Source organism: Marmota monax, unplaced genomic scaffold (assembly GCF_021218885.2).
Source record: "Marmota monax isolate L192 unplaced genomic scaffold, Marmota_monax_Labrador192_F-V1.1 WCK01_AAM20220418_F8-fsc00253, whole genome shotgun sequence".
Lineage (NCBI taxonomy): Eukaryota > Metazoa > Chordata > Mammalia > Rodentia > Sciuridae > Marmota > Marmota monax.
In genome coordinates, this window is record NW_026695237.1 from 299,410 (window position 1) to 443,588 (window position 144,179).

At 37.8% G+C, this 144,179-nt stretch overlaps 1 protein-coding gene and 1 long non-coding RNA gene across 3 annotated transcripts in view; both read left to right on the forward strand.

Moving 5' to 3' along the window:
* Nucleotides 1-938, forward strand: part of LOC124089465 (uncharacterized) — a 6,206-nt gene extending 5,268 nt beyond the window's left edge. The window contains exon 3 of the long non-coding RNA XR_006850740.2: nt 609-938. This is a non-coding gene — a long non-coding RNA (uncharacterized LOC124089465). The remainder of the gene's footprint in view (nt 1-608) is intronic.
* A 12,071-nt stretch (nt 939-13,009) lies between these two features.
* Nucleotides 13,010-105,615, forward strand: LOC124089466 (sodium/glucose cotransporter 1). 2 transcript variants are annotated; one of them, XM_058577415.1, is made up of 15 exons: nt 13,010-13,030; nt 42,350-42,421; nt 61,061-61,165; nt 62,260-62,319; nt 63,558-63,662; nt 72,479-72,584; nt 73,572-73,652; nt 76,324-76,544; nt 76,784-76,919; nt 78,364-78,471; nt 84,093-84,243; nt 86,778-86,946; nt 90,251-90,466; nt 100,089-100,194; nt 103,767-105,615. In XM_058577415.1, exons 2-15 carry the CDS (start codon nt 42,353-42,355, stop codon nt 103,979-103,981), a joined length of 1,848 nt encoding a protein of 615 aa, XP_058433398.1. In that variant the 5' UTR covers nt 13,010-13,030; nt 42,350-42,352; the 3' UTR covers nt 103,982-105,615. The 2 variants fall into 2 exon arrangements, with proteins under 2 accessions (XP_058433398.1, XP_046295464.1); XM_046439508.1 differs by lacking the exon at nt 13,010-13,030 and adding an exon at nt 35,631-35,979.
* Nucleotides 105,616-144,179: the final 38,564 nt, after the last annotated feature.

Sequence of the window (144,179 nt, forward strand, 5' to 3'; positions counted from 1 at the left end):
GACTTTTTTTTCCAGCTCATGGTGGTAGATACAGGGAACACTGCAAAGGGGTTTTCAGCAGGAGATTGGACTCAACTCTGAATGCAGCATGGGCAAGTGAGAATTTATAGCCAAGGAACAGGATAGGGCTCAATAGAAGGAACATTACTAAGAAACATCAGCGGTAAGGTGGATACTGGCTAACCTAATCTAATGGATTTGTGTTGAAGATAGGCCTGAGGATCAGACATTATCTAGGAAATGACGAGGATGAGGAACCTGATCACAGCAGAAAATGATCAGATAGAGCAAGGGTGAGGAATTCTTGCAAAAAATGACTTAGCAGAATTCTTTGCTAAAACTGGATTTTATAAGGAAGTACACAGGTGGACTTAGAAAAAGTTTCAGGAACCTGAATAAAGTTTACACATGTGAAGAATCTTTATCAATTTCCATGGCAGAGACAGAGGGATGAAACATGAATTTATTTTTTGCCAAACATTATCATTCTCAGCTTTGAAGATGCAGCTATTTTTTAAAAAACATTGTGGTAAAATAAATACAAAATAAAATTTATTTAAGCTATTTTTTTATATTAACCACTTTTTAATTTTTCTTTTTTTTAACAGGACTCAAATGTTATTTGAGTTGAGAGTTTGGGACTGAATCTTCCTGAGACAGCAGATATTTTCCTTTGCAAAATTCCAGCTCAGTGACTCGATGGAGAAAAGACAATCTATACTTTAAAATGTAAATGTCATACCATCTACAACATTCCACAATATCTAAAAATCTTCTGGCCTGTTGGGAGACAAGTGATGTTCTTCTCTCAGTTCCCGACAGCTGGGAGGCCCAGATTTGACAAACTGCTGATTCCACCCCTTTATACAGAGAATTGTTGATTGAGTCATCTACATTCAGGATGAAATATTGTTTCTAATAAATATGGGGTTAATTTACATTATAACAGTAAATTTCTTCCAATTCTACCAATATACAAATTAATGAATGATATATATATTATCATGTTTTTTTAATAATTATTTTTTAGTTGTAGTTGGACATAATACCTTTATTTTATTTATTTTTATGTGGTGCTGAGAATTGAATCCAGGGCCTCATATATGCTAGGTGAGTGCTCTTCCACTTAGCCACAACCCCAGCCCTGGTTTTTGTTTTTTTATACTTTTTATCCCTTATCTTTTTTTCTTTTTAGTTATACATGACAGTAGAATGTATTTTGACATATTATACATATGTGGAGTATAACTTATTCTAATTAGGATCCTATTCTTGCAGTTGTACATGATGTGGAGTTACCCTGGTCATGTATTCAAATACAAGTCTAAAAAAGTTATGTCTGATTAATTCTCCTGTCCTTCCTATTCCTCTCCCCCTCCTTTCCCTTTGTTTCCCTTATGTCTAATCTAATGGACTTCTACTCTTCCCCTCCCCATCCTCCTTTGTTGTGGGTTCGAATCCACATATCAGAGAAAACATTCTGCCTTTGTTTTTTGGGGATTGGTTTATTTCACTTAGCATGATTGTCTCCAGTTCCATCCATTTGCTGGAAAATGCCATAATTTCATTCTTCTTTATGGCTGAGTTGAGTAATAGTCCACTGTGTATATATACCACATTTTCTTTATCCATTCATCCATAGCTTGGCTATTGTGAATTGAGCTGCTATAAACATTGATGTGTCTGCATAACTGTATGCTCATTTTAAGTCCTTTGGGTATAAACCTAGGAGTGGGATAACTGAGACAAATGGTGATTCCATTCCAAGTTTTCTAAGGAATATCATACTGCTTTCCAGAGTGGTTGTACCAATTTGCAGTTAGTTAGTTATTCTATTTTCATTTATTATTAGTGCATTATATATATATATATATATATATATATATATATATATATATATATATATGTTCATTTTGACATAATCATACAAAAATGGAATATAGTTTGCTATGCTTCAGTCCCCAGTTCTTCCCCTTTCCATTTCCTCCTCACTACCCCTGTTTCTCTTAGTCTATTCTATTGGTCTTTCTTACATTTGTTTAGTTTTTGTTTGTTTGTTGTTACTGGGGATTCAACCCAGAGGTGCTTCACCACTAAGCCACATCCCCAGCCCATTTTATTTTTTAATTTTAAATCAGGGTCTCACTAAGTTGCTTAGGGCATCACTAAATTGTCTAGGCTGGCCTCGAACTCACAATCTGCCTGCCTTAGCCTCCTGATTCGCCAGGATTACAAAAGTGTGCTGCCTTGCATGGCTATTTTTAGTTTTTTTTTAAATTAGTGCCTTAACCCAAACCATTTTTAATTTACAAATAGACCTGATTAGATCTTTGTTATTGTGTTTTGTGGTGCTGGGGATTGAACCCATGCATACTAAGCAAGAGATCTATCACTGAGCTATATCCTCAGCTGTAGCCCAAATCATTTTTAAATGTATTGACCAGTAGTATTAAAGTACACTCACAATGTTGTGCAACTATCATTCCTATTTCCAGAATATTTTCATCATTCCAAACAGAAACTCGGTATCCATGAAACAATTCAACTCCACATTACTTGCCCTTTTTCTAGCACCTAGCATCTACGACTCTACTTCCTATCTCTATGAATTTGACTGTCTTAAGTAACTAATATAATGTTGAATGTTTTCAAGATTCAACTACATTGTAGCATGTATCAGAATTACCACCTTTAAGTTAAAAAGCCAGAAAGCCATGTCCTTTTTCCAAGCAAAGAGTTCACATGGAAAATATCCCAAAGTGGCTCTGTAATCAGAAAATCAAACAGGTTCAGTGCAGGTTTTGACATAGTCTAGATGAGAATTTTTGAACAGGTTAGAAATAAAAAATTCAGGAGATTTGGGAAAGATGTTCACAAATAAGGACAGCCAGGATTTTCCCTGGTCCTTGACTCAGCATCTTTACCTGAGACAACCTTAATCAGATGCTGTTCCTTGCTCTAATCCTGGCAGGCTCCTTTTAGGAGTTAGGAGGCTCTAGTCAAGAATTCATCTTCTCTCAGGTTGCCCTGAGGCCCCAAAGAAGTCAGTACGATGTAATGGAAACAGCCTTGGAAAGGGAGAGCTTCAGTCTGGCTCTCTTGTTCATCACGGAGATTTTTACAAGACACTTTCTGTCTTTGACCCCTGTTTTCTGCATCTACAGAGAACACAACCACAGAGTGTTGTTGTGAGGATCAAGGTGAAATTAGAGATGTGAAAGGAGCTTTCTCTGTACTCACGGAACTTACCGGGTTTCTATAGGGACTGAGTCTTCTGATTAAGTAGTGGATACTTTTTACTCCTACCATCCGGCAGAATTTAACTGAGGGTAACCAGACTCAGGCACCAGGCTCCAAATTGTCCAAGAAACTCTATGAGATAAGAAGTTACCCCTCTTACCTCAGACTTGTTTGTAGACTGGACGAGGAGAGAGGTTCAAGAGAGGAGGTTGTGAGATCCTTTCTCAAACTACCCAAGAGTCTGAGAAGAAGGTGGTTCAAGTGAGAGAGAAACAAGGATGCTTGAACCATGGAAGCTCTAATATCCTCATTTGTAAAATGGGTGATGATGTCTTCATTTTTTTTATTTGTGTGTATGAGAGAATTAATGAGATAAGAGAACAGTGTCCCATAGTAGAAAAAGGCACCGAGTTAAAGATTTTGAGCTTGTTGATTGACTTAGAAAAGGAATTATGAGGTAGGGGGAGAAATTATTCATCCTGTCAGCTGGAGGTACTACCCTGGAAGTTTTCTTCGGAAAGGGAATACAACTGTCTTACCCTCACCATGCCCCACAGTATCTGAAACATAGAAGATTCTCAATAAATACATGTTGAATCAAAGAATGAACTAACCAGACTTGAAAAATTATAGTAAAGCCAAGTTATTGGGTTTTTTTCCTGATGTTTTTCCCTGTATCTGTGAGGTCCCCTTTTCTTTCCCACCTCTGCTCTTCCCAGAAAACATTAGGAGGACACTACTTAATGAGAAACAGTAGAGAGTGATAGAAAGAGTCCTTGATCAGAAATCAGGAGACCAGGTGTTGTGGTTTAGCTTTTCAATGTCCCCCATGTACCCACAGGCAAAAGGCCTAGTCGCCAGCCTGTGGTGCTGTTGGGAGACAGTAGAACCTTGAGGAGGTGGGGTCTAGTGGAAGGAAGTTAGATCACTGGGGACATATTGAAGGAGATATTGGGACTCTAGCCCCTTCCCCTCTCTCTTTTTGCTTCTTCCCTGCAATGAGATGAATGAGTTTCTTCTACCATGTGCTTCTGCCATGAGGTACTGCCTCTCCACAGGTCCAAAAGCAACAGGGCAAGTGACCCTGGACTGAAACCTCTGAAACCATAATCCAAAATAAAATTTTCCTCTTTGTAAGTTGTTCATCTTTTGGTGTTTTGTCACAGCAATAGAAAACTCACTAACACAACAGGTTTGGTTTTACCCTGGCTTTGACATTCGATAATCATGGCCCTGTCCCTTCTCTCTGGACTCGTGCTTCTCATTATTAATGTAGCAAAACGACATTCAGTTTTGTTTTGATTCTGATTTCCCAGATTTTAGGCAACACACGGACTAAGGTGATGATGTTACCTTAGTAACAAAGATATTTGCATTTAAACACAGTCCAGAGGAAAGAAGAGCTAGTGGTGAAATTCTGGGCATCCTGAGTGGCTGGGTAAGGTATTTATCTGTCACACCCTCCAGGAAAGTACAGACAGATGAATTCTGAACTCAGCCCTCGAAACTTGCCAGCTATTAAATTCAGCCCTGACTCATGTTCAGGGAAGTCACAGAGTATGCTGTGGAGCAATCCCTGGGAGCAGAGCCTCTTGCCTGATTTGTCTGAATCCCTGGAGTAGGGGTGTGAATAGGCCTAGATTCCTGGACATTCCCTGGGACTTCACTTGGGATAAGTAGGACTTTTGGATAAAAGGAAAGGGCTTCAGGGAAGGGTTGGTCATTGGAGAGGGAGGAAGATTGGGTTTTGTCCTCAGACTACCATTTATTAATTGTGTGACTTGAGGAAGTCTCTTCTCTCTGGGGACAAGTTCCCCATCTGTTATATAAGGGATTTGAATCTTATGGTCTCCCTGCACACTTTGGCCACTTGAATCTTCCTATTGCTCCAATACATCATAATTTCTCTCTGCACTGGACATTTGTTTAACTGGGACACTCTGTCACCCTGCTCACCAGGCTCACTCCTTCATGGCATATCCTTAAGGGTCCAGGCTACCTACTTGGAAGAGAATACTGAGTAGAATACAATATGGTGGGGATTATGGAAAATTGGAGAGGGCATGTTTTACTGATACTATTCAAATACTTTTAAAAGTTTTTTTTTTAATTGTTGCAAATATGTACAACAAAAATTACTATCTGGACTATTTTTACAGCTTAGTCATCATGTTAAACACATTCAAAATACTGTGCAACTATCACCATCATCTGTTTCCATAACTATTTTTTATCTTGTAAAGCTGAAACTCTGTACCCATTAAGCACTAACTCCCTCTTCTCTGTGTCCCCAGCCTATGGCAACCACCATTCCGCTTTTTCTATGATTTTGACCACTCTCACTAGTTCATCTAAGTGGAATCAAACAGTATTTGTCTTATTGTGATTGGCTTGTTTCTTGAGGACTTAGCATAATGTCCTCAAGGTGTTATGAAGTATGTCAGAATTTCTTTTCTTTTTAAGGCCAAATAGTATTCCATTATATGCATATTCCACATCTGTTGATGGACACTTGAGTTACCATATTTTAGCTATTGTGAATAATGTTGTTATGAACACAAGCTACAGTACCTCTTTGAGATCTTGCTTTCAGTTTTTTCAAGTATATAGCCATGTATTAGACTATTTTCTGTTGCTATAATTAAGTATCACAGTAACTGGCTCACAGTTCTGAAGATTGAGAAGTTCATGACTGGGCAGTTGTGTCTGGTGAGATCTCTCTATAGTGTTTAGGCAGTGCAAGATATTGCATGGAAAGACAGAGTGTCCAAGCTCAGGTTTCTCCTCCTCTTACAAATCCACAGCCCGTTGAATTAGGTTCTCACACTTGCATTGTTATTATATCCATCTTCCTATATTCCCTCATTTAACTTAACTTTCATGCTTTTTGATCTTGGCTGTCCCAACCTTGCCTTAGGTATGTTAGGAAAAAGAGAGGCTTCTAGTACTTCAAGGGAGCTCCCAGAACAACTGCTTATTGTTTAGCTTTTAGCTTAGCTTCTGCTGACCCCTTCTCATCCAATGACTTCAGACCCGGACAAGGCAGACTATGACTGAAGGGCATCTTAGTGTTGTGCTGGGTCTCACCACAAGGTGGAGCTGTAGCTTCCTTTGCTTTTAGTTTTTATCTTGAAAATTCGGAAGGAGAGACTTGGTGTTTTCTCTAGAGGAGCCTGGGAAGAAAAGGAAGCTCTAGGGATCGATCTATCATCTCCACATGTGGGAATGTAACTCCCTTGGCTATGACTCTTAATGTTGAATGCTAAAACCACCTGGGGAGTTTCTCTTTTAATAAGCTATAAGGAAATGGAAGTTTCTTAATTCATACTTTATTATAAATCACAGATCCTTCACTACAGTTTAAAAAGTTATTTTAATTTACATACAATAAAATGCACTCCTTTTTAGTGTTCTATGAGTTTTATTTTTAAATATTTATTTTTTAGTTGTAGGTGTACATAATATCTTTATTTCATTTTTATGTGGTGCTGAGGTTTGAACCCAGTGCCTCACGTGTGCTAGGCAAGCACTCTACCACTGAGCCACAACCCCAGCTTCTAGTTCTATGAGTTTTGACAAACACAGAGCCATGAAACCACCACCACAATCAAAATACAGAAAGTCTCCCTCATTTCCCAAATCCCCTTGCTGCAGTTTATAGTATCCCCCACCCCAACCCCTGCCCAGCCAATGGCAACTTCTGATCTGTTCTCCAAAGCTAGTTTTATGTTTTCTTGAATGTCATAAAAATGAAATAGTACAATAGTTACCCTTTTGACTCTTTTTTCACTTATTATAGTGCATGAGATTCATCTGTGTTATTGCATGTGCCTGTAATTTGTTATATTTATTGATAAATAATGATACATTTCATGAATATACTGCTCTTTTAAAAAATCTATTCTCCAGTTGAGCAACGTTGCTTCCCAGTTTTGGTATATATAGGTTTTCGTGAGAATATAGGTTTTCATTTCATTTGGGTAAATATCCATGAATGTTATTGCTGGGTCACATGCTAATTATAAGAAACTGCCAAATTGTTCTTCAGTGTGGCTATATCATTTTATATTCTCACCAGCATTGTATGAGAGTTCCTTTTGCTTCACATCCTCTCCGACACTTGGTTCTGTCAGTATTTTTTTTTTATCATTCTAAAGTTTTGTAGCTGTATCTCATTGTGGTTTGGTTTTGCATCTTCCCAATGACTAGTGATGTTGAGCATATTTTCATGTGCATAATTATTATCCACATATCTTCTTTGGTGAAATATCTATTGAAATCCTTCACTTTTTGTTTTTTAAATTGAATTGTTTGTTCTATTATTCTTGGATTTAGGCAGTTATATATTCTGTAAATAACTGAGTCCTTTGTCAGATAATGTGATTTTTTCCCACATTCTCTCATTTTCTCATGCTCATAACAGTGTCTTTAGAGAGCAAAAAACCAAATTTTAATAAATTCCTTCATTTTTTATTTTGTGGATCACACTTTTGGTGTTATATATATGAAGTCTTTGCCTAGCATAAGATCACAAAGATATTCTCTTATATTTTCTTTTAAAGGTTGTGTAGTTTTTAATTTTTTGTTGTTGTTGTGTATGTGTGTGCATGTGGTTCTGGGGATCGAACCCAGGGCTTTGTGCATGCAAGGCAAACACTCTACCAACTGGGCTATATTCCCAGCCCTAATTTTTTTTATTTAGTTCTATGATCCATTTAGAATTTTTTTGTGTCAAATGTGTGTTATCAGTAGAAATCCATTCTTTTACAGCACCATTTATTGAAAATACTATGTTTTTTCCCCAGAGAATTGTCTTTGCATCTTTGTGTTGTATACACACAATGGACTATTATTCAACCACAAAAGCATGAAATCCTGTAATTTATGACAATGTGGACAGACGTGAGAGCACTATGTTAAGTGAAGTAAATCAGGTACAGAAAGACAAACACTACATGTATGATTTTACACAAAGTAGAATTTTAAAAAGTTGATTTCACAGAATTTGAAAGTAGAATACTGGTTTCCAAAGACTGAGGAGAATACAAGGGTGGGGTTGAGAGAGGTTAGTCTGCAGATATAATAGTATTGTTTGATAGAAGGCATTAAGTTCTGGTGTTTTATGGCATAGGAAGGTGAATATATGGAATAATAATACAACATATATCTTGAAATAGCTACAAAAGAGGAATTTGATGCACTCATCATAGAGAAGTGATAGAAGTTTAAGATAATATATAACACTAATTTTCCTGAGTTGATCACTACCCAATGTATACATGAATCAAAACATCATATGGAACATCATAAATATGTACAAATGTATCAATCAAAAAATTTTAAAAATCCAAAAAAATTTAAAACTTAAAAAAATTAATTGGATACTGATGCTAGTGAGGAGGTGGAGCAACAAGGAACTCTCGCATTGCTGGTGGGAATGCAAAATGGAATAGCCACTTTGGGATGACAGTTTAACAGTTTCTTATAAAACTAAACATAATCCTACTATAATATCCAGCAATTATGTTCCTAAATATTTACCTAAACAAGTTGAAAAACCTGATGTGAATATCTATAGCAGCTTGATTCATAATTGCAAAATTGTAAACTACTAAGATACATCCTTTAACGGGTATATGGATAAATACACTGTAGTGTATCCATACAATAGAATATTATCCAGTAATAAGAAGAAACGAGCTATCAAATTAAGAAAAGACATGGAGGAAACTTAAATGCATATTGCTAAGTGAAAGAAAGTGAATCTGGGCTGGGATTGTGGCTCAGCGGTAGAGCACTCGCCTAGCACGGGCAAGACCCGGGTTCGATTCTCAGCACCACATTAAAAAAAATATAAAGGCATTGTGTTGTGTCCATCTACAAAAAAGATTCTCTCTCTCTCTCTCTCTCTCTCTCTCTCAAAAAAAAAAAAAAAAGAAAAGAAAAGAAAGTGAATCTGAAAAATCTACATAGTCTATGATTTCAACTGCACAGTATTCTGGAAAAAGCACAACTTTCACTGTCCCTATTGACAATAAAAAGGGTGAGTGATTACCAAGGTTGGAGGGTGAAGGGATAAATAGGTGAAACATAGGTTATTTCTAAGGTAGTGAAACTATTCTGTAGATACTGTTGTGTTTGATGTATAACATTATAATTTGGCAAAACCCATAAAAACGTATAACACAAAAAATGCTATAATGTAGTGTGCTTCAACAGTAATGTATGAATGCTAGTTCATCAATTGTAACAAACATCACACTAATGCAAGATGCTAATAATAAGGGAAAGTACAAGGAGTGTATGGGAACTCTTTGTAGTTTGTTCAATTTCTTTGTAAACCTAAAACTGTTCTGAGAAATAAAGTATTCATTAAAAATAAGTTGGTCATATTTTTGTGTATATATCCTTTCACCAATATCCTATTGTCTTGATTACTTTAGCTTGATGATGTCTCGAAATCAGATGGTGCAAGTTTTCAAACTTTGGTATTCTATTTTATAATTGTTTTAGCTATTGTACTATGCTGTTTTTCTTACTATGTCTCTGTAATATAATTTGAGATGAGATGTTGTGATGCCTCCAGCATCACTTTTATTGTCTGGCATTACTTTGGCTATTCTGGGTTTTTTATTCTATATGATTTTAGAATTTTTTATTCTAGTTCTGTGAAGAATGGCATTGGTATTTGATGGCATTACATTGAATCTGTATATTGATTTTGGCAGTATGGTCATTTCAACAATATTAATTCTGCCTAATTAGGAACACAGGATGTCTTCCCATCTTCTAAGGTGTTCTTCAATTTTTTTCTTCAGTGTTCTGTAATTGTTTTTAATAGAGGGCTTTAACCTCCTTTGTTTAAGTTTATTCCAAAGGATATTTTTTGATGTTGAGATGGAACCGCTTTTCTGATTTCTTTCTCAGCAGATTTATTATTAAAATATAGAAATATTATTGATATTTGTATGTTGATCTTGTATCCTGCTACTTTGCCAAATTTTCTTATCAGTGCTAGAAGTCTTCAGGTAGAGTTTTTGAGTCTTCTAAGCATAGAATCTTGTCACAGCAAACATAGATAGTTTGACTTCTTTCATTCCAATTTGTATCCCTTTAATTTTCTTCTCTTGCCTGATTGTTCTGGCTACAGTTTCAAGAACCATATTGTATAGGAGTGGTAAGAATGGGCATCTTTGTCTTGTTTCTGATTATAGAGGAAATGCTTTCAGTTTTTCCCCCATTTAGCATGATGTTGGCTTTGGGTTTGTGATATGTAGCCTTTATGATGTTGAGGTAAAGGCCTTCTATTCCTATTTTCTCCAGCATTTTTGACATGAATGGGTGCTGTATTTTGTTGAAGGCTTTTTCTTTTGAATTTTTATTACTGCATTATAATTACACAGATCATTGTCATTCATTTTGACATAATTATACAATACAGACCCTAGTGGTTCCATTTTCCCTCTCCTCTTCCTTCCCTCTGTTCCCTTTCTAGTACTCCATTGGTCTTCCTTCTATTTATCTATAGTTTCTTATTTTTAATTGGTGACTTATAGGGTATACATAAAGATGAAATTCATTGTGACATGTACATAGCATAGTTTGGTCAATTTCATTCCACTGTTCCTCCCTTTTCCCTTCCTTCCTCTCTCCCCCCATCCCCTTCTTCTGCTCCACTAATCTTTTTTTCTATTTTCATGGGATTCCCACCCATGCTTTTTCTTTCCTTATTTTGGTCTAGCTTCCACATATGAGAGAAAACTTTCAACCCTCGGCTTTCTGGGTCTGGCTTACTATAGGTGGCTTTTTTTGTATCTGTTGAAATGATCACTTGATTTTTGTCCTTAATTCTAATTATATGATGAATTACATTTATTGATTTACATATGTCGAGCCCACCTTGCATTCAGTCTTAAGTTAGCTAATTAGTTTTAAGAAAAAAATCATTCTATATTTGATGGGAAAAAATCCACTTGAATTATATTTATCATTTAAACTGAAATCTTATAATAAAAAAATCTAGTTCATCGTTTACATTTTTTGTTGCCCTAGTGTTGTGTATAGTATTAGAGAGGCAGAAATATGCCAGGTCTCAACTGCAGTGATCCACAGATGTGGGGGCAGCATCTCAAACATTCAGTGTTCCAAGAAGGAAGTGAAGTCAAGTAGGGGGAGGGCACAATTTTCATTGTGCACATTGTGATCATTGTGCCCAATTTTCTTAATGTGTTTTTGAATGTGGATTGCTAATATTAAAGATTTTTGCTTCTATGTTCATCAGGAGTATTGGTCTATAGTTTTCTTTATAAGCTGAGTTTCTATCACATGAATCAATTGTGTTGTTTTAAATTTTATTTTATTTATTTTAATTTGTTATATATGACAGAATACAATTCAATTCATATTAACAAATAGAGCACAAATTCTCAGGTCTCTGGCTGAACACGAAGTAGAGTCACCCCATTCGTATTTTCATACTTGTACTTAGGGTAATTTTGTCCATCTAATTGTGTGTTATTTTAAGCCATAGAATTTGTGGTAATTTGCTACAGTAGCATAGGAAACTAATACACATGCCCTCCTCCTATCTTGACTTCACTTCCTTCTTGGAACACTGAATGTTTGAGATGCTGCCCCCACATCTGTGGATCACTGCAGTTGAGACCTGGCATATTTCTGCCTCTCTAATATTATACACAACACTAGGGCATCAAAAAATGTAAACGATGAACTAGATTTTTTATTATAAGATTTCAGTTTAAATGATAAATATAATTCAAGTGGATTTTTTTCCCATCAAATATAGAATGATTTTTTTTCTTAAAACTAAGTAGCTAACTTAAGACTGAATTGACAAAGTTGGTTAGTTTATATAATGTAGCATTTTTACCTTCAAAATGATTATTTCTAAATCTAATTTATCTATTTCTTATCAGATGAATCAAATGTATAGTCACTGAAAAAAATTCATACTCACTGTAATTCTTACTTTTTCTCTGAATTCAGGCATTACCCATGTTATATCCCAGGGGTCCTGTGGAACACTAGGTAGCTCCCTGGAGTCTCTGAGCTGCCCCCAACCCCCAAGCTATGAAAAGGGGACAAGTCTCACATTTCCCAGGAAGAGGGTGTGACAGTTCTCACAAGGCAATTAGTGTTTCTTGTTTCAGAGATAGGTGTGATTCAAAGAGGGTGGTGCCAGCTTCTGCAGGCCAAACTCCTCCCAAATAGAGCAGGTAAAAACATGCCCACCCATGATTGAGCTGGAGGAATGAAGGAGGACAACCCAAAAACTCGGTGTTATTTTCTGTATCTCAGAATCCTAGGGTCCAATCCCATGGATCATCTGATGACACTGAGCCCAGTGCTGGGGTGACACTCCAACTCATACAGCATGACTGTGGCAAAGAATCCCAGGGCTTTCCTCTCTATTCTCAGCTGTCTCCCCTTTGGCAAACCCTCATTGAGCCCCAGCTGTTTGCAGATGCAGACATGCTCTAACTTGACTCTGCTGTTTGTCCTATGCAGTTCCTTCTGTCCTGATGTCCTAGTTTACCTCTTTCCCCTAGATCTTTATCACTGGTCTTTTCAAATGGTGCTCACATTGCTATTCTGGGGAGCTCTATCTCTCTGACCTTCTTTCCAAGGCACAGTTCCCATTTAATGCCATTTCTGGAAGCTCCAGAGGAACATGTGCATCTCTTTGTCATAGTACTTATCACTCTGTGTGGATATGGGGTGAGCTGTTTCCTTGTTGTTTGTCTCCCTGCTAGTCTCTGAGTCTTCAAAGGTATGCCTAGTTTTATTTATTTCTGTATGCCCAGCATTCTTCACAATTCCAGGCGTGTAATATGAGCTATGTTTGTCATCATGAACAGTATTGAATTAATGAACACTCAAGGCTTTGTGCTAAACATATACTGCATATTACTAATCAGGTATTATAAAGAGGTGTTGTTATCTCTATTTTACAAAGAAGAAAAACTAAGTCTCAGAATTATTAAGTCATTTGCTCAAGATCATAATACAGGCCTGTGATAGGATATAAATACACACTAAAATCTGTTGGACTCCCAAGCTCTCTTCAATAAATTATTAATGTATGAATGAACAAATGAATTAATGCAAAAAGCACTATACTGGGTGTGTAGGACACAAACAGACCAATCTATTATGCATTGTATTTTTGACAAGGTGTGTATCTTGCTAGGATAGAAAGCAGGTGCATAAGTACTTAGACCTAAGGTAGATCCACCCAGCATAGGATCACAGAAAAATGGGAGGTGGGGTCCAGAGGGGAGCAATTACTTCCACTGGGAGTGGAGTATAAAGATGTTCCTCAAGGTCATAGGGCATAGCAAGATAGTAGAATTCAGATAGGTGGAGGTGGCAGATGGGGCAATAAATAGGGAGGTCCTGAAGACGTGGTGGAAGAAACAATACTGTTCAGTTGTAGAAATAGAAAGGTGATACTAGGAGCAGAAAACAAACCAGTTGAGCTAGACTTAAGATATGTCAGGAAAAGAGGCAGAGTGAGAAGGGGGACTGGAAAACAGGTTAGTACCAGATGGTGGAGGACCTTTGGGTTTTCTTTGGTAATATTTGGGGAGTGCCTGTCAGCTCTCTGGATCAAAGAGTGGCATGGCACATCCAGTAGGATGGATTGGAGGAGGGGGAGACTTAAAGGAGAAAGACCACAGAGTCCGTTATAATAAGCCAGGGAGAAATGAGGTGGCCTGATCTGGGGGCAGCTGCTGTGGATAGTGATTAGGAAAATGCTAGGACAGATATTTTAAAGTAAAATTCCACAGGGTTCAGAAACTGAAGGGATAAAATGGGGACAAGTGTCAAAGAAGCAACTTTAGGTCAGAGGCCTAGAGTTCTGGTTTTAGTTAAGTAATGAGACTTTACTTAACATCAGTGTCTGATTTGTAAAAGGCAGGGGGTGAGTTATTTAATAAATAGTGGAGTTTCCAGGGTTCATGTTCAAGCTACTTTTTAATTCAGATCTTCAAAAAAGCTGAAAATGTTGCAATTGAAGTGAGCAGATTTGGTATTGCAGACCAATTGGCTTCCTCAGAGGCACTGAGATTTCATCTCTAGGTTCTACTGTGAAGCTATGATTATAGTTTTAATGTGTACACTCAGATAGCTTGTTCCCTGTAACATTTTTTTTAACAGGAGGAATGTCTTGGCATGATTTAGGCTATTACCTAAATTATGCACCTTCTGAGAGGGAAGTATATGTTTTCTTGACTTCTGAAAGTACCAAGCTCATTGTGCAATATGGTCCTTGCTAAAGATCACATAGAAAGAGCCAAGGAGCTTGAGCTGAGCAGAGCTTCCTGGAATCTCCTCTCAGTCGTTCCACCCACAGGGACTTTGGGTTCCAGTCAAAACTTGAATCTGGCACAGCTGGAAATGTAAGAAAAGGGGCCAGTTGCATGATGCTGGAATCACAGAAAGGATGATGGAAGCCGATAGACCAAGGAATCAAGAAGATGCAAGTAGAGGTGGGTTGCTGGGAAGCACAAGGTTCCACAAACGAGCAGTAGATAGAGGGGAAAGGGGAATTGTCAGTGTGGTACAGTGAGTTGGGGTGAAGCAGGGGTTAGAAGCCAGGGTGTCAAGCTTCTTTCTAGAGGTTCTTCACTCTTTTATTTTCCCCTTTGGGACATGCTCCCCATTTGGCACATATTTTTAATGTGTGGTTAAGAGCAATGGGTTCAAATTCTAGTTCTGCTTTCATTAGGGGGTGTAACCTGGGGATTTCTTAATATCTCTGTTTCCTTATCTATGAACTGGAAATAATAGCATGTATGTCATAGGAGTGTTACAAGGATTAAGGGAGATATTTGTCAAGCTGTGTTCATTAAATCACAGCAAATGATAGATAAATGGAAGTTTCTCTCACTGTTCCTCTAATAGAGGCCTCAGAGAACCATTGCCTTGTTCTCTGGCACCTTGAGGGAGGGCAGGTATGTACAAGTCCCTGAACTTCACCCTCTCCCTTGGACCCTCTCCCTTGGACCCTCTCCACTTCTCTGTATACATTCTCTCCTGGCCCCAGAAGTTTGGACTTGCCTGGCTGAGTCCATCCCTTAAAATGCACGTGTACACACACACACACACACACACATACACACACCAGTCAGAAATATAAATGGGGAGATGGAGTTGTGGATCAGTGGTAGAGCACTTGCCTGGCATGTGTGAGGCCCTGGGTTCGATCCTCAGCACCACATATAAATAAATAAAATAAAAGATCCATTTACAACTAAAAAAATAAAAAATAATAATAATTAAAAAGTGAAATATAAAGCCACCTCCAGGTCATATGGACATTTTATAGGGGTTTCTACAGACAATTCTTATACATCATGTTTTCTGCAATTGGGCTTTCAGAGGGGGCTCCAAATTGACTTTAAGGGTACACAAGCCACCTCATGTATTACCTACTTTGGGGACAACAAAATTCCTTGTTTAATACTTTCATTTGAGTGCTTCTTTCCAAATAGTGACCTCTGAATGACCAAACTCACTATTGATAAGGCTCATGTTATGGGTTTTACTAAAGGTCATAGAAGGAGCCAAGGACCTGAGATGAGCAGAGCTCCCCAGAATCTCCTCTCAGTCCCTCCCCTCAGAGACCATTAAGACTTTGTGCTCCATTTGTATCCTATGTGTGGAACAGCTGGTAGTATTGGAAGAGGAGCTAGTCACATGAAGCCAGGAAACCCAAAATGATGAAAAAGGCCAAAAATTAGGGAGATGTCAATTAATTATTTCCGCAACCATTGGTGGCCTTCATAGTCACACCCTCCTTCCAATACAACTGTAGTTGCTCTAAACAATTTTACATTTTCTATTTCCTTTTAAGATTCACCTGTAGGGATGGATAAAGATTATTACTTGCATTTGACACACAGGCAATTGAGTTCTAGAAAGTCAAAGTGACTTGTCCAAGGAAACAAAGCTAATTGTAGCAGACTTAAGCCTTAAATGTAGATATCCTGATTCCTAGTCCAGTGTTCTTACTTTTATGGTAAATTAGAAGAATTCCTGCTGCTGGATTCAGTGGTGTTTACATAGTCCTGGGTCCTTGTTCTCATTCTCTTCATGCTTCTCTATCAGGAGATTTTTTGTTTGCTGTTCTCTATACCTGGGAGGCCCTTCCCTCAAACATCATGTGGCTGGGTCCCTCTGTCATTGACACCAACAGGAAAGGATCTCTGTGATCACCCTTCCTCTTCCTGGTCTTTTTATCTCTTTATTATGATTTGTTTTCCTTCTGAACACATTGTGTACATCTGCAGGTTCTCTATCTTCAGATTCAACCAACCATGGATCAAAGATATTTAAAAATTTTCATCTGTAGCAAACATGTATATATTTTTGTTACCTATTCCCTAAACAATACCATATAAAAACTATACAGCTTTTAAATTATATTAGATATTATAACTAATCTAGAGATGACCTAAAGCATACAAGAAGATATACACAGGCCATGTTTACCATGCCATTTTGTATAAGGGACTTCAGGGTTTTGATATCCATGGGGGAGTATGTTCTGAAACAAGTCCCCTACAACTACAACTGGAATTGGAATAGGGACAAATTTTTCCTCACTGCGATATCTGAAAGTGCCTAAAGCCATGTGTGTGACACAGGGGAGGTGTTCAGTAACTAAGGAATTATAAGAAAATATATAGTAAATATTCATCTAAACTGGACTATTCATGTTTCCCTGTCACTGCCCATGCAAGTTACTCTGTCATGCCAGAAAATAAAAAAATTTGTAGTTGCAGATGGACAGTATGCCTTTATTTTATTTATTTTTATGTGATGCTAAGGATGGAACCCAGTGCCTCACACATGCTAGAAAAGCACTCTGCCACTGAGCTACAGCCCCAGCCCCTCAGATAGCATTTTTATATCACCTCCTTCATAAAGTCTACCTTGGTTCTTTGGAGATCCTAATAAATATGTGTTAAAGTTAAAATAGAAAATCACCTGCTGAGATTGTCTTCTACCTATACCTGTACTATGTAAGTTTATATTATGGACATCTTTCTATATGTAATAAATTATAAAAACTACAACTTGAATACAAAAGCCAAGATTTCAGGTTATGTTTTTGTTGATTGCAGAAAAGGAAAAAGAAAAACCCACTTGGCAGAAGAGTCACTTACTCTTTGAAAACAGCCTCTTTGACATTCACAGGTTAGATGTCAGTCCTGCTCATATTCATTTTTTCTAATTATGAATAAATTTTGTATAAGGAACTTGAACACTGGAGGGTTTTGGTATCCATGGGGGAGTCTGTTCTGAAACAAATCCTCTATTTGGGGGAAAAGAAGGCACTATAAAAAGGCTAAGAGAAAAAAACGTTTTATTCCTAAATCATATTCTGTAAATTGTTGCTGTTAACATTTGGCATATATATTCTTTCAGACATTAAATATAATGAAGTTATGTATAAAATGTTACACATAATTATCTATAAATAAGCATCACATATTTACAAAACTTGATTGCACTATGCACAACATTTTGTAGATCTTCAATATTCTTTTTAATGACCAAAAGTTATTAGTACATTAATATATTTATGTTTACTTAACAAATCCTTATCTTTGAACACTCATTGTAGGAATTACTGAGATAATACTTATCTGATTATTTTCTTGGGTAAATTACTAGTGTAAGCTCTGCTACTCAAAGGGCTGGATTATTTTTAAGACTTTGATATGTGTCACCAAGCTGCCCTACAGAATGTCTATCTCAGATGACACTCTCTTTAACAGAGTATAAAACTGTGAGTTCACCCATATCCTCACTACAGTGGAATTTAGAATTAATTGTGATGAAACTTTTCTTTTTTATTATAGTAGATTATATATAACATAAGATTTACTGTTTTTATAGTTCTGTGGCATTAGTGCATTCACATTATTATGTAACTATCATCAACTACCATACAACTCCAGAACTTTCACTTCTCCAAACTTAAACTCTACACTCATTCAACAATAACTCCTCAATCCTCTCTCATATAAGCAAAATCATACAATATTTGTTCTTTTGTGTCTGGATTATTTCACTTAGCATTGGGCCTTCAAGTTTCACCCATATTATACTCTGTATCAGAATTTCCTTCTTTTTTAGGGCTGGTTAACATTCTATTGTGTATATATACAGATGTTTCTCAACTAACAATTGTTTTATTTTTATTTATTTATTTATTTAAGTACAGGGGATTGAACCCAGTGCTTAACCACTGAGCAACATCTCCAGTCCTTTTTTATATTTTATTTACAGATAGGGTCTCAATGAGTTGCTGAGGGCATCACTATGTTGCTGAGGCTGGCTTTGATCCTCCTGCCTCAGCCTCCTGAACTGCTGGGATTACAGGTGTGAGCCACTGTGCTTGGCTTTTTTGTTCTTATACAACCATTGTAGCTTGAAAATATTGCAAATTTGAAATGTATTGGGTATACCTAATCTGCCAAATATCATATCTTAGCCTTCCTTAACTTAAAGGTACTCAGAATACTTACATTAGCCTAGGATTGGGCAAAATAATCTAACACAAACCCTATTTTATAATAAATCATTGAACACATCATATAATTTATTGAATATTTGTATCCAAAAATTATGACAATACAGTACACTATAGATGACCAGTTGTTTACACTTGCGGTCACATAGCTGATGAGAGCTGTTGCTTCCAGCTATAACCCAGCATCACAAGAGAGCATCATATCATATAGAAAAGGTTGGGGAAAGATAAATTTAAAATTAGAAGGATTCTTTCTATGAAATGTGAATCACTTTTGTACCATGGTAAAGTTGAGAAATGGTAAGTGGAACACTGTAAGTTGGGGACCGTCTTTACCACATTTTGTTTATCCATTCATCTGTCAGTGGGCATTTGGGTTGTTGCTACTTCTTTGGCTATTGTAAATAATGTTGCTATGAACATAGGTATTACAAGTGTCTGTTGAAGTCCCTGTTTTTAGTTCTTTTGTATATATACTCAGAACTATAATTGCTGGATCATAGCATAATTCTACTTTTAATTTTTTGAGGAACTGCCATACTATTTTCCAGAGTGGTTGCACTGCACCATTTTACAATCTTCCCAGCAGTATACAAGAATTTTAATCTCTCCACGTTCTCACGAGCAGTTATTTTTTTAAAAATAATAGTCATCTAAGAGTGTGAAAGACTATACCATTGTGGTTACAATTTATACTTCCCTAATGATTAGTGGTACTGGCAACTTTTTGTGTGATCATTAGAATAATTTTAACACTGCCAATCTGGTACTATCCATTTATCAGTTTAGTTCAGTTCAGTTCACTGAGATTTAATTTAAATTTATTTTCACTCTTTTCCTAGAGAGCTGTCACTTGCATAAAACAAAGACACCTGGGGATAACCAGGATGCCCATTTGTAGATGAATGGTTCAATTATTGCACATATGTAGTACAGAACACTAGTGACTACTAGAAACTATGAGGCACTTATCAAAGAAAGTTTTCCTCAATATGTTGTAATATGAAAAAAGTAACATTGGATTCCATATTTTAACCAATCTCCCATAGTGGACATTTAAATTGTTTAGTTTTTCACTGAAATGAATAATGCATATTGGATATGTTGGCTCAATGGTATGAATATTTCTACAGGATAGACATGTAGATGTTAAAATTCCTGGATCTGAGAGTAAATATTTAAAAATTTAATAGATACTTCTAAATTACCATATAATGTCCACACCTGCTAACAGTGTATGAGTATGTCCATTTTCTCTTACCTTGGTCAACACTAGATATTAAAAAGTTTCTAGACATCTGATAATCATAGGTGTAAAAATGAAATCTTAATTTTTTTCTGTGATTACTAAGGTCTTATTCTTTTGGAGATAGCAGATGTCCTTGGGTGGAATAATGCTAGGAACTATTTTTTTATTAGTGTACTATAGTTATGCATAATGTTGGGGTTCATTTTAACATAATTATACTAGCATGGAATATAATTTGCTCCAGTTCACTCCCCAATAGTTCCCCTTTCCCTCTCTCCATCCTGTCCACTGTTTCCTTTTATCTACTGGTCTTCCTTCTATAGTTTTCTAAGATTAATGCTTTATAGATATGCATAAGGTGAAATTCATTGTGGTATATTTATATATGTACGTAGAATAATTAGGCCAATTTCATTCCACCATTCTATTTCGCATCCCTTCTCTCTCCCCCTCAATCCCTGTCCCCTACTCCACTGATCTCTCCTCTATTTTCATGGTATTCCCTGACCCCTTTGTTTCCTTATTTTTGACTAGCTTGACCCAGCTATTCCACTCCTATCCAAAAGACTTAAAGTCAGCCTACTATAGTGATAGAGCCACATCAATGTTTATAACAGTGCAATTCACAATATCTGTTATGGAACCAGCTAGGAACTGTTTTATAAGAAACCATTCTATAGAACTATTTGTAAGAACTCTGGCGCCCTTAAGAACAAGCTGAGAGAGGGCCTGAGGAGCTCATCCAGAGTTTACATGGGGAAGGAAGAGCATAGAATGGGGATTTGTGGCTTTGCTTCAGGAAGTCAATTCTGGAGCCTCTAAGAGGGATCTGAGAGCATCCCAGGGCATCAGGAACAGGTCATGGGCAGAGAAAGGAAAGAGGAGGGGAAGGCACATTGGGGAAGCTCAAGGCAGCCCCATGCACTGGAGAAGTACACCGGACCAGGAGCCAGGGTTCAGAGCCCTAGTCCCAATCCTGCCACTGATTCACTGTGGGATTCACAATTCTCTGAGCCACAGTGTGTCTGTCTGACAGATGAGGGGTAGACTTCATGCCTTCCAGGTCCAGTGGCCAGAGAGGCCCTCCCAGTACCTATCCTAGAAAGTTGAGGTCTTGCCTGTCAACCTCAGTTTCTCCACTGTAAAATGAAGATAGTATGCTCTGACTCACTAATTTAACAGGGCTGTTGCCAGATGGTTGTAAGATGTGAAGGGGTTAAAGAAAAACCAACACAAAATATGCCCAGTTGCATATTAATTCTTTCAAGCCAAAAACATTGGAGAAACTGTAGTTGCAGACAGGGTTACCTGCCTTGACTTTTCCTACTTGCAGCAAGTCATAATAAAGGTTCTTTTGGGGAGGGATTTCTTCTCCATAACCCTGACAAAAGAGTCCTTATCACTGGAGACTTGGGATTGGTACTGCAATGCACCTGCATAAATAAGCTCATTAAAGTAACCCTTATCTACCTGTAGCTTTACAGTCCACCCTTCATATATCTCCTAGTGACTTCCTTAGAATTAATTACCCATAGCTCAGAGATCCTTTGTCCTGTGATTTCTTCATAATTTTTTGTTCTTTGTCTAAAAAATATAAAAGAAACTTGTAAGCTTCTCTCTTATTAGTCTGTTTTGTGTTTATTTGACTCCTGGATCCCTAATTGTGTTCCTAGATTCAAAGATCCCACATAAAAACTAGGAGAAAGAGGGATTTTCTCCTCTCCCTACAGATGAAATGTAAGAAAGTACTTTACAAAAAAGAGCAATGCAAATATAAAGGCTTATCTTTTGTGTCTGTGTGTGTGTGTGGGGGGGAATACTAGGGGTTGAACCTAGCAATGCTCTAGCACTGAGCTACTTCCTCAATCCTTTTTACTTTTTATTTTGAGGCAATGATCTCACTAAGTTGCCCAGGCTGGCTTTGAACTTGTAATCCTCCTGCCTTAGCCTCCTGAGTATCAGATTATAGGTGCGTGCCACTGTGCCTGGAGGGCTTTTTTTTTTTTTTTTTAAATCAACCTTATTAAGATAATTTACATTAAAATACATAGATTTAATATGTATGGTTTAATAAGTTTTGACAAATGTTTACCCCCAAAAGTTCTTACTTATGTCCTTTCAGTCAATTATCCCTCTTCTGCCCCAGACAAATATCTTCTATTTTTTTTGGGGGGGGGAGCTTTTATTTCTGTAAAATAATTCATACAAATGGTTACAGTCACAAACATGATTTTAACCAAAATATTGCTAGCCTACCACATGCAGGAAAGCACTAGGGAGGGCGGGACTTTGAGATCTCCCCCAGGACCCAGAAGTCAGCTGCAGGGACAGAAGTCAGCTGGCCTCTTTCTTTGAATTGCTTTGACAAGCCGACATGCCATCTCCATTTGGAACAAGGGGTTCATGCCAAAATCATGGAAACAGCCTTTGTTATTTTTCTAAATTTTTCTAAAAATAAGACAAGCAGGTAGAAAAAACAATGCACTGTGTGGCATGAAGGAAAGCAGGAAGGACTGAAACTTCTAGGAGGGGGCCACCAGGCAGGCGTCCAGCAGAGACCAGCTTAGACTATGGCTGTAGCTCTAGGAGCTTGCTTTTGTTGACAGCTAAACAAAGGAATCCTCCCTAATGACTACATTGACAAGAACATCCATGACAGAATTAACTACTAACTTCTTTTGCTCAAGGGGGACATTGGCAAATGTCCATGCCCCTTGGCCAAATTTTCAAGCCCAAGGGGAATAGAGACTACACTAGTGACCAGTTGTAGCCTGTGGGGCTCTCTCCAGCCTTGGCACAGGGGGAGGGCGACGTGCCCCTCAACCAGAGTGTACAGAAAGGCGCCGGCCTGGGCCCCAGACACTGGCCCAAGCGTGTGCAGGGCAGGAGGTAATGTGGCTTCCCGATTCCGCTGTAAGTGTCTCATTCTGTGGGCTGGTTCACTATCTTCTTATTCTTCTTTTTTTTTAATCTCCACACACGAATTACTTTTGCTTATGGTAATGTCACATATTATGGTGTATATTATTTTCTTAATTCAATGTCTATGAGGTTCATCCATATTTTATGTATCAGTAACTTGTTTCTTTCTATTAATGTGTAGTATTCCATTGAGTGAATAGACCACAATTTGTTTATCCATTTACCTAGCAATGGACATTTGGGTGCTTATCTAGCTTCTGGCTATAATAAACCGAGTTGCTATGAACATTTGTGTGTGTGTGTGTGTGTGTGTGCAGATATGTTTTCATTTCTCTTGAGTATGCACTTTGGAGTGGAATTGGTAGGTCATAGGGTAGATATAGATTAAACTTTACAAGACATTCCAAGAATTTGCGTTGGACAATATTTTTGAAGGTGAAAGAGCATTGCGTTAGTTTTTCAGAGACCAGACCATGACTGTGGACTTCTCATTCCTACCCTTTGGATCTCAATTTCCACACCATAGAATGAAGGATGGGGTAGGTTGGTTCAATGTTTTTCTTGTATATCCAAGTGATTTAATATATAAATATATTTTCCACGTGAAGAGTCCATCATTCTTAGAGGTTTTGGAAATCCAAAACCTGACACATGACTTATTCAGACATTGAAGAAATTGGCTCCCAAGCCACTCACCTGTACTTTCCTGTGTTCAGGGAGAAGAAGGTGGCACTGGCAGCCCTCCTGAATCAAGGTCATATAAGGGTAATCCAACAGCTGTAGATTAAACAGGCCTTTGCCCCAAAGAGATCACAGCTCTTTCCATAGAACAATGACTCTGGGGTATACTTTGCACTCTTCCAGCCCAAATGCTTTCTCAAGTAATGAAACTGAGAAGCAAACAGTGAGTGACTCAGGATGATTCAAAATAAGGGATGAAACTGGGACCTGGCATAACTGGTGGTTGGAGAATAGAGCAAATGGGCCTTGTAGTGGTCTTCCATGAAAAATGAGGCCCTATGGTTGTATCCACAGTCCAAGCCCATATTAAAAATTGACCTCTTTGCTTTCTCCAAGCACAACTTTGAATGACTTTTTTTCTCTCCAGTCAGCATTTCTATCTCAGCAAGGAGAAACTCCTTTTATGCACATCCATCAAAACCAAAGTAAAGCTGAAGAGTCAATCATTTGGCCCTTCTCCAACAATAAAACTGCTCCAAAGTCAGAGATTTTAGGATTTTGCATTTTGGATCATCATTGTGGGTCACATTATCTAGGAGAAGCTAGTTTAGAATTGATTGTTTTTCAACTCAGACTTTGATTCTGTGCTTTAGGGTTGATATTTGTATATTTGTCTATGTGGGTGTATACTTATGGGGATATTTATATATTTGTGTGTATGTGGTTCCATTTTGTGTTATATAATGTTTTGATCAATATTAACTTAGAACATTAGGCTGAATCTCAGGCTCTTAATTATTGCCCCTTTTCAATCAAGGTAATGAGAAAAATCTCACAATAATTCAAATTTTCTTCCTACAGGTAATAGAGTATAATTTGTAATATTATATTATTTAATTTAATCAGTTTCTTGTATATCCAAGTGATTTAATATATAAATGAGCAAATATATATCTATATTCTTCCCTCATCCCTAATATTTTAAGTTAATGTTAACAAACTATATGATGTTCTACATGCTTTGCATTTTGAATCTAACAAAATATCTTTGAGATAAGTTTATAAAAACACACAAAATCTTTCTTTTTAAAAAGAGCTGCATAGCATTACTTCATTAAATGTATACACCATAATATATTTAACCATATACATGAATGGATGGGTGCTTATATTGCTTTTAATCTTTTTCAATTACAAACAATGCTGCAATAAGAAAAATTTTACATAGGTTACTTCGCCTTTATGTGATTATTTATAGCATAAATTAGAAGTAAATTTTGGGTTCAAAGGAAACATTCATGTATAATTTTAAAAAGTGGACTTAATTATTTTTAGGGTAGTTTTAGATTCATAGCCAAATGGAGTGGGAAGTACAGAAAGTTCCCATATACTCATGACCCAAACAGCACTATCAACATCCCACACCAGAGTGGAATATTTGTTATAATCTATAATCCTACACTCTCATCTTATCATCTACCAAAGTGCATAGTTCACATTGGGGTTCACTCTTGGTGTTGTATATTCTGTGGGTTTTGACTAATGTGTAATGATACAAATCCATTATAGTATCATACAGATACACTGCCCTAAAAATCTTCTTTGTTTAATCTATTTATTCCTTCTACTGGACTACAAATCTGCAACTACAGATCTTTGTACTTGTACTTTTATCAGAATATCATATAGTTTAAAACATACAGTATGTGGTCTTTTTAGATTGATTTCTTTCACTTAGTTACATGCTTTTCAATATCCTTCATGTTTTATCATGGCTTGATAACTCATTTCTTTCACTTCTGAATAATACTCCATTGTATGGGTGTACTACAGTTGTTTATCCTTTCATCTATTGAAGGATGACATTTTGGTTGCTTCCAGTTCTTGGCAATCATGAATAAAGCTGCTGTAAACCCCTCTGTGCCAGTTGTGTGGACATGTTTTCAACTTATTTGAGTCGGTACCAAGGAGGGTGATTGATAGAATTTATGATAAGACTATGTAAATCTCTTAGTTTTGTAAGAAACTGTCTTAGTTTTGTCCAAAGTGGTTGTACTATTTTGCATTCCCACTAGCCATGAATGAGTTCCTATTGTTCCCCATGCTCACCAGCATTTGGTGTTTTCAGTACTTAGGCCACCTACTGGCTATTCTAATAGTTGCATAGTGATATCTCATTGCTGTTTCAATTTGCAATTTTCTAATGGCACGATGTTGCAAATATTTTCATATGCTTATTTGCCATCTGTTTATTTTCTTTCATAAGGTGCCTGTTCAGCTCTTTTGTCTATTATTATTATTATTATTATTATTATTATTATTATTATTACTTTAGAGGGGTTAAATCTAGGTCCTAGCTCATGCCAGGCAAGTACTCTACCCCTGAGCTACAACCCAATCTTTTATTTAATTTTTTAAAAATACCAAGACAGTAAGTTTATTTTGAATGATTCTGATCACAAAATTTCAAAAAAAGGCAAACATAAAAGACCAAAAAAAAAAAAGAAAGATTTTAGGATTTTAAAGATAACTTTACATGATTTTGCAAACAGAATAAAAAAATCATGTAAAGTTATCTTTAAAATCCTAAAAAAAAAAAAAAAAAACAGAATCAAAAATCATGTAAAGTTGTCTTTAAAATCCTAAAATCTTTCTTTTGGACATAAGCACAGACTCATCAATATATAGATGATGGACATGCATGTAAACCTAGCTATTAGGAAGGCTGAGGCAGGAGGATTAGAAGTTTGAGGACATCCTCAAAAACTTAGCAAGAACATCTCTCCAAATAAATTAAAAGGGGCTAGGAATATAGCTCAGAATTAGAGTACCCCCTGGTTTTAATTCCTTCATGGATATATATATATATATATATATATATATATATATATATATACACATATACATATGTGATAAAAAAATAAGAAAATTTTCATAGTTTTTCATATGCACCTAGACAGAACCAATTGAGGCAAAATATACAAGTCATATGCAAACCAGGGGTGATATTTATGAGTGAGTAAGGGCAAATATACTTTTTTTTATCAGTATTCACAGAATTGTCCACATTTTAGTTTCAACTTACATTGTTCTAATATGTGAAGTAATAATAATTGCTCTCCAATTATAATATGTAGGTAAAAATATACAAACATTATTAAGTGATATGAAGGAGCCTACTTTACAACATAAAACCCACTCCATAAATGAAACAGAAAAGGAATCAAGAAAAAGAAAAACTTTAAAACCCTTAATAACCATAGATGTATTACTTTTAAAATTATTACTTTTAAAACTCTTCTCTATAATTTTCATATGTGACTTTGTACCCACAAAGAGTAGTCATTGTGAATCATTTACATTAATTATATAGCAGAAAAATTTCACAGAAAAAAATTACTCAATAAATAAGTAAATATTTGAGAAATTTCTTTATGATATTAATATATAAGTTATTTAATCTAAAGGTCTTCAGATATGTGTGCAGATTTTCTAGAGACCATCTAAAGCAATAGAAGAGTTGTCAGATCATGCAGACCGTCACAGGCAAAGGGGAGTGTTTTTGCTATTTCTTTGATGGTATTCGGAGATCATGAAGGGGAAGGAGGAAACTTTAAAGAATTTGAAAGAATGATAAACATAAGGCAGGAAATATCTTCTATGATATCAAGAGAAATAAGTCTAGGCTCTGAATAGTCATTTGTATTGGATTATAAATTTTCAACTAACATTCTGAGATCTGGTTTCCTCCTTGGCCTTTGGGCCTCTCATCTGTGTTTTCGGTTTTACCCATTTCTGCACATCTGAGTATATGGCTACTGTTTCTTTTCTCTCCAGAGCTCTTTCCTTTGCTCCAGAAAGGTGGCTAAGGATGGCTTAGACTTGCTTATAAGAAAATGCAATGACTCTTCATTGGGATCTTTCCTGTAACTATTGATGTTTCTATCCTAGTGCTGTGCTGATTAGAAATAAAGAAATAATATAAGGGAATTAAATATTAATAGCAAATTAGGAAGTCTGAAGGGAAGTTATCCTCACCAGGAAGACCAGGTTTTAGTAGTTCTCTAAAATAACATGTCTATATAAATTCTATTGAGCCGGCTCCAGGCATTCTCATTCCCTTTCAGAGAAATCAACATCCACATCCCTGAATGTCGACAGTTACATTTTCTACATTTTAAGATGTCTTGCTTTCTCCCTATAGGTTTTCCAATGCTTGCTCAGAAGAGCAAAATGGGCCTTCTGAACACAGGAAAGTGGGTCTAGAGATGGATTCCAAGAATGGCTTTAATTTTATTTATTTTATTTTTTTTTTTTTTTTAATTTTTTATTGTGGGTTGTTCAAAACATTACAAATTTCTTGACATATCATATTCCACACTTTGATTCTAGTGGGTTATGAACTCCCACCTTCACCCCATACACAGATTGCAGATTCACATCAGTTACACATTCATTGATTTACAAATTGCCATACTAGTGTCTGTTGTGCTTATTTTTAAGTCAGGGTCTTATTAAGTTGCCAGGGCTGTCCTTGATTGAGCTTGTGATTGGTCTGCCTCAGCCTCCTGAGTAGCTAAGATTATAGGCATGTGCTACAGCACCACACTTGGCTTCTTTTGCCCATTTTAAAACCAGACTGTTAATTTTATTTGTGAGTTTTAAAGTTCTTTATATATTGGTACAGTAGTTTAACAGATATGTCTTTTGCAAAAATTTTCTCCAAATCTGTGATTTATCTTATTCTCATGATATAATGTTCACAGATGGTCTCTAATTACTGCTAGAGTGATGCAAATTTATGTCCCCCATCACCAATGTGAAAGAGTACATACTTCCTTTCAAAAAATAATGTGTTTTTCATTTATTTATAATGTTTTCCAGTATGATAAACATATTATCTCGCTGTAGTTTTAATTTGCATTTATGTTATTAGAGAACTTTTGATAGCTTTTATTATGTGCCATTTATATTTCCATTTATATGAACTAACTTTACATTTTTTGTCCCTTTTACCATTGGGGTTAGCACTGACAATCACCATAAGTAATGAGACTATGGATCAGCAAATCCTGTGGGCCAAAGCAGGGCTCAATATCCTCAAAATCCCCTCCCTGAGCACTCTACATTTATGTTTCCTTGGCATTTGAACCCATGCACTGCCAGCATCCTCTGTCGCTCATGTTCCTGAGTTTTGCTATTTTTGACTAATGTTCTGGTTGTTCCATATTTGATACTGAGTGTGGTTTTACTCAACTTCAGTTATTTCCTTCTTTCCCAGGGATAACATTCTGGGAAACTTCACTGTCTCTAGTCAGCAACACCTTAACTTCTAGGACACAATCCTTTCATTGACTAATGCTGATTGTGATCATGGACTAGCACAGAGTTACTCATCTTTATAAATATTTTGAAACTCCATTGAATACAATACTACTGCCATTGTTACTATGGGATCACTGTTATCTCACAGTATCTCTGATACCTGGTGTGTCAGCTGGAAAGTGTCATGCTAAGATAGGGAACAGCTCTCCTAATGTTTAATTCATAGTGCTTTCATCTATCTATCTATCCTTCCATTATTCATTCATCCCTCCATCCCTCAATTGTATATTCATCAATCACTCTTCTATCCATCCAAAGTCTATCCATGTCCCCATTCATTCACCCACAATTGTATGCCTATGCTTGTTTGTTTGTTTTGGTTCCTGGGATTGAACTCAGAATCTCACACATGCTAATTATGTGCTATACCACTGAGCAAAATGCCCAGCCCCTTTGCTTATTCTTTATCTGAAAAAAAAAAGATTAAAAAAACTTACATACCCATGTTCACATAGCATTATTTGCAATATCAAAAGATAAAAGCAAACCAAATGTCCATAAATGAATAAAGAAATAAACAAATATGGCATATACATTATATATACATATATATGCACACAAATATGAAGAAAATTTGACAGATATTACAATATGGATGAACATTGAAGACATCATGCTAAGTGAAATAAACCAGTATGCTTCTATTCATATAATTCTATTTATGTGAGGTACCTAGAGTAGAGACAAAAAGTAGAATGAAATTCATAGAGACAGAAAGTAAAAGATGGTTGTCAGGAGTAACTAGGGCTGGGTGGGAGGTATTGCTTTAATGGATTTTAATAGTAATTGCTTTAGGTAAAGAGCATCAGTTTTATGAGATAAAAGGAATTCTGTGGGTGGATGGTGGTGATGGTAGCACAACAATATGCATTTATTTAATACCACTGACGTATATACTTAAAATTGTAAGATTGCAAACTTTAAATTACATTTATCACACTGAAAAATACCTATGATAATACTTATTTAGTCAGGAAGTATTTATTGAGTTTATGTGTGCTTGACACTAGTGAATGAGCAGTGAATAGGAACAACAAAGTCTTTGCCTTCACAGAGCTTGCCTTCTTTCGGAGGAGACAAGCAATAAACAGAGAGACAAGACATTTATATTTTGTTATTTCTGAGGAGTGCTATAAAAGTCCACTGGGGTGGGAGTGGGATTATTTTAATTTGGGTGGTTAAAGTAGGTGGTAGTTCTTAACCAGTTTGGGGGTCACTGATCTTTCTGTGAATCTTATGAAAATTGTGAGCCTTCTTCCCAAAGAAATACAAATCTGACCACAACTATGCATACAATTTTAGGGAGTTAATGGATGTCTGAAACTCACCTCTGAGTGGTCCATGAGTCTAACAACAGGAATCCCTGCTTTACATGCTCCCCATTATTCTATGGAGTGAATTACAGCAGGCTGGGTATACTGCATGTGCTCTTCTGTGGTCCAAGTCCTGTCCACATTCTTGTGTTATTGTCTACTGTTCTTCCCAGTCATGCAGAACACAAGTTCCTTGAATGTGCACACCATGTGCTCTCACACCTCCCTAACTTTCTCCAGCTGTGCTACATTAGGGGTTCCTACTTCTCCCTTACGACTCAGTACAACTATCCCCACTTCATGATTGCTTCCTTTGCCACTCTCTCCCTTGGAAAGACAAATATGTCCTGCCTCACTATCAGAACATCTATCATATTATAATTGCTTATGTTCATTATTTTTATTCATCTAGTTAATATTTATTGAGCATCTAGTATATGCCAGCCCCAGGCTTAGGCACGGTGAAGGCAAAGAGACCCTGGTGCTATCTTCATGAAGACTATAGCTTAGTGGGGGGGATTGTAGACATTAAACAAATAATTATACAAGTAATTATAATTTAAAAATTGAGACAAATGTAGGAAGAACAGGAATTTCTGAGGATGGCTTTAGGCTAGGGGTGGAGTGCAGGTCAGAAAGCCTCTTGGAATAAGTTTGAATTGAGTGTAAAGGTTGGTGAGAATTAGCCTGGAGAAGAGGTGAGGGGAAAGCATCCTTGCACAGGGAACAGCAAGGACATATCATGTGCACACTTCCCTATATGGACCAGGAGGGTCTGAGGCACAGACATGTTTTACTGAGTTTGTAACACCAGTGTTTACATAGAGTGAATATTATGAATGAATGAATGAATGAATGAGTTTCTCAGTTTAGAATTATCAAGATGGGCCACTAGATGACATAAACAGTCATGTTTTTTATGATTCTTTTCATTTATTCTTGTCAAATAATGTATTAACAAAAGAATAAGATATGCAAAAACTATAGAACCAATCAACAAATCAAGGAAAAATTATCTGGGTAGGGAATTTGATTTTTATTATCTCCAGGCCAGGTATACCTTGTTTATTATTTGTTTATTGATTTATTCATTCAAATGAGGTGAAATTCACATGAGATATAATTAACCATTGTAAAGTGAACAGTTCAGAGGTGTCTGGCACATTTACACAGTTGTGCAACTACCATCTCTACCTAATTCCCATACATTTTTATCTTTCCCAAATGGCTTCCTCTCTCCAATGCTCATAAGCATGTGCATAGATTTTAAGCCCTGGAAAGCAGGTACTAGATGCCTTGTTCACTTTGTACTCCTAGTTTTTAGACCAATGCTCAACCAGTGTTTATTGAACACACAAATAACTTCCCAACTCCACTGTTATCTTCATGGGTCTTTTAGTTGTTCAAATATTTTTTCTCTCTCTTTTTTTCTGGTAGTAAGATTAAACCCAGGGCATCAATTATGCTAGGCAAGCCCTCTACCATTAAGCTACATCTGTAGCCCTCAGATTTTTCTTATGTTATTTATAACATATTTACACATCACTAGAAATTTATTATTTTAATGTGGAACAATACGTATAACAACAAATTTACCATTCTGACTATTTAAACCTGTACATTGACAGTGTTGTACAACCATTAGCACCATATACCTACACAACATTTTGTCTTGTAAAACTGAAACTCAGTACTCATTAAATAATAACTCCTAGGCTGGGGGTTTAGATCAGTGGTAGAGTGTTTGCCTCATATGTACAAGGTCCTGGGTTAGATCCTCTGCACTGAGAAAAGAAAGCATTGATAACTCCCCATTTTTTCCCTCTCTCTGACTCCTGGGCACTCAGCAAACCTCTGTTAGATCAAATTGGGTCTTGTCTCTAGACCATGATGTTAAGTAAAATAAGCCAAATGCAGAAGGTCATGTTTTTCTCATATGTGGAAGCAAGAGAGCAGAAAGGAAAAGAAAGGGAGGTATCTCATGAAAAGCAAAGGGAGATCAGTACAACAAAGGAAAGGGACTAGGGGGTGGGAGGAGGGGAAGAAGGGGGAAAATGCTGGGGAACGATATTGGTTAAATTATATTGTTATTGTGTACATGAACTAATATGTAACAATGAATCCTACCATTATACATAACTATAATGCACCAATAAAAGATTTTAGAAAAAGAATTGGGTCTTTCTCTACTTTAGAGGTGATATTCAGAGAATTTAGAGGATTTGCCCAAGCTAACCCAGCAAGTCAAGGGCTGAACTGATGCTCAGATCCTTAGATGAAGCCCACCAGGGGTCAATCCTTCTCTGACTACAGTTTTAGAGGGAAGGTCAGGGACACTTTACCTTTCTTGCTTTTCATCTTCCCTTCTACTTCACCTCCTCCACCCACAGTCTAGGGATAGCCTGAGGTGAACTCAATAGTCTTCTATCCTGACCTTTCTCACTCTTCTTTACTTCCTCTTTTCCTGGCAATATTTTGGTTTTTATCCTTACGCGTTGACTCACCTTCAGCAGCACCTTCTCCCTACCCCACCCTCCAAAATAATCTTGAATGCTGCTTCCTCTGGAAAACATCAGGTAGAAAGAGAGAGAGAGAGAGAGAGAGAGAGAGAGAGAGAGAGAGAGAGAGAGAGAGAGGAAGAAGGAGGAGGAGGAGGAGGAGGAGGAGGAGGAGGAGGAGGAGGAGACAATGGAGGAAGTGGGAGCCGGAGGCGGTATGCTGGTGGAGTTGGATGCTGGTGATGGTTGCCCAACAATGCGATTGTATTTAATGTTTCTGAGCTGCACACTTAAAAATGGTTATGGTGGTAAATTTTATGCTATGTATATTTTAATACACACACAATACCTCTATGAATTAGAGTGATATGATACAAGTCAAGGAATGCCATGGCCATTAGAAGCTGGAAAAGAAAAAGAAGAATTCTGCCCTATAATCTCAGATGTCTCATCCTCCTGACTCTTTGATTTTTAGCTCAGTGAAACCGATTTTGGACTCTGCATTCCAGAACTTCAAAGAAAAAAGAAATCGGTTGTTTCCAGCTACCAAATTTGTGGTAATGTGTTACAGCAGCCACAGGAAAATTATATCTGATCAACACCCTGCTTCCCTGGACTTTCCATATCTGAACTCAGAAGAAGGAAAAGGAAAGGGAGAAAAAATATCATAGTGTCCTTCTATTCCCCTCACCTTTGTTGGTGTCTCTGTGTCAGTGAGACCCATTGTTTGAAACAGTCATTACTTTCTATGCCATAGTATAGACATTCAGTTGAGGGTCACAGATGTCCAGTGAGCTTTCCATGGTCTACTGGTTGGTGGCTGAGCTCAGATTCAAACTGACTATGTAAGTCCCTCCTCCACCCCTACTTCCCTAAATCCACTGTCTCTGCACTTATGCTATTGATTTTATTGTGTCCTAAGAGTTCAATGTTTCATGATTATTCCACCCTTGTGTGCCTTACCCAGAAGCACAATTTAGAGTGAAAGGTAGATATTGCATATTTTAAAAATTTTTTAGTTGTAGATGGACTTGTTTATTACTTTTATGTGGTGCTGAGGATTGAACCTAGTGCATCACACATGTTAGGCAAGCACTCTACTGCTAAGCTACAACTCCAGCCCCAGACACTGAATATTTGAGGACTGCTGAGGAGGAGCTCCTAGGCTGTCAGGAGAAGGCAGGGACTTTGCCTGGCACAGAGCCAAGTGGAAAAGCTTTGCTAAATGTGTGAATGAATTAACAAAGGAACGTGGATGAAAGGAGTGTTGCTTCTTGCTGTGGTTGACAGCTAAACTCTAAGTGTTGGAGGCATCCATGGAGAAAGTTTCTATTTGCAAATTTCTTAGAAGAGGAATTCCTGATCTTTCTGAACTGGCACTAAGCAGGGCCCTGGACATAGCCTTATTCAGTTTACAGTCCTGGGGAAAATGAGATGAGCTACATGGATGCTGTCTAAATAATGATTTTCTGATTGCAACTAAGGTGGGAAGAAAAAGTGCTGATGAGGGAGGAGAGGAAGCAGAACTTGGAGACAGCAAGGTGCAAAGGAACAGTCCATTTACATTTGGGCAGTGAATGGTTGTTAGTGGGGGAGCAGGGAGGACCCAGGGCAGAACAGAGTCCTAGTAGGATTTATGTGGTCCTTTCTCCTCCCTATATTTTCTCATCAGAGCAAGGCTCTCCTCTCCCAAAACAGCCACTTTTGGTTGCTCTGAGGCCTTCAGGGTCAGCCCTTGAGAATGTTTCCAAGTATCCCTCTGAAAGAGTCCCTGGCCTGACCTGGGTTGCAGGGCCACTCCCTTACTGTGTGACCTTGGATAAGTCATGCTTCCTTTCTCAACCATCTCTTTTCTGAGCCCAGGGTGTGGCTTAGACATGTGTCTCCTAATGAGCAGGCTGAGTACCCAGGAAGTCTCAGGATCTGATGAGTTCCTTGGAAGGGATTCTTTCGTATTGTCCCTTGTGAGTGGTTCAGAAGGGGCACAAAACACATGGCAGTTGTCCCTGAGTATCTGGGTGGTGGGCTGTTTCCAATTCCCTTATATAAAATGACATGGAATTTGCACATAACCTATGTATATCCTCACATATGTATTAAATACTATATTACTTATAATATCTAATAAAATGTAAGTTTTATGTAAACAGTTCTTATACTGTATTGTTTAGGGAAAATTTAAGCAAAAATTCTGTACTCTGGATGCCAAATCCTGGGATATGCAGGGCTAACTGTACCTGGTGAGACACAGAGTAAGGAAATGCTTCCCTTCTTCCAGTCTCAGTGTCTTCCTCCTATAGGAGGGTAACAGTGTCCTTGGGGGCTGTGGAGGTGGAATCAGGAATGTGAGTGACTGGCTATGCCTGTGGCCAGGGATTATGATTATGCATCCAGCAAGTTCCCATTTTCCCAGAATGTTCTCCACCAAGACCAAGAATTTGGCTGAGTTTCTTAGAAGAGCTCTGTGCCCATTTTACACATGGAGAAGCCAGGTCCAGAGAGGGGCTGGGACTTGTCCACGAGCAGCAGTTGGCAGGTGCTCTCAACAGTCTCTAGGTCCCTGGCCCCAGGCGGTGATCCCTCTATTAAGCCACTCCTGCTCTGTCCCAGGTGGAATCCCATGGCAGGCCAGGCGTGGCAGCCTGGTGGTTTCCCGCTGCTAAAGGACCTCGGCCTTTGTGCCACGCGGGCACCACCTCCTGGCCGGCCCCTCCCTGCTCGAGGGACAGCCTTTACCTGTCCTGGACGACACCGCCCCGCCAACAGCTTGGCTGACTCCTCATTCAGCACTCCAGTCTCGGTGCTGCTGGCCGACAGTGCAGAGCACCTGCAACAGCAGCAGCAGCAGCAACAGCAGTGCAGGAGCTTTGATTCACTGCCCTGCTGCCCCTCCATCGCGGATCCCCTCCCCCAGGGCTGATAATTAACTCGGAGGCTGAATAAGAAGTGAGCAGTCCGGGCGTGGGGGAGGGATTTGCCGCCACCGCCATGGACAGTAGCACCTGGAGCCCATCGCCCACCACCACTGCTGCTCCTTTGGAATCCTATGAGCGCATCCGAAATGCTGCGGACATCTCTGTCATTGTCATCTACTTTGTGGTTGTGATGGCCGTCGGGCTATGGGTATGTAGGGACCCTGGACCAGAGCTGAAGGGGGGCGCACGAAGGGCTGGTGTCCCTGAGCTGCCAGGAGATGGATGCAGGCAAGTGGGAAAGCATTAGAAACCCTTGAGAGGTGTTGAGGGGTGCAATGTGTGGATGGCAAGCAAGCATGAACTTCAGTTAGAGGGGTTCCCAGGGGAGCATCAGGAAAGCCAAGAGATTCCTGGGGCCTGTGAGCAAAGAAGGAAGGTGGAGGATTGCTGAGACAAGGAGAGAGTATAAAGGGCAGGAAAGTGCCAGGAGGCAAAGAGGGTCAACCAGGTGACTACTGCCTTATGTTAGTTAACCAGCTTCAAATGGGAAAGAAATGGTGTCAAGCCAGAAAGTCACAGCCCCTGTCAGGCTCAGGTGCTTGGGGCAGTCTGTAGGGGAGGCTGACCCATGTCACTGCTCCTGGGGAAGGTTAAACAAGAGGCCTTTGCCAGGGAATCCCAGGGGCTGGAGCTAATTAGGAATGGGGAAGTTATATGGAGTAGGAGGAGGAAGACCAGAAAGTGCCCTGGTGCTGCAGAGGGGGAAGTGCATGTGTCTCCCCTTGGGACTCTGGGGACACACCAAACCAGAGAAACTTGTTCTCTGCATCCTGGAACTTGGAAAGTTCATTTATGACAGACTCTGGCACACCTAACACTAAAAGAGAAGGTGTTTTAAAAGCATGCAAATATTTCAGCCACTTTCAAGGGTTGTCCTGGATGGGGGTGACAGATAGAGGGGGCTGCTGTGCCAGTCAGACCTATTTGTGTTGAACCCTTCAGACTTAGAGGGAAGGATGGGCACTAACCCTTCTGTGGGCACTGAAACTTTCAGGAGTAAAAGGAAGTGTGGATTTTTTATTTTTTTAAAAGAAATTATAGGGTTGGTGTGGCTTATTCTTCCTCAATATTCTCAGCTTCCCCCAAAACAGTAGGAAATATTCAAGCAGGAGCCAGAATATTGGCTTTCTCAGGGTTGAAACAAAATGACCAGGTAAGACAGCTTCCTATAGCCCCAGTTTACCCAGGAATAACATAGGTACAGTTGCATCTAATCTTAAGACTTCTCAAAGATATTGTGAGGATCTGCAGAGATGAATCTGCAAACTTTTATAGACGGGATTTTTTTTTGGAATCTCATTTGCCCTACAGGGTGTCACCCAAACTCTGAATAATCTGGTCTGTTAAGGAGAATGGGCAAAATGGTTAGCTGGGTAGAACATCTATACAAAAAGCCACAAGACAGAAATAAATGCTAATCCCCAGTTAACAAAAGAGGAAGTTGAAACTCCATGTGGTTGTGATTTGCCTAAGATTTTGCAATACATGGGGTTGTTCCTGGAACTCAGGTTATCATGACTCCTGGTTTCTCAAGGTATCAGGCACACTGTCACTGTGTCTGTCTTAATACTTCCCACTCCTCCCCAGCTTATATTCACTGGAGCCAAGATGTGAATCTATCATTTGGTAGCCATGCTATACTGCCCATTTCCCTGACAATCCCGATAATCTCAGTTTTGTAAACCAATCTCTTTAGCCCTGCCAGTACTACAGATGTTTACATTTTTTATGGTATTTGCACTTCTGAAATATCTGTGAATCAGTACCACTTGTCCTTTTAAATGCAGGTTAATGAGCCTACTAGTATTTGTCGACACATTTAATCTTCCCCCATTAGCAGTGCCCCTGGACCCTGATTATTTAACATGCTGAATTTTTTCCAGTCAAGACTCCCCTTTTTGCTATGAAAGGGTTAAGAGTGACTTTGGGATAGGCTTCTGACTCATGCCTAATCCCTGGATTGCACAGATACAAGGGTCCAGGCCCATTTTAGCAACATCCCTCTGTCACCATCTTGTCACTTCCAATTTTCTTCAGTAGTTTCATATTCTTCCGTCTGTGTCTCTTTCGATCATATTTGAGCTTTGGATTATGGCTTCTTTGGTATTTATTTCCATTTCTATTTCCTCTCAGGTGACTTCTTGGGGGACTTTATATCTTCTGAAAATGAATCTCTATCCTTGTCATGCTGGAACATTTCAACTATCCTCTAACTCTCACTGGCTAGGGTTTGTTAAAATTATAGTCCATGAGCCAAATCTGACCCACACCCTGTTTTTGTATGATCCACAAACTAAAAATACTTTTTACACATTTATCTCTCTCTCTTTTTATCTATCTATCTATCTATCTATCTATCTATCTATCTATCTATCTATCTATCTCTATTTTGGTACTAGGGATTGAATCCATAGGCATTTAACTACTGAGCAACACCCTAGCCCTTTTTATTATATATATTTTTTTAAATTTTGAGACAGAGTCTTACTAGGTTGATTACAGCCTCACTAAGTTTCTGAGGCTGGCTTTGAACCTGTGATCCTCCTTCCTCAGCCTCCAGAGTCACTGGGATTACAAGTGTGTACTACCACACCCAGCTGCTTTTCATACTTTTAAAGTGTCATAAACAAAAACCAAACCAAAACAAAACAAAAAATGGGGCAGCATGTATCCCACAAAATACTAAGTATTTACTATCAGGCTCTTTTTCCTTACAGAATAAATTTAATGACCCCTGTCTTATGTACTGAGCTGGAATGCTGTCTAATGCCTGAGCTGGAATGGTGTCTGGGTGAACCCTAACTTTTTTTATTTTACAGATTAGGATCAGAGAGGGTGGCTAGAAGTCAATCAGATGAATCAATACAGAGCTGGAATTAGGACCCAGGTCATAGATACCAAACCCAATGTTCTCTCAATATTCTTTCTTGCCCCCTCTAAGACACTATTCTTTTTTGGAATACTCTCTCCTTTGACCTTTCAGCCACTGCATTACAGTGACAGTGTCCAAGTGGTTCTGAGTTTCTTTTTTTATGTATATATGTTCATAAAGATGAGACCTAAAGTTTATTGACTTCAATCCTCTTCATCTTATGCTTACATCTCTTCTTTAACCCATTTGTCAAAGTCACTTTGGCCAGTTGTCAACAGCCTTGACTTGAATACTTTCAGCAGAAAATCTTCCCAGTGGCCCCATTGCCATCTCTGAACAGCTCTGACAAAAAGGAGCTGGAACACAGCTTCAACCTGACAGCCTGGGGCTTCTCCCATTTTTTGTTATGCTCTATGAAGGATGCACTGAGTGTGACTGTCCTGTTTTACATATCAGAAGGTAATAGGCCACACCTGAGTCTTCTCTCCAGGCCCAACATCTCCAGTTTCTTAATCTGTTCCTCATTTAAACTGAGGCCTAAACTTCCTTCCTTTTGCTCAATGATGTTTGTATTCCATTGAGAAAACCAAACCAACCAAACAAACAAAAAAAATTCTGAGTTAATTGTTCTTCTTTTGCTCTCACAGCTTGCCATTGTGAGTTTATTCTCTTCTAGTTGTAGGATAGAGTGGTGAATTTAATACTATGGTTTACAAAGTGAACCCTAGGACCTTGAAGTTTTTTGTGCCTATCCTAATCGTGAGACAGTGCCTTTCCATGCATAAGGCATTTACTGAGTTCTATAGGGATTAAAAATTTGAAATATGGTAACACAAAGTAAAAGAACATGTAAGAACTTTGAACAAGGTAACAATGGAGTTCTCTAGGTGTTCAGAGGAGGGAGAGATTATTTTTGCCTGGGGAAGGAAAGAGTTCATAGAAGATATTTCCATGGGGGGAGTGTCAGGTAAGGTTTCACAGGGAAGGTGAAAGGTGAGAGGCCTTGAGGGATGGGTAGGCAGAGATGAGGAGGGGATAACCATGCTGGAGAGCAAAGGCCTTGTGGAGGTGCACCTCTCTTTACCTTTGGTACATCTCCAATATCTTTTCTGAATTACTCCAGCTCCCCATTCTAGACCCTGACCTTACATTCTTCCTCTATGCTCCTCATTTCTGAAGAACTTGGAAATCTTTGTATCTGGATCTCAACCTACTTTGTGTCTGGACCTCAACCTACTTTTCCTGTCTCCCTAATCAGGCTGGAGAGTATCACCTTCTTTGACTTCAGAATGAATTTTCCCTAGCCCACCATTGGAGGCTAAGTCATTGGTATTTATTTCTATTTCAGCCCTAGTGATCTTCTTATGTGCTTTTAGATCTGTTGGCTCTCCTGTTATTCTCAAAACATCCACTATAGAGCCCTCAGAGTATGTTCAGTGGGATGGAAGACCCTGCTAGGAGTCCAGAAAGCCCTGATGTGCTCTGCCTAGTACTGCCTAACACCCAGGGAGGCTCAACAAATCTGTTATTAGATTAGATGCATAAATGATCCTGCTTCTTAAAGGACTATCTATGTCTAATACTTCACTCCAGTGTGAGCACCAAGCAATATATTGTCTGCTATATACTTGTTTGCTAAATGAATGGAAAGTTCCTAAATGCCTGAATTGTCACCACCAGAGGTGAATTTCTTTAGAGCAGTGGTGCCTTTTAGCATCATGGTCAACTATGAAAACACAAACCTTTCAAAAGTATGATTTTTCATTTGGTACATTGATATTCTTGTAAGAAACAAACTATTTCTGTTTGAGCTTATTTCTGAGCTCAAACAGAAATAAGCTGCAGTCTCAGGTTCAGCAACTAACACTGTTTGCCATTCCTTCCCTCCCCAGCCTGGGTGTAGTTCCACCTCTGGATCACTGAACTCCTGAAATCTCCCTCCCTTTTCCTTTAACATGAGTCTGGTGGGGCTAAGTCCCTATCAGTCATTAATATTTTCAGGGAGATTAACAAGTGTCTGCTGAGAGAAAGCCAATGACAGAAAAGAGGAAGGGAGAGGCGGACCAGGGACAAGAGCAGAAACACTGCCCATTTTGTGTTGAAAGCCTGGACCTGGGCCTGGGCCTGAGCTCAAACAGAAATAAGCTGCAGTCTCAGAAACAAAGAAGGCTTGAGAAGAGCTGGTCATCATGCATTAAAGATACCTGTCATATTTCTCCTCCTAAGCCTTCAGTGACTGCCTATTTCTTATGAATACAGCCTGTAACTTTTAGCCTGGCATTTGAGATCTTGGCTCACCTCTTACCACTCTACCTATTCATATGCCTCAGTCAGGTTCAACAGCTAACACTATTTGCCATTCCTTCCCTCCCCAGCCTGGTGTAGTTCCACTTGTGGATCACTGAACTCCTGAAATCTCCCTCCCTTTTCCTTTAACATTTGCTGAAATGCTGCCCACTCTGGGAAGCCTTTCCTTTTATCCTCTTTTTAGAAGAAATTGTCCCCTTCTCTGTATTTACCACATTAGTCACAATATATCGCCAAAGAACGATTCCAGCAAGCTCCTACTTACATCTTCAGGGAGGGATAAATTTGTATTGAGTTTGAATGTCTGTTTTTTAATGTAATAGTTAGTATCAACATCTTGCAATCTTACAGTATTTTCCTTTTTGACAATAGCTTTATTGAGATACAATGCACATACCATACAGTACTTTTCAAAAGTATGATTTTTCATTTGGTACATTGATATTCTTGTAAGAAAGAGGTAAAAATTTCTATTTCCAAAAGGTATTAGAGGAGAGGAGGAAAGAGAGGTACTGGGGAACAAAATCAACCGAATTGTATTGTTATATCTTTTTTTGTGTATATATGTGTGTGTGTGTGTGTGTGCATGTATGTAAATATGCATATATAATGGTAAATCTATTATGTATAATTATAATGCACCAATAAAAATTTAAGAGTTGCATTTCCTCCAATTTAATATGAAAACAAACAGATTCAGGTGGAGGGGCTTGTTCAGAGCCAATTGCAGAGTGAGCTAGTGTTACCAGCAGCCTAGCCCAGAGATCCTGCCTTGATCCTGACTGGCTGGATCTGGCCACCCACCCACACAATAGGCAAAATATGGAAAATAAAAATGAATTTTTTGCAGTTTGGTCAAACTAGGAAGAAGCAGTGAGTTTGTTTATCTACAGGACCCATAGAAGTGGTTATAATTTGTAGAAACAAAAGCCAGATGGCATACATATGTATATTTAGTTACCTGCACTAGACAGACTTGGGCAGGGAGCGATTGCCATTCTCAGTTTCTTTGGCATCCCCCAAGCTAACGATTTATTCCCAGTATGAGGAAAGACACAATGCAGAAAAATACTTATCAGGAAGTTGTCCTTAATTTCAGTTTGTTTCACTGGCACTAGGGGAATTGTTTAAGCCTTCTGAGCCTCAGTTTCCTTGTCTGTTAACTGTAGGGCCCTGCCTCCATCATCTAAGTATCGTGAGGGTCCAGGGGAATAGGAAAGTGAAAGAAGGTCAAAAAGTGGAGTGGTTAAAGAAAATGCCAGAATGAGGAGGTATGTCCTTTGGCTGGTAATGTCTTTCTTCCAGTTTTCCATTAAATTTTGGACCCTTTCTTCCTTAGGCTATGTTTTCCACCAATCGTGGGACAGTCGGAGGTTTTTTCCTGGCAGGCCGAAGTATGGTGTGGTGGCCGGTGAGTTTTTTTTCTGAAATTCTATGTGCTGGGGTATTACCTTTAGGAACCCATATCCTTCCTTCTTCCCTAAATTCTGGATATGGGTCACATGCTCACCAGGTCTCCTGAGCATTTATAATCTCTTATTTTAATGGAATAGCATTTAAATAAGTAATGGTTGGAATTCATCAAGGGATAAATAAAGGAAAAAACTTCACAAGGTGGGCAGTGTGGAGAAACAAGAACACACAGATCGAAGTATTCTTGGACAAATCTGAGTTTCCATTTCTCTATTTATAAAATGGAATTGATTATATTTACTTTCCAGAAGTGTTATGAGAAGTGGGGACCTCTTCTATGGTGGAAAATCTGTAAATAGAAGCTCTTTTGCTACCTCTTTCCTACTTTCTCTCATTTAAGAGCAATTTTATTGTCCTCCCTTTTCTGGAGCTATTTGCGGTATCTGATACATAGAGACACTCACTGAATAAATGGAAGAGGAGACTTCCACTGTTTTCAATTGTAGTTCTTAACCTTTGGTGAATTTTATATTTTGCATATTTAAGTGGTTTTTTTTCTATGATACTTTCACACAGACAGAACTAGCTCAATCAAAGGACAGGTGCATGGGTGTGAGAGAGTCTAAGATATTCATCCCATCATATCAGCACAGGGTTCTGGCTGGGTTATCAATTTAACCCACTGACCATTTTGATCCAGAGTTCTCATTGAAGCAACTGATTGAACAATTTGTCCAAATGTTGCAATTCCTTGGGATTAAGATACAAGTGAGATTGGCTGGTGAAAAATGGGCGTAATGGCACATATATACAATGAGAAGGGATGACAGTGGTAAGTTGATTGGAGAAAGAGAAGCAAGAAAGTAAAGACTGTCACTGTTCTAATATATATTGCCCAGAGAGGACTTCACAGATTATCATTACATCCTAAAGTTGGCCTTTGACCAACTATTTTAGAATGAATTTTAATAATTGGAATTTTTACAGTTGCTTAGATTATTCCTGAAGTTATTTCTATTTAAAAATTTTTTTCAAGTAAAAATTTTATACATTTATGGTATACAATGTGATGTTTTCTCACAAACACACACACACACACACACACACACACACACACAGTGAGATGATTAAATCAAATTTACTAATAGACTCATTATCTCATGTTTTTTGCAATAAGTGTATTTAAGATCTAATCTCCTAGCATTTTTAAATATATATATGTATATTTTGTTATAGATGGAAACAATACCTTTATTTAATTAATTTATTTTTATGTGGTGCTTTGGATTGAACCCAGTGCCTCACACTTTCAAGGCAGGCTCTCCCCCACTGAGCTACAATCCCAGCCCCTCTCCTAGAAGTTTTTAAGTAGACAATCTATTGTTATTAACTATGGCCACCGTGCTACTTATTAGATCTCTGGAATTCATATAACCCAACTGAAATTTTGTACCCTTTAACCAACAACTTCCTATCCATTCCCAATACTGTATGAGTCAGCACTTGGCAACTACCATCATATTCTCTGTTTCTATTAGTTCGACCCTATTATATCTGCATGTAAGTGGGACTTTGAAGTGATTTATATTTTATTTTTATGCTGGCCAAAAGTACTGGGTAGATGCTGACTTTGTGATGAGTCCCTCATGGTAGTCTTTTTTTTTTTTACTCCTTGTGGGTAGAAGCACACCTATTCTACTGCTTCCTTTCAGTTCTGTGTCCATGCTTTTTTATCTTTTCATGTTTAGAATTTGGTACTTCCTAAAAGCAGGTGTGAAAGTGGCAGCTCTGATCCCAAAGTTCAAGCAAAGTTTGGGTATCCTTTCTGGAGCTGTCCTGTCCAATGTGGTAACTGCTGGTCACATAATCTATTTAAAATGAAATTAATCTTTTAATATGTTTTTGTATGCAATTTGCCAGAATTTTATTGAGAATTTTGCATCTATGTTCATCAGGAATATTGATCTGAAATTTTCTTTCCTTGATGTGTCTTTGTCTGGTTTTGACATCAGGGTGATACTAGCCTCATAGAATGAGTTTGGAAGGGTTCCCTCCTTTTCTATTTCACAGTGCCAAGGCAACTCCCTCAGTTGGCATCTATCTAGTGCATGGTATTTAGTAGTGCTCAGTAAGGGGAAGCTTAGTGTTCCTGAAACTATTGCTGCTGATGTCTTAAATTTAACTTTTAGGTTCATTGTATGAATAAATTGAGATGATTTATATGCATATTTACTTAAATTCCTGCAAATTATCAATTCCAGGTACACATTGGCTGCATTTTAAAATGAATTTGTTGATTTTCAGGAGTATAAATAAAATATGTATACACACACATGAATCATGTTAATTTGTGTTGGGCTGATTTTCAAAGCCAATCTGAAGCATTCCATACGTCAACTGACAATGTTTGTTCTCTCTTTGAGATACATGATACATTTTATGATAGTTGGTATCTTAGATGCATTAAAATATGGTGTTATAGTCTGGATCTAAAATGTCTCCCAAAGACTCATGTGTTGAAGGCTTGATTCCCAGTATAACAATGTTCAGAGATGGTAGTTTTGGGAAGTGATTAGATCATGATGGCTCTGACCTCACCAGTGGATTAATCCATTGATAACTGAATGAATTACTGGGAGGTGGTAGAAACTATAGGCTGTGGACATGGTTGGGGGTGTGCCCTAAAGAGTATTCCTTGTCTCTGTCTCTGCTTCCTCATTGTCTTTAACTGAATAGCTGTCCTCCACCATGCTCTTCTGCCATGATGTTCTGTGTCATCTCATACAATGGAGCCAACTGAATATAAATTGAAATCTCTGAAACCATGAACCAAAATACATTCTTCCTCCCTAAGTTGTTTTTCTAAGGTATTAGCAATGCAAAAGCTGACTAACACAAATATGGTTACATTCTTTTATATGTACTTCATGTTTGTATTAAGTATGTCAAAATGTACTCTACTGTCATGTATAACTAAAAAGAACAAATAAAAAAACCAAATATGGTTGCAATCTAAAGTGTTTTTATACTATGTTCACTAAAACACTTGGGCTCTGAAGAAATGCTTCAGGGGTGGTTTTTCTCCTCTTTACTCCCCAGCAACTCAGTTTTTATTTATTTTATATAAGGGGAATCAACTCACATTTTGTTTGAGAACAACATTCTAGTGACGTATCAAAGTTTAAAAACTGCTACTTTAGAAAAAATAAATAACCACAGTGATTTTCATTCTAGAATTTAAAACATTGTTTTTTTTAAAATACATAGTGATATACACCTGTAAGAAGGAATTAGAGGAAAACATGGAAATCAAGAAAATACGCATTTAAGAACTTTCCCTCCAAAACTGAAAAATTTAGAACATCGTCAAAACTATACATCTCAATTTCTCTTTGAAATATAATATGAAGTCAGTTCAAACCTGTCATTGTTCAATAAGTCCATAACCAGAATATCAATTCTCAAATGTGCTGGCCCAAAGACATTACAGAATCAAAGGCTCTCCAGAGTGGGGATATCTCTCTTGGCCTGCTGGCTGTGGCAAAAACTTTCAGTGCCACAGTGGAACCTGTGCCCCTTCCTTCTGCCTTTTGCCCAGTTGTTTTGTGCTGTAGAAAGAGAATACATCCAGATAAGCTTCTGAAAGATGGCCCAGGGAGATTTTAGGAAGGGAAGACTTGTGTTGACCCTGGGTTGATATTTGAGGCATGGAGAGCTATAGTGTTACCCACAAGAAAAGTCAGAAGAAATCAGCTCATAAAATCTGAAAGGAGACTGGATATAAGAGGCTGGTTCTGTGCATTTCTAGGATCTAAGGGAGCTTTGGAAAGAGTCATTATGACGTACTCCAGGTGAAAATCTGGGAACTCTAAAACAGGCCTCATTCCTAAAAAGTTAGTGAGTCTGGTAGAGGAAAGGAGTTTGTACCTTGGCCTACAAATAGAAGTGAGGGACAGTTAGTGGGGAAACAGCAGATCCAGGGCTGAAATTACAAGAAGAGTAGCTTCCACAGAGAGCCAGGCGGGGGGTGGGGGGGCCTGCAGGAGCCTGAATCACTCTTAAAGCAACCCAAGCCAACTCAACTGAGTAACAGGAACCATAAAGTTGTACTTCTGTAATTGTGGACTGGTTGGTAGCTCAGGATTCCCTTTTTGGGGGGCACTTCGGGCACTTTTAACTAGCAGCTCCCTGTGTGCTGTATTATAATGATTATTTGAGGGATATGGATGATATGAATGCAGGAAGGCCAGGAAACTTAGGGGCTGAGTTTTGAAAGGGAATTTCCTATTCCTGGGCTATAAGCAGCAGAAATTACTCAGAGAAATAGGCCCCCAGATATACATCCTAGGGAGAACTCTTGTTTTGGAGAGGAATTTGGTCATAATGATACATTGTCAGAGTGGACTCCATGGGAGCATGGGGCACAACAAGGCTGGGCCAAACCCTTGGGAACTCTTTCTACTCAGAAGTAAGCATTTCAAAGGGCAGGGAGTGAGAACTGCACAAGGAACCAAAGGACCTGACTTAACCAAGCCTTGTGACATTGGGAAATTCATTAACTTCTCTAAGGCTTCAAGAGTTTCCTCTTTAATTTTAGGGGTCAGATGAGGAGTCTCAAATATCGGTTCTCAAATGTGCTGGCCCAAAGACATCATTACAGAAGCCAGAGGCTCTCCAGAGCTGGCATCTCTCTTGGCCTGATAGCCACAGCAAAATCATTCAATGAGTCTCAAAGGCTCTTCCAGGACTGAAATTCTAAGATTGTATGCCCAAGAGAGGGGGAAAGTAAAGGAAATGGGTATGGCCACACTAGTTCATCAATTACCAGCAAAGACCATGGGGATTATAGTGTCTCTGGACAGCCAGAATTCCTTTTCTTCTTTTATTGTTAGAGAATTTACAGAAAGCATTGTATCCCAGTGCCTTAGGGAAAGTGTTGGCAAACTTTTTCTGCAAAAGGCTAGATAGTAAACACTTTCATCTTTGTAGCTGTGAAATTTGTCACAACTACTCAACTCAGCTTTGTAGCACAAAAGTATCCATGAAATTAATGAATGGGCATGGCTGTATTCCAATAAACTTTATTTACAAAAACAGGCAAAGGACCAGACTTATTGTTTTGAGAACATGTGTACAGTTTCAGAGTAGTATTGGTAGTGAGCCTCAATGGTAGCTCTTTTACTTTTTCTTTTTCAAGTAGAAACTTTTCCCAAAGACTGTCACATCATTTATCTGATTGACTTTTCAGTGATCTAATTTGCAAGTATAATAAGAATGATGATTAACTCCATGGCCCAAGTTCACTCAAAGATAAGGACCGAGCTAGGACTCTCTCTGTTCTTCTGGTTATTCAGGTCTCTTTCTCTTTGTCCTTTGAGAACATTTATGAGGCCGATAGGTGTGGTCTAAAGGTTAATCTGAAAACCAAGAAATTCTTTCATTTAGTGTTGACCAGAGACCCTGATAGAAATTATCCCTGGAGAAAGAAGACATCTTCTTAAACTTTTAAAAACCTATGGAGAAAAATATACCAGATTTAACTTTAAGTCTCTAAAAGCTAATGATCAAACCAAAGTCTGGCCCCTTACAATGCCACTAAAGGACCCAAAGTGGGTCTTGTAAAAACCTGGCAGGCCCAATACAGGTGGGACTTCATGAATCAGAGAGAAAAGACCAGGAACTAGGCAAATGGACACAGGAGAGACAAGAGCCGACTAAGGAAGAAATCCCCAGGACAAAATGAGAAGGAAAGACAAGTAGTTTATCCTTCAAAAGACTCAGAGAAGTGATTTCTGCCTCCTTTTACCACCCAAGTCCATTGGGCCCTGTCTTCTTGTTGGGATTGCTTTCCACCAGCAAAAAGCCATCTGTGTTCTTGTTTTATCCCAGTACCCTCTGATGAGGTCTAATCCTATACTTTTCATAATTTTTCTTTATCCCTTACAATACCTGCTCCAAGACCTTTCAATGAATGCAAGCACTGGAAATAGGAGCTGAATTTGAGAAAAGGGAGAGAGGAGAGGGAAATATCTACAGATCCTCATGCTGGCCCCGCTTGGTGGTGTCACCTGAGAGCTCAGTCTGCATTCTCTTCTCTAGTGTAAGCATTGGTAAGAATTCAGGAGATAGGGAGGATGCAGGATCCAACTCAAAGTCTTTCTCCAGCAGGGCTCCAAATTTCTGTCCCTGTGCACAGAGAAAATGTTTTTTGCTGCTCTATTTTTTTAAGTCTCATAATAGTAAAACTGGAAAAACAAGTCTGTCTTTAATTGGAGTATCCAATTTTGTTTTTTTGACTACTGTTGAAATTTACTTTTAATTAGCCACAACTCTCTTGAAACAAGTTGTATTTATTCAGAAATAAAGAAACAATGTTGGTTTGGAGGGTAGGCATTCTGGTAAATGATACTGTATCTACTATCTAATTTATGTTTAACTCTGACATTCCAACACAAAATACCCAACAAAACAAAAATTCAATGAAATACACATACAGGAAAATATTTAAATTATTTCTATAGGTCTTAAAATATATTTTTATTGAAGCCATGATTAAATTTATTTGCACACTAAGAAACCTTTATATTCTATTACCATTTAAAATTGAGTATATTCTCCAATATTCATAAAACTTGGAACATCTACAAAATAATTTCCTTTAAAGTCATTTCTAAAGGAAACTATTTTTACAGATTAAATGAAATAATAGTCATTGTAGAATAAACCCTCTGGTACCTGATGATACTCTTCCTGCTGAGGCTTCCCTTCTTGTGGTACATTCACAGACATTCATTTCTATATTATTTATTATTATTATTATTTTTATTATTATTATTATCATTACCATTTCTAAATGAAGAAACTACAATGGTCCTTCTTATATCTAATGGTTTTGTCATTTTGATAGTTCTGCCATTCATTGGTTCTGTTATTTTTCTCATTAGAACCTTAATAATTAATAAACAATAAATGTCAGCAGAGTCCATTGTCCATCCACTTCCTTCATGAAGCTTCCTCCATAAACTTCACTTCGGACCAAGCCAAGCCACCAGCAATCACCTCACTCAAGGTCTCCCACAGGTGCAGTCTGATGCCAGATGTAGTGGCATGAGCCTGTGGTGGAGTATCTAATTTCAGCCCACATTGGTCATCTTGGTAAAGTCTGGTGTGGCCATGCTTCCTCTCTATCTCAAGACTGTTTTTTTGTCAGTTTGAGTCAAGTTTTTGTAAAACTTGAAAATTCTCATAATATGTATCTCCTTTTCAGTGAAAATTTTTACCAACTCCTGTTTTGCTCTTAAATAACCTGGTTCCTTTGTTCTCTTCCTCCTTCTTTTCTTCCTTTCTTCCTCTTTTTGCTGCTTCTCATTTTCTTCTTCCTCTACCTCCTTCTCCTCCTTTCTTCTCTTCCTCTTGCTTTCTCCTTTTCATGCTGTCCTCTACTTTTTCCTCTCATCTTCCTTCTCTCCGTCTCATTCTTCTTCACTTTTTTTTTGGTAGAGCAATTTGCCTCCCATTCTTCTTATCTTAGTCTCTGCTGTGGAGCTTCTTTGAGAAATGTATTGCCATTCACCTCCCCATGGGTTCCTAGGCATCATGTGCCACTCACCTCTTTGTGTTCCTAGGCATCAGTCAAATGACATGTAGCCAAGTTGCTGTCATCTAGTTTGTACCTAAGCTCCCAGATTTCTCTTTCCCACTGGCTACCTTCCCAGTATTTTCTAACAAATTAACACTTCTGTAGACGTAAAGGACAAACTAAATTTCAATCAATGTTTCCAGTTGGTCAAATCCAGAAGAGTGCTAAAACTATCAGCTAAAGTGAAGTCTTTGGATTTTGCATTAAGAATATATCTGGGCTTTCCTTGTCTATTTTGGCATGTGGCAAAGTAAGTCAGAGGCAACTATATCAATCTTTTTGGGCAAACTTCATGTTAAGGGTGTGATTTGAAATTATAGATAAGAGCACAGACTCTGGAGTTAGAAGCCTTGATTAAAATCTCAGCCCCATGCATTTTTATTTACATGGCTGTGGGTGAGTTACTCTCTCTGTGCCCCAGTTTCCTCAAATGCAAAATAGAGATAATTGCACTTATCTTGTAGAGTTATTGTGAGGATTGAATTAGTTAGTGCATATGAATAACTTATGATAGGATACTGTCAGTACTAATCAAGGGTTGGCTATCATCATTATCATCATTATTTTATCTAATTTGTAGATCCTCTACCTTCAGCTATGCAGTCATTTATTCATTTATCTATTTATGCTTTGCTATTCTTTTTTCCACAACTACATGTGATTACTGTGTGCCAGATTCTGTGATAGGTGCCCATTTATATGCATGCATGTATGTGTATGTCACTCACATTTTTACCAGATACATATAAAATTTTAAGTAACAGTTAAGTGTTAAGAAAGAAAAGCATTTGAGTTAAGGGTAGGTGGGAAGGAGAAGGGTCTTCTTTGCCTACCTAGGGTGGAACTTTCTGAAGATTGGACATTTAGGCTAAGACCTAAAGGATCAGAAGAACTCATCCAGAAACAAGAAATGATTGAAATGATTACTGTTTTGATCATTACACATTGTATACATGCATTTACATACCACATCAGTATGTGTACTTTTTATGAATCAAATAAAAATTTTAAAATATAAAATAAGGAAAATTGGGGGATGAGCAATCTAAGCAAAAAAAAAAAAAAAAAACAGATGGCCAAAGGCACTGAAAAGGGGCAGCATGGGAGAGATATGGTACATTTAGATCAGGCATTTTGAATTATTGATGATTCCGAAGATGGGTCCACCTGTTGGTGGGTGGGTTGGTGTCCAGTCCCTTCAACCTCTAAATGCCATCAGAAGACCTCACCTGTCTTTTGTGCCAAAAACTGGTGGGAAAACACCAACTTTGGCAGTGGCTTCCTGACTTCTCATCACTTTGTTGGTCAGGGGAGAGATGTGCATGCATGTAATGAATGAAAGACAACCATTGTCTGTGGGCACATGAGCTGATGTAGAGTAAACAGAGGTTATGATGACTCTGGAGCAAAGCTTGTGTCTAAATATTTACCAGAGACTCAGAAATAAAATATTCTGAATATACAAACCCCACCTTTTTTTCCTGTTTCAATCAAGGAAGTTTGATTCTTGAAAGATGGCCACTGTCCAATGTTAAACCTTTTCAAATTCCCCTTGTTGAAAAGAGAGTTTCTAAATGGAGAGAAATATTAACAGTTCCTGAGAAGGTGAAGGAGGAAATAAAATGCAGCAGAGCACATGTTGCTCCTGAGTTTACAGTGAGATATGGGGAGGAGGGTCTCTTCCCATGGTGCCCCTGCATGGAAATTAGAAGAAACTGTCAGAAAAGGGGGAAGTCAGTGGAGGGCTGAAACATTTCTTTTGCCTCCTGGACTTTAAGAACCTTTGGCTATGGGACCTTGGGCAAGACACTCCACTCCTCTGATCCTTAATCTCATCTGTAAAATTAAGATGAATAATATCACCTTACCAAACTTTGTGGGCATTAAATAAGATAAAGTGAACTAACCTTCATGACCTAACACTTGGAGGCACTGTTAAAGTCAGTGTTCCTCTTTCCTTTTCTTATTTTCCCAGTGTGGGGCTCTCTAAGTGAGGTACCCAGACCTTGCTAGTTGTCCAGCCCTAACCTAGACCTACTGCATCAGAAACTCTAGAGAATCAGGCAGAGCAATGAAAGCTTCTAGGTGATTTTAATTAGGATTGCCAAATTTAACGAAAAAATATACAGGTTGTTCAGTTATATGCAAATTTCAGTCAAACAATAAACACATTTGTAGGATAAGTTATCCCAAATATTGCACAGGATGTACTTATACTTAAAAACATATTCATTACTTATGTGAAATGCATATTTAATTGTGAATCTCATATGGTGATGTGTGCTAAAGTTTGAGAATCACTTTTGGGAGGACATCCCAATGGATGTGTCTAGCACAGCCCAGAGAAGGATGGAGAAGCAGTCCTGTCCTTTAAAGAGGAGGACAGAAGCAGGGAACAGGGTACCATCTCAGTGTTCTGGATATTCTTGAAATTACATGATTAATTAACGAAGAAATTAGTTTCTTGAAATTTGTTGAGTGCAATTTCGTTTGATGTATGATCTTTCTCCCTCAAAGAGAAACCGATAACTTTGGCTCTTTGATGAAACTCAGGGCACTCCATAAAAACACAATGAAAGCTTCATAAAAACACAGGTCATGTAAAAACATTATTAGTGTTTTTTCAGAATAGTATTACTTTATGGGCAAATGTTTCTTAAAGGTCTCTTACATTTGTCATCTCATTTAAGTGCGACAATACCCTTGTGGGTTAGGGTAAGAAGGAGTCTTATTCTTGGTTTATAATGGAGGAAATTAAGGTTCAAAGCAGAAAGTGACTGAATTAAGGTCACATAGTTTGTGATGGCAGAGCCAAAATTAGAACCTGGTTGAAAGGTTCCCAGTGTGCTTAGTAGGAGGGGAAGGAAGGCTGTGTGAGTCTTTAAAGCATTCAAACATGATTTTTGATACAGGGTAGTTTAAAGATACATATTTTTATTATTTTTTCTTTTCTTTTATTTATTTATTTATTACAGCAGAATGCATTATAATTTTATTAAACATATAGAACACAATTTTTCATATATCTGTTTGTATACAAAGTATATTAACACCAATTCATGTCTTCATACATGTACTTTGGATAATAATGATCATCACATTCTACCATCATTTCTAACTTCATGCCCCCTCCCTATTTTTATTATTTTTAATTGACCTGGAATAATTATACATATTTATGGGGTATAGTGTGACTTTTCAATACATATATAAAATGTGTAATGATCAGAACAGAATAATTGTAATATCCATCACTTCAAACATTTATTTGTGTGTGTGTGTGTGTGTGTATGTAAACATTCAAAATCCTTTCTACTCACTATTTTGAAGCATTTAGCATACTTTCCCAAATCCATTGTCTGCTCCTAATCTTTAACTTAGAAGACAAAGGTGATCCTGTTCATTTCCTTGGGTAATTCTTGATTCCTAGGTGAGAGAGAGGTCTTGAGTATGCTCAGGCTTATTTTCCCTAGGGTGTAAATAAAGATAATGTATAAACTTTAACCACCATCTTCCTCTGAACTATAATTTTAATTTCATTTGAAAATAGCAATGTTAACCATAGTCTTTTCCAAGGTATTTCCAACTCTAACATCAGATAACCTAGATTAAGATGTCCATCTTCTATTTCTTGTCACACACAACATTATTGTAGTTAGTATTTAGTGACATTTCATGTCTTTTTCTACATCCCCCAAAACAAATACATAACTTTGTTCTTAGTTCTCAGACTCTGCCAGTGAGTCTAAGAGAGGAGCCTTGGAATTGTAGTCTTTCATTGTCAAAGGTTTAAAGACTGTGTTATGATTATAAAATAAAAGAAACTCATCGTGAAAAAATTGGAAAAGTATAAAGAAGTAAAACAATGTACTTATTATTTTTTCTTCCAAAGATAGCCACTATGAAATTTGGATATTTTCATTAATTTATGTACAAATATGCTCACATGCATAATTTAAACATTTTAGGGATTATATGGTGTATTGGTTGCATGGCAATGAACATACTAATGAAGTTCTTTTTAAATAAATCTTTGCATGTCAGATAATTTGCTTAAGATAGAGTCCCCCAAATAGTATAAGTCCTTATATAGTATAAGATGAATTATACCAGAAATATAGGGAAGAGAAAATTTACTTGCCAATACCAAGTATTATCATTAAAAAGATTTTGTCTGTTTGATAGAAAATAACCCATAATATCAGATCTCCCCACCCCACTTGTAGTATTGTTCTTACTACTGCTAAACAGGGTGCCAGATTGACATCTCATAGAGACATTTCTCTAGAATGCCCTGCTGTCCTTATGAGCCCCGTGTAAGCCTGGAGGGCCAAGTTTATTGCCTCTCCTTCAGGATAGAGTGTACCTTGGCATATTCCTGTGAAAAGTCCCAATTTCGTGCAGTCAGTAGGAAGAATTGCAACTGCAAGGCATTTGGTTGCAATGCTTCCTGTTGTTTTTCCAAGAGGAACATTCAAACATTTGCTATCAGTGAAACCATGAATAAGGGGGCACTACTGTACCAGCATAGAGTGTGAAATGCACCAGGAGAGTGGAACAGACAGCATGTGGGACAAGAGATCAGAGGGGGAAGAGATTAGCTCTGCATGGTATCAGTGATGAGATGGGACTATGCCTCATTTTGATGACTGACACAGTGTTTTGGAAGGCAGAGCTCAACAGAGAGGGAGTTTCAGGAAGAAAAAACACATTAACACAGGAGTCAGGAAAGCACAGAGCATGAGTTGGTGTGATTTTGCCAGAAGGTAGAGGATGTGACAGGACATGGCAGGGCTGCTGGGGTTGGAGAAAGTAGGATTGTCCTGATTGTGAAGAGGCTTCAGTGCCTATTATTCCTCTTGTGAATTCCATGCCATATCAGAGCCCATTTTTGTTGTTTCTGGTGGTTGGGATCACCATCTGGAAACTCCTAATAATCCTATTTCTTAAGGTAAATTTTTTGTGGAAGTATTTCCCACAAAGTCTTTGACTCTTCCATTTGGATATCTCAATAACTTTACTGTGACACAGGATATCCTGGGAGTATTAATTTGAGCCTGTCAACTCTGAGATTTTTAGAAGTGAGACGGCCAAAGATTTGTTCAGGCCTCATGCCATATCTTGACATGTGGTTTGAGTAATAGTATCTCCCATTGGGAAGGATAAATGCCCTGGTAACAGACCTTTAAAATTCTGGAAGTAAAGCAGGGGACTTTGGAGTCAGCCTCTTTTATCCCCAACTTTTTATCCTCCAGATCTTAGCATTGTAATTGTTTAGCTAGGGACTGCTCTTCTGCTTCACAAGAGAGGTCAAACCAACATTAAGGAGAGAATGATGACTTCTAATACAGTTTAGAGCAGGTTCCTTAAGCCTAATTGTGCATAAGAATCACGTGGAGTGGAGTGCTTATTACTCTCACTCAGTAAGTCTCTGGGAGGCAATTGAGGGTTTGCATTTCTCACAAGCTCCAAAGGGAAGCAGATTTCCCTGGTTTGCCAAGCACTGTGAATAGTACAAGTTCTGGGAACACATCTCTAGGACTGAGTTAAGCACTAAAGGAGTTATTATTAAATAGAGTAATGTCTTTGGTTCAAAAGATAGATGCAATCCCCACTAGTTTCCAACATTTGTGGGGAGAAATGATTTGCCTGGGATATTTTCCTTTGTGGTTTAATTAATTTTCCCTTTAGAGAAGGCTCACAGGAAGTCATCCAAATTGTGCCAAACCCTGGAGGGATTGGAGTGAAAAAAATGTAAGTGACTGTATTAAGGCAAACCAAATTGGTCTTATCAAGAATCTAAATTGCAATGAGAAGAGAACTGGTCTTGTTAAATATTCCAAACAATTTAGAGACCAATCCTCCAATAGTGCTAGAAATTAGAGGAACTGGCTCAGTCTTCAGTACTGCCAAGAATCGTGAAGATTTAAAAAAGAATTGGAGCTGGAGGATGTTAAAGCCAGATGGAAAGGCAAGAAGGGCACCCTGTCTCATTCTGGACAGCTCGTGTCTAGATTAATCTACTTGGTTTTAAGACCCACTTGGGGAGAGGAATGGGACTAAGGGAAGCAGAGAAGAACAGGGTGATGAGATTCAAGTCCATGGATAAGGAGAAGCAGACATACAGAAAGAGGAAGCTTGGATTGGAGAATAAGAGGGGAGTGTATTACCTCTGTCTTTAGATGTAGTAAGAGCTTGTGGAAGAGAGATTTGTCTTGTTCTGTATCACTGGGGTGGAAGTAGGACATGGGTAAGTTTCAGGTCAAGGTAAAGAGAGTCTTAATAAAATAATTAAATGTTCTACCATAGATTCAGCTGCCTGAAAAGGTGGGGAGTTCTTGTTAGAGATGTGTATGCAGCTGACCATCACTTGGAAGGTGTTGCAAGAGGGACTCAAGCTGATATGCATGGATCCATCAAATTCTGGGAGATTCTCTAATTTCTCTATCTTCTTTTTTGCCAACCTTGTTGGACAGGAAATATAGGCAGTCAAATATGATCATGAATTGCCTAAAGGCAAAAGGAACCACATAGTCTTTTTGCCTTTTGTGGTGTGACATTATGTTATTTTCCCAATTACCATCCCATCAAACCTGCTGGGTTTGGTCTGACACAGATCCTTAAGCACAGTGGCAGTAAAACTGTGTAAATGTTTATAACAGCCTCTCTCACCCCATCAGGGGATGAAGAGGGTTTGCTAGTCAGAAGCAAGGTCAAGCTGGAGAAATTTTAGATAAAGTCTAAATCCCAAATTCAGAAGGGATGGCGGAGGAAATTGCAGAGAACATGATTCATGTCATTGGGTTACTCTCTAGAGGGGGTGTGATTCCCAAATGGGCATGAACATGGGTGGAGTGGAGAGATAGTGTTTAGGAAATAATTGTGATAAATTATCATTAATAAGCTCCTGTGAGCAGAGGAACAGTATGACAATCTGGCAGAGGCGCATAGGTGATAAAGCAATGGTGTCTATCTTAGGCTTCTCAGGCAACCATAACAAAATATCACAGGCTGGAAGGCTTAAACCACAGAAATTTGTTTTCTAACACTCTGAGGTCTAACTCTTCAAGGAACTTTCAGGGTTGTTTTCTGGCAAATCCTCTCGTTCTGGCTTTCCAGCTGCTTTCTTGCTGTATTCTCATGGCCTTTTTTTCCCCTGTGTGCAAGGAAAGAGATTCCTAATATCTTTTCCTGTTCTTGTAAGCACACCAGTCCTATAATATCATAAGGCCCTACCCTATGACTTCCTTTAATCTTATTATATCCACTATGTGCCTATCTCCAGATATAGTCATATTGGGGTCTAAGGATTCAATACATAAATTTTGTGGGAAGGACACAGGACAGTCCCTAATGGTGTCCAATGTAGGTCTTGTGAATATCCTTTAGGGTGACATTATTGTCCTTGTGGGAGAACAAAGGAGAGAAGGGACAGCTGTTTAGAACCAGCTGAGTGCCAGTCATTACTGATTCAGCATCTCATTTGACTCTTGTACAGCCAGTCATGAGAGAAGATGGAAGGCTCACAGATCTTATATGCACCCAGATAGTAAGGGTTAAAGAAAGCATTCCAACTGGAATTTTTAAGTCCATGCTGTTTTTGCACTGGATGGAACTTTGCCTTGAAATCCTGCTGAATACCTAGGACTATGTCTTTAAGCCTGAAGCTGTCAGTAAGACTGCTTGGCAGGTCTATGGGAGAAGTAGGGTCTGGGAGAATCTGAGAATGGGATTCAATTAGAATAAGTTATACTCCATGTATTTGTAACATGTCAAACTACACTCTATCGTCATGTATATTTAACAACAACAACAACAAAGAAGAGTGAAGTGACATGATTGAAGTTTTGCATCGGTAGGTAACTGTCCATGTGGGTGGTGGGTGAAGTGACAGATAGGAGGGAGATCCATGAGATCATCTGGAAGAATATTTTGTAGTCAGGTTGTGGGGAATGGTAGGCAGCCAAGGGTGATATAGATAGTGCTAGATTCAATGACATTATGAAGGTAGAGTCAGCATTTTGGTAAATGATTGTGAGCTCTGGGGTCAAAGGAAGGAGAGCAGAAAAAACTGAGGATGTGTCTCTGACAGAAGTGAAACTAACCTGGTCCCAAAACCTTCTAGCACCCAAAGCACTCCTATCTACATTTTATCTCACTCGATTGTTGGGCGGGGACAGGACAGCCTGAGATGTCTTAAAGTCCAACATTTCCCTTCAAGTGAGGGATATTAGAGAGGACCTCTTGAATTTAAGATTAATCTAATCCAGTTAATCATTCTGATAATTAAGTTCTAAATTGTCCATAATAGTATGGCATTAGGCTTAATAATTTATCAAGTGACTGATGATAAATGAAAAGATAATGCATCAGGACCGGTTATCGTTAGGACAGTTCCTCAGAGTAAACAGTATTTTGGGAGATACATGTTTTATTCTAGATTTGGGCCATTTTAGGAACATTATTTTTATTAAAAGTAGACTTTTATCCCCATCAAGCTTTGAATAGACACAGGCTGATATCTCTAAACTACCTGCTTTCCCAGCTTCCTCATTCTAAATGAATGGCGTCTACTCAGTTATTCAAATCTAAATCATAGAGTTACTCTTTTTCTTATCAAATTCATCAATAAAGCCTGTTGACTTTGTAAAACCTACCCCCAACCTCTCTGCTTGACTTTATCTCACTCCTACCAACCTAGATAAACCCACCATCCACCCTTACCTAGATGTAGAGATAGCCTCACACCTGGTTTCTCAGTTTTCTCCTCACCCCTCCAACCCTATACTCCACACATAATTTAGAGATATCCTTACAAACAAACCAGATCTTGTCAGTCCTCTGCTTAAAACCCTCTACTGGCTTCCCATCTACTTAAAATAAAATCCACTTCTCCTGTCCTGGCTTACCAGCATCTCCATTACCCAGCGCCTCCTGACTATTCAGGCTCATCTCACACCACCTTCTTCCTGGCCTACCTTACTCCACTCTCCTCTGGTCTTTATGCCTCTCAACCATGCATGCCTCTCCCACTTGGAGGTTTTTGCTTTGTTGGAATGATTTCTCCCTGACCTCTGCACAGGTAGCTTGTATCCTTTAGATCTCAATTTAAAGATTGCCTCCACCAAGGGACTTTCTCTGACACTTAACCTCTCTGTCATGCTCCCCCTACTTTATTCTCTTTGCAGCACTTAACCACTCTCTGACCTTTCTTTCTGTGTTATTTATTTACTATGCTTCTTGTGAATATTTTCATCTATGTTATTTGTGGCTCAATCTCCAGTGCCTAGAATAGCACTAGACACATTTAATAGCTGCTAAGTTAACATTGTTTGGGCCAATGAATGAATGCATTTACACCATTGTTTCCTCCTCATCATTCTAAGGCCTCCTTTTGCCTGGGCCTTCAGAGATATCCCTGTCCTATGACTTAGCATTTGGCACTGAGCTCCATCTGCCTTATATTGGGGAAATGGGCTGGTATAGTTAGGACAGTTTATTGGAGTAATCTCTCTTTGGGGAAATACATATTTTCTTCCAGATTTGGATCTTTTTAAGGAAAATAAACAAACAACTACAAACATCCTTCTATCTGTTTAGCAAAGATGGGGATAATTATGCAGATGGTCCCTAACTTATGATCACTTAACTTAATAATGCTTTCAACTTTATTGTGGTATGAAACTGTGCCAGTACAACCATTCTGTTTTTCACTTTCAATATAGTTTTTAATAAAATATACCAGACTGAGTTGCGATGTTCAACAGGTCAGGTTCATTAAATAAATGCATTTTGGACTTAAAATATTTTCAATTTAGGATGGCTTTATTAGGACATAACCACATTGTAAGTTGAAAAGCATCTGTACATATTTTGTACTTATCAAATGATTTTGTTCCTTATGCTCCTGCTTATAGGAAGACTCTAGAACTCTCTGGAGTTATTCTGGATCTCAGATGCAATTAAGTTGGTGGCACAGTATTAGGATTGGTCAGTGCAAAGATCCCTCCTATTTCATTTGGTATTTTCTTCTGTGACTCCTATTCACAGTCACATTCTCCTTTCTCCTTTTAGATTTCCACTCTTTGGTATTTAAATATGTCCTTCCAATCTGAAATCTAATCTATGTCTTTAGATATGTATATCTTTGCAGTGTTTTGTGCATTTTCTGTACAATCTCAGCACCCGCCCCCCACCTTTTTTCAGTACCGAAGATTGAGCTCTGGGGCACTCAATGACTGCGCCACATCCCCAGCCCTATTTTTTGTATTCTATTTAGAGACAGGGTCTCACTGAGTTGCTTAGCACTTCGCTATTGCTGAGGCTGGCTTTGAACTTGTGATCCTCCTGCCTCAGCCTCCTGAGCTGCTGGGATTGCAGGTGTGCACCACTGTGCCCTTTTTTAAAACTAAAAATACTTTATGGATTTAGAAAATTGGTGTTATTATTAATATTATCTTTTGCTACTTGGCACCACATGAAATTACATAGTTTAGTAGGAATCACTCTGAAATTATCAGCTCCATGCCCCTTGTTCTTTGACAAGGTGACCAAGACCCAGAGGCTTCTTTTAAATAATTCCTTTTAAGAACATTATCTATATTTACTGAAAGCCAATGTTGGACAAGGCTCAAAGCCCCCAGGCATGCTGAGAACACAGACATGAATGGTACAGGCCCTGAATGCGGGGGACTTTTAGAGGATCCTGGCATGATGTATGTCTTCCCATCATCTTCACTAGTGGACATTAGGCTCACAAAAGACTTACAGATGATCTGATATGGGGATCATCTGCTCCTTTGCCAATTCTTTCCTTTCATCTCCACTATTTCCCAAGTCCCCACGTCTGCCTTGGGAGCTTGTGGTATCAACAAATTCTAGCACAGTCAAAGTTTCAGTTGTCCTCTTTTGGCTGGCATGTTTCTTCTTTCTTTGGCCTACCCGGAATGTCCCATTCATGTATAGAGTCTTCACCTGACTTTATCTTTGTGTTTCCAGATTGGAGCCTCTCTCTTTGCCAGTAACATTGGAAGTGGCCACTTCGTGGGGCTAGCTGGGACTGGAGCAGCTTCAGGGATCGCCACTGGAGCCTTTGAATGGAATGTGAGTAGCATCAGTGCCACTGTGTTGGAGAAGTGGAAAAGAACCTGTACCTGTCTGTTTTGAGTTACTATTATGAAATACCAGATGTCAGCTAAGTTTATGAAGATGAGGTTTATTTAGCTCATGGTTTTGAAAGTCAAAAGTCCAAGTAGCATGTTGCAGGTCCTTGTGAGGGACCCACTTGACTGTGGCATCTCCTGGTGGAAGACAATAGCAGCATTGTGTGTGAGAGGTAATATCACCCAAAATAAGAAGACAGAGAGATGGGTGGGGCCAGAGTCAGGCATTTATAGCACTTTCTATAACTACCAAGGGGTCACTCCAGAACTACCTTAATCCCTTCCATGAGCAGCACCCACAGTGACCTAAGAACCTCGTACTATGCTCCGCCTCATACTGTGTTCCACCATCTCCCACTATGCTGAGGACTAAGCCTCTAATACAGAACCTTTAGGGGACATGCTAAACAATACCCAAACTATAGCAGAACCTTAGCACTTAGCCAGGTCAACTGATGTCCAGAGGAGCTTCAAATACTAAGGGATTCCTCAGAGCCATCCTGGGATGCAGATGGAGGAGCATGGCTTTAGGAGCCCAGGCATTCTGTTTTCCTTCCACCAGAGTAGCATGGGAGATACACTGGAAGGATGGTAAGAGTATTTTTTCTCTTTCCTTTTGGTGTTAAAAAGATGAGGCCCCAGTACCTTTCTAGCCATGTTAGAAGTTTGGAAATGCTTATCCCCAGATATTATTATTATTATTATTATTATTATTATTATTCTCTAAATGGTATTTTACCCCTGTGTAATACAAGGAAGAGTCAAAGGAGATCTCATTCCTCTGGCTGGGGCCCAGGGCTGTGATGATAGCAGTAGCTTCCTGGGATTCCTCTGCTGTTGCCCAGTTTCTGTTTCTTTGGGCCAATTGGGCAACTAAGGCATCCTACAGTCTCTAATGGCCACCTAAGAGTTGTTCTTCAGTCCAAAAAAGAAAATGCTGGGTGATTTTTCTGCAGTAGCTGAGGGGTCCTTCAGGTAAGTAGGGATGGGTTAAGGTTCCTCCTGATTTGAATCTACCTCTTCTTTTGGTTTCAGGCCCTGTTTTTGGTGGTTGTGCTGGGCTGGATATTTGTTCCCATTTACATAAAGGCTGGGGTAAGTACCCACTCTGTTGTTCCATTCCCTGCTGATACACACACACACACACACACACACACACACGTGAATTTGGTCCTTCTGGATGACAGAGGAGACTTTGTGGAATACATGGCAAAGATAACCTGTGTTTGCTTTTAGTTCTAGGTTGTAAAATAGTTTCTGGCTCCCTAGGGGCACTGAACAATGACACTAGCTCTTTTCTGTCAAGACTTATGACTCTTCCCTCTGAGAAGGTTTCCTAAGAAATCCCACACTATTCAAACCCCTCTGAAACATCCTGTCCCCTCACTCTGGGTGTGTCCCTGTACTACATGGCCATGCATTTGCTCTTGATGTACAACTATGTCAATATTCTGCCTCTAGAAAGGAAGCAGATTGAGAAAAAGAACTGTTTTTTTCCTCTTTATTTATGTAGATCAGTAGTTCTTATTTGCTGAGCATGCAGCTGGTACTCAACTATCAAATGCATTCTTGGTCTCCTGACTATGTCTCTCAGACATTTTACATACCTGTTCAGTGAGATATAATAAGCACCTCCTATATGTAAATTTACATATTAGGAGCTAAAAGCAATGTGGGAAAAACAGGGAGGGTGCTATATCTTCTATAGACTCACAGATTGATGGTGATATGTTTGGTTCCAGAGGACGAGAGGCTCGGGTCAGAGAAAGTAATATCGAAAGTGTGATTAGAATTTGCAGGAAGGAACTGGGAGAACATTTGGGCAGACTTACAGCTACAATACTTGGCACTGCCTATCTGAAGAGCATAGTGAAGTTCACACCCAATCTAGTTGACTAGTTTGGTACACTGGCAAGATGCCATCCATGTTATGATGTCTTGTTTTTCAGTAGGTGCTCTATATAGGAATATATCCCTCTCTATATGTCTATATCTATATATACATTTGCCCTCCTCTTCAGGACAATGATCTGCTTCCTTAGTTAAGTCCAGTTATGTATTCATTCAAAAACAGGTGTTTATTTGGCACTTTCTATGTTCTGGGATAATGCCTAACTACTCCTATAGTGGTAGGGCAGGTGAGATTGAAATGAGCAAATGGCTGAATGTCTGTGGTCACCTGGCCACTTTGCAGATTTCCTAGGCCAACAAGGATAATGAATCCTTGACCATACTATTATGACTCTAACACCAAGATGGCTCTCATTTTTTCTGTGTTCTCTGGGCTCTCTGGTCACTCTAGCTGTTGATGACCTCTCTTGCATTCCATGCAGGTGGTGACAATGCCAGAGTACCTGCGGAAGAGGTTTGGAGGCAAGCGGATCCAGATTTACCTTTCTGTTCTGTCCCTGCTGCTCTATATATTCACTAAGATCTCGGTGAGTATGCTGCACGGTGGACTGGGTCCTGGCTGCCTCAGAAGCTGCCCACTGTCATTCACCAAGAGGCACCTCTATGTGTCTCTATGAACTTGGTTCCATAAGCTTTCTTGCTGCTCAGGGTAAAGTCCTGTTTCATGCATCAAAGAGCCAGTGAAGTTTAGTGGAACTCCTTGTTCCCCACTGTGGCACAGGTTGGGAACATAACTGGTTTACGAATTTTCAGTGAAAGCTGTTCTTAATAGAAAATTAAGAGGGAGTTAAGGAATTAGGATATACCATATGATCCAGCAATCTCATTTGTAGGTATATATTCAAAGGAAATGAAATTAATATGCCAAAAAAATTCAGGGCAGAGGAAGTAATATCAGAATGTGATTAGAATTTGCAGGAAGGAACTGGGAGAACATTTAGCAGACTTACAGCTATAATCTTTGGCACTGTCTAGGTGAAGAGCATGATGAAGGTCACATCCAGCCTAGTCAACGTGTTTGGTACAAATTTGAATTTTTGAATATGTCAAAAAACAAAACAAAACAAAAAAAAACAAACTCCCATGTTAATTGCAACATGATTCATATAGTCAAGACATGGAATCAACCTAAGTACCCATCAACAAATGAATGAGTACAGAAAATGTGGTATACGTACACACAATAGAGTACTATTTAGTTTTTCTCCTTTTTCTTATCCTACCCCATCCACCACCAAAGGAGAGATTAAACCAATCTCAGCATTTTGCAAAAGATCTGCCCTTGCTAATATCTGAGGTGGGTTGGATTTGAAGTGAGTCTTTACTGTAGCTAAGCAGGGCATTGGGGAAAAAAAAAACAGTTGCCAGTGCTTTCATTTTTCTGATTACTTAAAGCTGAGACAACAACATAATTAAGTAACATTTGCAACATACATAAACAGAGGTAGAATATGAGTACTCATATATCTAGTATTAATCATTTGGCTTTAATAATTATCAATATTTAGCCATTTTTTCAGCAATATTTTACAACAGATCCTAGAGATCATGTCATTTCTCTGTAAATTCTTCAGGATGTACCTTTGGCTTCCTAAATTCATAACTATTGTGCTATAATAATGTCTACCTAAAATTATAATGATTTCAAAATTTAGGTTGTTTAATAGCTATTCCATAACCAAAATTTCCTGATTATCTCAAAAACACTCTCTTAATTAGTTAGTTTGACTCAGAATCCAAATGAGGTTGTGTTTGGTTATTCTTTCTTTAAAGAAAATCTACCAGAATTATTTTTGCTTTCTGTATTATTACCCTCCTGTCCTGGCCTACATGTACATTTTTTTTAAAAATTTAGATTTTTTCCTGTCTTTTTGTTGTTCAGTTGTAAAAACATCCTTGTATATTCTGGATCCCAGATCCTTATCAGATATGTAACTTGAAAATGTGTTCCCTTATTCTGTAGGTTGTTTTTCACATTATTAATAATATCCTTTGATGCACAAATGTTTTAAATCTTGGTGAAGTTCAATTTATCTATTTTCCTTTTTTAATCCTTTTGGTATAATTTCTAAGATTCCATTGCCAAATCCAAGGTTTTGGAGATTTGTCTACACGTTTTCTACTGAGTTTCATAGCTTTAGCTTTTACCTTCAGGTTTCATCTCTATGGAGTTAATTGTTGTGTTTGGTGTGAGATAGGCATCCAACTCCATCCTGTTGCCCGTGAATATCCAGTTCTCCCAGCACCATTTGTTGAAGAGACAGTTGTTTTCCATGAAAGGCTTTGAACATGCTCTCACTGATAAAGCTGATAGAGTTTTGTCTCAGGAGTTGGGACTGACAACCAGAAATCATTCTCCCTCATTTCTGACTGCTCTCCTACTATCCTTGACCTGTGCCAGCCTTCTGACTAGTGCTTTTGTGCTTTCTCCACTAATAGGAGGATTCTCCCTCCTTTTCATTCTCCTCTTCTCCTTTAGGGTTAGTTTTTAGCTACAAGATGAAAACTCTGGCCTTTTCAGTGTTATTGCACTGGATGTCAGACTGGCCTAGACTGGAAAGTGCTGGTAGGGCTGAAGACATCAGACCCTAGCTTCATAAGGGAGGGGAGGGCACTAATCTAAGATGAGAAAAAAGCAGATAAGCAGGAGGGTGGAAAGGTCACTCTAAAAGTAGCAGGAAGCTGGTGATGGAATTGCCCCTCAGTCCAGCTTGTGAAGTGGTACCAGTCTCTTGAGCACATAGAGAAGGGTAATGGGTTTCCCCTTTTCAGAGGCAAACATTCTCCAAGTCCACAGTTCAAGCTGGTGAAAGTCTGTTGACTGCTGTTGCCATGGAAAGGGCACTCTTTGCCCTTGGAGCTGGTATAGGGGTAGTCATATAAATAAATGGCCAACCTCTCTTCCTGCCTTCCCTGTCACCCCACCTATTTTTCAGGTTACTGATTAAACCTCCTTGGATTGAGAGTCCCCAGGTAGGTGAGGGGCATCCTCTTTCTGCTCAGATCTTGATGAGGAATGTTTCCTAGCATCAGTTTTTTTCGAAATTTTGCTTTTGAATCAGGGCATGGCATTGTCTGATGCCTCTCTGTATAATTCCTGGTGCTCCCTACTAGAAGCTCTAATACACATCATATTTGTTCCATCTGTTGCCCAAACATAATCCCTTGACAAATGCTTAAGAAGGATGATAGCTGCTTTTAGTGCCAGTATTTTTATTTAGTCTTCAGTAGGGCCTTTACTTCCACTATCTCTTGTTCTCATATGTGTACCACATTGGTAGGGATTTCTTTTTTTATACTTTTCACTTCATAGAAGAGAAAATGAAGCCTCAGAGAAATTAGGTAATTTTCCCCATCTAGCATAAGGCAAAGACAGGATTGGAATCTGGGTCTGTCTAGTCTCAAAGTCTGTGGTTTCACACTTTCGCACTGTGCTTACATAAAATGAAGGTGGAAAATGATGAAATGGGATAGATCAGCTAGTCCTTTGTCTTAAGCTATCATTTTATAGATGGGCAAATGAGGTTTAGGGAGGGAAAGGGACTTTTGGGGGTTAAAGAGGAGCAGAACCAGGATGAAAAGCAGGTTTCTTGACACTGATTTAAATCTTTTGACCTTATGAGTCTTCTTTCTTTCATTCCTCCAGTACAGAGAGGGTTAAAACTTAAGACTGCATGAAAAATTAAGGGAAGCAGTTAAATGAATCTCATAATATAAACGAGTTGGTGAGAGAAGGATCTGAAAGGACTGTGACAAGAAAACATCAATTGTACGCTGGGTGTGTGGAGGTCCTGAAGGAGGGAGATGTGTGCAGAGAGACAAGGCTTTGGCTGTGCATTTGGCTGGCTTCAGGTTTACCATGGGGCATAGAACTTGAAATTTTATAGAGAAATACATACACAGAATTCAGACATGAAAACAAAAGAAATACATTGATGTCAATTGTACCTGCTAGGAGCCCAGTACACAGGAGTGCAGGGATCATGGATAAAAGAAAAGAACTATTAGTTAATAAAGTAACTGAGTATACTAGTAGTAGGTATAGTTTGTATTACACACAAAGATTAACTAATTTGTGTATTTGTGTTTGTGTGTGTGTGTGTACAGATGGTTTGTGATAGATGACAAGAGAGGAGAGAAGGCTTTGTGGGATCCATATACAAACCAAGAACAGCTAGAGACTTGCCAGGAAGGTTTTGAGAAGACACAGAAATTCAATATGTATAGAATTGGTGGTAGACAGCAAAGCACATTGCAGGTGTGTGGGTAGTGGTGTCGTGGAGCCTTTGCTATGGCTGCCATCTTGAGGTCATATTCTTTCCAACTCAGAGACCCTGAACTGATTGTCTTTTTATGAACTTCTGCATTTTATTGGTTCCTTTGAGCACCTTCCTTATCAAGCTCTGAGAAGCATTTTGTTCTGGAGGTTTCTTGGCATGGTGCATCTTATTCAAATATGTGCAGTCACTTGAGATAAAGCCTCAGATTTTATGAATTACATGTGATAACTGAATGTCCTTGTTTGTATTTCCCTAAGTTATTATCACAGATCATGACTGCAATGAACTTTTACTGCAACTCTGCTGTCCATTTGGGATCCTTGGGTAAAAATAAAAGCTTTGGCTTTTGCTTAAGATTTGAATGCTTATTACCTTGGCTGTTCACATTCACAGATAGAAAGAGAAATTTGAGTAATGATGCTTCTCCATCTGAAACCTCATTGCCAGGTAGGATTTATTGGGTGCTCAGATACATCTTAGAACCACAATGGACAGCAAACACACATGACAGATCACAGCATCTTAAAAACATCCTCACTGAAGCCAAACAACCTACAGAAGGCTCACCAATATCAGACTCAGTTACTCCCAAATATTTTCTAGTTAGGGTCTGAATTTTTATTGTTCCCTAAGAGTCCCATGGAAACTGATCAGCTAAACTTTCAAAGCCCTTGGGAGAAATCAACCTACTATTTGCTCGTGTAAATAACGTTTTCTTGGAACACAGAAAAGCCCATTTGTTTATGTTGTCTATGATGCTATCATGTTTCACCTGCAGAGCTGGAATAATGATATGGCTTGAAAAGCTTAAAACATTTCATACCTGACTCTTTACAGGGAAAAAATTGCCAATCCCTTAACCTAGAGGACCATACTTTCTATTTCACTTTGAGTTGATTTTCTTTAGCAACATCAGGGAAATTTCCAACTCTCTCCCTTTTTTTTCTTTTCTCTTCTTCTTTTTTTCTTTGCTTGCTTCCTTCCTTTTTTCCTTCTTTCCTTTCTTTTTTCTCTTTTCTCTATCTTTTTCTTAAGGCATTTTACAGTAGAGTAGGAAAGGAGCAATCTGGGATGATTACATGTGAAACAAATTACCTCAGAGGATTATAGAATACTCCTTTTATATCAAAGCTATGTATTATTCAAATATGCATGATCACTTGAGATAAAGCCTCAGTTTTATGAATTACACATGATAAGTGAATGTCCTTGTTTGTATTTCCTGGGGCTATATCACCATTGTTCTCAGGGCTATTACCATACCACTATTATGGTGTATTTCCTATGCAGTCCTTTGCTTTTCTAAATAAAAATAATTTAATGAAATATTTAAAACATACAGAAAAGCAAAAGAATAATCATATCACAAACGCCTTAATATCTATCCACTCAAATTTTATAGATCTAACTATATATTATTAATTTATTGTGGTACTGGGGATTGAATGGAAGGGAGCTTTACCACTGAGCTACATCTTCTCCACTGCTCTTAGCTCTTCTTTTCATTTTGAGACAAAGTCTCATTAAGTTGCTGAAACTGTCTTTGAATTTGAAATTCTCCTGAGTCACTGAGATTACAGATGTGTGCCAACACACCTGACACAATTTATCATTTTTAAAAAGAAATAAAACATAACTTATATGTATCCTTTTCTCTGATCTTTCTCTTGATCCCAGTCCCCTCCTTCCTAAAAGGTAAACCTTAACTTGAACTTCATATGTATTCTTACCATCTTTATTTTTATATTTTTACTACACCCCCCACACCCATTTATCCTTAAAGAATATTTAAAAAATTTCTGTTCCACTTTTGAAACTGCAAGTTATTTAAGAAAATCTTAGGGTGGGAAAACACCCATAATCATATAATAATACAAACATTTCATTTTCATATTTCAATATTTTCTATATTTTGTGTATTCTTTTATTATAAAGATCCAATCAGAATGTGCACACTGCCTGGGATTTAGCTCAGAGACGAGCACTTGTTAGCTAGTGCAAAGGGTTTGATCTCCAGCAAATTCCTCCTACATGTACAAAAAAAATACTCACACCATTTTGTTATATTTCCCCTTGATTTTAGCAAAAATTTTAAACATTTTTCAATTTTTGACTTCAGCATTATTACATTTAGGGTATGGAGAACATAACTGTTAATATCTAAATTTCAGCAAACTATTTAAAAATAACTGGTAGACAAAAAGCTCTCAACAGTGTTCACCTTTGGGCAGAGTGATGATTTTTCAGCATTTAATATTTTACTTTTCAATATATAACTTCCCATGCTGTTTGTTTTAAAATCACACACATTATTTTATTTAAAATTTTATTTTATTTTAAAAGTCAATTAAAAAAAATGGTTAAAATGACTTTACAGAAAATATCACAGAAAAGTGATTCCCTACTTTTCAATGTTGTTTTGAGGATCAAAATAACATGGGCATCTTAGTAAACTATAAAATTCTCTGGAAAAGTAGGGGGGGGGGACCTAGTAGTGAAGCATGAAATTAGGGCATCAAGAGGCACCCAAAGACTAATGCCAGAAACCCCAGGCTAAAGTGAGTTCACTCAAATACAGTCACTTTCATAAACTCAGCTATCATAACCCCAGGTGTTTCTGCTGATATTTGGGGTTTCAAGGGCAGAATCTATTTTGGAGTTGGGAATGACTCATGGGAGAAAGAATTTATTCACCAGGGAAGTTTTCTTAGAATTCTTTATCTTTACTAGATGGAAATAGAATGTCATAGAACAATATTTCTATGAGTTCAACACTTCAAGAAGTCTTTATAAACTTCATTTATAGAATTATCTTGGGGTTGTGTAATACTTGTCTGAGACTTAATGATGGTAAGGCAAATATTAATGAGAGAATCACAGTCTACAATGATATGTTATCCTAAAGCACTAAAAATTACCTTCCATGGAAAATAAGCCAATTGTGGGCATTTCTAAGGCAATAGTAGCAGCCTCTTTTTATAGCTCATTTGTGTTTGTTAGCTAATCCACCAAATCAAAAGTGTGTGAATTTGACAGCATCCTGCTGTAATCTTGAATAGGACCCCTTTAATTTACATAATTTCATGTAACTGTTTGGAGGCATGGGATGGGAGGAACTGGTATTATGAATATTCATCACAATTTCAAATATGCAATCAGAAAAAAGTGGTTATTTACATTTAGCAAGCAAAGAGTACAGCAGGGGTTCTTTCCTCCTCTTGGGCTGCTACAGAGGGCAGGATGCATCCATCCAGGATCTTGTTGGGGAATGTTTTCCTTGGCTGCAGTCCTTTCCCATTTCCAGCCACTGAGACAACCATCTGGAGGCAAGACTTCCTGCTTTAAAGGCACTGAGAAGTAGAGAAGCAAAATGTTTTGCCTAGGGTTACTCAGTGATGTACCTAAAACTCAGGTCCTCTGACCACCAGCTTCCAGTGAGAGGGTGAATTTCTAAATCATCCTCTCTCTTCCCACCTCCTAGCTCTGCCTATCCTCCTTCACCAAGAATGATGATAGCATTAAGTCTCTTGAATGAGAATCTTCAGGGAAGATCTGGATGACTGGAACTAAGTCATGGGTTCCTCAGAAGCCCATCTTGGGAGTGGGGGGTTGATTCATTCTCCTGGGCTCAAACATTAGCACATAAGTATGAAATTACATTATACCAAATAATAGAGGCAAATAAGAGAGACAGTAGTGAGGAGATTCCATTGGGAGGGTGTCTTAGTATGTTTTAAGTTACTATAACAGGATACCTGAGATTGCATAATTTATAAAGATCAATTTCTTATAGTTTTGGAAACTGGGAAGTTCAAGGGCACAGCACTGTCATCTGGTGAGGGCTTCCTTGCTGTTCCTAACATGTGGATCACAGGGTGATAAGGAGCCTGGAAAGTACAGTCTCTCTTCTTGTCCTTATAAAGTCAACACTATTATGGAGCTCCTGTCCTTGTGGTGTTTTCTAATCCTAATTACCTCTCAAATGTCCCATCTTTAAATATCATCAACATAAGGATTTGGGGGTTAAGTTTTCAACAAGTGAACATTTGGAGGACACATTCAAATCTAGCAGCAGGACAGGAGGGTGTTGTGGGGCATCTCAGCCACTAGGGAGAACTGAGGAGCTGCAGTAGAGGGGGAGAGAGGAGATGAGACTGAGAGAGGGTGAGTCCAACTCTATTGACCTGTTCCCCAGGACTCTGGCTCGGCAATTTTTGCATGCCCTGAAATGATTCTATGCAATAAAACATCTCAGTCATCTCCATCTAGGGGAAGACAACCTTATTCTTTGTCTAAATGTTTGAAAAGATTCACCATGATCATTCCTTAATATTAATCTTTCCTGGTAGTGCAGTATTTTGGAGGTGACATGAAAATTGATTTTGGTTGATCCTTACTCCCTCTGCTGTTGTATATTAGCAACTACATCATCCAGCCAGGTAGAAGGCTAATTATGAGAGGGCTGCGAGACACAAGGAGAAAGAGGTCATGGAAGAACTTCCCCAAGAATATATTGAGTTCAGGAGAAATAAATGGAACAATTTCCCTGAAAGTTTGAGTCAAGATGAACTCCTTCTGGGTCAGGAAGATGAAATTATAATCTTTCTAAAGTTCTCTCCATTCTTCAGTTGGGGTTGGGATCCCCACTCATGGATTCTTTGGCACAAAAACTTGTGTTTGGGAATAGATCTGACAGACTTGTGTACATTGAGGTGTAAATTATGGATAATAGCCAAGAGAAGCAGTCTACAGGTGAGTTAGGAGGAACATCAATAGTTAATAGTTACTCCTTGGCAAAAGTTAAATAAGTTGGTGAAGTTGTATACTGTGCTCATGTTTGCCTTCTATGGATTCACAGAAAATGACATATACTAAAGGTTCAGAGAAGGTGTGTGGCAAAAAAAATGCCTTAACTTTTAAAATTTAGCATTTTCCACCTTTTTAACCATGAAATCCTTTTTCTGGATACAAATTATCCTCCTGAATAAAGCTTGGGAATACAGTATGCACCCTGTGGCTAACAGGCTTCTGCCACTTCTAACCTGCCTCTCCTTTTCTTCCAGGCAGACATCTTCTCTGGAGCCATATTCATCAATCTGGCTTTGGGCCTGGATATATACCTGGCCATCTTTCTCTTATTAGCAATCACTGGGCTTTACACAATCACAGGTGAGTCTGTTCAAGTGAACCAGCATCTCAAGTTCAGCTCAGTATTAGGCATTTCTTGAAGAAGAGAGATACACCCAGGAAACAGTTTGAGAATGAGCATTTTCTGGGTATCTACTAGTAGTTACCTGAGTGGTCTCAGAAATCTCCAGTAGTGGCAAGGATAGAGCAACTTCTTACAGGACCTCAGGGAGAGCTTGACCCTGCAGATTGTAGAAACAATGTGACTAAATTGGGAAGATCAGAGGAGTTTCAGGTGCAAGAATGTGAGAACTGAGAATGGAGGTAGGAATGGTAGGCCACGAGGTGGAGGCAAGGTAAGCAAGAGGATGCACTTGGCTGAAGGAGAGTGGCCACTGAGGAGTAATGGGAGCGAGTGTGGGCCATAGGCTTGATAATTCAAATGAGGTACAGAGGCCTTGGATTTGATATCATGGGGACTGGGAGCTACTGTAGGAGGGAGAAAGGGATTCAGAGGTGTCACTTTGCCTAGTTTGGGAAAGTCAAGACCAACAATGAAACTTACAGCTGAATTGGGGCTCCATATCTTTGAGGACTAAAGTTACTCAGATAGTCTGAGAAACAGTGAATGGACATAGAAGTGGCCCTCTGAAATGTGGCAATTTGGTAATGTTCCCAGGCATCTCCCTAGTCAGCTCTTTGCTCTTCTTTGCCTTCATTTGGAAGCTACTTTCTCTTACTATAGAGCAGCCATCTCCTTTGAGCCATCCCTTGGCTTAACATGGTCAAATCAGGTTCTTCAGAAACATTCTCCTTTCCCTAAGGCCTTGAGAACATTTCTGTGGAAAGCGGAGGTTGAGAACACACTTTTAAATAGCAGAATACTGTAAAGGGTGGGGAGGAAAGGCAGGTTGGTGACTGGGGATGGGGAGGTTTCTCAGATTTGTGTACAAGAAGTAGAGGTTGGGATGGGTGATAGGAGGCAGTCTTCCACATGAGGTCACCTATGTTGTCTTCTTGCCTGCTTAGGGGGCCTGGCAGCTGTGATCTACACGGACACCTTGCAGACAGCAATTATGCTGGTGGGGTCTTTTATCCTGACTGGGTTTGGTAAGTGGGGGAAGGGCAGGTTGAGGAGGAGGTGGGGGAAGATGTACAGAGCCAGGCAAAGAAAGTTTGGCTTCTCTCCTTGCTTCCTGCCAGGCTGTGAACTTGGGCAGTCTGTGTACATTGAAGGGCAGTGGTCCAACCCACTTTGGCCATCACCCTGGGGGCAGAGGCAGCTTCCTCATCTTGGGAGGATTCAGGTTGGGGCTCCTGTTCTCCCTTGATAGCTTCAGTCAGTTGACCCCAGTGTGGGCCTCTCTGTCTGTGGAGAAATTGAGGGGGAAAAAAGGTGATAGATGAGGCTTAATAACCATTAAAGCTAAATATATCCTTACATTTTGAAGTTAAATGTCCACACTCATGAGTTATTGACAGTATGTCATAATTTTCCTTTCAATGTCCTTCTTTGAAAAAAATTAAATTGGCCACTTAATGTTGCCTCCCACCCCCTCATTTCTTGAAGTTTTACTTGCCTAGAAAATCCTAAAGACAACATTGGAGAGTCTATCTTTTCTCCATTGTATGTTTTTGGCACCTTTGTCTAATATAAAATAATTGTAATTTTGTGGGTTAGTCTCTGTGTCCTCTATTCTGTACCATTGTTCTACTGGTCTATTTTGTTGCCAATACCATGATGTTTTTGATACTCTTGCGCTGTAGTATAGTTTAAGGTCTGGTATAGTTGATGCCACCTGCTTCACTCTTCTTAGGAAAACTGGAAATCCATATGCAGCAAAATGAAATTAAACCCCTATCTCTCACCATGTACAAAACTCAATTCAAAGTGGATCAATAACCTAGGAATACAACCAGAGACTGTGCATCTAATAGAAGAAAAAGTAGGCCCTAATCTCCATCACGTAGGTTTAGGCTCCAACTTTCTTAATAAGACTCCTATAGTGCAAGAATTAAAATCAAGAATCAATAAATGGGATGGATTGAAACTAAAGTTTCTTCTCAGAAAAAGAAACAATCTGTGAGGTGAATAGAGAGCCTACATTTTGGGAGCAAATATTTACCTCTCACACATCAGATAGAGCACTAATCACTAGGGTATGTAAAGAACTCAGAAAGCTAAATACCAAAAAAACAAATAACCCAATCAATAAATCAGCAAAGGCTCTGAACAGACACTTATAAGAATATGATGTACAATCAATCAACAAATATATGAAAAAAATATTCATCATCTCTAGCAATTAGAGAAATGCAAATCAAAACTAAGATTTCAGCTCACTCCAGTCAGAATGGCAGCTATTATGAAGACAAACAATAAGTGTTGGCGAGGATGTGGGGAAAAAGGCACATTCATACATTGCTGGTGGGACTGCAAATTGGTGCAGCCAATATAGAAAGCAGTATGGAGATTCCTTGGAAAACTGGGAATGGAACCACCATTTGACCCATCTGTTCCTCTCCTCGGTCTAGCATATTTCAGGGACACAGCCACATCAATATTTATAGCAGCACAATTCACAATTGCTAAATTGTGGAACCAATCTAGATGTCCTTCAGTAGATGAATGGATTAAAAAAGTAGTATATATACACAATGAAATATTACTCAAGAAGAAAAGAAAATAAAATTATGGAATTTGCAGGTAAATGGATGGAGTTGGAGAAGATAGTGCTAAGTGAAGTTAGCTAATCCCCCAAAACCAAATGCCAAATGTTTTCTCTGATATAAGGAGGCTGATTCATAGTGGGGTAGAGAGGGGGAGCATGGGAGGAATACACAAAGTCTAGACAGAGCAAAGGGGTGGGAGGGAAAGGGAGGGGGCATGGGGTTAGAAATGATGATGGAATGAGATGGACATCATTATCCAAAGTACATGTATGAAGACACGAATGGTGTGAATATACTTTGTATAAAACCAGAGATATGAAAAATTGTGCTCTATATGTGTAATATGAATTGTAATGCATTCTGCTGTCATATATAACAAATGAGAAAAAAATAAAAAAAAAAAACAGAAAAAAAGACATTGAAAAGCTATGTCTAGGGATAGTTGTTAAGAGAGGATGTAAAATGCACTTCATTTTCAGGTGCACAAGAACTTCTATCTGTCCTGAAAAGTTTTTTACGTTCTCTGTAGTGTTCAGTTTTCCAAGAACTTTCATTTGGTATGAAAGCTCCCTAGTAAGCCCTGTGGGTCAACAAGAAATGACTTGTCAAGGGCCCATACCTGAGAGGTATCAGGGTTCCAGATTCCTCATCTTCTTGGTTATCAAATTCCACTGCTAGGACCAGAGGTGGTAGGTTTCTGTCCAGGTTCTTACTGGTCACTGAGGGTCTCTAAGCTTGTGATTTGAGTTCCAAAGACCATGGCTGACAATAGGGAGTGAGGAAAGAAGTCTTTGCATGTGATCCCATACTAAGAACTTCCTTTAAATCATTGATATATCTTCCATTTTGTAAAGAAGTTTGTGTTTAGAACACTCTCACAAGTTTTTGCTTTGGATCCTCATAGTAGTCCCCAAGGGGGCTGGGCAGGGTTAATAATTCCATTCTACGGTTGAGAAAGTGGAGGCACAGAATGGGAAAATAACTTGCCCAAGACCACACAGTAAGGGCTGTCTCTGGTGGTGGTGTCCTCTCAAATTCTCAGGCCCCAGAGATGAAATCTCTATGAAGAGTTGGAAATTTCAGACTGTTTTGTACCAATGTTTTCCAGCTTTCAGTGAAGTGGGAGGGTATGAAGCCTTCATGGAAAAGTATATGAAAGCCATTCCAACCTTAATTTCTGATGGAAACACCACCATCAAGGAAGAATGCTACACCCCAAGGGAAGACTCCTTCCACATCTTCCGAGATCCCCTGAAGGGAGACCTCCCATGGCCTGGGCTCATCTTTGGGCTGGCCATCCTCGCCTTGTGGTACTGGTGCACAGATCAGGTACTCAAGCTGGATATGCAGGGTAAATAAAATATCCCCAGGGCACTGCAGAGATTCCTGCCTACCTGTGGCTTGTGGGGCAGGGAAACATAGGGGAGGCCTCACATGGTCTTGAGTGGCTGAGCCCTTATGATATGGGAGTCTCAGGCCAAGGACCCAGGATGGGGAAGCTGGGATAACTGTAAAGTGTCATGAGAATTCTGGGCTGCACCCCTCTCTCACTGGGCTTTCCATGGCAGGTGATTGTGCAGCGCTGCCTCTCAGCCAAGAATATGTCTCATGTGAAGGCTGGTTGTACCCTGTGTGGGTACATGAAGCTGCTGCCCATGTTCCTCATGGTGATGCCAGGGATGATCAGCCGCATTCTCTACACAGGTAATACTTTCTGGTAGACTCACAGACCATACTCATTTCTCTACCTCTGGATCATTTCTAAAATCCCTAACTTCCTGCTGTGTGTAGTCTGCCCTCTTCTTGCCATGATTACCAAGCATCATTTTCCCCTCTGATCAACAATGAGCAACTTGAGGGCAAAGACGTTTGGGGTTGTCTTCCCTGGATTTTCTTACACTGGCAATTGTTTTCTCATTTTATTTTTCAAATCTTCTAAAGTCACAATATGCATCCAATTTGCCTCTTCCATTTAATAATATGTGTTCAATTATAGCTCCTACACCCACCCCAGGCTTGTCTGTCATGAAAAAAAAATACAGTCGGTCTTTTTCAACCAACTATGGATTGATCGAAAATATACAGAAAAAATTTTATCTATACTGAGCATGTATAGACTTTTTTGCCTTGTTATTGTTCAACATAGTACAACAAATGTTTACATAGCATTTATATCATATTAGGTATTATAAGTAATCTAGAGATGATTTAAAGTATGCAGAAATATATACATATGTTATGCAAATTCTATACTATATATAATATAGAATACTATAAATTCTATATTATACAAGTTAGTTGAGCACCTGCAGAGTTTTGTATCCACTGGGTGTCGGGTAGTGTCCTGGAACCAATTCCCTCCAAGGACACTGAGGGAAGACTGTATAACTAACTGAATGGTTTATATTCTAATGCATGTTATACATACTTGTTTACAAATATGCTATGATTGAATATAGGGCAGCACTAAATGAGATATTCTTGTAGCAAGTGTTGAACAAATATTTGTTGATCTGAATCCTATACACATTTCTAGAATTCTCTCTAAGACTCTAGACCATGTTCCTTTCCCTGTGAGGCTATTTACTTTTTAATCCCAGATTTCCCATATCTCGGAGGTGGTATCCAACAATCCTGTCACGGAGGAAATCTCCTGTTATTTAGACATGTGACTCTACTTCTAAGAGCTGCTTAAAATAAATCTGGAGGACAAAACTCTGAAGGTGCTCATGTGCCTTATATAACATGGTCTAGAATTTGCATAACTTATGCATATCTTTGTGATTAGGAACCACAGACCACTGTGCTTTTTCAGGAGAAAACAAGGTAATTATCACTGTTGAGCTGAAGAGTAGTTAGCTAAAGTCTAAAGAAAGTGTTCACCACCATCTCACCTTAAGCATATCTTTTTTCCCCATCTTCCTCTATTTAGGAGCCATCCTTCTTCCCTAGTCAGAGGTTGGGGGTGTATCAGGACAAAATGTGTAGGGACATGGGATGGAGGTGCTCACTGCAATCTATACTCATGTGGAACCGTTTCAGGGCCCTGGGCAGAAATGTTATATTTGACACCTTGTTTTAAGAAGGTGAATTTTAGAAGTATTCCCCCAATGTGTGTTTGCTGATATGATTCTTTGTCTCTCCCCAGAAAAAATTGCCTGTGTCCTTCCTTCAGAATGTAAAAAATATTGTGGCACCCCAGTTGGCTGTACCAATATCGCCTACCCCACCTTGGTGGTGGAGCTCATGCCTGATGGTGAGTCTTTCTTGAGAGGCTGATTGGGTTTAGACTCCCTCTAAATTCCTGGGTGCCTTCTGAAACTAAAAAGTTTATGAATCTCATGGGTCAATAAGGGAAGTTTCATTCTAAATATTTTCAGGTTTTGCACGTCTGTAAGAATATGACTTGGTTAGGCTCTCTGAGTCCTGGGACTTGTCCATCAGTCAGGCTTGGAAAATAAATGATCTAAAAACTTATTAGGGAAAACCGTGGCTCTTCCATGATCATCTAGAAAATCTTTCGAAGATCTTCAACACAGGCAATACAAATTAGTATAATCATTGTGGAAGACACTATGGAGGTTCCTGAAAAAAAGACAGAACTACGATATGACCTAATAATCTCATTATTGGGTATATATATCTGAAGGAAATGAAATCAGTATGTTGAAGAGATAGCAGCACCCCCATGTTCATTGCAACATGGTTCACAACAGTCAAGATATGAAATCAATCCATGAACTCAATATTTGAATGGATAAAGAAAAATGGAATATATACACAAAGGAATATTGTTTCACCTTAAAAGAGAAGGAAATTCTGTCATTATGACAGCTTGGATGAGCTTGGAGGACATTATATTAAGTTAATTAAGCCAGACTCAGGAAGATGAATACTGCATGATAAACACAGAATGTAAAAAGTCAAGATTATAGCAATAGAGAGAACGGTGATTACCTGGGAGTGAGACAAAGGGTGGCATGATTTGGAGAAATATTGGTAAAAGAATACAAAATTTCAGATAGGAGGAATAAGTTCAAGAGATCTATTGTACAATGTGGTGACTATGGCCATTAACAATATCGTGTATGTGCTTGAAAATTGCTGAGAGCAGATTACCACAAAAAACAATAAGTATGTGAGGTCATTGATATGTTAATTAGCTAGATTTAGCCATTCCACAATCTATACATATTTCAAAATGTCATGGTGTACATGATAAATATAAACAATTTTTCTATCCATTAAAAATAAATAAAACATTCCAACAAATTAATATGAAAGCTTGAACTAAGCCTCCTAGTTACCTGGAGAATGAATTAACTTTTAGATAATTTCATGGACATATGTGGAGGAAAAAGTCCAGATTTTAGTTCTAGAAGGAAGGAGTTTGAAGTTGTAGATAAGTTGTAGATGAATAAAATTCAGTGTGGCTTCTTACCATACAAGGTATGTTATCTCAAATTGCTGGAATTATAGGTGAACCCCACCCTTCTAGGCATGGTGGCACATGCCTGAAATCCCAGCAAGTCTGGAGGGGAGGCTGAGGCAGGAGGATCACAAGTTTAAGGCCAGCCTTAGCAATTTGGTAAGGCCCTATGCAAATTAATGAGACCCTATCTCAATATGAAAAGAATTAAAAAGAGCTTGTGATGTGGATAAGTAGTTAGGCATCCCCAAGAGTTTAATCCCCAGTACCAAAAAAAAAAAAAAAAGAAAGAAAGAAAGAATATGTTATCCTAGAAGACTGAATCCTGAGTTTAGAATAACTAGAGTTTTGGGACTGACCTGTGAATTTGTAATTCATGTTTCATGTTGGAGAAAAACAATCTCTTAATTATGGTTCAAGGGCTGAAAAGCTGGTTAGATTAGGAGTGTTAGCACAAAATGACTGAGCTGGGTGCAAGCTTCATGGATCAGCACAGCCTTTATTCAGTAATGAAATCATGCATCTGGTGGACCAACTTTCATGATGGAAAATAAGCCAATGGCCAAGGGGAAGTCTGTGTTTATATATGCTACACTGAGTGATGACTTAATTATTGACAGAACATGTCAGTTTGGGCCCTCAGGAAACAGGTTTTTCAGAATTTGAAATTTGTTATTACTAGACAATGTTATTTATTTTTATTTTAATTTTTTTTAATTTATATATGTCAGTGGAATGCATTACAATTCTTATTACACATATAGAGTACAATTTTTCATATCTCTGGTTATATACATAGTATATTCACACCAATTCGTGTCTTCATGCCTGTTCTTTGTATAATCATGTCCATAACATTCCACCATCATTAATAACCCCATGCCCCCTCCCTTCCCCTCCAATCCCTCTGCCCTATCTAGGAATAGAGTTCCTCTATTCCTCCCATGCTCACACTCCCTATTCCACTATGAATCAGCCTCCTGGAGTGCTGATCTCCTTCAGGCCGTGGCCAATTTTAGTTATTGTAACATAGAGCAACAGGAAATAGGAAGCTTAACTACACTGAACTGTTTTGCAGAGATTCTTTTGCTGATATTTTAAGATCAGTTATGGTGAGGATATCTGGAGAAGCTTAATTAAGATTTTCTGTGGAGGAAGGGGTGACACTACACCAGAGTCTATGATTCTGCCTATCAGGAAGAACAGAGAGCTCTGAAAGGCTACATTCCAGGTGTGCCCTGATGGGGGTCAGAATTCATTTGCTCATTTGTAAGATTTCTTAGATATGGTACCATCTCTGAAGTATGAATTACTTCATTCCTGTGGTGAGTGTATACTCACAGACAACTAGCCTTAGTATGGGGGAAGAAGGGTAATCCTGTTTCCCCCAAGATTAGAAAAGTGGAGAGATTAGGCAGGGGGAGAAGAGAAAAAAACATGTCCATTTAAAAATAAGTCACAATTGCAGAGCAGCGCAGGCTATATTTAAAGCATGAGTAAGACAACTGTTACGTTGTGTTTATTAGCTTTGTGTCTGTGGCCTAACACCTGAGAAAAAAATCAACCTAAGGGAGGAAAGATTTGTTTTGGCTTATGGTTTCAGAGATTCTAGTCACTAGAGGTTTCATTCCATTTGATTCTAGGCCTTGGTGAGGCAGAATTTAATGGTGGGGAAGGTGTGGCAGAGGAAAGTTACCTCATACAGCCAGAAGGAGAGAGAAGTATGAATTACTTAATTCTTGTGGTGAGTGTGTACTCACAGACAGACAAGGAGACAGACAACAGGAACTTAAGTACATAAGGGCATTGCCTCAAGGACCCACTCTCTTTAATGAGGACCCACCTCCTATAGTTTCTACCACTTCCCAATAGTGCTATCAAATTATGCATCCATCAATGGATGAATCCACTAATGAGGTTTGAGCCTTAATGATCCAATCACTTCCCAAAAGCCCCACATCTGAACAAAGGTGCATTAGGGACTGAGCCTTCAACACATGAGCCTTTTGGGAACATTTCAGATCCAAATCATAACAGGCATGAATGTTGATTCAATAGATCTACTGAAGTTAATGGAAATAGGAGTCAAGTTCTATATAGTTGGGTTCCTAAATTATGTAGGAATATTGAAAGAAACTGAAGATATTTAGCTTAGAGAATACAGAACTCAAGGAGACATGAGTTATCTTTTTTATAATTTGTTTTAATTAATTATACATGACAGTAGAATGCATTTATGCACTTTGATATATCATGCATAGATGGGATATAATTTCTTATTTTTTGAGTATACATGTCGCAGAGTCATATTGGTCATGCAGTCACATATAGACATATAGTAATAATGTCTGTTTCATTCTACCATCTTTCCTATCCCCACATCCTCTCCCCTCCCCTCCCATCACAAGTTATCTTTAAACCTATGAAAGAGGTAAAGAAGGGAAAGGTAAGATTTCTCCCACTGAGTTGCATAAGGACTGAAGCTATAAAGAGGCATGTTTTAGCCTGGTCAGAACTGTCCAAGAGGGAATAGGCTTCCTGTGGTGTAGTAGATTTCCTTTTACTGAGGGTTTGGGCATAGCAAGAGTTGTGGAAGGGACCCATTGTAGCAAGTAGATATTAAGCCTAGGTGATCCCTAAAGTCACTTTGCTACTGAGACTGTAAATCTGTGCAGTGATGGTGGGCCTTCAGCTTGCCCTGGCCTTCTGGCCTCAGTAGGTGAAATTGTGAACCCACAGAGGTATTGAAAGAATGACAGAGATTTATAGCCAACCATGCTTGCTGTGATTGGGAAAACTTTTAAAACAACACCTCTTATTCTGACATGAGTGGATGTCATATTAGGCCTCAAGAAATTAGGCCTACAATTTTTCATAACTTGCTTAGGTCAGAGTTGGAAATAGAGCTTTGTCTTCTTTCAATAAAAACTTCATTGAGCTTTAACTGACATTCCATATAATTTGCCTATTCAAGGTGTCCAACTCAATGATTTTTAGTGTGTTCATAGAGTAGTGCCTAATCCATTTTAGAAAATTTTTATCACCTAATAAAGAAATTCTGCACCTGTTAAAGAAATTAGCAGCCCTTCCTTGTTTCAACCCAAACTCTCAGTCCTAAATAACCAGAGATATACTTTCTGTCTCTATATATTTGCCTGTTCCAGATCTTTCATATAAAAGGAATAATATAATAATATATGGTCCTTTGTGACTGTCTACTTTAACAGAGCATGTTTTCAAGGTTGATCTGTGTTGTGGCATGTATTTGCATTTTATTTCTTTTTATTAATGGATAATATTCCATTGCATGATAATCCATTTATCAATTGTTTACTTTCTTTAACCTTTGATCACTCGATGGACATTTGAGTAGTTTTTATTATTCAGATATTATAAATAATGGTGCCATGAACATTTATGCTTATATGTTTGTTTGGATGTATGTTTTCATTTCCCTTGAGTAGACACTTAGGAGTGAAACTGATGAATCATATGGTAACTATGTTTAACTGATTGCTGAACTTCCAATTTTGCATAGTAACTTTGCCATTTTACATTTCTACCAGCAATAGAAAGCCCACATTTCTCTTTTTGTTATATTTTTCAAATACCATCCTAATTGGTGTGAAATAATAATTATTGTGACTTTGGTTTGAATTTTCTTGATGTCAAGCATCTTTTCATGTCATTATTGACCATTTGTATGTCTTTGGAGAAATGGCTATTCAGATCATCTGCCATTTTAATTGGGTTATTTGTATTTTTATTATTGAGGTATGATAGTTCTTTATATGGTCTGTATAGTAAGTCCTAACCAGATATATGAATTGTACATCTTTATTCCCATTCTATAGCTGTCTTTTCATTTTCTTGATAACCTTATTTTTTGAACCCTCATTTAAATATCTTTGAGCTATATCATGAATCTTTTGAATGAAAGATCATATAAAAAATCCCTCACTGGAAACATCACCACCACCACCATCATCATCATCATTATAATTCAATTGTGAAATATTTACCTCATATATGATTTTTTTTTATCTAGAGCTTTGTTGGTTGTCATGGAATTATAATTTAAAGCCATGGCCCATTCCTTAAAACATTTATTTATTTTTTGTTTATTTTGCTTTTGGTAGCAGGTTTAATCCAGGGCTGTTTAACCAATAAGCCACAACCCACCCCTTTTAAAAAATATTTTATTTAGAGACAGGATCTCACTAAGTTGCTTAGGGCCTTGCTAAATTTCTGAGACTGGCTTTGAACTTGTGATCCTCTTGCTTCAGCCTCCTGATCCAGTGGGATTACAGGTGTGCACCACTATGCCCAAATTAAAACATTTATTTTATCTGGAAAAACTAGAGAAGATGGCACAGTTTCAGAAGCAAACAAAAGTTGAGTCCTGCTAAAGTACTAGATGTGCCACTCAGAACTTCCTTGTCTTCCAGGATTTCGAGGCCTGATGCTGTCAGTCATGATGGCTTCTCTCATGAGCTCCCTAACTTCCATCTTCAACAGTGCCAGCACCCTCTTCACCATGGACATCTACACAAAGATCCGGAAGCAAGCATCTGAGAAAGAGCTCATGATTGCAGGAAGGTAAATACAGTTATCTATCATGCAAAAGCTTGAATGATCAGAAAATGATCAGCTAGGCAAGATTGGACAGTGCTGGTAGAGTGACATTGGTGGTTTGTTATATTTACCCTTCAGTAATGTTTAACTTTAAACTGGAGAATTGGAAGTCATCAATGCTCTACATTTTTGACTGTCATAAATGAATTTATCAACAGAATTCTGAAAATATCAAAACATTGTCAAATGGATCAGGTGTGCTCATTATCATCATTAGCCATTAAACAGGTGCCCTGGATACAGGATTGATAGATATGCTTATGTGTCTCTTCTCTCTTTCTCCCCACCTCCCTCTCTCCCCGATCTCCCTGGTACTGGGAATGTGACCAAGGGATACTCTACCAGTGACTTGCAATCTCAACCCTTTAATTTTTTTAAATTTTGAGACAGTGTCTTGCTCTATTGTCCAGGCTGGCCTCAAATGCGATTCTCTTAAATCAACTTCTTGAGTTACTGGGTTTATAGTGTGTGTCTGACTGCTGATATGTCTCTTCAGGGGGCTAAAGCACTCTTCTCAGGTCAGGTGGAACAAACCCTGGGATGTTAGTTAAAGAAAAGATTCCCAATGAGTTCAGGAGGAATATGGGCTGCCAATCCACAGGTCTTTGGGCTAAAGAAAGGCAGCCAAGGGAGATCTGACCAGCCCAGAATCTACTACTTTGTATCATAGAAAATAGTACTACTACCTTGACTGGCTTTACCTTAAAAAGGCACTTACTAACTCTCCTTGTTATTTATAAGACTCAAGTACAAAATGGGAAAGAAGACTACTTTGTTGCTTTGGACAGGTCTGGATTCCCTAATCCTAAAATTGTGTTGGGTCTCACACTTCCTTACATCCCATAACTACTTATCTTGTGGCTTATCTCAGTCTCCTATAAAAGCTCAGAGTGAGGTGAAACAGTTTCAAACTCTGCTATGTGGATTGTAAGAGCAATTAGGGACTCAGATAAGGGAGAGGTGAGCGTAGTGTGGCATACTTGGGAAAGGGTCCTGGAGGAGGAAGAACCTTAACTGCGTTCAAAGTGGTAGGTAGAATTTGGGGAAATGGGGGGCAGTGGGAGGGAATTTCAGAGTGAGAAATATTTAAAAACACATCTTTAAGAAGGTCAGTTTAAGACTCTTTTGCCTTAAATACATGTGAAGTAAGTGAATCAAAGCCTTTTTTAAAGTGCTTTCATTAGTGTATTATAGTTTTAGATAATAGTGGTACATATTCTTGGAGGCATATAACATAATTTGCTGCATTTAAATCCCCAGTTCTTCCCCTTTCCCTCCTCTTCTCCCTCTTCCTGATTCTCTTCTACTCTAGTGCTCTTCCTTGCATTCATTTGTTGTTGTTGTTTAAAATGTATTTTTTGTTGTTGCAATGGATCTTTTATTTTATTCCCTTATTTATATACATGTGATACTGAGGATCAAACCCAGGGCCCCATACATGACAGGCAAATGCTCTACCACTGAGTTACAACTATAGCCCCTGTTGGTTTTTATTTTTAAAGAAGAGCATTATAGTTATATAAAAAATGAAATTCATTGTGATATATTCATAATTTGGTTAATTTCATTCTGCTGTTCCTCCCCTTTTCCATCCCTCCACCCTCTCCTCAATCCCATTCCTCTATTCTGCTGTTCTTTCTTCTATTTTCACAAGGATCCCCTTAATTTATAGTTAAATCAAGAGCCAAGTAATAAGAACTGTGTGAGACTCACCAATCTTTTTAGGACATGGTAAAGCTCAAGAGGGAGAGAACTGGAAATACCTAATTGTGTCCCTTCCTATCTAGACTGTTCCTTTATAAACTTTCATTGGCTTGTTTAAAATTTTATTATGAAGAAGGAGAAGAAAATAATAATAATAGATTTTTAAATAAAACAATAGGGTTTTTTTTTTTACTATTTATTGAATTCCTACTGTTTGTGAGGCATTTTAATCTCACTAATGCTTATTCCAGTTTGTTGTTGTTGTTTTTTTTTTTTTGGTCAGTCATATATTTCTCTGTTTAGAGTTGGAGAATTTGAGATTCAGGGAGAGGCTAAACAATGTGTCCTGTATCACACAAAGATAGAAAGAAATTTAATTCAGAACTGTTTTGCTCCAAAGTATATAGCCTTGTCCCTGTACACTTCTGCCTCCCAAAGTGGGATTTTTATGTGGGAATGATTTGGCCTAAATGACTATCGAAAACCAAGTGTGTTTCACTTACCCATAGCCACAGATGAATAGGGAGGAAAAAAGACTCAAGAATGAATTTGCTTATTACTTTTCCTTTCTGTGGTCATATTATGTATGTATTTGAACAGATACATATGTGTGTGTGTGTGTGTGTGTGTGTGTGTGTGTGTGTGTGTATATATATATATATATATATATATATATATATATATATATTTGAAAGTGACGTGTGTATATATGTGTGGGACACACAGTAATATATATACATTTATGTAGGATTATTTATTAACATTCTGTTCTGTCATGGGGAATTTGATTTCAGGTTGTTCATTCTCTTTCTGATTGCCATCAGTATTGCCTGGGTGCCCATTGTGCAGTCAGCACAAAGTGGGCAGCTCTTCGATTATATCCAGTCCATTACCAGTTACTTGGGACCACCCATTGCAGCTGTCTTCCTGCTTGCTGTTTTCTGGAAGAGAATCACTGAACCTGTAGGTATTGCTTTGACATATTCAGAAAAGCCAGTCTGCCACAGAATTTTCTGTGGGTATATTCTCTGTGGAAGGGATTCTGTTTCCCAGAGATCTTAATAAGAAATGGATGTACCTCTAAAGGTTTATATGAGAAAGTCTCTATGGACCATGGGAACTCTCTAAGAGTTGGAATAAACTCCTCAGGAGTTAATACTGGGTCTGCTTTCTCTATAAGTACCCTGTTCTTCTTGGTACAGGGTCCCAACTCATATTGTACATTTTCTATCCAACCTTGGTGATTCTGACCTGACCTCATGAAGCCTCCTATGAAGTTTGTAGTCTCTGGGTAAGCAACTCCACAGGAAATCCTAGCATAATTACTTCCAGAGGCTATGGTATGAACTTGGTTTTTCAGCCAGCACTATTCAGGACCCGTGAAGAAAAAGGTCCTGTTGCTCAAACATTTTATCTGAAAAACAATGTAAGATAGATAAGAATTGAGGCATTTTTAAAAGTTTGATTCAAAATGTAAGTAGGAAGAGATTCAGGAAAGGCTGTATCAATCAACATGTGCTGAAATCATTTGAGAAGATACCTTGGAAAAGTGGGTCTGGAGGGATTTAAAAATTGAAAAAGAAAGAGAAGGAATTTAAGCAGAGAGGAGATTTGCCCAATGTGGAAAAGAAAGGATAAGGGGAAGACAAGGGACTTGCAAGTAATCTTACCTGGCTGGAGAGAGAGTTTGTGAATAATGGAAGATGCAGCTGGAAAAGCAGGTCAAAGTTAGAATAGGAATGATCACTTTGAAAGCCAGGTTAAAGAATTTAAGCCAACAGTGGGATGCCATTACTGTTTTTAAAACACAATGAGAAAGATGCATTTGGATATGTTGTATGACTGGGGTGTGGCTCAGCTGTCTCTATTTCCAACCATCTATCTACCTGGGAAGGACTGAGAAAGAGCAGCAGTGCTGACCATGGGCTTACTATCTGAAAGAATAAAATAAAATTGATAACATAGTTTTGATTGGAAACATTTCCTCACTCTCAAAAGGACAGAAACAGATATATACTGCATCAGGGAAGTACCTCAGTGGAACAACCCAGTTTTGAGGTACACAAAATACAGCAGGTATATCTCTTCTTTCCACATTTGCTATGAGAAAGATAATCCAGTTATTCCAGACACCTTGGAGAAATCAGAATTAAACAAGAAAGTAATCTCAACAGGTTAGAGACATAGATGCATATCTTTGGACAAATTTCAGTAGTGATTAGCAGAAAGCTGTTCCCTGGAATATTTCTAAAATACAAATTGTCAACTGTTTCTAAGAGCCCAGGTGGGTACTACATCAGGCCACAAGAATATCTAATTCGGCAATAAACCAGTGTTTTCAAAAATAAAGATAAGAATTGAGATAGACCATATTTATTCTCCATTGGAAGTGTTTTTTCACCCTCTTCAAAGGGGACTTTGTCAATGTCTGGAAACATTTTGATAGTTTTGCTTCTGAGAACCCTGCATATACCTAGTGGTTAGTGAAAGAACCATCAAGGCTTTCCTTCAGAGAAAAATGCCCCTTTATTGAGGAACAGCTCTGCATATTTATAGAACCGGGGGGTGGTTTGACAGTTGGCATGGGGTGCTTTCTGATTGGTGGGTAAGGATCAAGTGAGCCAGCAAGGCTAGTCTGATTGGTGGGTAAGGATCATGTGAGCCAGCAGGGCTCACCATTGGATGGCTTTTCTTGGGGGATGGGGAAGTTAGTCTTTGGAGCCAGGGCAACTCCCAACAGTTAGTTGTCAGGGATATCCTAAAATGCACAAGAAAATATGAAAGGCTATTAATTGTTTTAAGAGCCACTTGAGAGTAATGATAAAGGAATAGAAGTTAATTGCCAAAAAAGAAAAAATTCTTGGTAAGTTTTATCAGAATTATTCATACTAACTTAAATTTAAAAAATGTGTTTTGAAGGAATACATTGTGGAGGATGAATGGGAAACCTTTTTCTTACTCATTTACTAATTTAATAGACAATTTCAGATACCAGGCATGGTGCCAGGCACTAGCTACATTAAGTGAATGAAACTTGGTTCCTTTTCTGGGAAAACTCCCAGTTCAAATGAGGAGGCAGAGAATTGAATGAGTGATTGCATGGCAGGAGAGTTGGGCTGGCATGGAGGTGTGTTCACAGTGTTGTGGCCACAGCAAGGAGAGTGAACCCACCCAGTTCTCTCTATTTTATTGTATTTAAGGTAGGATAAATTTACCAGGAAGAGAATTATCCCAAGTCTCCTAGATAGAAAGAATGACCTGAACAAAGGACATAAACATACATGGCATACTTAAAGAATAGCTGTTAATTTAACACACTTGGATTATAGTGTAGGAATAACTGTGGCTAGCTAAGGGACTGATCAACCCTTGACAAAATCATGAAGATTCATTTTGGCTACTGTTCTAACTGCACATTATCATTTGCCACTTGATCACTTAATATGTAGCTTTCAAAAATAGATATGGACCTTAAATGAGTGCAGACCAAAAGGCAAAAAAGCAAGCAAAGGAGGAAGCAAAGAAAGAAAGGTGAAGGAAGGTAAAGAAAGAAGAGGAAGAAAGCAAAGAAAAGATAGGGAAGAAAGGGAGGGAAGAAGAAAGAAGAGTCTAAAAAATTCTCTGAAAAATAGTCCCCTAACTCTTTTAGTCTCTGGAAAGTTTCTGTGTATCTCATATGCAAACCCCAAATTTGATATTATATAAAATGCATTATATAATATTATGTTATTAAACTAAAAAGAGTGTGTTTTTATTTGTAAAGGGGACTAAAGAAGGAAGGATTATTTATATATGGAAAATTTACTTTCTCTACCCCACAAATACCTAATTTTTTTTCAGTGTCTTCAAGGAAGACAAAATATTTTACAAGTAGTTACTTTATATCTGAATGGGTGTAAATCTGGAGGCAGGTGGTGACAATAGGTGAGGTGGAGAGTTCAAATATTTTTTAAGTTAAAAGGAATTTTTGGAATTTAGGGGAGATTAAAATTCTATATGTTATTGGTCACTTTACCTCATTATATTATAAGTCCTTGTTTAATGATGCAGGTGAAATCATGCTGTTGAAACAAGATAGAGAGACCCCCTGGAAGCCTGACTTAACAGTCCCAGCCCTGTCCTGCACCATGATGGTCTGGCTTCAGATGGTCTAGAGCTACCGTTTCTCTCAGCTTTATTCCTTTACCTCTGCCCATCTCTTGGAATGTTAGAATTCCCACCTATTTTGTGGGTTCAGCACTCATTAATTCAGGGTTTTCTTTCACAGGGAGCCTTTTGGGGACTCATCCTAGGATTTCTGATTGGGATTTCCCGTATGATTACTGAGTTTGCCTATGGCACTGGAAGCTGCATGGAGCCCAGCAACTGTCCCACCATTATCTGTGGGGTCCACTACTTGTATTTTGCCATTATCCTCTTTGTCATTTCTGTCATCACCATTGTGGTCATCTCCCTCTTCACCAAGCCCATTCCGGATGTGCATGTGAGTATCCATTCAGAAGACCTCTTCTGTCCTTGTTTCACATTCATGTTGCAGCACTCTTGGTTGACCTTAGATCAACGAGAAACATCTCCCACCTGCATGAATAAAATGGTTTGTACTTGCCCTTAGTTTTGTGTATAAGGACACAGGAAACATGGTATGCCAGCTGAGCAGTTTTGAGAATGCATTTTCAATGGGAGTCTTGACAGTCCACACTTCAGTCCAGTGGGTATTCTGTGGATCCTGCTCCCTGAGTGATAGTTCATGTGCAAGGGAAATTAGATCACATGAGCAAGCATGGGGCTACCATGGCTCAGAAACCCATGTTCAAAATAGGAACTGGTGTTTCCTGTAACTTTCCCATAGTTGAAGCTTCTGAGGCCTGGTTACAAAAATTTTCTAAATTCAGGGAAATCTGTAGTATGTTTTACCTTTTGATTTTTTTCCACTTACGCTGCCAAAGAGTTGTTTATAAAATTCAAGATATTTCTAACAATATAGCTTAGTCTGTTTACTGCTGCTATAACAGAATGCCACAGATTAGATAGGTTATAAATACTAAAATTTATTTCATTTTCTGTCCTTGAGGCTGGTAAGTCTAAGATTGAGGGGTGCACCTGGTAAGGACCCTCTTGCCACATCATAATCTCATGGAAGGCATTATGTGGCAAGAAAGAATGAGAGAGGGATATGAATTAATGGAGGCCAAGCTTCATCTTTTTATCAGAAAAGTGCTCTCACAATAGTGGATTTAATCCACTCATCAGGACAGAGTCCTCATGATCTAATTATCCATTTTTTTTAAAAAAGTTCTTATTAGTGCATTATGGTTATAAATAATAGTGGGGTTCATTTTGACATATTCATACATATATGGAATATAATTTGGTCCATTTCAATCCCCAGTAGTTGCATATTTTCTTCTGTCCTTCCTGTACCAGTTTTCTTCCTCTACTCTCTGAACTTACTTCTGTTTATTCATTGTTTTTAATTGGTGTTTTGTAGATATACATGGAGGTGGAATTCAGTGTGGTATACTCATATATGTACATAGCATAACTTGATCAATTCAGTTCTGCAGTTCCTCCCCTTTCCCATCTATCCTCTATCATCCTTAATCCCTTTTCTGTAATTTACTGATCTTTCTTCTGTTTTTGTGGAATTCCCCAACCCTGTTTCCCCCTTGTTTCTAATTTCTGCTTGTATAAAAAAACAGTTGACCTTTGATTTTGTGAATCTAACTTATTTCACTTAGCCTGATGTTCTTTAATTACATCCATTTACCAGCAAATGGCATTATTCCATTCTCCTTTATAGCTGAGTAAAAGTCTGTTGTGTATACATGACTCATTTTCTTTATCGATTCATCTGTTAATGGGCACCTGGGATTGTTCCTTAACTTGACTATTGTGAATTGCACTGCTATAAACAGTGATGTGCCTGTATCACTGTAGGATGCTGACACCTGTTAATACTGTCACATTGGCAGTTAAATTTCAACATAAGTTTTGGAGCTGATATTCAAACCATAGCATAATATCAAGGTCCAATTGATTTAAGACTTCATAAATGAAAAGCATTCTTCTTAAATCTAGATTCTTCCATTGATTTAGGGTTCACTTGTATCCTTCCAAATGTAGAAAAATTAGTAATTATGGGACTATAAGCAATATAAATCTGCAAAACCAATCCAATTGGTATTCCACCTTTTTCAGGTTTCCAAGGGAACAGAGGTAGAAAGCTAACCCAAGATCATATATACCCATAGAAAAAAGAGAAAAGTTTTTATTAATACTTTATTCATGCATACATGAATACAAGGATCTATAGAATTATTAAGAGACCTTCAACCTCATTGCCAAATTTTCAAAAGATGTGACAAACCTGTATGTCAAATAAAAACTGATTTTGTAACTGCAGAATCACCATGATGTTAATTGACTATCTGTCACAGGTTTTTCTTTGATAAAGCTATCACCTGCTTCCCCATGCTTAGTCTTGCAGCCCCAAACACATTTAGCTCTCTGTTTCATTTTAAAGTAGAGAAAGCAAGGTACCAATGGGCATGAGAAAACATGCCACACTTATTCTTTGTATGGCTGATTTCACTTAACGTCCTCCAATTCCATCAATTTTCCTGAAAATGACATGATTTCATTATTCTTTATGACTGAATGATATCTATAGTGTATATATACCATTTTTAAAGTCTGTTCATCTGTTAATGAGCACCTATGCTGATTCAATATCTTTACAATTCTGAATAGTGCTGTAATAAACATGGGTGTGCAGTTACCTCTTTGCTATGCTGACTTATTTCTTTTGGATATATACCCAGGATTGATATAGCTGGATTGTATGATAGTTCCATTTTTAGATTTTTGAGGAAACTCCATATTGATTTCTATAGTGACTAAACTAATTTACATTTCTACCAAGATTATATAAGTGTTCTTTTTTCTCCACATCCTTACTTGTGTTTGTAATTTATTTATTAATTTTTATAATAGCCATTCTGACTTCTTCCCAGTCAGATGGAATCTCAGTATAGTTTTGATTTGCATTTGCCTGATGAATAAAAATTCATCATTTAAAAACATATTTATCTGCTATTCATACTCTTCTCTTGAGAAGTGTCTGTTCACATCATTTGCTCATTTCTTGATTAGATTGTTTTATTGTTAACTTTTAAAAAATATTTATATATTCTGGATATTAATCCTTTATCAAATGAATAGCTAGCAAAGATTTTTTTCTCCTATATTGTAGGTTGTTTTTCTTTTTACTCTGATGATTATTTCTCTTGCTGTGCAGAAGCTTTTTAATTTGATGTGATCCTGTTTTTCAATTATTTTGTTTCCTTGGCTATTGGAATCCTATTCAGGAAATTGTTGCCTGTAGCAATATCTATGCTTTCTTCTAGTCATTTAAAAGCTTCAGGTCTTACATTAATATCTTTGATTCATTTTTAGTTTATTTATTTATTTATTTGAGTTGATTTTTGTACAGGGTGAGAGTTGATTTTTGTACAGGGGGCCTAGTTTCAATCTTTTCCGAATGGGTATTCAGTTTTCCCAACATAATTTGTTAAAGAGGTTGTCTTTTCTCCAACATATGTTTTTGGAACTTTTGTTGAGAATCAGTTAGCTATAGATGCATGAATTTATTTCTGAGTCCTCTATTCTTTTTAAATACAATTCTGTTTTTATTATTATTGCTCTTAGTATATTTTGAAACTAGGAATTATCATCCCCACAGTGTTGCTCTTTTTGCCCAGGATTGCTTTGGCTGTTATGGGTCTTTTGTGCTTTCATATGAATTTTAGTATTGTTTTTCCTAGTTCTGTGAAGAATGTCATTGGTATTTTGATGAGAATTATATTGAATCTGTAGATCACTTTTGGTGGTGTATTCATTTGAACATATTCATTCTCCCACTGGTGTTCTTTCCACCTTCTAGTGTCTTCTTCAGTTTCTTTCTTCAGTGCTTTAAATTTTTTATTGTAGAATTTTTTTCATCTTTTTGGTCAAGATTATTCCTGAATATTTTATTTATTTGTGTTTTTTTCACTTATTGTGAATAGTTTTTTTTTCTAATTTCTTTCTCAGGAAGTTCATTTTTGGTGTATTAAAAAGTTATTGATTTTATATGTTTGGTTTTATATTCTGCTATTTTGTTGAATTTGTTTATCAGTTCTAAAAGGTTTTTGTGTGTGTGTGTGTGTGTGCGTGTATGTGTATAGTCTTTAAGGCTTTCTAAGTATAAAGTTGTACTATCTGCTACCAGGGGAAATTTGACTTCCTCATTTTTTCTTTGTATCTCTTTTATTTGTTTTTTTCTTGCCTGATTGCTCCAGATGAAATTTTATACATTGAATAAGAGTGATGAGAGTGGACATTCTCATATTTTCCTGATTTTTAGAGGAAATCCTTTTATTCTTCCCATTCAGAATGATGTCAGCTATGGGCTTGTGATATAGAGCCTTTACTGTGTTGACATATGATACTTCTATCCCTAATGTAATCAGGTTTTTTTTTTCACTTTCCAACATGCCTTCTCAACAGACAGGGCTAGAATAAGAATTTTATGGTCCTAATTAATTAAAGCATTATGTAATTCAGACTAAAAACAATACTATATTCTAAACAAGTATAAGGAAGTTCAACAAAATTCTGATTTTCCTATCATATCTAATTATAATCAGAATTTTTATCATGAAGAGATACACAGTTTATCAAAGGCTCTTTCTGAATCTATTGAGATGATCATGTGACGTTTGTCTTTGGTTCTATTTGTGTGCTGTATTGCATTTATTGATTTGTGTGTGTGTGGAACCATTCTTACATCATTGAAATGAAACTAACTTTCTCATGGTGTATGATCTTTTTAATGTGCTGTTGAATTCAAGTTGCAAGTATTTGAGAATTTTTGGACTATGACATTAGGGATATTGAGCTATAGTTTCTTTTTTTTTATTGGTTGTTCAAAACGTTACAAAGCTCTTGACATATCATACTTCATACATTAGATTCAAGTTGGTTATGAACTCCCAATTTTACCCCAAATACAGATTGCAGAATCACATCGGTTACACATCCACATTTTTACATAATGCCCAATTAGTAACTGTTGTATTCTGCTACCTTTCCTATCCTCTACTATCTCCCCTCCCCTCCCATCTTCTCTCTCTACCCCATCTACTGTAATTCATTTCTCTCCTTGTTTATTTTCCCATTCCCCTCACAACCTCTTATTTGTAATTTTGTATAACCATGTGGGTCTCCCTCCATTACCATGCAATTTCCCTTTTCTCTCCCTTTCCCTCCCACCTCATGTATCTGTTTAATGTTAATCTTTTCTTCCTGCTCTTCCTCCCTGCTCTTAGTTGCTCTCATTATATCAAAGAAGACATTTGGTATTTGTTTTTTAGGGATTGGCTAGCTTCACTAAGCATAATCTGCTCTAGTGCCATCCATTTCCCTGCAAATTCCATGATTTTGTCATTTTTTAGTGCTGCATAATACTCCATGGTGTACAAATGCCACATTTTTTTTATCCATTCATCTATTGAAGGGCATCTGGGTTGGTTCCACAGTCTAGCAATTGTGAATTGTGCTGCTATGAACATTGATGTGGCAGTATCCCTGTAGTACGCTCTTTTAAGGTCTTCAGGGAATAGTCCGAGAAGGGCAATAGCTGGGTCAAATGGTGGTTCCATTCCCAGCTTTCCCAGGAATCTCCATACTGCTTTCCAAATTGGCCGCACCAGTTTGCAGTCCCACCAGCAATGTACAAGAGTACCCTCTTCCCCACATCCTCTCCAGCACTTGTTGTTTGACTTCATAATGGCTGCCAATCTTACTGGAGTGAGATGGTATCTTAGGGTGGTTTTGATTTGCATTTCTCTGACAGCTAGAGATGTTGAGCATTTTTTCATGAACTTGTTGATTGATTGTATGTCCTCCTCTGAGAAGTGTCTGTTCAGGTCTTTGGCCCATTTGTTGATTGGGTTATTTGTTTTCTTATTGTTTAATTTTTTGAGTTCTTTGTATACTCTGGATATTAGGGCTCTATCTGAAGTGTGAGGAGTAAAAATTTGTTCCCATGATGTAGGCTCCCTATTTACCTCTCTTATTGTTTCTCTTGCTGAGAAAAAACTTTTCAGTTTAAGTAAGTCCCATTTGTTGATTCTTGTTATTAACTCTTGTGCTATGGGTGTCCTATTAAGGAATTTGGAGCCCGACCCCACAATATGTAGATCGGAGCCAACTTTTTCTTCTATCAAATGCAGAGTCTCTGATTTGATATCTAGCTCCTTGATCCACTTTGACTTAACTTTTGTGCATGGCGAGAGGAGGGGATTCAGTTTCATTTTGTTGCATATGGATTTCCAGTTTTCCCAACACCATTTGTTGAAGATGCTATCCTTCCTCCATTGCATGCTTTTAGCTCCTTTATCAAATATAAGATAGTTGTAGCTTTGTGGATTAGTCTCTGTGTCCTCTATTCTGTACCATTGGTCCACCCGCCTGTTTTGGTACCAGTACCATGCTGTTTTTGTTACTATTGCTCTGTAATATAGTTTGAAATCTGGTATTGCTATACCGCCTGATTCATACTTCCTGTTTAGAATTGCTTATGTGTATGTGTGTTGTGTCCTTATCATGTTATGATAGTAGGGTGATACTGGCTTTGTAGAATGGGTTTAAAAGGTACCTTCCCTTTCTAATTTATGGAATATTTTGAGGAGCTTTGGTATTTGGCATTATTTCTTCTTTAAAAGTCTGGCAAAATTCAGCAGTTAATTTGTTTGTTCTGAGCTTTTCTTTGTTAGAAAACCTTTTATGACTATTTCAATCTCATTTCTTGTTAATGATCTATTTAGGCTTTTTATTTTAATTTTATTTTCTATTTTGGTTCAGTTTGGAATGTTATATGTGTCCAAAAATTTGTCCATCTCTGTGATATTTTCCAATTTGTTTTACATATAGTTTTTTTTAAATACTCCCAAATCATCCTATGAATTTCAATGGTATCTATTGTATATTCCCCTTCTTATCTCTTTCTAATTATTTGGGTCTTATTTCTCTTCCTTTTGGTAAGTTTAGTGAAGGACTTGTGAATATTATCTTTTCAAAGAACCAACTCTTTGTTTCATCAATCTTTTGTATTGTTCATTTAGTCTCTACTTTATTTATTTATACCCTAATCTTTATTATTTCTGTCCTACTACTGACTTGAAGTTTAGTTTGTTTTTGTCATTCTAAGTTCTTGCAATGCCTAGGTTATTTATTTATGATCTCTATGGGGGGTTTTTTTTGGTTGTTTTTAATACAAACACTCATAGCTCTAAATTTTCATCTTCATACTGTTTTCATTGTATCCCACAAATTATGGTATGTTAGATTTCCATTTTCATTTGATTCTAGAAATTTTTAAATATCTTTCAAGATTTCTTCAATGACTCACTGTTCATTCAAAAGTGTATTGTCAGCTTGGTGTGGTGGTGAACACCTTATAATCCCAGATACTTGTCAAGGATCACAAGTTTGAGGTTACCCTGGGCAACTTAGTAAGATCCTGTCTCAAAATAAAATTAAAGAGAGAGCTGGGGATGCAGTTCAGAGGTAGAGTAATCCCATACCACCAATATATATATATATATATATATATATATATATATATATATATATATATATATATATATATATTTCAATCTCCATGTGTTTGTATAATTTCTGAGGTTCCTCTTCCTCTTAATTCTAGTTTCACTCCATTATGATCTGATTAGATGTAAGAAATTGTTTCAATTTTTTTGGTATTTTTAAGACTTGATTTATCGCCTAATATGTGATCTATTTTGGAAAATCTTCCATGTACTTGTGAAAATATGTGTTGTACAGTTTTGGAGTGAAATTTCTGTGGTTGTATATTAAGTCCATCTGATCTATAGTATAATTTAACTATGATGTTTCTTTGAAGGTTTATTGTCTGGATGATCTATCACTTGCTGAGGGTGTGGTATTGCAGTTGCCTACTATTGTATTGGGGCTTAGCTCTCCATTTATATTCAATAGTATTTGTCTTACAAAACTAGGTACCCTGAGATTTGGTGCATATATATTTATAATCATTATATCTTCTTGATGAATTGTTCCCTTTATCAATCTGTAGTGATCTTCCTTGTCTCTTCTGACAAATTTTGGCTAAAAGTCAGTTATGTCAGATATGCGGACAGGTACTGCTATTTGCTTTTATATTTCATTTGCTTGAAATATCATTCTTCATACTTTCACTTTCAGTCTGTTCATGCCCTTGATGATGACATGAGTTTCTTGTATGCAGCAAATTGTTACATCTTGTTTTTTAACCCAGTTGGCCAGTATGTATTTTTTAATTGGAGGATTCAGACTATTTACATTTAGGATTATTGTTGAAAGGTGTGTATAGGTTTCTATAATTTTGTTAGTTTAGCTTCTGGTAGTTTTGTATATTCTATGTTTGTTTTTCTTATTAATCTTAGAAGATTGATGATTTTATACATTAATTAGTTTGTTTTTTTCCTAATTTTCATTTGCTTATCAACCCTTTTATTGAGATTTATTCTTTCTTGTGTTCTCATGATTGTAGTTATCATTCTTCCTCTTATAGGTATAAAAGTCCCTTAAGTATCTTCTGCAGTGCTGGTTTCATGGTCATAAACTCCCTTTGTGATTATCATGGAAGGACCTTATTTATCATTCAAATGTGAAGAATAACTTTGCTGGGTATACTAATATAGATTGGCATTTACTTTCTTTCAGTATTTGAAATACATCAGTCCATATCCTCCTGGTGATAATATTTTCCACTGAGAAATCTGCTTTTGTTCTGATAGGTTTGCATGTGAGTCTGCACTGCTCTATTGTTGCATTTAATATTCTTTGTTCTGTACTTTTGATTGTGGGAACAAAACAATTTGCCAGTCTCCATCCTCATGACTTCAGACCTGGCTCCCACACAAAATAATATACTTCTGGGGTCACTTCAAATAACAGAAGGGAAAACTGCTGAATTACTCTTCCCTCCATTCTCGTATATATTGCAGTCTATGTTCCCTGCATAAATAAATCATAAATAAATAAATCATAAATAAACACTTGCATAAATTTCTCAGCAAAATTTTGTTAGGGACACTCTTCCAAGTCATACTAGCTCATTTGGCCACTGCCTACCCAGTCAGTGCACAGGAATGTTAATAGGACTCTTTTCTGACGCCAGAGCAGTTTAGTCCCTAACAATAGGACCCTACTCAAGATGAATCTTGGCCATAGCACTCTGAGGGTTTGCTTAGAGATGCGGTTGAGTTCCTTCTTTAAAGCTAGCTTGCTAAGCAGACTCCAGGTCATCTGTTTATTTAAGCTTTTAGTCTGCAGGGTGCATCCTTCTATGCCATGCCATGACCCTTTACGTAGACTTTAGCTTCTTGCAGGAATCAGTGCCTTCCCCTGACCAGGGTGTCAGGCACCAGGAGCTGAGGTATTCTACCCTTTTTGCTTTGCTATTCTCTGTTGTCTGTGTAATTCACCAGGTTTAATTTTCTGTGCCATCAATTTCCAGTGTTCACTCATAGTCCCTCACTTCCGTGAGCAGTTACACACTGTTTTTCTTTATTTCCATCCCATGGAGGAGGAAACTAGTGCTGGTTATCTCTATTCTACCAACTTGATGTATCGCTCTGCATATTCTTATCCTCATAATATGACATAATATAAAATTATGACCTCACACTGCTGATCTGGACAAATGGTTGTTTTGTCTAGTCTTGCTTTCTAGTATCAGTGCCAAAAGGAGCAATTCATTTATCATGTGTAAAAACAATCACTGTACAAACATTTCTTTACTTGAGGCAGTCTCTTTAACTTCTGAATATCCATATATCATGTATACATGGGTATGATTTACATCTAAGTTTCCAACATATTGAGAGATTATGCTGTGGGTGAGAAATGTAATCTATGTTCTTTGTTGGTACTAAGAGTCCACATTCCTTTTCCTTTCTTGATGGTTATCTCTTTGCTCTCCTACTGCTTGGCTGAAGACACTGGATTTTTATGTTAACTTTTTCTCTGTTTTCCCACAGCTCTATCGTCTCTGTTGGAGTCTGCGCAACAGCACAGAGGAACGTATTGACCTGGATGCAGAAGAGGAGGACCTCCAAGAAGCACCGAAGGATACCATTGAAATAGGTGATTTATGAGTCAAAACTGATTTCCAAGCCATAAAACTTACTCTTGCTGGGTGTGGTGGTGCGCACCTGTAATCCCAGAAGTTCAGGAAACTGAGGCAGGAGAATCATGAGTTCAAAGCTAGCTACAGCAAAAGCAAGGCACTAAGCAACTCAGTGAGACCCTGTCTCTAAATAAAATACAAAGCAGGGATGAGGACATGGCTTAGTGGGCGAGTGCCCCTGAGTTCAATCCCTGGTACCAAAAAAAAAAAATACTCTTACAACAGCAAGACTATGTAAAGCTTTCACTAAATGCCTTCATCAGAGCTCAGATCCCTTCCCTAGGAGGAATGCGGAAAGATGAGATGAATAAGTGGATTTTGGAAAGTTTACTATGAGGCTTGGTTGAGGTCAGGGAGGGAGGTACAGGGCCATTTCGGCCACCTTACCCCTCAAATTTACAGTGCTCAGTGAATCAGTGCATGAGAAATTTGCCACTTTCACTTGACCGTGATTTTGGGGCATGGTCATAGGTAAGAGAAGGGTCAGGCTCTTCTGACATAGTTTGGAAACAGAACAGATGGGGGAGGAAGCTTTGTTTGATTCTAGTAACATAAAGAGAATAAAAAAAATAGAGACTATTGGGATCTTATGTCTTACCATACCTGACTTAAAAAATCAAATTTTTCTGGAAGCCTGAGATGATGCTTAGTTAGTGCCTAGAAGCTTTCCCTTTAAATTAATGTGTTCTTTAGCTTCAATGTTGGAAGTTTTCCTTACCATATGGGTAAGATACACACATGAAGAATGGATGTGTGTGGTGTGCAGAAGTAGGGGAGCTCAAGATCCGATGCTTTTGCTGGTACTGGACTGGAGCACTCATCACTCCATGTAAAGTAGAGCACCAGATGAAGCAGAGCAAATTTTGAATCTGGCCATTAAGAATGTCATAGGATTCTAGCTCTGGAAAGGGCCATAAAGGTCCTATGATCTTATTATCTCACTTTACAGACACAAATTGAAGCACTGAGAGGGAGAGACTGTTAATGGTCTTGGCCCTGAAACAATATGCCCTTAATCTCTAAGAACGTTTTAGTTCTGAAACCAGCATCTCTGTGGGTACTGGAGGAACATGGTGCCACAGGCAGCTGTCCATGATGCTGACAACAGGCAGTTCCTTCCTGCTTTCCTGGAGCAGCCAGGCATGGACATGCCCCCATATTCTTTTTCTTTTCTCTTCCTTTGTGTGGTACTTGGAATTAAAACAAGGACTTGCACCTATTAGACCACTGCTGTACAACAAAACTACACCTTAGCCCTGTGAACATTCCCCCTTCCTTTTCTCCTTTAAAAAGTGTTTCCACACTGAGTGAGAGTATCAGATTTTAGAAGGACATAGATAAGGAGCCTTGAGTATCAAGAAGTGTTAATATGGAAGAAGAGATAATTTTTGCATGAGAGAAGAGATATGAAACTGATGAACCCAAGGATCCATCTAATTTTAACTCAGAGTAAGAATGTAGACTATTGCACATCTAGGTTATGGGTCTGGGTTTGGTGATACATACATGTAATCACAGTGATTCAAGAGGCTGAGGCAAGAGGATTGCAAATATGAGACCAGTGTGGGCAACTAAATAAGACGCTGTCTCAAAATAGAAAATAAAAAGGACTGGGCCTATGATTGAGTTATAGAATGCCCCTCTAATCAATCCCTATTGAGAGAGAGGGTAGGGGGAGTTTTTATAATGAGGTGGAACTGATATTGAATCATGAATTCTATTTTTCATTACCTTGGGCAAGTGAATTAATTTTTAAAAGTTCCTGTTCCTTAGCTTTGAGTATTCTAACTCATGCCCCACACTTCATAGTGATATTGGAAATAGGATATTTTTGGATTTTGGATATTTTAAGAATTGACTATAATTATCACCATATGATTGATTTTAAGGAAGAGTTTTCTAAGTGAGTTGATCTGGAAAGGAATGAGTTTCAGATATTTTTCTCTCAGGGATATTATAGAGGAGACTCTCTCAATGGGAAAACAATTAGCTTGGCAACATCTGAGGTTCATGGCAGCACTTGAATTGTTTTTCTTTGATAAATTATGGTGAAATAATATGAAACATTCTACCATACTAAAGCATAGTAAATTAAGCTCTCTTGATGGACCATGAGTGTCACAATGACCATTCTCTGAGAAACAGCATTATGAGGAAGACTGGAAATTGCATTATCATCCCCTTATCTAATGCATCACCACCACCATTATCATATGACTGATAATGACATGATTATAACATTTAATTATAAATAACTTACTCATTTAATGATACATTTTGTATCCATATCATAATTTAAGGCAGATAATGCAAGTATACTTCTTCTAATTTTATAGATGAGAAAAATAAGATGTAGAGACTTTCCCAAGACCACTCAACTTTATATTAACTCAGATAACCATGTATTTATTTGGCACATGAGCTAGTCAGTGAGCCCATCTAACTGGGATGAAACAAATGGGAGAGGTACAAAAGGGCATGTCTCATATAGAGAGAAAAGAGAGAGTGAGAGGAGCTTTTTACTTATTAACATGTACTATGTAATGGGTTTCCTCTTATTAAATAATTAGATTAAATATCTCATTAAATTTTCATTAATACAGCAAAGAAGCCAGTATTTATCCACTTTTATAGATACCCCAAAGATAAAGAAGTGAATTAACAAAAAGGCCACAAGACTGGACTTGGTACCAATTGTGATACATTTATGCCCTGGATCACTAAAGATGTTTCCAGTTCTAAAATTCTGTACCTCTTTTTAAAATATCTGTGACTTATAAAAATGGGAAAGTGCAAAAGGGTGTTCCCTGAAGATGGTGCCAAAAACATAGTGTGTTTGATCTCATATTAGTGAGTGGAAGAGAGAGATTGTAAACTGGGTCCGTCTACTTCTGGTGCCACACCTGAGCTCAGAAGGGAATCAGTTCCCTTGGTAGGCATCCACTTTGGGTGTAAGGGCCAGTTGGATAGTTTGGTTCATCAGTATTGATATGAAATATCCGATCTTAAGGCCCAGAAGTATTGATCACTGCTACTTTGCATCAGGAACAGTTCAGACCTTTCTTTGCCATCCAGGTGGATCTGATGTGGAAGCTTAGAATTCACAGATGTAGCCAATTCACTCCTGTCATGCCATCCTTGTTGCTTTCCAGTAACACAGCAGAGAGCTATGAGTTTATGTATTTCACAGATGGGTTTTCCATGTTCTTCACACCACAGTTTACCAGCCAATTGTTAACATTTCTCTCTCATAAACTATCACTTGATCTAAATCAAAATACATTTCATTTGTCTGATAGAGATACAGTTCAGGCTAGTTGATTGTGATGATGTAAAATCCACTCAGTAACATCGTCTTGTACATAAGTTCATTTGAAAATCATATGCTACTCTTATTCCTGAAAACAAGAAAATTGGGAAATTTCTTCAGAATGTAGATGCTTCATGGTATAGCATCTTCCTGGAAGCCCCTTCTCATCTCTCCTGTTTCTGTGTCCAATAATTATTTTATGCCTTTCCCTTGATACAGAAGTACCTGAGGAGAGAAAAGGGTGCTTCAGGCGGGCCTATGACCTGTTCTGTGGGCTGGACCAGAAGGGACCCAAGATGACCAAGGAAGAAGAGGCAGCTATGAAGATGAAGCTGACAGACACCTCTGAGAAGCCTTTGTGGAGGACAGTAGTGAACATCAACGGCATCATCCTGCTAGCTGTAGCTGTCTTTTGCCATGCATACTTTGCCTGAGTCCTATCTTCTGCTGTAGACTCACCATGGCTGCAATCTTTACCTCCCTTCAGTCCCATTCTGTGGCATTGAAGGAAAACCAGATAGTTGTAAAATTTGCCCGGTTGGATAAACATGTATATTTGTAATTAATTATAAGGTAGATGAAGGCAAATCATTATTTTGCCATTAACTTATATTTTGAAGCCAGTGTAATAGTTTCACCTGTACATATTAGAGTCACAGAAGGAAAGTTTGTTCAGTCATATTCATAAAAATCAGACTAAGAAACAGAAGTCCTATGGTGTCTGATGCAATTCTGTCTCAAGTAGAATCAGTTTGTCCACATTGTTTGTGATCCTTGAATATTATTTTTAGAGTTTTAATCTCTCTGTTTCTAACCATGTTTCAACTCCTCATCTTTATTTTTTAAGAAAAATTTTCTCTCACCATCATATTCTTCTCATGTTTTTCCTTGTACTAGAAATATCAATCTGACAGACCAACAAACACACAGAACCTGGGGATGGAAATTTAATGGAGTCTTGTCCTGGATATTTGCTCTTTGAAGCAAAGGTCTTAGAAAAGTAGTACTAGCCCATTAGGGAGGCCCAGCCCAAGGCTTAAGCCAGTAGGGACAACAGATAATCTTGAGTCTAGGGAATTTTCTTGTCTTTTTAAAGATTCCCATTGTGTGCTCCTCATGATTGGGATTTCACTCATTTTGACATTCAGTGTTCATAGAATGTCTTAGCTACACAGTAATTTTTTTCTTTATTTATTTTTTTGTCTAAATCAGTGATACTGGCCTTTATTTATAGACAGTTTGCCTGGTTCTTGGTTAACCATTTTTTTTTCTGTGTGACTGTACAAACTTTACCTTTTTGGTGATTTTAATAAACTGGAATGCATTTGTCAGAGGCTACTGTGCCTCATGGTGCTGATGTTGACATACGGACATAGAAGCTGACACTGTGTCACTTGACAGAAAATGCACCTCCCAGGGTATCTGTCATATCAATACAGCTTCATTCTCCAAAGAAACATTGAAATAATTAGCCTGGGATCGATCCTTCATTAGTTCATGTGACCACAGCTATTATTCCGTTATCAGGTGTCTTGATTGCAAATCATCTATTGACAAAGGTTAAAGTGCATTGTCTTTGTTTCAGGTGGTGGTGATCCTTGCCTCTATGTGGAAACAATATAGTTTGCATTGAATCGTTTTCTAGTAGGAAATCATTTTTATTTAATTTAAATGTAATTAATTTTTAAAATTCTACCTGTGAAATCTTTAATGATAATATATTCACATTGGAGTTAAAGTCAACTTGTTAGTATTGACTGATTTGGAAAAGAGCTGAGAGTAGGTCTTGGGTCTAGAAGAAGTAGCTTGACAGGGGATGGCTTACTCTTGTGGAAGGAAGTAAACCCAGGGAGCACTGCTTTAGGTGCATTCTTAATCTAAGCAAAGAATAAGGAAAAGTGGAGATTTTCACATGGCTAGCATTACTCAAAGGACTGTCTTGTGTGGAGATTGAGGTAAGTTTTGACCTTTGAGAATAAAGGAAGAAGATTGAATAGTTTTGGATGAAGTGCCTTTCGTTTGGTTTCTGTCTTAGCCAATGATTTATAATATATATTGTGGTAAATTATTTTGTCTCAACTGTGTATTTTTCTCTTTGAAATATGGAAAACTTGGTGCTTATGACATCCCCCTGCCTCCTGTGGCATGAATAAGACACTTTGAAAAGGGGATGGGAGATACATACATGCAAGATGCCATACAAATGCTATATTAAGCTGCATTACAGTCTCAGCAATTATTTGCAATAATACAAATGTTGAAACCTCTAACATATAGAGATTATAAATAAATACATAACTGGTTAGCACAAGGTATGGATTAGGAACAGGAGGCCAGGATAGTTGAGAATAAAATCTGGCAACTTGAACAGTTTGTTTTAAATGTAGCTAAAGCTGGGCATGGTGGTGCACTCATGTAATCCCAGCTACTAGAGAGGCAGAGGAGGGAGGATTGTTTGAGCTCAGGAGTTTGAAGCCAGCCTGAGAACACAATGATAACCCATCTAAAAATGTAGCTAAACATGAAGATGATTTTCAGATGCAAGCCTCTAGTAAGCATGAAGTGAGTAACTGCATACATAATGTCCTGCTAAAATAGACTTCTACTTGGGTGATCAGAGGCCAGTAACTGATAAATTATATTTGAATCATTTCAGGAGAGCATGGAAGAGCTATTCTTGTTCTCAAACTGAAGGTGATGCTGTACAAAGGGCAGAATGACAACTTATCAATGCTCAGTTTATAGAACTGAAAAATTACAATTTATTGGAACAAAAAGCTTGTTTAAATACAGATGATAGTTTTGAAAGTACTATCTCATAATGAAAAGACAGGTCTCCTTCCCTGCAAAGTGAAGTAGGTCCTGAGCCTCCCTGGGAGCACTGCTTTAACTGAGTCACACTAGTATTCACTTAGGGATAGTTTTACTTTGGGAACTTACAGGAATCCACCTTTTCATGGTGCTGAAATCACCATCTCCTAAATGATGTGTGGCTGCTTCACAAAAGCAAACCTCAGGGGAAAAAATCATATATGTGCTTGGTTGGAGGAGAGGAGTTTTTATTAAAAATTCCTCTTATCCCACTCCAAAAAAATCACACCTAACCTCCAGATTGTGATTTGGTGCATGAACTGGTTTGAATGAGGTGCCATCATTGTTTAAGTAGGTTGGTGGGAATGGGATTAGGGAGGTGTGGAAGAAGTCAACAGGACTGGCATTGTTTGGCTCTTTATTGGAGAAGGGGGGTGGTTGCTGGTGAGTGTCCTTTTGTATCAAAGCCTCACATTGCCTCCCTAACCCAGCCCCAAATTTTGGTCATAAGGGTAACTTGTAGTAAAAAAACTATGTTCATATATGAATACACTACCAGTGAACCACAAGAATGAGATCCTAATTAGAATAAGTTATATTCCATGAATGTATAATATCCCAAAATACACTCTACAGTCATATATATCTAAAGAGAACAAATAAAAAATCAAGTTATTTAATACAATTTATCACATGCTTAGAAAACTGGTAGCAAATGCTTATCTGTTAAAGGGGACTTATCTACACATGAGTGCTTGTAGCACTTACAAGTGAATTTCAGAATCAGACAAAGGGCTTACAGTCATGGTTCTCAAACTATAGATTGCATTAGAATCCCCTGGAGGATTTATGTAAACATGGATTGCTGGACCTACACCAGAATTTATAATTCAGTAGTTCTGGAAATAGAGCCTGAAGTGCATTTCTCAAAAGTTTCCAGATGATTTTGATGCTGATAATCTGAAGAAAATACTCTGAAAACCACTATTTAGGTTAATTTCCAAAATGATTTCATTACCAAGGCAGACTGAGCTAGTGGAACTTCCCTCCAGGTCCTCCTTTGATACCTTAGGATCAAAAGTCTTTTCTAAAACCAAGGTTTAAGTATGTCTGAGGCACATTATAATGCCAAAGTATAGTAAAATCCTACCCAACTAAATTTAAAGGATCCTCTGCTTAATTCTTCCTTTCTCTTTAGATGTACAGGGTCTGACACTATTTTTAAAAGTTCTTTGTGAGTTTTTAATTGACTAATAAAATATATTTATGGTGTACAACATGATGTATTGATATATGTATACATTATTAGATAATTAAAGCCAGCCATTTAATATATCCATTACCTCACATACTAACTTGTGATGAGAACATTTATAATATACTCTCATCAATTTTAAGTATATAATGTATTGCTATTAGGTATAATCAACATATTGTACAATAGATTTCTGAAACTGATTCTACCAGAACACTTGAAAATTTCCATTCTTTTACCAACATCTCCCCAATCCCTTTCTCTTCTACCTCCTGGTAACCACCATTCTACTTTTTGCTTCTGTGAGTTTGAGAAAAGAAAGCACTGACATTTATTCCACAGGCTTGTGATTCTCTTTTCTTCTGCTGCATAGCACCCACTTTGGATTATCTTTCCACAGAAACTCTGGTTTGTGGGTGCACAGGGTACAACTCTGCATGTGTGATTCATCAGCCTCAAAATTCATTAACCCCAGTACTTCAGAATGTGATTGGATGGGGAGATAGGGTTTTTAGAGGTGATTAAGTTAAAATGAGGTCATTAGGGTTGGTCCCAATCTAATATTACTGGTGTCCTTAGAAGAAGAGGAGATTTAGGACACAGACAGAGGAAAACCATGTGAAGACACAAGGAGAGATGGACATCTACAAGAGAAGAGGAAAGTCTTAAGGGGAACCCTGTGGACACCTTGATCTCAGACTTTTTGCCTATAGAATATTGAAAAGATGATAATTATTTTTTTAAGCCTACCAGTACTTGTATTTTGTTATGGCAGCTCTAGCAAGTAGATACAGTCTATAAGGGAGCTGTTAGACCCTCTTCTGTATTTTCTTAGATGATGTATTTATCTAGTTGGTACCCATTCATCACAAAGCCAATCATAATATTTCTTATTTCCTGATTCTTACACACATACACACATACTTGTGTGTATGTGTGTGTATTGCTGGTGAAGGAACCCAGGATCTCATGTATGCTAAGCATGTGCTCTACCACTGAGCTACACCCCCAGATTATTTTATGTATTCTTGATGGTCTTATATTTGGGAGTTCTTATAGACTTGGAGAAAGACTGCATCTCCCAAGTTAGCTCTTTCTTGAAGATTTAAAGAGATTGGCTGGGATTATGTCTTTCATATACAAATAAACTGATTTCATGCCTGTAGTCACTATCACCCCTTTATCTAACTTTCATACATCAAGACAATATTTACCCTTCCCTAAATCATCCCAGGTCCAGGTTCCAGGAAACTAGAGACCACTGTGATAGCCCACAGCTCATTGGTATTATTCAAGCTAGTCAGTCCCAATCCATGTTGTCTGCTCTGCCTTCGTTTTCTATGGAAACTCCAATAAACACTGTGGACTAGACTGTTTTCTTCATCCTGACCAACACTGGTGATTCCTATGACTCTGTATGACATGTAATGACTTCCTCTCTAGAACCTGTGAGTATAATAAACTTTATATTTTTAAGACCATTATTTCCTCTTGTGGATACTCTGACTTTACCATCCTTTATCCAACATTTACATTCTTAGATAAAAAATCTCTTCCACTTCTCATAGCTCTGTAGAATTCTATCAAACAGTCATGTGAACCAGAATTGCACTATCACGTCCTTAAAAGACTACCTGTCTCTTAACCTTTCTTCTGGCCCCTTTTGTGCTTTCTTTTCATTGTGTCCTATGTGCTCATTTTCAGGGTCCTGTTGTCTTATGGACCACAGTTAACCTATACCACCAGTCTCTCCCTTCACTTTTCACTCCTTTCTAATTCTCTTGATCCATCATCAACTAGTCCCCACCAGGAACATACCTGTGGTCACACAAAGCTAGGTTGATTCAATTACTCTTGTAGGGGAGAAATTCAAACAGAATTTGAGTTTCTCACCAAATAAAAGAAGATACAAAATTATTATGTGATTTTTAATAAGCATAGAGTTTAGAGAAATTTTACATAATGTCATGTATTTTTAGGCTCAAAGTAGAGCAGAGACTGTATGCAAAGGGTTCAATAACCAGTCTGGTTTAAGAATCAGATTCATGAGTCCCAATTTTGAGATCAACATGGGAATGTTATATTTGAAAAATCTTATATCTGAAGCTTTGAAAGTGAGTTGGAAATTGAGGCTATTTTTCTACCAGTGATTTTCTAAATGTATTTTTGTGTATGTTATTCAGACCTTTTGGCAAGCAGTGAGAGTTTTCATTCTCACAGAAAATTTCAAAATAGGGAAGATTATCAAGTGATGATTTCAGAGAATATATTATCTGCATCACATCCTTGACATTGACTCACATAAGCTATACTTATAGGTTTACACTTTTTGACTTTTAGTCTTAAACCCCAATTCTAACCCCTCTAAGGCTGGAATCTCAGTGTCTAGCCCTGGAAGACAGGCCTGGCCTCATCTAATTTGATGCTCTCTATGCACAGGTTTGATGTCATGCTCCATCTGCCTGAAATTATATACTACCCCAGAACTTATAGAAATGGGCCAGGTATGAGATGGAGAATCACTGTCTGTAACCATGACCACCACTTGAAGCCCCAGAACCATGATTAGGCCCCTGGATTCAGGGTCTTTTTCCTGAAAGATTAAGAAATGGCCTTGTTTCCAGATACTGTATCAGTTTTTCCCCTTTCCTCTCTCTCCTTCCCTTTTTTTCTCTCCACCAGTTTCTCTTTCTCTCAATAAAAGCCTTGTTTAGAGATAGGTTCCCATAAAAATTATTATTTGGTTCAAAGCCATACCAAGTAGATTTGAGGCTATCTATACACACTTAAAGTTGAGAGAAGAACATCCACTTGTTCAGATAACATTCTCCACCTGCCTGTTGCTTATGAAAAATACCACTGTGGCTTTTTGACTGGTATAACATTGGCATGTCCCAACTCACTGGGCCTTATCTCTTGTCCCCATTATCAAATCTTCCCTATATCCTTTCCATTTTTTATTAACATCATTAAAAGCCTGCGTACTGGTTAAGAGCTTGAAATTTTGTCTCCTTTTCTATTAGCCGCATATTCCAGGGAAGTGTATTTATTTATGTTCCTTTAACTGAATTTCTCATCTGGAGAGGGTGAATAATAAGATATACCCTACTGTATTTTTTTTGTGGTTCTAATTTTTATTGTTGGTTGTTCAAAACATTACATAGTTCTTGATATATCATATTTCGCACTTTGATTCAAGTGGGTTATGAACTCCCGTTTTTACCCCGTATACAGATTGCAGAATCACATCAGTTACACACCCTACTGTATTTTTTAAAAGGTTTTACAGCAACAGTGCTTTGCATACAGCCTGACATATTATCTGCCCCCAAAGATGGTTTTGTCTTTTAAAACAGCTATTCATTACTTTCTCATCTAAAATTAGCTACTATATTGAATCAACTAAGGTAGAAATTGTCCTGTGTGTAGAAAGCCTAGTAGCAGAGATATACTTAGTATGACTTTAAGGAACAGTGGATAATAAAATAATAACTTGTATAAGGTATGTAAAGTGTTTTCATATATTTTCATTTAACCATTACCTTGATCCTATAAAGGTAGGTGTTTTTCAGAACAGAAAACAAAGATAGACAAGTCACTATGTTTAGTAGGGGACTAACATTGATCATTAATGGGCAACTAGGTATGAGGCAATAAGCCCATATTTCCTCAGTACACCAATTTTGTGATAAAGTTTATTTCTAATTTATTATAGATAAAACTGAGTTTCTAATGAATTAAAGAATTAGTCAAAGGTCATGCAATTAAGTGGAGTTTCCAGATATGATTTTAGGTTTGTACTTAATGTGGGGAGAGGTGGCTGTAATATTTCAATTGGTTAATGCCCAAGATTCCTGTAACTAAATATAAGTTACATTTTGCTTTGAGGTGGCTGAAACTCAGAGAGGAAAATAGACCTATGAGAGGTAGCAATAACCTAATCTGCACTAAAGTATAGCAAATTGGTACCAGTTTCAAATTTTCAAAAGACCTTGCTTAGGACTTTCAAACTCTGACTTCTGTCTCTTCTTCTCTTGAATTCCAGATGGATGTATCTTTTTTCCCAATAACATTGACAGCAGTAACTATGGGGCTGGCTTCACCCAGCTCTGTCAGAATTTTTTTTTATTAGACAATGTGTAACAAACAATACAACCCAAACATACATGAAGCAAGTATTGATAGAATCCTTGGGAAAGATAGATAATTCTATAATAATAGTTGGAGACTTCAATACACCACTTTCAATAATGGATAGAACACCTATACAGAAGATTAGTAAAGAAACAGATGACTCCTACCAACACTATGACCAAACTAGGCAAACAAACTAGAACAGTCCACACAAATACATCCCAAATCTAATATTCTCAAGTGCATATGTGACATTTTCTAGGACTGAATATACATTAGCCCTAAAAACAAGTCTCAGTAAATTTAGAGAGATTTTCATTATATTAGGTATTTTTTCCAACCATAATGGAATGAAACTATGGATCCATGATAGAAAAAAATCTGCAAAATTTACAAATATGTGAAAATGAAGAAACATGCTCCTAAACAATCACAAGGAAAATCAGGAAATCAGTAGAAACGAGCAATAATAAAAATGGAACATCAAATCTTAAGAGATGAAGTTCAGGCAATACTCAGTAGGATATTTATAGATGTAAGTCCCTGCCCAAATTTAAGTGAAATACAGAAATTTTTACAAAAATAAAGAATTTGAGATTTCTTTTAAAAAATAAAAACAACAGGGGATAGAGAAGATGGCAGAAATAATTTAGGCTATGATGCAGAAATAATTTAGGCTATGATGCCCTATCTCCTCACAACACAGAAAGGAGGCAGTAGAGGAAAAGTAGATGTGAGAGAATTTGACTCCAAGTTCATACCTGATCTGAGGAACTGTGGAGAACAATATCAACAAGGTTTTGGTTCTCATAGGTTGAATAGTATGAGGTGTGGCTCTGAAGTGATTATATTAAATAGGACTCAGTGGCATCTCTTAAATTGATGCTGATGTTTGGATCAGCAGAGGTCACATATTGACTTATTATATCAATATATGGATATCTGTCTCCAAGCTCTGAAGAGAAAGAAGCTTATAAAGTATTTTTTTTCTTAAAAGAAGTGATAAATGTCCCATTATATGGCTAGACATACAAACAATATGAAAAAGCAAGGGAAAACCACCCCAAATAGCCCATAATGCTTCAACAATAGACTCCAGTGACAATACAGTGGAGAAAATGTCAGAAGGAAAAAATTTTGTATGTTCTATGAGCTGAAAGAAGGTGTGAGGTGTGAAATTAGAGAGAAAATACAGGAGGTGAAAGATAACTTTAGTAAAGTGATAGAGATTCTGGAAAAGAACTAAATAGAAATCCTGGAACTAAAAGAATCAATAAACCAAATTAAAAATTCAATGAAAAGCATCACCAATGAATTAGGTCATTTTTGAAGATATAATTTTAGCCCTTGAAGGAAACGTATATAATCTTGAATATAAAGTTGATTATAAGTAAACATGTTAAGAGAATATGAACAGAATATTTAAAAATCTAGGATGACATCAAGAGGCCAAATATAAAAATCATTGGGGTAGAGGAAGGATCAAAATACAAGCTAAAGGGATGCACAACATTTTCAATGAGATAATATCAGAAAAAAATTCTAAACCTTAATAATGAGATGAAAACTCAAGGGCTGGGGATGTGGCTCAAGCGATAGCGTGCTTGCCTGGCACGTGTGGGGCACTGCGTTCGATCCTCAGCACCACATAAAAATAAAGATGTTGGGTCCACTGAAAACTAAAAAATAAATATTAAAAATTTCTCTCTCTCTCTCTCTCTTTTTAAAAAACTCAAATACAAGAGGTATATATTACTCTAAATATATAAAATCATAATAGATTCAATCCAAGAATAAGTATAGAAGATTTAAAGCTGCAAGAGAAAAATGACTAGTCACATTTAGAGGTAAACCAATCTAGATTTAAACTGATTTCTCAACCCAAACCCTAAAAACCAAGAGGGCTTGGAATAATATATATCAGCATGTGAAAGACAGTGAAAGCCAACCAAAAACATGTACCCAGCAAAATTAAGCTTCAGAATTGAAGATGAAATAAAAACCTTCTATGACAAACAGAAGTTGAACTAGTTCATAATCAGAAAGCTTAAACTACAAAACATACTCAATAAGATATTTCATAAAGAAGAAAAGCAAAATAAAATGAAAACCTGCATAGGAAAAAATTACACCAGAAGAGTTGTCAAATAAAGGATAATACAGTCTAGTTTAAACATTAGAAATAAATCAAAATGGCAGGAAATAAAAATCAACTCAATAAAAACCATTGAATTAAATGGTCTAAACTCTTCAATCAAAAGAAATAGGCTAGCAGATTGTATTAAGAAACAAGACCCAAGACACCCACCTATGCCCAGACACTGAACTGGAGACCCTCCTGCACTCACACACAAGTCCTCATGAACCAACCCAGGGGTCCTCCAGCTGCCTTCATTTCAAGACAGTGCTATTTCTGCCATAGTCCCCTCCACATGGTAGCCTGCACTTGGGGACACTGGACAGGATCAGGATATGGAGATATTACCTACCACACACCACAGTGCTGCATCTCTGAATGCACTACACAATGTCACTACAAGGCCCACCCTTGTGGCCCCATCTCTGAATGCACTCAGCTCTGTCTTGGAAACTTTCATTACCATCTTGGGTTACCTGAGCTGCTGTCATTGTCATCTTTAGTTGGGTAAACTCCCATCTTGTGACACTGGCTGGGGCCTAGAAGCAATATGAAGGTACCTGTAGTCCTCTAACTTCTCACCCCACCACCACTAATCATACACAGCACCTATAGCTATGTGGCCAGCCCATAGCGCTCAAAGACTGGTATTGATCTTCCCAATACAGAACAGCTCTCCACAATAGGTGCACAGGCCCCAGAGTTCAGCCCACAGGACCTCTGGAGAGAGAGGTTTCTGGTTGGGAAGTAGAAAGGGAAGGGGCATGAGAGATACAGTTTAGAGACTAAATTAGAGACCAGAAATTGTGGGGTCTATAGGCAATCTAAGGGGCTAATGCCAGGTGCCCACATCACATGAGTGATCCCCAAAGGAGATCCTTGGGGTACAGTCTTCCAACAGGGGCCAGCAGGTGCTATAACCTACTTTCATGAGCTCTGCCTACAAGACCAACCACCCTGGGTGGAGGCACCAGCAAACAACAGACAACCCAATCTACTGGATGAGAAGGGAAGCAGGGAAGATACTGAACTCCAACAGAAACAATCATTAACTTTTCTCTTGATTTTTCTTTTCTTTTCTCCTCTTTTTTTTCCTTTCTTCCTCTCTCTTTTCCTGCCCTCATATCCCCAACATTTGTGAAAGAAAGTGCTTTCTGTGCATTCAGCTACTGAGGACTGGGATGTCTGAATAGTATAGTATAGTTTTGTTGTATATGTTTTATCTTTTATTGTTACTTTTTTCTTATTAATTTTTTGTTTGTATGTTTTTTGTATTCTGTCTATTCTCTTCCCCCTTTTCTGTAGCCTGAGACTCTCTTTCTCTCTTTTCTCCTACTATGAGCCAACTTCTGATACTTCATACACACTTCCTAAGATATAACACCTCTATATCCTCATCTCCTACCTCCTTAACATCTCATCCTACACCCTCTTGTTCTCTTTGTCCACCATTAGAAACTGTAGTCACTTTTATAAACCTATTATTTATATTGTAGATAATAATCTAACACATCAATTTTGTCTATTGGAACAAAACTTGTAAACATCTTAATAGAAGCTATTTCGTTAAAGGCTGCATAATGTTTGCATTGAGACCTGTTAATATTGATCTTCCATTTAAAGGACAGGTATTGGAAACCTGCAGGGACACCAGAAGACTATAGGGTAGAAATTTTAATACCTTGGGCCTGCACTGCTAGAAGGGAAGACACAAAAACAACATGAAAAAAACAAGGGAGAAAAGTACCTCATACAAGCTATGATAATACATTATTAGAATCCATGGCCAGCACAGTAGAAAAAATGTTAGATAAGGAGTTCAGGATGTACATGATTAAAATGTTCCGTAAACTAATGATATAAGAAAGCAAACATAGGAAACAATAGATCAGGAAGCAAAACATTACTTCAAGAAAGAAATAGAAGATTCTGAAAGAAAAATAATAACAATCGGAAGTCCTTGAAATGAAGGAAACAATAAACCAAATAAAAACTCAATAGAAAGCATTACCAACAGACTATATCACTTGGAAGATAGAACCTCAGGTAATAAAGACAAAACATAAAATCTTGAAAATAAAGTCTGACCACACAGTGAATATGGTTAAAACCCTGACCAGAACATTCAAGAATTATGGGATAGCATCAAAAGATCAAATCTAAGATTTATCAGGATAGAGGAAGGCACAGAGATTCAAACCAAAGGAATACAAAATCTCTTCAATAAAATAATATTAGAAAATTTCCCAAACGTGAAGAATGAATTAGAAAATCAAATACAAGAGGCTTACAAAACACCAAATGTTCAAAATTACAATAAATCTACACCAAGGCACATTATAATAAAAATGTCCAGCACACAGAATAAGAATAGAATCTTAAAGGCCACAAGAGAGAGGAATCAAATTACATAGAGGGGAGATCAATCTGGATCTCAGCAGATGTTTGAACACAGATCCTCAAAGCTAGAAGGTCCTGGAATAACATATACCAGGCTCTGAAAGAAAATGGATTCCAACCAAGAATCTTATATCCAGCAAAATTAAGCTTTAGATTTGATGACAGAATAGACACTTTCCATGCAAAACAAGTGAAAAGAATTTACAATGATAAAACCTGCACTACAGAACATCATCAGCAAAATATTCCATGAGGAGGAAATAAAAAATAACAATAAAAATCAGCAAAGGAAGGAACTACACTGAAGGAAAAGCCAATCAAGGCAGAAAACAAGTCAAGTTAAAAACAGAAAATAAACCAAAATGACCAGGAATACAAACCATGTCTTAATAATAACCCTGAATGTTAATGGCCTAAATGCATCAATTAAAGACATAGACTGGCAGATTGGATTTTTTAAAAAAAAGACCCAACAATATGCTACCTTCAAGAGACTCATCTCAGGAAAAGACATCCACATTCTAAGGTAAAAGGTTGGGAAAAAACATCACTCACGTGGACTACATAAACAATCTGGTGTTTCCATTCTCATACTAGATTAAATAGACTTTAAGCCAAAGTGAGTCAGAAGGGATAAATAAGGACATTTCCTACTGCTTAAGGAAACCATACATCAGCAAGATAGAACAAGTAAATATTTATATGCCCCCAAATGGGGCATCTACATACATCAAACAAACTCTTCTCAATTTCAAGAATCAGACCACAACACAATAATACTGGGTAACTTTAACATACCTCTTTCACCACTGGATAGATCTTTCAAACAAAAACTGAACAAAGAAACTATAAAACTCAATAATACAATAAATAATTTAGACTTAACAGACATATATAAAATATTTCATTGATCAAAAATTAAATATCCTTTCTTCTCAGCAGCACATGAATTCTTCTCTAAAATAGACCATATATTATGCCACAAAGCTACTCTTAACTCATGCAAAAAAATAGAAATATTATCCTGCATTCTGTCAGATCATATTGGATGAATTTTGAAATTTGAAATTAATAATAAAACAAATAATACAAGCTAGTCCAACACCTCAAGACTAAATAAAATGGTATTAAATTAACAATGATAGCAGAAGGCATCAGAATGGATATTAAAAAATTCTTATAGGTAAAGAAGAGCATTGATACAACATATCAAAATCTCTGTGACACTATGAAGGCAGTGCTAAGAAGAAAGTATATTGCTATATTGCATTGAGTTCAATCCTTAAAAGAAGAAAATGTCAACAATTAAATGACCTCATACTACATCTCAAAGCCCTAGAAAAAGAACAAATCTACACCAAAAGTAGTAGAAGATAGGAAAAATGAAAATCAGAGCTGAAATCAATGACATAGAAACAAAAGAAACAATTGAAAAAAATGGCAAAACAAAAAGTTTGTTCTTTGAAAAAATGAATAAAATTGACAAACCCTTGGCCATACTATAAAGAAGAGAAGGAGAAGGAAAACTTAAATTACTAAAATTCATGATGAAAAAGGAAATATCACACTGGACACTATTGAAATACAGAAAATAATTAGAAACTGTTTTGAAAATTTATACTTCAATAAAATAGATAATCTGGAAGACACTGAAAAGTTTTTAGAGTCAAATGATCTACCCAAACTGAATCAGGAGGATATACACAATTTAAACAGAACAATTGTAGGCAATGAAATAGAAGATGCCATCAAAAGTCTACCAGCGGGAATGTGTTGAAGATGGTGGCGAGGGGAGTGCATTGCCCCCGTGTGCTGCTTCACTGTGTGGGAGTATGACAAGTCAGGACAGCTAAAGGACATCTTGTTAGGAATTTCCAGCAATAGTGGGGTGCTCCAGAACCTGGAGGAAGGATTTCCATCGCACGAGGATCGGCTACGGGGACTCAAACGCGAGAGGTTTGTCGCACGGAGGGTAACACTGCTTATTCAGCAAATCGCTCCGCGACTAGAGTCTGCAGCGCGCGCTGGGAAACGAGGAGATAGCGACGCAGGGATACAGCGCTGCAGTTTCTGCCAGCCGTGCAAGCACCGTACTCAGGGCTGAATTCTGGGTTCGAGACGGGGGAAGGAAGTGGTCCATCTCGGTTCTCCACACCGGTCAGACCACAGAGGAGGCCAGCAGCCACCATGTTGGAAAGCTGACGTCACCATCCCTGTTTTCGACTGACCGTAGCCCATTCAGCCATAGAACAGGTAATTTCAGGCTGCCATTCACCTGCGGCTTGCAGACAGATTGCTAGGGTTCAGTGCCTGGGTGCTTCTTAGAACCTGATCTTATCAGAGCGAACACCGAGCGCGGGGCGGCCGAGTTCCGGCTCCTGGAACCGTCCCAGAACCGCCCTGGCCCAGGGCTGCGGAGCCTGCGGAGGCTGCTTCTTGGACCCTGCTCCTATCAGAGCATACACCAAGCACTAAGCGGCCGAATTCCGGCTCCCGGAACTGAGCCCGCGGGGACTGCATCTTGGAGCCTACTCTTATAGGAGCTTACACCGAGCACGGAGCGGCCAAGTTCCGGCTCCCGGAACTTCCCTGGCCCGGGGCTAGGAGCCCACGGAAACTGCTTCTCTGTCCGGGTCCTGCTGAGGGCTGGTCAGGACTCACCCGTTGCTTTGGTTGCCCGGCAAGGGGAACGAAATGCAGCCATTCGCATAGGATACCAACATGGCAGAGATCTGATGTCATCAGAAAGCGGCGGAGGAGAGAACTTCATCAATACCAGCGGCGACATAAACAGTTGGTCTCCTGGTAGGGGGGGTGAGGCACAGACACCCGAGTCTCCTCAATTTGTTGTCGAGCCAGAGGGGAGGAGCCGGGCCGCCGCCAGTGCCCGGAGCAGGCCCAGCGGCTCGCCAGCGTGGTGACCGCGTGACCCCAATTGGAGAGGGGGCGGAGCGGAGCCGCCACCCGCACCCGCAAGGTGGGCAGACCCGCGACCCAGTGGTACATGGGCGTGGTAGGAGGGGCAGGGCAGAGCCGCCGTTCACGCTTGCAAGGTAAACAGACCTGTGACAGCCTGGCGGGTCAGGCCCAGTGGCCTGCCAGTGTGGTACACACGTCACCCCAACTGGACTAGGGGCAGAGCAGATCCTCCTCCCACGCCCGGATCAGGCCCTGCCGGTGTGGTGGTCACGTGACCCCAATTGGAGTGGGGGCGGAGCGGAACCGCCACCCGTGCCCGCAGGGTGAGCAGACCTGTGACCAACCTGCAGATCAGGCCCAGGGGTCCGCAGGCGTGGTAGGAGGGGCAGGGCAGATCCGCTGCCCGCGCCTCCAAGGTAGGCAGACCTGCAACAGACGGGTGGATCAGGCCCAGGAGCCTGCCGGCGTGGTACACACACCACCCTAATTGGAGTAGGGGCAGAGCAGAGTTTCCGCCCGTGCCAGGAACAGGCCCAGCGTCCTGCAGGCGGGGTAGTCACAACACCCCAATTGGAGTAGGGGCAGAGCAGAGCCTCCACCCGTGCCCGAAAGGTGGGCAGATCTGCGACCGACCAGCGGGACAGGCCCAGTGGCCTGCGGGTACGACAGACACATCACCCCATTTGGAGTAGGGGCAGAGTAGAGCCGCCGCCCGAGCCTGCAGGGTAGGCAAACCTGCAACCGACCGGTGGATCAGGCCCAGTGACCTGCCGGCGTGGTAGCCATGACACCCCAATTGGAATAAGGAGAGAGCAGAGCCGCCGCCCGCGCCTGCAGGAAAGATACGCAAGCAGTATGAAAAGACAAGGAAAGAAAGGACCACAAGCAATGCAGGTCAACACAACTTTAGAAGAGGTAACAGCTGCAGCAGATGGAATGTCAGATAAAGAATTCAGGATATACATGCTTCAGATGATCTGGAGTCTCAAGGAAGACATTAAACAGCAAAATCAGACAATGAAAGATCACTTCGACAATGAATTATGCAAACAAATCCAGGAAGCAAAGGATCAACTATACAGGGAGATAGAGGTTATAAAAAACAAACAAACAGAAATCCTAGAAATGCAGGAAGCAATAAACCAACTTAAAAACTCAATGGAGAATACTACCAGCAGAGTAGAACACTTAGAAGATAGAACATCAGACAATGAAGACAAAGTATTTCAACTTGAAAAGAACATAGACAGCTCAGCAAGACTGTTAAGAAACCATGAGCAGAACATGCAAGAAATATGGGATAACATTAAGAGACCAAACTTAAGAGTCATTGGGATACAGGAAGGTACAGAGCTCCAAACCAAAGGAATGAGCAATCTATTCAATGAAATAATACGAGAAAACTTCCCAGACTTGAAGAATGAGACAGAATCCCAAATCCTAGAAGCCTACAGGATGCCAAATGTGCAAAATCATAAGAGATCCACACCTAGACACATTATAATGAAGATGCCCAACATACAGAATAAGGAGAGAATTTTAAAAGCTACAAGAGAAAGGAAGCAGATTATATTTAGGGGTAAGCCAATCAGGATAACAGCTGATCTTTCAACACAGACTCTGAAAGCTAGAAGATCCTGGAATAACATATTTCAAACACTGAAAGAAAATGGGTTCCAACCAAGAATTGTGTTTCCAGCAAAATTAAGCTTCACAATGGAAGATGAAATTAAAACCTTCCACGATAAACAAAAGATTAAAGAATTCGCAGCTAGAAAACCATCTGTTTAAAACATCCTCGCCAAAGCATTACAGGAAGAGGAAATGGAAAATAACAATGAAAACCAACAGTGGGAGGTAGGACAGTAAAGGGGGGGAAAATAATCAAAGAGGAAAACAAACCATGTTTAGTAACATAAATAAACAAATATGGCTGGAAGAACAACCCATATCTCAATAATAACCCTAAATGTTAATGGCTTAAACTCACCAATTAAGAGACACAGGCTAGTAGAATGGATCACAAAACAAGACCCAACAATATGCTGCCTACAGGAGACGCATTTGATAGGAAAAGACATACATAGGCTGAAGGGGAAAGGTTGGGAAAAATCATATCACTCATATGGACTTCAGAAACAAGCAGGAGTGTCCATACTCATATCAAATAAAATAGATTTCAAGCCAAAGTTAATCAAAAGGGATAAAGAGGGACACTACATACTGCTTAAGGGAACCATACACCAACAAGACATAACAATCATAAATATTTATGCCCCAAACAATGGTGCAGCTATGTTCGTCAAACAAACTCTTCTCAAGTTCAAGAGTCTAATAGACCACCATACCATAATCATGGGAGACTTCAACACACCTCTCTCACCACTGGACAGATCTTCCAAACAAAAGTTGAATAAGGAAACTATAGAACTCAATAACACTATTAATAACCTAGACCTAATTGACATATATAGAGTATACCACCCAACATCAAGCAGTTACACTTTTTTCTCATCAGCACATGGATCCTTCTCAAAAATAGATCATATATTATGTCACAGGGCAACTCTTAGACAATATAAAGGAGTAGAGATAATACCATGCATCTTATCTGATCATAATGGAATGAAACTGAAAATCAATGATAAAAGAAGGAAGGAAAAAGCATACATCACTTGGAGAATGAACAATAGGTTACTGAATGATCAATGGGTTATAGAAGACATCAAGGAGGAAATTAAAAAATTCTTAGAGATAAATGAAAACACAGACACAACATATCGGAATCTATGGGACACATTGAAAGCAGTTCTAAGAGGAAAATTCATTGCTTGGAGTTCATTCCTTAAAAAAAGAAAAAACCAACAAATAAATGATCTCATACGTCATCTCAAAATCCTTGACAAAGAAGAGCAAAACAACAGCAAAAGAAGTAGAAGGCAAGAAATAATTAAAATCAGAGCTGAAATTAATGAAATCGAAACAAAAGAAACAATTGAAAAAATTGACAAAACTAAAAGTTGGTTCTTTGAAAAAATAAACAAAATCGAAAGACCCTTAGTGATGCTAATGAAGAGAAGAAGAGAGAGAACTGAAATTACTAGCATACGGGATGAAAAAGGCAATATCACAACAGACACTTCAGAAATACAGAAGATAATCAAAAACTATTTTGAATCCTTATACTCCAATAAATTAGAAGATAGTGAAAGCATAGATAAATTTCTTAAGTCATATGATCTGCCCAGATTGAGTCAGGAGGATATAGAAAACCTAAACAGACCAATATCAATTGAGGAAATAGAAGAAACCATCAAAAGACAACCAACTATGAAAAGCCCAGAACTGGATGGGTATACAGCAGAGGAACTAATACCAATAATTTTCAAGCTACTTCAGGAAATAGAAAAAGAGGGAGAACTTCCAAATTCATTCTACGAGGCCAACATCACCCTGATACCTAAACCAGACAAAGACACTTCAAAGAAAGAAAACTACAGACCAATATCTCTAATGAATCTAGATGCAAAAATCCTCAATAAAATTCTGGCCACTCGGATACAAAAACATATCAAAAAAATTGTGCACCATGATCAAGTAGGATTCATCCCTGGGATGCAAGGCTGGTTCAATATACGGAAATCAATAACTGTTATTCACCACATCAATAGACTTAAAAATAAGAACCATATGATCATCTCGATAGATGCGGAAAAAGCATTCGACAAAGTACAGCATCCCTTTATGTTCAAAACTCTAGAAAAACTAGGGATAACAGGAACATACCTCAATATTGTAAAAGCAATCTATGCTAAGCCTCAGGCTAGCATCATTCTGAATGGAGAAAAACTGAAGGCATTCCCTCTAAAATCTGGAACAAGACAGGGATGCCCTCTCTCTCCACTTCTGTTCAACATAGTTCTCGAAACACTGGCCAGAGCAATTAGACAGATGAAAGAAATTAAAGGCACAAAAATAGGAAAAGAAGAACTTAAATTATCACTATTTGCAGATGATATGATTCTATACCTAGCAGACGCAAAAGGCTCTACAAAGAAACTATTAGAGCTAATAAATGAATTCAGCAAAGTGGCAGGATATAAAATCAACACGCATAAATCAAAGGCATTCCTGTATATCAGCGACAAATCCTCTGAAATGGAAATGAGGACAACCACTCCATTCACAATATCTTCAAAAAAAATAAAATACTTGGGAATCAACCTAACAAAAGAGGTGAAAGACTTATACAATGAAAACTACAGAACCCTAAAGAGAGAAATAGAAGAAGATCTTAGAAGATGGAAAAATATACCCTGTTCATGGATAGGCAGAACTAACATCATCAAAATGGCGATATTACCAAAAGTTCTCTATAGGTTTAATGCAATGCCAATCAAAATCCCAAAGGCATTTCTTGTAGAAATAGAGAAAGCAGTCATGAAATTCATATGGAAAAATAAACGACCCAGAATAGCAAAAACAATGCTAAGCAGGAAGTGTGAATCAGGCGGTATAGCGATACCAGACTTCAAACTATACTACAGAGCAATAGTAACAAAAACAGCATGGTACTGGTACCAAAACAGGCGGATGGACCAATGGTACAGAATAGAGGACACAGAAACTAATCCACAAAACTACAACTATCTTATATTTGATAAAGGGGCTAAAAGCATGCAATGGAGGAAGGATAGCATCTTCAACAAATGGTGCTGGGAAAACTGGAAATCCATATGCAACAAAATGAAACTGAATCCCTTTCTCTCGCCATGCACAAAAGTTAATTCAAAATGGATCAAGGAGCTTGATATCAAATCAGAGACACGCCGCCTGATAGAAGAAAAAGTTGGCTACGATCTACAGTCGGTGGGGTCGGGCTCCAAATTCCTCAATAGGACACCCATAGCACAAAAGTTAATAACTAGAATCAACAAATGGGACTTACTCAAACTAAAAAGTTTTTTCTCAGCAAAAGAAACAATAAGAGAGGTAAATAGGGAGCCTACACCCTGGGAACAAATCTTTACTCCTCACACTTCAGATAGAGCCCTAATATCCAGAGTATACAAAGAACTCAAAAAATTAGATAATAAGAGAACAAACAACCCAATCAACAAATGGGCCAAGGACCTGAACAGACACTTCTCAGAGGAGGACATACAGTCAATCAACAAGTACATGAAAAAATGCTCAACATCTCTAGCTGTCAGAGAAATGCAAATCAAAACAACCCTAAGATACCATCTCACTCCAGTTAGATTGGCAGCCATTATGAAGTCAAACAACAACAAGTGCTGGCGAGGATGTGGGGAAAAGGGTACACTTGTACATTGCTGGTGGGACTGCAAATTGGTGCAGCCAATTTGGAAAGCAGTATGGAGATTTCTTGGAAAGCTGGGAATGGAGCCACCATTTGACCCAGCTATTCCCCTTCTTGGTCTATTCCCTAAAGACCTAAAAAGAGCATGCTACAGGGACACTGCTACATCGATGTTCATAGCAGCACAATTCACAATAGCAAGACTGTGGAACCAACCTAGATGCCCTTCAATAGACGAATGGATAAAAAAAATGTGGCATTTATACATAATGGAGTATTACTCTGCATTAAAAAATGACAAAATCATAGAATTTGCAGGGAAATGGATGGCATTAGAGCAGATTATGCTAAGTGAAGCTAGCAATCCCTAAAAAACAAATGCCAAATGTCTTCTTTGATATAAGGAGAGTAACTAAGATCAGAGTAGGGACGAAGAGTAGGAGAAGAAGATTAACATTTAACAGGGATGAGAGGTGGGAGGGAAAGGGAGAGAGAAGGGAAATTGCATGGTAATGGAAGGAGACCCTCAGGGTTATACAGTGGAGGGGGTAGAGAGAGAGGAGGGGAGGGGAGGGGAGAGGTGGGGAGGGGGGAGGGTGGAGGATGGGAAAGGCAGCGGAGCACAACAGACACTAGTATGGCAATATGTAAATCAATGGATGTGTAACTGATGTGATTCTGCAATCTGTGTATGGGGTGAAGGTGGGAGTTCATAACCCACTTAAATCAAAGTGTGGAATATGATATGTCAAGAAATTTGTAATGTTTTGAACAACCCACAATAAAAAATTAAAAAAAAAAAGTCTACCAGCAAAGAAAAGCCCAGGACCAAAGGGATTCACCATTGAGTTCCACAAGACCTTCAAAGAAGAACTAATACCAATACTCCTCAAATTATTCCATGGAATAGAAAAGGAAGGAACCCATTCAAACTCATTCTATGAGGCTAGTATCATCCTGATACCAAAATCAGACAAAAACACAGCAAGGAAAGAAAAATTTAGGCAATATCTCTAAGGAAAATTCTCAATAAAATTCTGGCAAATTGCATACAAAAACATATTCAAAAGATAGTGCACCATTATCAAGTGTGGTTCATCCCAGGGATGCAAGGTTGGTTCAACATAGAGAAATCAATAAATGTAATTTATCACACCAACAGAATTAAAGATAAAAATAAAATGATCATCTAACTAGGTGCAGATAAAGCGGTTGATAAAATACAGCACTTCTTCATGTTCAGAACACCAGAAAAACTAGGTATAACATAATATATCTCAACATTGTAAAATCTATATATGCTAAGCCCAAGGCCAGCATCATTTTAAAGGGAGAAAATTGAAAGTATACCCCCTAAAAACTGGAACAAGAGAGGGATGCCCTCTTTCACTGCTTCTATTTAACATAGTCCCGGAAACTTTAGCCAAAGCAATTAGATGAAAGAAATTATAGGGATACAAGTAGGAAAAAAAGAACTCAAACTATTACTATTTGCTGATGACATGACTCTATATCTAGAGGGTCCAAAAAATTTCATGAGAAAACTTCTAGTACTAATAAATGAATTCAGCAAAGTAGCAGAATATAAACACCCATAAATCAAATGCATTTCTGTATATCAATGATGAATCTTCTGAAAAAGAAATTAGAAAATCAACCCCATTTACAATAGCCAAAAATAAAATGAAATACTTGGGAATAAACCTAACTAGAGAGGTGAAAAACCTCTACAATAAAAACTACAGAACACTAAAGGAAGATTGAACAAGACCTTAGAAGATGGAAAGATCTCCCATGCTCTTGCATAAACAGAATTAATATTATCAAAATGGTTATACTATCCAAAGTGCTGTACAGATTAAATGCAATTCCAATTAAAATCCCAACATATTCCTTATAAAAATAGAAAAAGCAATCATAAAATTTATTTGGAAAAATAAGAGACACAGAATAGTCAAAGCAGTCCTTAACAAGAAGAGTGAAGCAAGAGGCATAACAATGCCAGACCTTAAACTATACTACAGAGCTATAGTAGCAAAAATGGCATGGTATTGGCACCAAAACAGACATGCAAATCAATGGTACAGAATAGAGGACACAGATACATCACCACATAAGTACAGTTTTCTCATACTAGACAAAGGTGCCTAAAATTTATTGAAGAAAAGATAGGCTCTTCAACAAATGGTGCTGGGAAAACTGGAAATCCATATGCAGCAAAATAAAATTAAACCTCTTTCTCTCACCCTGCACAAATTCAACTCAAAATGGATCAAGGACTTAGGAATTAGGCCAGAGGTTCTGCACCTAATAGAAAAAAAAAGCAGGTTCAAATCTTCATCATGTCAGCTTAGGACCTGACTTTCCTGAAGCACAAGAAATAAAATCAAGAATTAATAATTGGGATGGATTCAAAACCAAAAGCTTCTTCTCAGCAAAAGAAACAATCAGTGAACTGAATAGAGAGCCTACAGAATAGGAGCAAATTTTTACCACATGCATATCAGAGCAGTAATTCCTAGAATATATAAAGATATATAAAGAACTCAAAAATCTTAACAACAAAAAAAGAAATAACCCAATAAAAAAACAGTCAAGGAACTGAACAGACACTCTCTGAAGATGATATACAATCAATCAACAAATGCATAAAAAATATTCAACATCACTAGCAATTAGAGAAATGCAAATCAAAACTACTCTAAGATTTCATCTCACTCCAGTCAGAATGGTAGCTATTGACAATACAAACAACAATAAGTGTGGGGAAAGGGCACACTCTTACATTGCTGGTGGGACTGCAAATTGGTGCAGCCAATCTATAAAGCAGTATGAAGATTTCTTGGAAAACTCAGAATGGAACCACGATTGGACCCATTTATCCCAGTCCCTGCTTTATACACAAAGGATTTTAAAACAACATGCTACAGACACATCAATGTTTATAGGAGCACAATTAACAATAGCTCAATTGTAGAAGTAAACTATATACCCTTCAATAGATGGATGGATAAAAAATGTGGTGTCTATACTCAATGGAATATTATTCAGCATTAAAAGAGGAAAAACATCATGGAATTTACAAGTAAATGGATGGAGTTGGAGAGTATCATGTTAAGCAAAGTAAATAAATCTAAAAAAAAAAGTGCCAAATGTTTTCTCTGATACCTGGATGCTGATAATTTTAGAAAATGTTCCAATGCTTCTGAGAAAAAAGTAAATTTAATGTTTAACAGATGTTCCATAATGTGAGGGCAAGGAAATGATGGAAAAATTTTGGATTGAGGAGAGTGGAGGGAAGGGGAAGCGGGAAGATGATAGAATGAGATGGACATTATTACCCCTATGTATAGGTATAATTGCATGAATGGTGTGACTCTGTATCGTGTACAACCAGAGAAATAAAGTTTTGCTCCATTTTTGTAAAAAAAGTAATAAAATTAATTAATTTAAAATTAATTAATTAAAAAAACACAACAAGACCCAACAATATGCTGTCTGAAAGAGACCTCACAGGCAAAGACTTCCAAAGACTTAAGATGAAAGGATGGTAAAAGACATGCCATTCAAATGGGACTTGTAAACAAGCAGAGAGTTAGCTATTCTAATATCAGATAAAGTGGACTTTGAGCCAAGATTAATCAGAAGAGACAAAGAAGGTGACTTCATATTGGTTAGGAGAATGATCCAATGATAAGATATATTGATTGTAAGTATTTATGTCTCAAACAATGGTGCATCTATGTACCATAAGTCAAACTCTTCTCAATATTAAGGATCAAATAGACCACAAGATTATAATACTGGATGATATTAATACAACTTTCTTATCACCAGATGGATCATCCATACATAAACTAAGAAAAGATTCTTTAGAACTAAACTATACAATTAACAATATGGATCCAACAGACATCTATAGAATATTTCATCCATGAAACATTGAATTTATTTTCTTCTCAGAATCCCTTGGAACATTTTCTAAAATAGAGGATATTTTAGGTTACAAAGTAAATCTTAGCAAATACAAAAAAATAGAGGTAATTCCTTATATTCTATTATATCATAATGTAGTGAAATTGGAAATCAATGACAATAAAAAACAGAAAGCGCTCTAACATCTGGAGATTAAATAATATACTTTTGAATGAGGATAGTGATATAACATTAAAATCTCTGGGATAGTATAAAGACATTTCTAAGAGAAAATTTCTAGTTCATACAGCAAGGGAATAGAAAGATACCATATATAATCTAACATTATATAGAAAAGGAAAACAACAACAACAACAACATCAAAATCCAAAATCAGTTGAAGACAGAAAGTAACTAAAGTCAGAGCTGAAATCAATAAAATTGAGAATAAGAAAATGCAAAAGATCAATAAAACAAAGGGTTGGTTCTTTGAAAGAATAAAGAAGATTGATAAACCCTTAGCCAAACTAATCAAAAGAAAAAGAGAAAAAAAACCTCATATATTAATAAAATTCAAAATAAAAAAAGGACTTATCACCACAGATACTACTAAAATCCCCAGGATCACCAGAAACTATTTTGAAACGTTATACTCCAATAAGAGAAAAATCTTGAAGCTATTGACATATTACTAGAGATAAAGAACTAACTAAATTGAACCATGAAGGTATGGAAATTTAAACAGATATATATCAAGTACTGAAATTGAAGATGCCATCAAAAGTTTAAAAAAAAATACCCTAGAAATTACAGCTCTATCTGATCTGTGAGGGGTAAAATTTTGCTCCCAGGATGTAGGCTCTCTATTCACCTCACAGCTTGTTTCTTTTGCTGAAAAGAAACTTTTTAGTTTGAATCTTCCCATTCATTGATTCTTGGTTTTAATTCTTGAGTCTTATTAAGGAAGCTGGGGCCTAATCCCACATGATGAAGATTCGGGCCTACCTTTTCTTCTATTAGACACAGAGTCTCTGGTCTAATTCCTAGGTCCTTGATCCACTTTGAGTTGAGTTTTGTGCATGGATTTTGTTGCATATGGATTTACAGTTTTCCCAGCACCATTTGTTGAAGAGATTTGTTTTTTTTTCTTTTCTCCAAAGCATGTTTTTGGCACCTTTGTCTAATATAAGATACTTGTAGTTTTGTAGGTTAGTCTTTGTGCCCTCTATTCTGTACCATGGGTCTATCAGTCTGTTTTGGTGTCAGTATCATGCTGTTTTTGTTACTATTGCTCAGTAGTATAGTTAAAGTTCTGGTATAATGATGCCACCTGCTTCACTCTTCCTGCTAAGGATTGCTTTAGCTGGGTCTCTTATTTTTCCAGATGAATTTCATGATTGCTTTTTCTATTCTATGAGGAATGTCATTGGAATTCTAATTGCAATTGCTTAAATCTGTGTAGTGCTTTTGGTAGTATGGTCATTTTGATAATATTAATTCTGTGTATCCAAGAGCAAGGTAGATCTTTCCATCTTCTAAGGTCTTCTTTGATTTCTTTCTTTAGGGTTCTGTAGTTTTCATTGTATAGATCTTTCACCTCTTTCATTTCATTTGATTCTCAAATATTTTTTTGAGGTTATTTTAAATGGGGTAGTTTTCCTCATTTTCTTCTCAGAGGATTTGTCACTGATATACAGAAATGTCTTTGATTTATGGGTGTTGATTTTATATCCTGCTACTTTGCTGAATTCATTTACTAGTTCTAGAAGTTTTCTGGTGGATCTTTTTTGACTTCTAGGTATAAAATCATACCACCAGCCAATAGTGCTAATTTATGTTCTTCTTTTCCTATACATATCCATTTAATTTCTTTCATCTGTCTAATTGCTCTGGTGAGTGTTTCAATAACTATGTTGAATAGAAGTGGTAAAAGAGGGCATCCCTGTCTTGTTCCAGTTGTTAGCAAGAATGCCTTTAATTTTTCTTCATTTAGAATGATGTTGGCCTGAGGCTTAGAGTAGATAGCCTTTATGATGTTGAGATATGCTCCTATCATCCCTAATTTTCCTATTGTTTTGAACATGAAGGGGTACTGTGTTTTGTCAAATGCTTTTTCTGCATCTATTGAGATGATCATATGATTCTTATCTTTGAGTCTATTGATGTGATGAATTACATTTATTGTTCTCTGTATGCTGAACCAACCTTGCATCCCTGGGATGAATCTCACTTGATCATGGTGCACATGATGTGTTTTTGATGTGTTCTTGAATTTGCCAGAATTTTATTGAGAATTTTTGCATCTATGTTCATTAGAGATATTGGTCTAAAGTTGTTTTTTTCTTTGCCTGGTTTGGGGATGGGGGTGATATTGGCCTCATAGAATGAGTTTGGAAGTGTGCCTCTTTTCTATTTCCTGAAATAAATTGAAGAGTATTGATATTAGTTCTTCCTTAAAGATCTGTAGAACTCGGCTATATGTCCATCCAGTCCTGGGTTTTTTTTTTTTTTTTGTTGTTGTTGTTGTTGTTGGTAATCTTCTGATGGCGTCTTTTATGTCCTCACTTGATATTAGTCTGTTTAATTTGTGTATATCTTCCTGAATCAATCTGGGCAAATCATATGACTTAAGAAATTTGTTGATGCCTTCAATGTCTTCTATTTTATTGGAGTATACGATTTCAAAATAATTTCTAATTAGCCTCTGTATTTCTATAGTGGCTGTTGTGATATTACCTTTTTTATCATGTATGCTGGTAATTTGAGTTTTCTCTCTCCTTCTCCTTATTAGCATAGCAAAGGGTCTGTCAATTTTATTTATTTTTTTCAAAGAACCAACTTTTTGTTTTGTCAATTTTTTTGTTTCTTTTGTTTTGATTTCATTGATTTCAGCTCCAATTTTAATTATTTATTGCCTTCTTCTGCTTTTTCTATTAATTTGTTTTTTCTTTTTCTAGGGCTTTGAGACATAGTATGAGGTCATTTATTTGTTGACTTTTTCTTCTTTTAAGGAACTCCATCAATGAACTTTTCTCTTAGTACTTCTGTCATAGTGTTCCAGAGATTTTGACATGTTGTGTCTATGTTCCCATTTACCTCCAAGAATTTTTTAATCCCCTTCTTGATGTCTTCTGCAATCCATTGTTCATTCAGTAGCATAATGTTTAGCCATTAGGTATTGGAGAAATTTTTGTTTTTTATTTTGAAATTGATTTCCAATTTCAATCCATTATGATCTGATGAAAATGCATGGTAGTATCTCTACTGTTTTGTATTTTAAGAATTGCTTTGTGGCATATTATATGGTCTGTTTTAGAGAAGGATTCATGTGCTTTTGAGAAGAAAGTGTATCTGCTTAATGCAGGTTGAAATATTCTATATATGTCAGTTAATTCTAAGTTATTGAATGTATTATTGAGTTTTATAATTCCTTTATTCAACTTTTGTTTGGAAGATCTATCCAGTGGTGAGAGAGGTGTGTTAAAGTCACCCAGGATTATTGTGTTGTGGTAAATTTGACTCTTGAACTTGAGAAGAATTTGTTTGATGAACAAAGCTGCACCATTGTTTAGGACATATATATTTATGATTGCCATGTCTTGGTGGTTATGGTTCCCTTAAGCAGAATGTAATGTCCATCTTTATCCCTTTTGATTAACTTTGGCTTGAAGTCTACTTTATTTGATATGAGGATGGAAACCCCTGCTTGCTTCTGTGGTCAATGTTAGTGGTATGATTTTTCCCAACCTTTCACCTTAAGTCTGTGTATGTCTTTTCCTATCAGATGAGTCTCCTGTAGGCAACATATAGTTGGGTCTTTTTTAAAATCCAATCTGCTAGTCTATGTCTTTTGATTGGTGAGTTTAAGCCATTAATATTCAGGGTTATTATTGAGTCATGGGTTTTATACCCAGGCATATTTGTCTATTTTGTTATTTAACTTGACTTGATTTTATTCTTTGATTAGTTTTCCCCTTTAGGGTACTACCTCCCTCTGCTGATTTTCATTGTTATTTTTCATTTCCTCTTCATGGAATATTTTGCCAAGGATGTTTTGTAGTGCCAGTTTTCTAGCTATATTTTTTTAACTTTTGTTTATTGTGGAAAGTTTTTATTTCATCTTCAAATGTAAAGCTTAATTTTGCTGAATACAGCGTTCTTGGTTGGAACTCTTTTTCTTTCAGACTTAATATATATTTTTCCAGGATCTTCTAGCTTTCAGAGTCTGTGTTGAAAAATCTGCCATTATCCTAATTGTTTTCCCCCCATATGTAATCTGATTCCTTTCTCTCATGGCTTTTAAAATTCTCACCTTATTCTGTATGTTGAGCATTTTCATTATAATGTTTCTTGGTGTAGATATGTTGTGATTTGTACAATCAGCATCCTGTAGGCTTCTTGAGTTTGGATTTCCAATTTATTCTTGATGTTTGAAAAGTTTTCTGATATTAGTTAATTGAATAGATTGTTCATTCCTTTGGTTTGGACCTCTATGCCTTCCTCTATCCCAATAACTCTTAAATTTGGTCTTTTTATGCTATCCCATATTTCTTGAATGTTCTGCTAATGGTTTCTTACCATTATCACTGTGTGGTCTATGTGCTTTTCAAGATTATATATTTTGTCTTCATTGTCTGATGTCCTATCTTCCAAGTGGTCTACTCTGTTGGTGATGCTTTCATTTGAGCTTTTAATTTGGATGTTGGATTTAATTATTATCTAAAATATAATATAAAATTTGGCAAGAAAGATATCCAAGATGAAGACAGTCTGCTTCCAGCACCAGAGTGTCTGGTGAGGTGGGGGGAACTGGCAACGGCCTTGTGCTGTGGGTAGGTGGTAGCCAAGTGACCTGCATGGGAGCAGTACACAATCTGGAGTTCTGCAGAGGTGCTTATTGGTGATTCTTCTAAGGTGCTTGTGAGCTGTGCAGGCTTTGGGTTTAGGGAGCCAAGAGTCCAGAGTCCTACTCAAACATTGAGGTTCTGAGCCCTGTGGGGGTTCAGAGCACTGGTGCTTTCTGTGGAAATCAGCTGTACAGGGGTTTTCTTACACTCTCTGAGATGCAGTATTCCAACTAGGTGAGATCTGGGTCATGTAGCAAAACAGAAATCTGCCTCCCTCTAACTCTCCATCTTGGAATTAGTGCAATCATAAGATTTATTTGGAAAAGTAAGATACCCAGAATAGCTAAAGCAATCCTTATCAAGAAAAGTGAAGCAGGAGGCATCACCCTACTAGACCTTAAACTATACTACAGAGCTGTAGTAACAAAAACAGCATGGTATTTGCACCAAGATGGACTTATAGACCAATGGTACAGATTAGAGGACACAGAGACAAATCTATGTAAATATGGTAATATCATACTAGACAAAGATGCTAAAATCATTCAGTGGAGAAAAGATAGCCTATTCAACAAATGGTGCTGGCAAAACTGGAAATCCATACATAGCAAATTGAAATTAAACCTCTGTCTCTCAGCCTGCACAAAAATCAATACAAAAGTGGATCAAATTCTTAGACACTAGAACAGAGACTCTATGCCTAATAGACAAAAAAATAGGCCAAACCTTCACATGTCAGCCTAGGATCTGACTTCCTTTGCAAGATTCCTAAAGCTCAAGAAGAAAATCAAGAATCAATAAATGGAATGGATTCAAATTCAAAAGCTTCTCAGCAAAGGAAACAATCAATAGTGTGAGCAGAGGGCTTACTGGTGGGAGAAAATGTTTACCACATGCACCTCCAATAAAGCATTAATCTCTAGGCTTTATAAAGAACTCAAAAAAATTAACACCAAGAAAACAAATAACCCAATCAATAAATGTGTAAGGAACTGAACACAGACTTCACAGAAGAAGAAATACAATCAATCAAGAATCACATGAAAAAGTGTTCAACATGTCTAGCAATTAGAGAAATGCAAATCAAAACTACTCTAAGATTTCATCTCACTCCTGTTAGAATGGCAATCATGAAGAATATAGGCAATAATAAATGTTGGTGAGGATGTGGGGAAAAGGTGCACTCATACATTGGTATGACTGCAAATTGGTACAACAACTATGGAAAGCAGTATGGAGATTCCTTAGAAAATTGGAAATGAAACCACTATTTGACCCAGTCATTCCACTCTTCAGTTTATATCCAAAACACTTAAAATCAGCACTTTATGGTAATGCATCCATGTCATTGTTTATAGCAGCTCAATTCACACTAGATAAACTATGGTACCAACCTAGGTGTCCTTCAATAGATGAATGGATAGAAAAAAAATGTGCTATATATACTCAATGGAATATTATTCAGCTTTAAAGAAGAATAAAATTATGGCATTTGCCAGTAAATGGATGGAGTTGGATAATATCATGCTAAGCAAAATAAGCCAACCCCTCAAAATCAAAGATTGAATGTTTTCTCTAATATATGGATGCTAATTCACAATAAGGCAGGGGGCACTAAAGAAGAATGTTACTTTAGATGAGATAGAAGGAAGTGAAGGGAGGGGATGGGAGCAGATGTGGGGACATAAAAGATAGTAAAATGAAACAGACATTATTACTATGTATATATGTGACTGCATGACCAATATGATTCTACAACACATACACTCAGAAAAATGAGAAATTATATCCCATTCATGTATGATATATCAAAGTGCATAAATTAATTCTACTGTTATGTATAACTAATGAAAACAAATAAAATTTAAACAAAAATAGAGATTCTACTCTGCATCTTATTGTACCATAATTGAATGAAATTAGAAATCAATGTTAAAATAAAAATAGAAACTACTCCAACAACTGGAGACTAAATAATATGGTATTGAATAATTCATGAGTATCCAAAGACATCAGGGAGGAGGTTTTTTAAAAGTATCATATTTATTAAAAAGGTGGTAAAAGTGGGCATCCCTCTCCTGTTTCATTTTTTAGAGGGAATGCTTCCAATTTTTCCTAAATTTAGAATGATGTTGGCCTTGGGTTTAGCATAGATATCTTTTACAATGTTGAAGTATGTTCCTACTAATCATAGTTTTTCTAGTGTTTTGAATATGAAAGGTTGCTATATTTTGTCAAATATTTTCTCTACATCATTTCATATAATCATTTGATTCTTATCTTTAATTCTATTGATGTGATGAATTACATTTATTGATTTATGTATGTTGAACCAAGCTTGCATCCCTGGAATGACCCCCATTTGATTATGATGTAATATTTGTTTAATATATTTTTGTATGCAATTTTCCAGAATTTTATTGAGAATTTTTGCATCTATGTTTATCAGGAATATTGGTCTGAAGTTTTCTTTCATTGATGTGTCTGTGCCTGGTCTTGGTATCAGGATGACATTAGTCTTATAGAATGAGTCAGAATTGTTACCTACTTTTGTATTTCAAACAATAATTTGAGTAGAATTTTTGGTATTAATTCTTTATTAATATCAATTATTGGTATTATTGGTATTAATTCTTTATATGTCTTATAGAACTTGGTTGTGAATCTATGGATTATTGGTGCTCTCTATAGTACCAGTAGGAGAGATTTTGGCAACATTAGGCCTAATCAATTTAGACAGCCAACTCCAAAACTCACAAAACTAAGCAAATTTATCTTTAAAATTCTGTTTCTATAGAACCTCCCCTGGTACCAATTTCTTTATTGGTCATGATTCTCTAGAGGAACAGAACCAATAAGAGGTTGGTTCTAATAAAAAGGGAATTTATTAGATTGGTTTACATAACCAGAAGCTGGATAGTCCATGGTGGCCATCTGCAGGCTGGAGAGCTGAAGGAACCAGTAGTTGTTCTGTCTGAGATGGTAAAGACTCATAACAAGAGGGATCAATGATGCTACCTCAGTTCAAGATTGAAAACTTCTGGAAACTTCCTGGAGAATCACTGGCAGAGATCATTTTGGAAGAGTGAAGGGGTGAAAGTCTGATGTCTTCAGGTGATTGCAGCAGCAATCAAGAATTCATTCAAGACATATATGACAGCAGAATGCATTACAATTCTTATTACATGTATACAGCACATTTTTCATAATTCTGGTTGTATACATAGAATATTCACACCAATTCGTGCTTTCATACATGTACTTTGGATAGTAATGATCATCACATTCCACCATCATTAATTACCCCATGCCCCCTCCCTTCCCCTCCAACCCCTCTGCCCTATCTAGAGTTTGTCTATTCCTCCCATGCAAGAATCAAGTTTTTATCTTCTGCTGCTTCTTTGCTTTCCAACTTTTATTTCATTAAAGCCTTCTGTCTATTGGACAGTGCTGCCCACATGTAGGGAGGGTCTCTACTTAAGTTTGTTATCCCACGTTCTAATCATTCCTAGACACATCATTGACACACCAGAAGTCTCTTAATCTTCAGCATCTCTTACTGCAATCAAGTTGACAATTCAAATTAACCATTACAGTTGGGATATAACAATTTGTGTGCTGACAAATTGTATTTCTGTGATGGGCTTGGTGTACTGTTCTAAATTGGAGTTCTCAACTGAACTTTGGAACTCTGTGGGTGGGAATTTGAGAATTGTTCCACACCCCTTAATACTGGGGAAGTGCCAGTCACTGCAGAATGTCTGGATTTCTAAAGTCTGTTTAAACCTACTTGGGAGCATAAGGACAAAACTTTCACAGGTTTCAGTTTTACCACTATGCATATTAAGTATTAAGTATCTTCTTTTGAGAAGATACTTAATACTTAATATGCACTGTACAGTACAGTGCCAGCAATAAGGTAGCATTCTCCCTTGCAGTCCAGAATCTGGATAATTCAAGTACAATATCCTTTGTGCCTATATTACTCTCTCTAGTTCAGCTGTCTTCTGGGATTTTTTAAGTTGGCTGCAGTAGTTCCCATCTTTCTGACACTACTAACAGTTGCACTGGGTGCACCTCTATAACTTCAATTTTTTAAAAAAATTAGTAATAAGCTTCAGTGATTTCTATTTAGTTTCCCTCGTTTCAAAGAAGATGTGTTTTTGGAATCCAACATGGCGGCGGGCGCGGAGAGATCAAGTCTCTGACCTCTCCAGCTGCGCGGGCATAGGGAGTCGTAAATTGTCTAAATGCTGTTTGCTCAGGATCACTAGGCAATGCTGAGCTGACGTGGATCTGGGGCAAACAGTCTGGGGTCCTCAGAACACACACACACGGAGCCCAGATCGGCTGCATTCAAACTCCGGTTCACCTGCTTCTCGTGACTCAGCACTAACGATCTTGCTGAAATAACTGGTTGGCCCGTCTGAACTTACAGAGGTAAAAGCCAACAGAGCCTTCATAGGCAGTGGCCACAGGTTTGAAACGGGGCTTGGGAGAGACAGTCAGGACGCACCCGTTGCATTGGTCACCCGGCAAAGGGAACGAATGGTCACCATTTGCACGGAATACCACCATGGCAGAGAACTGATGTCATGGGCAGAGGAGATAACTTCATTGAAACCAGCGCGACAGGTGTGTAATCCCCTAGCCATTTCTCTCCACACAGCGGGGAAACCTTAAGAGCCCCTCCCAGCTCTCCCGTAAGGGCCCCTCCTAGCTCTCCTGTGAGCTCCATAGCCAGACCAAGGGAATCAGGAGTGGCATGGGACTCCCAGCTACCGCTCCCACCAGTGCTGACAACTGAGGTCTCTTGCACCAGCTACTGGGGGCGTGGCTACCAGAGGGCAAGCAAATTCTCTGGGGGTTCTCAGCCCCAAGCTCTACAAACTTAGGGTCTGAGGGAGGCAAACAGGGAGAGTGTGCCCAGGCGTTCATGAAAACAGGGCTCCCAGGAGCAGCAGACCTGGTGTGTAGCCAGTATTGTGGTGAGCATCACAGGTGAGCGGGACCTGGCTTGAAGAAACACAAGAGAAGGCCCTAGGCACTCAGGATTAGAGACCTGCCCAGTCTGGGATGAAGAGCTGCTGCACAGTGAATGGTTCCCACCTATTGAGAGGTGAAGCTTGGCCCAGTGGGCACAGCTCCACCTACTGGAAGAGAAGTTAATCGAACTCTATGACTGCATTTATTATTATTATTTTTCTTTTTCTTTCATTTTCAATTTTTTGTTGGTGTTGTTGTTCTTTAACTTTTTTAATGTTTTTAATTTTTTAAAAATTTTTTAATTTTATTATTATTATTTTTTAAAATTTTAATTTTCATTTTTTTATTATTATCATTATTATTTAAAATTTTTTAAATTTCTTTCTTTATTTTCTATTTTTTCTTTTGTCTTTTCATTTCTTTTCAATTTTCTTATTCCCCCTTCCTTGAATTCTACCTGCCTACTCTCATTCTCTTTAGTGACTTCTTCCCTTCCCTTCTAATATCTTTCCTCCCAAGCACCAAATAAATTTATAAGAGTAAACAGTAACTCAGCAGTCAAACAGAACAAGAAGTAACATGAGCAGCATAAAAAATCAAGGAAGAAAAGGAGTACAAACAATGAAGGACAGCCTAAATATTCAGGAGGATCTAGAGTCATCAGAAAAATGGTCATATAAAGAACTCAAGGAATACCTTAGACAGATGGAATGGAACCTTAAAGAGGATACGAGACAGCAAAATCAAACAGTGAAAGAACACTTTGAAAATCAATTACATAAACAGATAAAAGAAGAAGTTAAGCATCTTTATCAAGAGATAGAGATTATAAAAAAAATCAAACAATAATTCTAGAAATGAAGGAAACGATAAACCAAATTAAAAACTCAATTGAGAGAATCACTAACAGAGTGGAGCAAGTAGAAGCCAGAACGTCAGATAACGAAGACAAAATATATCATCTTGAAAAGAGTCTAGCCAACTCAGAAAGGCTGGTAAAAAATCACGAGAAAAACATCCAAGAGATATGTGATAACATAAAAAAACCAAACTTACGAGTCATCGGGATAGAGGAAGGTACAGAGATTCAAACCAAGGGAATGAGTGACCTGCTGAACGAAATAATTACAGAAAACTTTCCAGAAATAAAAAAGGAAACGGATATACAAATTGTAGATGCATACAGGACACCGAGCACCCAAAATCACAGTAGACCAACGCCAAGACACATTGTTATGAAGATATCCAATATACAGAACAAAGAGAAAATATTAAAAGCTACAAGAGAAAGGAGGCAGATTACATTCAGAGGTAAACCAATAAGGTTAACAACAGATTTTTCATCACAGACGCTGAAAGCGAGAAGATCGTGGAACAACGTATTTCAAACACTGAAAGACAATGGATGCCAACCAAGAATTCTGTATCCAGCAAAATTAAGCTTCAGGTACAACAAAGAAATAAAAATCTTTCATGATAAACAAAAGCTAAAAGAATTTGCAGCCAGAAAACCAGCATTGCAAAGCATCTTGAGCAAAACACTACAAGAGGAAGAAATGAAAAACAATAACCAAAACCATCAGTGGGAAGTGCCTCTGTAAAGACAGAGGGCGGGGGGAAAGCTAATCATGGAGAAACAAACTAAATTAAAAAAAAAGAAGAAGAAGATAAATAATCAAACATGGCTGGAAGTACAAACCATATATCAATAGTAACTCTAAACGTTAATGGCTTAAACTCTCCAATAAAGCAAAATAGGCTGGTAACATGGATTAAAAAAACAAATCCAACAATATGCTGCCTCCAGGAGACACATCTGATTGGAAAAGACATACACAGGCTGAAGGTGAAAGGTTGGGAAAACATATACCACACACACGGTCCTCGTAAGCAAGCAGGGGTGGCCATCCTCATATCGAATAAAATCGACTTCAAGACTAACTTAATCAAAAGGGATAAGGAAGGACATTATATACTGTTAAAAGGAACCATTCACCAACAAGACATAACAATTATCAATATTTATGCACCAAATAATGGTGCTGCAACGTTCATAAAACAAATTCTCCTCAAGTTCAAGAATCAAATAGACCACAACACAATAATTATGGGTGACTTCAACACACCTCTCTCACCATTGGACAGATCCTCCAAACAAAAGTTGAATAAAGAAATTATAGAACTCAATATCACAATCAATAACCTAGACTTAACTGACATATATAGAATATATCAACCATCATCAAGTGGATATACTTTTTTCTCAGCAGCACATGGATCCTTCTCAAAAATAGACCATATATTATGCCATAGGGCAACCCTCAGTAAATATAAAGGGGTGGAGATAATACCATGCATTTTATCTGATCATAATGGAATGAAACTGGAAATCAATGATAAAAGAAGGAAGGAAAAATCCTACATCACATGGAAAATGAACAATAGGTTACTGAATGATCAATGGGTTACAGAAGACATAAAGGAGGAAATCAAAAAATTCTTAGAGATAAACGAAAATACAGACACAACATATCAGAATCTATGGGACACAATGAAAGCAGTTTTAAGAAGGAATTTCATCGCCTGGAGGTCATTCCTCAAAAAAAGGAAAAACCAACAAATAAATGAGCTCACACTTCATCTCAAAGCCCTAGAAAAGGAAGAACAAAACAACAGCAAATGTAGCAGAAGGCAATAAATAATTAAAATCAGAGCGGAAATCAACGAAATTGAAACAAAAGAAACTATTGAAAAAATTAACAAAACTAAAAGTTGGTTCTTTGAAAAAAGAATTAAAAACAAACCAAAAATAACAGACTATGGGATGCAAGGATGGTTCAATATACGGAAATCAATAAATGTTATTCACCACATCAAGAGACTTAAAGATAAGAACCATATGATCATCTCGATAGATGCAGAAAAAGCATTCGACAAAGTACAGTATCCCTTTATGTTCAAAACATTAGAAAAACTAGGGATAACAGGAACTTACCTCAACATAGTAAAAGCTATCTATGCTAAGCCACAGGCTAGCATCATTCTGAATGGAGAAAAATTGAAGGCATTCCCTCTAAAATCTGGAACAAGACAGGGATGCCCTCTATCACCACTTCTATTCAATATAGTTCTCAAAACACTGGCCAGAGCAATTAGACAGATGAAAGAAATTAAAGGCATAAAAATAGGAAAAGAAGAACTTAAATTATCACTATTTGCAGGTGACATGATTCTATACCTAGCAGACCCAAAAGGGTCTACAAAAAACTACTAGAACTAATAAATGAATTCAGCAAAGTGGCAGGATATAAAATCAACACGCATAAATCAAAGGCATTTCTGTATATCAGTGACAAAACTTCTGAAACGGAAATGAGGACAACCACCCCATTCACAATATCCTCAAAAAAAAAAAATACTTGGGAATCAACCTAACAAAAGAGGTGAAAGATTTATACAATGAAAACTACAGAACCCTAAAAAGAGAAGTAGAAGAAGATCTTAGAAGATGGAAAAATATACCCTGTACATGGATAGGCAGAACTAACATCATCAAAATGGCGATATTACCAAAAGTTCTCTATAGGTTTAATGCAATGCCAATCAAAATCCCAAAGGCATTTCTTGTAGAAATAGAGAAAGCAATCATGAAATTCATATGGAAAAATAAAAGACCCAGAATAGCAAAAGCAATTCTAAGCAGGAAGTGTGAATCAGCCGGTATAGCGATACCAGATTTCAAACTATATTACAGAGCAATAGTAACAAAAACAGCATGGTACTGGTACCAAAACAGGCGGGTGGACCAATGGTGCAGAATAGAGGACACAGAGACTAATCCACAAAGCTACAACTACCTTATATTTGATAAAGGAGCTAAAAGCATGCAATGGAGGAAGGATAGCATCTTCAACAAATGGTGTTGGGAAAACTGGAAATTCATATGCAACAAAATGAAACTGAATCCCCTCCTCTCGCCATGCACAAAAGTTAACTCAAAGTGGATCAAGGAGCTAGATATCAAATCAGAGACTCTGCTTCTGATAGAAGAAAAAGTTGGCTCCGATCTACATATTGTGGGGTCGGGCTCCAAATTCCTTAACAGGACACCCATAGCACAAGAGTTAATAACAAGAATCAACAAATGGGACTTACTTAAACTGAAAAGTTTTTCTCAGCAAGGAACAATAAGAGAGGTAAATAGGGAGCCTACATCATGGGAACAAATTTTTACTCCTCACACTTCAGATAGAGCCCTAATATCCAGAGTATACAAAGAACTCAAAAAATTAAACAATAAGATAACAAATAACTCAATCAACAAATGGGCCAAAGACCTGAACAGACACTTCTCAGAGGAGGACATACAATCAATCAACAAGTACATGAAAAAATGCTCAACATCTCTAGCAGTCAGAGAAATGCAAATCAAAACCACCCTAAGATACCATCTCACTCCAGTAAGATTGGCAGCCATTATGAAGTCAAACAACAATAAGTGCTGGCGAGGATGTGGGGAAAAGGGTATACTTGTACATTGCTGGTGGGACTGCAAACTGGTGCGGCCACTTTGGAAAGCAGTATGGAGATTCCTGGGAAAGCTGGGAATGGAACCACCATTTGACCCAGCTATTGCCCTTCTCGGACTATTCCCTGAAGACCTTAAAAGAGCGTACTACAGGGATACTGCCACATCAATGTTCATAGCAGCACAATTCACAATTGCTAGACTGTGGAACCAACCCAGATGCCCTTCAATAGATGAATGGATAAAAAAAATGTGGCATTTGTACACCATGGAGTATTATGCAGCACTAAAAAATGACAAAATCATGGAATTTGCAGGGAAATGGATGGCACTAGAGCAGATTATGCTTAGTGAAGCTAGCCAATCCCTAAAAAACAAATACCAAATGTCTTCTTTGATATAATGAGAGCAACTAAGAACAGAGCAGGGAGGAAGAGCAGGAAGAAAAGATTAACATTAAACAGATACATGAGGTGGGAGGGAAAGGGAGAGAAAAGGGAAATTGCATGGTAATGGAGGGAGACCCTCATTGTTATACAAAATTACATATAAGAGGTTGTGAGGGGGATGGGAAAATAAACAAGGAGAGAAATGAATTACAGTAGATGGGGTAGAGAGAGAAGATGGGAGGGGAGGGGAGGGGGGATAGTAGAGGATAGGAAAGGTAGCAGAATACAACAGTTACTAATAGGGCATTATGCAAAAATGTGGATGTGTAACCGATGTGATTCTGCAATCTGTATTTGGGGTAAAATTGGGAGTTCATAACCAACTTGAATCTAATGTATGAAATATGATATGTCAAGAGCTTTGTAATGTTTTGAACAACCAATTTAAAAAAAGAAGATGTCTTTTCACTTTGTGAGTCTGAAGATGAGGAGCTACTGTGAGGTGCATCTTTTGTCCATTCTGACACATTTTCTCTCCAATCTGGTTACATTTGTAAGATATATGCTCAATTTCTTTTAAGATATTTTTCATATTTCTTTCTAATCATAATCATTAATTTTGAAAAGACTGAGAATGAAAGATATGTACTCACAATAATCTAACTAATAATAATAATATATGCCATGAGCACTAACAGATATACAAAGCAATATGGCCATGAACAACAGAGCAAATAAATTCTGATATGTGACTACAATGGAATATGATATGGCAAGAAAACAAATTAGCTAAATTTAGACATAGCAACATTACTGAACATCACAAAAATAATGAGCACAAAAAGCCATATCTCAAGAAAGACAGATTGAGTTACTTTATTTATAATAGCTTAAAACTGGAAGCCTAAATGAGAAACATTCAAAGTTATATTGGTTAGATTGGGAAAGATGTGGATAAAGGTGAGACTCTGAGTGTTGTTAATATCCA

What these genes read in the sequence shown, in the direction of transcription:
- LOC124089466 (XM_046439508.1), top strand. Translation starts at nt 35,845, where the DNA reads ATGGACAGTAGCACCTGGAGCCCATCGCCCACCACCACTGCTGCTCCT. An exon ending in CTGGAGCCTTTGAATGGAAT is followed by an intron (nt 61,166 to 62,259) that starts GTGAGTAGCATC and finishes TTTTGGTTTCAG; the next exon opens with GCCCTGTTTTTGGTGGTTGT. An exon ending in GAGCTCATGATTGCAGGAAG is followed by an intron (nt 84,244 to 86,777) that starts GTAAATACAGTT and finishes ATTTGATTTCAG; the next exon opens with GTTGTTCATTCTCTTTCTGA.